At 45.9% G+C, this 121,896-nt stretch overlaps 1 protein-coding gene across 6 annotated transcripts; it reads right to left on the bottom strand.

Annotated features, from left to right (window-relative positions):
* Nucleotides 1-411: 411 nt before the first annotated feature.
* On the bottom strand, nucleotides 412-115,224 carry ATP9A (ATPase phospholipid transporting 9A (putative)). 6 transcript variants are annotated; one of them, XM_073236429.1, is made up of 28 exons: nucleotides 114,890-115,223; nucleotides 95,942-96,086; nucleotides 93,898-94,011; nucleotides 87,183-87,291; nucleotides 75,942-76,015; nucleotides 74,589-74,640; nucleotides 72,823-72,917; nucleotides 69,336-69,416; nucleotides 68,524-68,599; nucleotides 59,957-60,033; nucleotides 58,623-58,783; nucleotides 56,624-56,766; nucleotides 55,539-55,651; nucleotides 45,467-45,679; nucleotides 31,602-31,763; nucleotides 23,840-23,932; nucleotides 22,769-22,852; nucleotides 21,147-21,317; nucleotides 18,925-19,023; nucleotides 16,612-16,701; nucleotides 16,353-16,497; nucleotides 15,462-15,526; nucleotides 13,105-13,260; nucleotides 9,973-10,037; nucleotides 8,546-8,654; nucleotides 8,040-8,097; nucleotides 6,191-6,394; nucleotides 412-4,793 (listed from the first exon to the last, which is right to left on the bottom strand). In XM_073236429.1, exons 1-28 carry the CDS (start codon nucleotides 115,165-115,167, stop codon nucleotides 4,657-4,659), a joined length of 3,369 nt encoding a protein of 1,122 aa, XP_073092530.1. In that variant the 5' UTR covers nucleotides 115,168-115,223; the 3' UTR covers nucleotides 412-4,656. The 6 variants fall into 6 exon arrangements, with proteins under 6 accessions (XP_073092530.1, XP_073092531.1, XP_073092532.1 ...); XM_073236430.1 differs by having other exon boundaries at nucleotides 45,467-45,676; XM_073236431.1 differs by having other exon boundaries at nucleotides 75,942-76,000; nucleotides 114,890-115,222.
* Between the last annotated feature and the right edge of the window lie 6,672 nt (nucleotides 115,225-121,896).

Genomic DNA, 121,896 nt, shown 5'->3' with positions numbered 1-121,896 from the left:
GGAATTAATAAAATATGTCCTCTGCTACCTACACAATAGGTTCAAAACCTCTTCTGCCTAAAACTTAAGTAACTGAGTTCCTAAATCTTCCATCACTTGATTTTTAAATAGTAGCCAAAACAAATTGTGTGTATAAATAAAAATAAAACATTTTTCTCCTTTTTTTTCTATTTATATTGATCACTCTGTGAGATTCTGATATGTCTAGAATAAATAGTACAGAATATAATACAATGTATGGATTTGGGGTAGTATTTTTTTGCCAAAATCAAAACATTTTTTTTTAATGGAGAGAAAGCCATTTACATCTTATGTACCATGACACATAAAATAGGAGCATTATAATGAAACGCCTTCATTTTGACACCAGAATTCATGTTTCCACACAAATTAAAATGATCCCCTAAAGCATAAAGTACACAAGCTTTATTGGGCAACAGCAACAGGCCACGCTGGCAGACAATGAAAGTAAAACTACTCGGAAACACGCAGGATCACATGTGTGTCATCACAGGATTGAGAGTAAATCATCTGGGAGTTCCTGCTGAGCTGAAGCACACTGCGCCAGAGCTGTCCTCTAATGAAGAAACGCTGCTCTGGTGAATATTTGCAATGAGGGTTACAGAGACCTACTAATGAGGATGTCACAAAATCCTAGAGTTCACAGTTTGCCCCATTGCAACAAAATAGTAAGCCACAAAAATTTTTTTTTTTTGCAGATAACACCCCCCCACACATACTTGTCCCCCACAAACACAATGTTCACTCACATTGCCCAATGACATTATCAGACTATACCTCCAACCGTGCCGTGAGTCACAGGTAACGCTGCTTTGGCGTAAGAAGATGCTAGAAAACTCAAAGAATTAGGGATGCTGCTCACATAGACTTTTCAGTTCCATTCAAAAACATGTATTTTTTTCAAGATGACATGGACATAATTAATGGAAATATTTCCTAAGAAGTATATAAATGACAAAAAGCTTTACATTAAAATGAGGGTGAAATTAAAATATTTTGTTTACAAAGTGCCTTATTTTTTTTTAATGAAAACAAAGCTGGAAGCAAAGAAATTTTAATGAAAACCAAATAATCTCTTCAAAAAACTTGAGATGACATCACGCACTCACACACACGTTTCAATCACACACAGAAAAAAATAAAGAAAACAATAGCTGATAGGTGTTTGCTTTAGATAGGATGGAGCAGAACACGTAGGTCCCATTTGCAACTTTGGCAAAGGTTTAAAATGCTGCCCCATAAAGGAGTGAGGGTGTTCCGATGCCAACTGCAGTAAAAACAAAGTATAAAACCAAAAGTCTGGAGGAAGAAATATAGGCATTATTGTGGCAATTTCCAAAGAGCACAAAACTCAAAATACATTCAAAAGTTGTCCGCATGACCTCAATTTTCAGCAGAGAACCCACTGAGGAAAGGATAAGCAGACGCTGGTATGTAGGCTTACAGCTACAAAAAAAGGGTTTCACTTACTAAGGGGGTTGAGTCTGGGGTCTGGATATATGAATGCTAACAGTGGGAGAAATCCAGGTCTTGGCCTCCCCGCCCCGGGTGGCTGTAAACAGGTGGTGTGCTCCACTGTCAGGATGCTTCCTGGGACGTCCTTCCTTGCTTGCCCTGAGCAGCCACCAGTCTCACCCAGCACCTTACGTGACACACATGTGCGCATGCACGCCCTCAAAACTACAATCTAAACATCTAAACTGTCAGATATGAGCAAGTACTCAATTACTTGTCTGGTCCTTTTCTTGGAGAAAAGGAGGAAGGAAGGAAAAAAGAAACTAGGTAGATCCCACTCTCCCCACACACACAACTGTCACCAAAAGATGTAATAAAAGTAACTAAAATAGAAGGACTTGCTCTGACAGAAATACCTAGTGTCGTCGGGGGGTAGGGAGAATCATAATTTTTACCTTAAGGAAAAACATTTAAACAGCACTGATTGCGTGCCATGGGGCCTCTGACCTCAAAATAGATCAGCTGCCGGAGAGTTTGGTCCCACTGAGTCCCGAGGCAAAGGGAAGGGGTGAGTGGGGCTTCCTAAGTTCTTTCCAGATTGGTGAACCAAGACAAAGGTCAACAGAATCCTTATGCTTATGAACTCAGGAGTTTCCTGCACAATAGCTCAATGCTTTGTTCACCTGTCTTCTGTCACAAGGAGCAGAGCCCTGGAAGCACCCATGTGTACCGGTTCTTTGTTTGGACACAGTCTGACACATGCCAGCAAGGACTGCACGCTCTCAGCTGACTTGAGGCTCCTGCCTTGGGGTCTGAGTTGGAGAAGCACACACATCGCACAATCCGAGATGCCCGGGGAGTCCCAGCGGGTGACGAGAACAGGCTGTGCACCGACATGGTGGTCGGGAAAACATGGTGGGTCCGCCTGGGTTCTGTTCCCTTTTGCCTTTGACTGTGTCCATCAGCATGTGTCCAAGATGGCTGCACAGAGAGGCGTGTCATGGCACTGACGAGCATCCCTTGACTTCCAGGATGGCTTCTTCAGCCCCTCTGAGAAGCTCCCTCCCTTCGAGATGCCAAGTGGTACCTTAGGAGTTTGACTTTAAAAGTTATCTCATGCACCTTGATCAAAATTAGGAATTAAGGAAAAGTCCAAAGAGACCATTTTCGTTCCCTCTATCTTCAGGGGACGTCTAGACTTTCCTGACGAGGGTTCCACAAGAACCTACATGCCAGAGCCATCACCTGGCTGTGAACAAGGCTAGGTTCTGGGTTTTCACACTCAGAGTGGAACTGCTTATGATGTCCAGTTTTACAGTCTGACTTCCAAAAAGACAGACAGAGGTGTAAAAACATTAAGCACATTATTCTCCCCCCTTGAACTTGGAAGCAAGCTCAGATCACTCCGGAAGGAGTCAGACCTGCTCAAACTTTCTGCAAGATTTGGACCAAGATCCTATTCCTAAATAACAATCTATTCACTGCAATATCTATCCTCTATAGATCTCTTCTGTACGGCAGAAATCGCTGGAGCAGGAAAGGGAAAATTCTACAAAACTGCAGGATCTTAAAACAGAAATGACATCAATAACCAATTTACCAGTGCCTGCAACTTACTGTCATTGTACAAAGTTTTAAAAGGGGACCACAAATCCATGACATATCAGGAGGGCTCCAAGCGAGGAACTATGTGCTCCTCCTGTCCCCAGCTCTCCAAGAGACCTCGGGTGGTGGACCTCGGCAACCAGGCTGGAACTTACCTCTCTGAAGCACACATGCAAAAGAAACGTCATGCTGAAGGGTTGACGGGGATGTCCTCAAAAAGAATCAATCATAAATCTCAGATCTCAAACACAGTCAGCTCTTGAAGATCTACCAACTTAACCCTACGGCATGCAGATGTGGCTGCTCCAAGAGGTGACTTGAAAACCCAAGAATGCCTTGCCCCGCCACGTCCAGCGCTTGCAAACTCCTTTCTTCCTCTGAAATGAGAAGCCACAGCTTTATAAGAAACACACATGCATGTCCTCCATCCTGGTGCGGGAGGAATCTTTACCACTGGCTGCCTTTCAGCAAGTTCCGCTTGAAATCTGTAGGCAGCGGAACAGAGCCCAGACGCCAAAGCTGTTGCCTGGGCCTCCTCAGACCAGGGCCCCTTTCTTGAAGCTGCCACCGATAAATGGCAGCCCGGTAAGACACCTCTGCCTTTGCCGTTGTGTCTTCAATAAGTCCTCCTAACAGGAAACAGATTTCAGTGGAAGTAAAGAGCCCCAGTCCCTGACCTTTCCACTTCGCACTCAGGGTCTGAGCCACATGTGCGATGTTGTCTAAGGAATTAGTTGAGTCTCTTATCACACTGTCGACACATTTAGAGGCTGTTTGGTGGCACGTTTCCTGCTAAAACAGCTCAGCTGAAAATGTCAGAGGGTGTCCTCAGATGGCCACAGGCTTTATGATTCCTACCAGGTCCCAACAACGCAGGGTAACACCTTTGAAACTCTTTTACGAGGTGGCCGGCAACGTTAACTGGAGGGCTGTAGAGGTTGCCTCAGATGAAGGGTAACAGCCTTGATTCGTGGCACTCTCCTCTCCTCTCCTCTCCTTTGCTTTTCTGTAATCCTGGGACGTCAGTAAGCACGTCAGTAAGCAGGGCTGCCTTAGAGAGGATGTCCGGCATTTCCAAAGTGAGATTATTGTCTGGATAACTTTTTTGCCAAATATCACAGCCTTTTCCCCCAAACCTATACTGGGAGCTTCACATTTCTCCAAACCCAGATTTTAGGAGTGAGAAAGACATAAAGACTACACATATATTCAGGCTGAAAAACAAAAAACCTTCTGCCATCTTCAATTAGACAGAAGCTTTTATCACATGACAACAAAACTCAAGTCACAAGGAAACTTGCGCAGTGACCCATACTATCAATCTCTTGGCTGAGCCACCAGTTTTCACATATTCACATTCACCCAAAAATGCATCACCAGGGGTTCAAACAGGCCTGTGTGGGCCCCTCTTAGGACCTCCCTCCTGTCTACTCAGTGTGAGGACTCCGTGCAGAGCTTCTGCACATCAGAACTGCACGTGTTAGCAATTACTGCAGAATCCACAGGTGGCGGGTAATATAAATGGAACTTGAACTCTGTCCGTCAGGAACACGCAGAGACCAGAGTCCCCTCCACCTATGATGTGAGCTTCGAGTAGCTTGGAGGGGAGAACCGTCTTCGCAGATACTTGAGGACGTACAAGGGGAGACAGCTGACCAGAGTGATAACAGAGACTTTCCACAAGAACGACAGCGTGGCAATGAAGTACACATCTGCAAGCAAACGGGAAGAGTGCAGTGAGCGGGCGCAAGGCTCCAGGAGGCGCGCGCAGCCCAGAGCCGGCCCCGAAGGGGGCACTGTCTCCCGCCACAAGCACACGGCTGCAGGCCTGGCTTCTTTCCTCCCTCCGCCTTTAAGGGGACGTGCCTGGGCCAATAGTGCACAAAGGCCATCAGCTTGACTTTCCTCTCTCCTCCTCTCTCTGACCTGCTTCTGTAGCTTCCTGAGACTCAGTGAAATGCTAAGCAACAGCCAGGAAAAGAAAACTACAGGCCGAAAATATTCTTAGAGGTGTTTTTGATTTGGAATGTGACAGTCAAGAGTTTTCTTTCCAAACCCAGCCACCAGAGAGCAGAAAGTGACACTCAGACACACGTTCCTGCTGCCTGGCAACTTTTCCCTGTGTCTCAGTAATGGTGACAGAAAGCCATGAGACAGATCTGAGGGGGGTGCAAAGTGGGCTGAGAGTCCGTTGTGGAAATAAGGTTACTTGGGGCTCAGACCCATGGATGGCTGCACTCCCCTTCCCGAGCAGGACAGTAAAGCCTGCAGGAACAAGGGTTTGATGTGAGGAGCAACAGCTGGTGTTCTGCAGAACATGGAGCGGATGCCACAGTAAGCACCTTCCCCAGTTCTTGAGCACAGGATGGGGAAACACAGCGGGCACCGACTGAGGACCCACTAAGGGCCACGCCTGGGCCCGTGTGCTGCTTACCCAGTCCTGCACCTGGACCACGTCTAGGGTGACCAACTTCAGCTTCCGGAGGGCAGAGCTCATATTTTCTAAGCTTCTGTGATGCCCTAGCCTCAAGTTATTGAGCACACAGTAGGTGCTTGCAAAACCCACTCTGAGAGACTTTGGGACAAGAGTAAAACTGTTCTAAGACGTCATCTTTCACAGGGATGTTCTTTCTGGCTTTACAGAAACCTTCTTAAGGAGCTTGCTGATAAACCAGAGACATGACTAAAGATGCCTTCATGGTAAGGCAGAGTTTCTCAACCTAATGAGAGTGACAAGTCCAGCCGGGCTATCGTTTATTTGCCAGCAAGACCTGGACACTTGACATCTCCCCGGCTCCACAGCGCCCAGCATGGCAACCAGCTCCCTGGAGAAATGCACAATGTCCTTGTTGAATCAAATGGAATCCCCTTCTAAGCCAGGTAGCACAGCGTGGATTTACAAGAAAACACTCCCCACCATGGTCATGCCCAAGAGCCTTGGGTCCAGGAGGCAGATTCACACTGCCGCCTGTCCCAAGGGACACCGGTAACTCAGTGGGGGCAGCAGGATGTAAAGGCCGCTGGACACGCCCAGGCCACGGGTGTTGGGGGCCGCCCTCCTTCACCACGTAGGACCCGTTGGACTGGCTTGCAGTGCAGGGGGTCTCACCGATGAACTCATGCAGGAACACCAGGGAGGCGATGTAGCAGGCCAGACTGAGCAGCTCGGCCACCGTCATGAGCCAGTGCCACGTCTGGATCGTCAGGGCCACCATCAGCAGCTCCGTGAGAATCAGTGACGTGAAGGAAATCGCCACGATGTGCACGAATTCTGACTCAAACAGCAGGAGTGCCCCATACATGATGGTACTCCCTGGGGGGGGGCAGAGAGAAGCCCCGTCTGCCAGGAGCCAACACCTCCCACACATCCCCCGTCAAAGGCTCACTCTGCTCGCTTAGTCAGTTCCTTCTTCATTTTTACTTCCGTTTAGACATGAAAGGTAGCGCTCGTTAAATGAGATTAATGAGCGGGGCACGATGGAGGTGTTCAAAGAGGCGTCCTGGTCTCATCCTCTTATTTTCCCTTTTGCCTTTTAAATAACAGAGTCTGTAATTACACGGTAGGCGGAGGGACCCCCAGGGAGAGGAAGGGAGAAACCACTGGAGCAGATGGAACAAGAAATAGGAATTTAAACGTATTATCTAAAACGATTGAGGTAGGTAGTCACCAAAAGACAAACACCGCCTGACTCCACTCCTGCGAGGTACCCAGAGGAGCTGTGCTCCCAGAAACAGGAAACAGCGCGTGGTGATTCCCAGGGGCCGCGGGGGGCAGGGATGGGGACTTTGCACTTGGATGGGGACAGAGTTTCAGCTTTGCCTCATGATGCTCTGCAGATCTGTTTCCCAGCAATGTGCGTATTCCGGACACTACTGGGCTGTGCGTTTTAAAAGAGTTAAGATGGTAAATTTTATGTCATGTTGTTTACCACCCACACACCACACACAATGGCAGAGGTAACCGAGAGAGACCCTCAAAGAGTTGAGGACAGGAAGTGTCTATCGAGCGCAGCAGGAACCAGGGAGAACATCCACGTTGACCAGGAACGCCAGCCACGCAAGAACAGACCGAAGAGGCGGGGGCAGGAGACTCTAAGCTGGAGACCCCCCGCCTCCCCCCCCCCCCGGCTGACTGCCTGACTTCTCAGGGGTAACAACGAAGGGGTGGAATGGGGCACTGCTACTTATGATTACAAAGTTTTATGCAGGATTTGCTTTAATGAGATGTACATATTATAGTCTCATATACTTCTTAAAAATAACCCCCCCTCAATTTTTTTAATGACAGTTTAACCTCCTGTCAACACATTCTATGGTCTCTACACTATTTGGCTGCATGTCCCATCAGTAAAAAAGCATTAAGAATGAACCCTGATATATGAGGTATATTTGTAAAGGTGCATACTGGTGTAGACACAGATAGATATTAGGACCACTGTACAAATGTATTACATACATTATAAAACATACATAAAAATAGAAAGTCTAAGAAGAGTGAGGAAAAATAATACAAACAGAGGTTTTGACATTTTCATCTCATACACTAGTAAGTCGTCTTACAAAGCCTCTACTGCCTAAACTGGAGGCCACTGAAGTAAATGGTTTTCAAAAGCTATGACTTGACCTCAGAAAAAGTATCGGAACATTCCAGAAAGCAACCACTTTTCATTTCAAAGGCTCAAACACCTCAGCAAGTTTTGATTAGTCAGAGTTACGTTTTTCTCTTCTATCTCATAAGCTGACAGCACTATCTCACACGTGACCTCCAGTGCGCTGAAAGTTTTGAGTCCTTATAACATGCTGCGTGGGGCCTCCCTCAGGGCACGCTGCCACACTCCTTACTGCTATTTTAGGATTCCAAGCCTCTTCTCTTCGTGTGCCACAGACAATTAAACAGCAGAGCTGCCCTTGGGCCAATGCCAAAGCACAAGACACCGGGTGGTCTCACCCTTCCTTACCTTGATAGATGCTAATCAAAACCCATATCAAGAATGTCTTGTAGGACAACGGTCGCCCCTAAACAAGAGAGAAACAGGGCAGGTTACTGTGCGTGGACCACCCAGGGCGCCAGCTGCCTTCAGGCTAGGCTTCCACTAACCAGACAAGGCAACCTGCTTGTTTTCATCAAAAGAGTGGCTTACACACATTTAAATACATCAGAGAAATTGCATTTTTTAACAAAGAATTGATATTAAATGGAGGTAAGTCTGTCTGCCCTTCAGTAAAAACATTGGGAGCTTTCTAAAAAGTCACTAATTCATTTGTTTTCATATCACATATTACCATACATTTCATATTTTTTACATGTGCATATACTACTTTAAGGACAAAAAATTCCCACACCTTCCTCCCTAACACCACCAGCTCAAGTGTGTTCAAATTGGATAGGGAGGGTCTGTGCGAAACATCAAAGAGGTGGGGATGGGGGACAGGAAGCGAGAAGGGAGGAAGGAGCTCAGGGAACCTTGAGGAGGTCCTTGTAGAGCTCGGGGTATAGCATGGCGACCTCCGACTTGACATCTTTGTCCAGGACCAGAGAAAACACGGGGAACATGGTGTAGATGGTGGAGTACCTAGAAGAGAAAGTCGCCACAGGTAAGGCCCAGCCAAGGGCATTTGAGCACCTTGCCCTCCCAGCTGTGGGGCCCAATGTCCACTCATTTACTGAGTGCCTATTACATACATGCCAGGGCGGGTCTGAAGCACTGGAGACTCAAGATGAAAAACAAACATGCCTGTCCTCAGAGAGATTTTGTGCTAGTCCGTGAGTCAATAAACAAATTCAACAAGCTACACTGTGTGCTAGAGATAAGTGCTAAGAAGGAACATTTAACGGGGAAGAGAGAGTAAGACATGGGGGCAGTGTGATCTTACAGAGGGTGGCCTAGGGATGTGACATTTGCATAAACACCCAAAGAGGTGAGGAGCAGCCACGCCGACATGGGGGGAAGAGCACCCCAGGCAGAGAGGACAGCAGGTGCAAAGGCCCTGAGGCAAGAGCATCCTTCCTGCTGAAGACCAGCGACGGGGTTAGTGTGGCTGTAGCTGAGTGGGTGATGGGGAGAGGAGAAGAGGGGAACCAAGACGCAAGAGAGGATCTGGTCCTGGAAGGCCACGTGGGGGCACAGCTTGAGGAGCCCTGGCTACTCTCTGACATGTCCTTTCACTCTCCCAGGGCCTGGCAGGACAACCCGCTGTTCCAATGAGAAACAGGCAGGACTGCAGTGCCTACTCTCAGGCTGAACTGGACAAACATAAAAAGGTAGAAGGCACACTTTGTAAGACTCTCCCCCAGGGCCAACAGGCCTTTCTGTGCTTCTCACCTCTCATAAGCAGGAGTGCGCCCTGCGTGCGTCTCCACCTCGGGCATGTGGTAACCAAACCCCACCTACCTGGGCAACTCAGAGACTGAGAACCATCTCCGAATAGGTCAAAAGGAATGTCATGAGCTCCAGGTCAGGAATGGGAGTGGGTCTGATGGCAGGAAACATCCAGGTGACACCCTGGCAGGTTGCTGGCATGCAGAGGTCCTGCTCTAGTAGGCGCATCCCCCCAGAGAGCAAAGCTGTGGCCCACCTTAGACCCCAGTGAAATCACTGAACCTGTGAACCTTCAGGTGCTAATCACAGCCCATAACCTCAGACTCTCACGGGCACTTTTCCATCACCATGTGCAAGTGGCCAAGCGCTGGAGATCAGAAACATAGCAGACTGTACCTGCTCTACATGGTTATGGAGTCACCAGCTCAAAAACTTATCAGTTCAAGAAGGTTCTAAACCACGCTGGTCGACTGCCTGGACTGGAGAGTCTTTACACCATGTTTCCTCTTTCTTCTGGGGCAGTTTAAAGAGGTTACAGAAAAAAATCAATACCATGCCTGGATTTCCTTACCCGATGATGAGGAATCCTTGATAGAGAGGAACGGAGGCAAAATAAAACACGGAGGAAAAGACAGCCTGTGCCAAGGAGAAAGGAAGACGTTACCAAAAACCACGACAAAAGCCCTTATGTTTATACTATTCAACATTACTGGACACCCAACACGTACATAGCATGTACTTTACACCGGCACTGCTGTATTTTAAGTATATCGGCTCATTTAATTCTTATCACAACTCTATGAAGCAGGTGCTGTTTATCATCATCCCCATTTACAGATGAGGAAAGTAAAGCACAGAGAGAGGTTCAGTGGCTCACCAAAGTCCACAGAGCACAGTGACAGAGCCAGGACTCATATCCAGGTGGTTCAGCTCGAGTCCACTCTCAGGCCCTTTGTGAACATTTATTAAGTTACATGAGTTGGACCCAGGAAAACTTTGTAAATGAGCTCTGTGAATCTCCAGAACAACTCCTGAGACCAAGTCCTATTATCACTGACATTTTACAGAAGGGGAAACTGAGTGGGTAAATGGTACTGTGGACACAAGCCCAGCTCTGTCTCCAGAACCCACACTCTTGATGGCTCAGAATCACCACTTCTCTGGGTGTGCAACTGATAAACAAGTTGGAACACATATGGGAACAGACATGAAAAAACAACCTCCACCCTGAGGGCACACACCGGTAACCTTAGAGGATGGGACTGTGGAGAAGGCTTTTCTTCTTACATTACACATTTTACTATTTTTGGAAAATTTTACAAAAAGCCAGTAACTGGCTCCTTCTACAATTAGATGAAGCAGTAAAGGTACTTACACAGGCTTACTGAAATGTCTACTTCCTGATTCAGAAAATACTAGTTCTCGGCAGTGAAATTTGGGGTGGGGAGATAAAATCAGGCTTGATGCTGTCACTTCCTTCTCTGGGTATCTACAGGCTAACGGAAGGAAAGTGGCCTCAAAGCCAATTTCTGCTAGTATGAGAACCAAATGGAGGCCAGGAACAACTGTTGCCTGAAGGCTTTTTAGAGACTGAACATGGAGAGAAAGACTGAGTCGGCCCAGTGATTAGAAAGAGCGTCTAACCAGAGGCATCTCCCCCTTATCACCTGCTAATGGTGTTTCCATAGCACAGAGCTCACGGTGCAGGTGCCACCCAGGGCCATGGTCACGGGCAGCCTGGTTATGGTTTCAGAATTCAAGGGTGAAAGCCACGTTTGAAATGACTTCTCACCCAGGCTGGGCCACTGCACAGGAAGGATGGTTATAAAAACGTCAAAAATCTGTTGTTTAGTTTTGCAAATCAACTTCAAGAGCCTTTCTCTAAAAAGACGAGGTTGATCATAAAGCCTTCTTCTTGGAAAGAGCACTTTGGGGAAAATAAAAATGCTATGTCCATGTCTATCACAGAGAACAATGTCAAGGTATAGCTCTTAAGGGGACTTGCTCTCAGCCAGCCTCTTGCAGCACAGTGCACAGAAGTTAAGGGCATTTTTCTTTTACTAGCACAAAAAACAATTTCTCATCCTAGATTTTTTTTTCTGAATCCATGTTCATGGTAACATACAGGCATTACGGGAGTCAGCTCATCCAGGCCTCCTTCCGTGTGTACTCCCTGGGACGAGCTGATTAAGCTTGCAGCGATTCAAACCCTAGTATTACCCAGTTCAATTGAGGAGCTAACAAATTAGAAGCACAGATGTGGTCGGATGAACCATAACAGCTGTTTGGGTTTAGATCATGTTGATGAAAATTACTTAAAGGTTCCTGCGGTCATGAACGCACTAGACACTGAACACAGAAACGCATCCCCAAAAGGCACGGAGGAGGCCGGTGGGGAGTGAAGCCTCATGTTTCCACAGCAGCACCACTCAACTCACTCTGAAAAGCAGGATGCCTTTCATGTAAGATTAAACAATTTTCCTATAAATAAAGATGTCACATTATATAGTATCCAGTTTTGTTTTTATTAATAATGGTAAGGATGCCTTATAAAACTCTCTCCTTTTCTAAGTAGCCTTGTCTGATAGGCAAGGCAGGTCTGATAACCCCCGTTTCACAGGTGGGGAGACCAAGGCCCACAGTGGTAAAGTGACCTGCTCAAGGTCTCAGAGACTGAGTGGCATGGCCAGAAAGAGATGTGGGTTCCAGGGTGCAGCAGCCACGTTGCCACCAATGAGCTGAGGGCATTTCCACCTAAATACGCCCATGGAGGGAAATCAGTCAACAGTTTTTCAACACCCAGAATGTTTTCTTTCCCTCCCTTTGGGCTTCTTCTTAGTACACACTTACTCGCTGCTGTCCAATGACAGATTTTGAAGGAGTTGGTGAGAGAAAAGGTAGAAAAGCACCTTCTAAATTCTGGAATCCTTTCGTGAAAAAGCAGGATGGGAGCAAGAAGTTACTCCCAGGAGGGTTAACAGGCGCAGTGAGCCCCACTCCCCGCTGGGCTGTGATGCCCAGATGCCTCCAAGCCCTGCACCACGCTGCCCCGCCAAGGCCTCCCTGCCAGTGCAGACGGTGCCAGCCCTCTACCAAGGGACTGGAGGAGACCTTGATGAAGAGCTGGGCTTTGGAGGCCCCTGCCTGGGCGGACCAAGGGACACGGCACAGGTTTCTCACCCTCGCTCAGCCTGAGTCCCCCTGTGCAACATGCGCACAGGCCCTTGTGAGGCCTGCATGAGAGGCTGCACTGCGAACACTCAGCCCGACACCCAGGGTATAGGAAGCACTCAAGAAAAGCAAGTTTTCCCTCTTTTGTGGTTATTCTCTGTTGCTCCTTATTTCTGCACGTGAGAAACTCAGGGCCAGACGGCTCGTTCAGCACTCACCTCCACATTCTTCCCTCTGGCAAACCAGTTATGACACCTCACTCCCAACTGTAATGACTCCGATCATTTACCCGCACGTCATGCCAAGCCCTAGACGGGCACCACTGATAATGCTCACATCACTCCGCACAGCAACAAGGGCCTTCCCACCTGACGCAGGAAGCCTCCAGGCAATCGGAGGTCCATCATGAGGAATGAGGCCAGACGGGGATGGACACTGGCCGGGTGGGGGGATGGCTCCACAACAGAGTCTAACGGAGGCTCCTTCCAGGACAGCCATGTGCACCTGGCAGAGGTGCCTGCTGCCCACCCACCTGCATGGTGCTGATACAGAGGCTCCTGTGGATCACGAACTGGCTGAGGGCAGCTGACCGTTTATAGCTGTTCCGGCCATGCACCACAAGTAACCGGCCCAGGTGCTTGAACTGAGTGACGGAGAAGTCTGCAGCCAGGGAAGCCTGCTTTCCCTCCTAAAAGCCGAAGACAATGGCCACCGTCAGAAGCACAAGAGGGCGTGGCAAACATATTTTTTTTAATTGAAAAAGGAAGACATTGTAAGGAGACCTTTGAAAACTTCAATGAAGAGATTCTTTGGTTTCAAGTTATACACAGTTGGTGGTCCAAGTACAAATTTCATTTAAAAAGAGGAATAAAAAAAAAAACCCATTCCCAATCACATAGGTATAATTTGGAGGCCAAATGGATCTGGTATTAAGCCTTGGGGTTTAGGCCCAGCCCCTAATATGTATCAGAAGTAAAGAATCATTTGAAGACTGGCATTTTTTAACACTTGGTTTACTTAACAGTTAAACATAAGAGGGGGAAGAGCTTGATGCTACTAGCAATACATTAAATGGAACATTCCTGAACATATAGCTCTGCACATTTATAGAAGTGGAAATAATTTAGAGTGCAACCATATAATGGGATTCTCTAATTTCAAAAGGCACGTCCCCCCAAAAGATGGAGAAAAGTCCTCTACATTAAAGAAGACTGAAGAGACATGAAGTCATGCTAATAAATGCAACATGTGATCCTTCAGTGGTTCCTGGAAAATTTTTTTTTAATATGTGGAGGGCAATTGGGGAAGTCAGACTATGACTATAATATTATTATATCAATGTTACATTTGGGAGGAGCGATAGTATTATTTTGCTTATGCAGAAAAGGGTGACCTGGTTTTTAAAGAGATGTATGCTGAAATATTCAGATGTAGCATACCTGCAGCTTACTTTCAACTAATTCAGAGAGAGGGAGAGGGAGAGAGAGGGAGAACAGAGCAAACGTTAACAACTGGGAAACTGAAGCGAAGAGCAGAAAGGTGCTCATTGTTCTATTTCGGCTTTCCTGAAGAAGTGACATTTTCAAAAATAAAAGTTTGAGGGAAGGTTAAAAAATGATGGCTCTGCATGTTCTGATGCAGAAAGAAATCCAAGACACAACAGATTTAAGCAAGTTGCATTCAAATGATAACAGTTTTCACTTAAAATTATACATAAAAATACATACATGTGTAAGACATGTATATATGTGTGTGTATATGTACATATATGTTTGTGTACATACCCATAACCAGTAATACACACATAGATAAAAATTCTGAAATAGTCAATGTTACTAGTTTGATGTGGCTGTCTAAAAGAAAGGATGCACTTTACCAGTTTCTAAAGTGTTTTTTTCTTTACAATGAACACTTCTTTTATAGTCTGAAAAAACAAGGAATCAGAATATAATTTTTAACAGAAGGGAAAATATTTTAGTTCTATATAGAAATGTGTGAAGAATTCTATAAAACTCAAGTGTGCTTCTTAAAATCTGCTTTAAAGGAATCTACACAGATTTCAGACATACCATAATTTCATTCAAGCATCATTTAGCTCTGCAACTTCAAATAACCATCAACTGGATGAGAACCAGAAAATGAGAAAGGATAGAAAAGAAAAAAAAAGGGCTTATGCATTAGCCAAATTCATGAAGATATGGCATAAAATGTATGGGGCAGCAGCTCAGCCCTCACTCAGTGCCTTCGTACTATTATTTTACACACAGTTCTAACAAACTTGGTGACCGATATTATTGTCTGTAGTCATTTAAAGGCCACAAATTAGGAAGGGCAGAGTAAACTGTAAAAGGCCAGCACACAGTTGACAAGGAAGAGAAGTGAAAATCTGTGTTATAGCACACAAACTTTTTAAAAACTTGCAGCTGCGAAGGCTTTTTCAATTTTTTAGTAGGGGGCAAACTGTGCCACATTCCTCCATAATCCCTAAGAGATCAGCACATGGCAAAGTAAATAATGCTTTTCTTAACAAGGCTACTACCATGGAAAAGTTTGAAGCACATTCACTGTACCCTAAAAAGTTAGCGAAGCATTTTTTTTTTTTTATTTAGGTTTTGGCAAGCAGAAAATCAGCATTTGTCTGTCTGGAAGATACAGGAGTATGGATCTCTGACTTCCTGGTAATAATGCTAGATAATTCTGATACACGGTTCCTTATGTTTTTTTAAGTCAAATCTAGAATTTCTAGGAGCATTAAAGCCATGTCTTTAAGGGAAAAAGAAACTCCAGCTAGTAGAATAGAGCTGCTTCCAGCCCAGCGACACAACCATCTGACATGTGAGCAGCTGCCACTGGGCAGCAAGAGGCCTCCCCGCACGTGCACCTGCTCACCTTTCCCTCGACGCCCACACCACAGTCAGACTCCTGAATCATGCTGACATCATTGCCTCCATCACCTGCGGGGCACAGAGACCAGAGAGACAAGCCAGGAAACTGGGGAGAGGCAGGAAACACGACTCCCACATTCCATGCTTTCTTTGAAGAATCGTACGTGTTTTGCCTTCCACTGAGTGCTTCTAGGAACCTTTCTGCACAGCCCCGTCCGATCACTCCAACCGTGCAGGAATTAGGTTCCTATTTTACAGGCAGAGGGGCTGAGTACCAGCGGGACCAGCTGACTGGCTGAGGGTCCCGGCCACGAAACGGTGGCCGGGGTACCATGTCTGCACCAGTGTTTACAGCCACCACATGCCTGCCTCTGAGGCATGAGCTCTGGATCATTCTCAGCAATGATCACCCTGCACTTATTGGCATTTACTATCAGTGTGGCGAGTACTTTCTAAATGCTACCCCATTTCATCCTTATGAGCACCATTTGAGGAAACCCCTGTTATGATCCCATCTACCAATGAGTACACTGAGGCTCAGACAGGTGAAGGAAGGACCCAGCTGGTAAAAACCAGCAGAGAATGGAGCCCAGACCCACCTCTGCAGTGTGCAGCCCTCGCCCCCCTGGGGTGCTGTGTGTCATGTCACTAACAAACACGTGCAAGCTAAGGAGAGAAGCCCCCAGGCACATTTACCTACTCTTTTACAAGGGGACATATTAAAAGTGATAACAATGGTTAGTAACAAGATAGAGCTAAGGTCCACAAGGGTGAAATATCACGAGCCGAGTGAAGAGGCATGGGGACATGTGAAGAGGATGGCAGCAGGATCCCATCACCCTCACAGACCGTGACTCCAGGGCACCGGCGGCCCAGGCCCTGGTGAGCCGCCTACCTACTGCACAGGTGAGCTTTCCAGTGCGCTCCTGAAGCAGGCGCACGATCTGGGCCTTCTGGGTGGGGGCACAGCGGCAGCAGACCACGGCCGGGCACTGGCAGGCCAGCTCCATGAACTCATACTCGTAGTACTTGAGGCACACCTGCGAGGGGGAAGGGTGTGCGGAGGGGTGGGTCGGCCACGGTCACCTCCCTGCCGAAGCAGGAAGGGGCACGCGTTCCTGGAGGACCCAGCGGGCGGGGATCCCTGCACCCACCTCCAGGGAGTCTCCGGAGATGACCAGCGCACAGTCGTGCTTCCGGCGGAAGGCGTTCAGCTCGAGGTGGGCCTCACCGCGGTTGGTCACCTGGAAGGGGACAGAGGGCTGGAGGAGGTCTTGTTCTCTGGAGATAGTAGAACAACAAACAGTGGCTTCCTGGAGCCAGTGTGAGGACAGTGGCCGCCCAGCCAAGGACGCACAGCCAAATGAACCCTGTGTGTTATGATTCTGTGGGAATCGGGAAAGCCTGTATAACCAAGCACCACCTGGCGTTTCCCCAGGACGGCTGTGACCCACATAATAAAAAGTGGGGGAAGGCACGGGGAGGGCTGTGCAACACAGAGAGACGAGTAGTGATTCTGCAGCATCTTACTACGCTGATGGACAGTGACTGTAATGGGGTGTGGGAGGGGGACTTGGTGAAGGGGGGAGCCTAGTAAACATAATGTTCTTCATGTAACTGTAGATTAATGATAACAACACCAAAAAAAAAAAGGCTGCACTTTCACTATGGGACAGGCACTGCTAAATAAGCACTTTTCATGAGTTTTCCCTACTTATATCTCAAGACGACTCTACGAGCCACACTTAACAGATCTGCTGCATGTAAGGGAACCGACAGACAGCAAGACTGGCTCACTGGCCTCAAGTTACATAACGTGTATGCGGTGGGGCAGGCATCAGAAGCCAGACATCCGGCAGCGGTGGCCAGGCTTCTATAAAGGGCCAGATGTTAAATACTGCAGGCTTTGTGGACCACACAGTCTCTGTCCCACCTATGCAGCTCAGCTGTTGTAGTGCCAACACAGCCACAGAAAATAAAATGGACACCTCTGCCTTAAAATAGAACTTTGTTTACAAAAACAGGTGGCCGGCCCACAGGCCATAGTTTGCAACCCCTGAATTCTAGAACACACAGTAATTCTCTTTCTGTGCAATAGCTATGCTCTATAAAGTCTATGTGAACACCGAATTTGGGAATACAGGGTTAGGTTCCTGCAAGCCTCTGGTCACAATATTTTTATCAGCCAATCAGAGCACAGCCTCATTTTACAGGTGTTTCTGTTTAAAGCCATCTTCTAAAACATATACTGTTGATTGACTAGCACTGAGCTCATGACCAACAGCTCTCAATTCATGCCTGAAGGAAGCTTAACTGACACACGTATTTTCTCTGTAAGGCCCATTACGACCTTCCCGCGCCTAGGGACACCGGACAGCACTCATGCTGACACTGTGCTGAGGGCCATCCTAACAGTGAAATCCCCAACAAAATGCATGGAAATGCAGAAACGTGGCACAAAGTAGCCCATGAAAAGGACGCTTGCACACAGTGGAGAGCTGGAGCCAGAAGCAGAGCATGACCGTGCCCCACGTCAGCTAGGGACGTGCATGTCTGGGACTAAACCTGTCCACTGCCCTGCACGTGTCCACAATGACCCTGAAAGCGCCTTGAGTATTAACTGTTGGGTTACAAATAAATTTAGCGACTAGGCGAACTTGTAAATACAAATCCATGAATGATGAGGACCGACTGTATCTGCCTCTACCTCATGCTGTTTGTGCTACTCCCTGAACTGCTGGATTTCTTGAAGTTTCTATGTGCTGTGGACCAAAGGCAGCGGTGAGGGGGAAACCCCAAAAATATCTAGAGCAGAGCCCCTCCAGCTGTTTGGCATGGTGGCTGTACTCGTGCCCCAGAGGGGACCTGGTGCCCCCACCTCCGCCTCAGCAAGGCCAGCCGAGTCCTCGGCTGCTAGTCCCGGAGGGGCTGGGGACGCCTGAACGGTTTGGGTCAAGAGCTTGCAACAAGGGCAGGCAACCTCTCATTTGCCCACCGACACATTTCCTTCTAAAGGCTCCCAAAGGTTTTCCTTTAGGAGGGCAAGCAGGCCAATATCTATGATTTGGAATTTATTTCTTATCCAAGGACTTGGCCTTTAAGGGTTTCGTGAGATCCTAGGACACACATGTGCACTTTCACACGAATGGGCCGATCTGCACCCTCCACACTGATCATGCCTTTCATCAGCTTCTCCGAAGGGCATGACCAGCCCTCCCCTCCCCTCCCTCCCCCCAGGTAAGGAGCACGGCGTTAACGCAGGGCTGTAACTAGGGGCTCCCGAAGCCCCGCTGAGCCCTTCGGTAAATCCCACCCACACCCATGATGCCAGCTCCCCCCACCCTGGGTGGTTAATGGGCTGCCCCCTCCCCTCCTTAGGGGCCCACTTGAGGTTGTGAGGTCACAGGGCAAACTGCTGCATCCTCCCTCCACCACCCACCGAGGCCCCAATGCAGAGAACGCTTTACCAGCCGAAAAACGTGGATGTCCTGGTTTCTGGTCACCAGATGTGCATTCTTTGCTGTGCATGTGGCCGTCTCCAGCTTGTCTCCCGTCAGCATCCAAACCTGAAATTAGAGCATGATGGACATCCTCTTTGTGAGCACATGAGGCCAGCCCACAGACTACGTCAGCTGAGTTTCCAAACAGGGAGCTGTACTCGGTATTTTGCATTATCTCTTCAAGGCTCCTGGTGTCCCCAACACACCACAGGAAGCTTCAAGGGCATCATGACCCTGGGAGACCCCTGCTGGTGGCAGCAACCTGGTGTGACACCTTCAGAAAACTGGTCACATGCTTCTGTAGACATCATGAAGCTTGGCCTCTGACCTCATAATCCCCTTTCTGGGAATTTTCCTTAAAGCAATAAATAATCTCAAAGAAGAAGGCTACACTGGTGAGGGGTCACCCATGCCCTACAGGAAAAAATGATTTGCCACGTTACACACGGTCTTTCTATGTGGTCAGATGCCCATGCAAAATCTTATGGGGGTAACCCTGACTACAAAGCGCTGACAGGAACCATGCCAGGTTCTTCCATAGCCTGTAACAGACCATTCTGCATTCTGTGGCTGTGGGCTCAGAGAAGGCAGGTGACTTGCCCCAAAGCCACACAGCTGGCTCCTGTCCCAACCAGGCCCAGAATCTGGGTGATCAGAGTCAAACAGAATATGCTTCCTGCTCTACTAGCTTCCCCATCAACCCTTGCTGTCTTTGCTTCCACAGCGGGGGTGGGGGGCTTAGGGTCACAGGACAGACAGAAGCTCTGCAGTGGGGCAGGTACAGAAAGTAACAATGCCAGTCTTCCCTGTGTTGGCCGTGCCAGAAACCCATCAGTGTCATCCACATTCAGTGAGTTTTACCTCCACAGCCTCACATGGCAGCAAGGGGAGCGCACCACGGACCCAGGGTCCTGAGGGTAGGATGGTAGGAAGGGCGCTGCAGCTAAGTCCCCAGACCTGAGCTCCAGCCCTGCCCGTCTCACTGTGGGAACCGGGGCAGTGAAGCCACCTCACTAGGCCTCAGGTGCTGTGTCTGGGAAAGGGGCTGAAATAGAAAGTTTCCAAGTTTCTAACATCTTCTGCCTTATGCAAGATCATACCTTCCTTACCCCCTAATTATAAGCCACCCTGACCGGTACCCACCACACCCCCATCTCACAAGGAAACCATAAAGAAGGCCAGTCCACACTCTTGCTAATAGAACAGCTCATTTTTGGACAGAACAGTTTTGAAGAGAAAAACCTCAGGACAAAGCCAGCAGCGGAAACCGGAATCTCCAAGACTCCAAGAGCAAAGGTCCTAGAAATCACCAGTAACACACTTTAACCACCACCATGCAGCAGAAACTTGGCCCTTCTGACAACAGACTGTTTTTCCAAAAATGGGATCTTGCTGGCAATTTCCTCCCAATGAAGTAGGCCTGTGAGGCAAAGGAACATGACAGATTCGGTTCACAGCAAAATATGCCCACACACCTGCAGGCCCCCCGCCAGCTTGAATGTGGCCAGAGCTCATTTATTACTACAGAGCTAACCCGTATTGCTCATGTGGCCCCTCTCATAGATGCTTTTGCCCAATACAGGCCCAAAGATGCAGCCGGGAGCTGCTTTTGGGTGGAGGTGTGCGACAGATGTTTTCAGCAGCCTCAAGCCAACGAGTTTGCTAATACTTCGCGTGAGTCCACCGAGCGGCAGCCTGCTCCTCAGATGCCCTCTGCTGGCCTCTCTGGATATACATTTTTGGTCCCAAACAGAAGAACACAAATGTAAACATGGCAGTTGTTGGTGCAGGGGGTCCCTCTGCTGAGTCCTCAACCATTCACTCAAACCAACAGACGGCTGGCCCGCTGGTCACTCAACAGGAACATAATGGACACCCCAAGCAGGCTGGACACAGCTTGGCACCGAGGGATGAGGAGATGCCCACAGGCATGCCGTCCTGGAACCCGGCGAGGGCTAGGGGGACAGCCAGTGAAAGCAAACCCACAAGACGTCTTCCAAAACCGGGCTGTAGAGGCAGGAAGTGACGGCAGTGGCCCCGCCCAGACGGGGCCCGGTCCTGACCCCTCCAGCCCTATCCCCACCCTCTCGCCCTCTCTTTTTGCTCTGCTCAGGGGATAACATATAATTTCAAACGCATTTCTGCCTGGAGGGTTGCTTCAGTTGCCAGGTCCCAGGCAGCTTGCCCACCTTGATGCCGGCATTCCTCAGGGTCTCCAGGGTGGGCCGCACATCCGCCTGCAGCTGGTCTTCCACCCCTGTCAGGCACAGAAGCTCCATCTCCATCTCCAGGCTCTCGATCACGGTGGCCACTTTGAGAGAGCGGTCGTGCACACTCAGCTTGGCCTGGACGTAGCGGGCCTGGGACACAGCAGGGCACACGGTCACCATGGAAGGCAGGGAGTACGAGGCTGACTGATGGGCACCGAGAGGGATGGGCTGCATCTGATCCCACCGCACAGAGTGGGAGACCCCAGCACGTGGGTCAGACCTCTAAGGGGTGAAACTGAGGCTGCCGGCCTCCTTCCGAGTTCATCAGCCCAGACACGAGTTGGATAGATGCAAGTTCCATCCTGTTCTACACTCGCCTCTTGTGCCATTTCCAGCAAGTTGCTTAACTTCTCTGGGCCTCATGTTTTCACCCATGAAATGGCAGTAACAGGCTACTCTGTTGGGTTGTTACAAGGATTGGCACAACTCAAGATCTCAAAAAACATAGGTTCTCCCCCATACAACATACACTTTATAACCAAGAACCCTTGATCACCAGGTTTCTAAAGACAGAATGCCCCACCTCCAAAGCCACTGACCTGCCCCTCTGCCCATCCCCACTCCACAGTGTCAGCAAAGGTATGGAAGAAAATCGAAATCCCTTAGAGGCTGACTCAGTGCACCTATGCTTTTAAAATTGAAAGGAGGGTAGAATTTATCAGGGCTAGAACTCTTGTTAAATAAAATTTTACAAAGAACTCGAACCCACACAGGAGACCCAAGCACAGTTCCTCTGGGAGGAGCAGGCCCAGCCCCTCCTTGGCAGTCATGAGCACATGCACACACTCAGCTTTGGGTCTGGGCTGGGGATACAACAAGGACCCAACCTGCAAGGAACTCACAGTCTATAGGACAAGGTGACAGTATGCAAGACATCCTTATGCTGGAGCCCTTGGCTGCGAAAACCAGTGACCTAGTTCAGCTCCAACATTTGTTATAGGTTAAAAAAATTAGGACTTCAAGGGAGTGATTCATTTCCAATTTTCCATAAGGTCTATATGTGCCAGTGACTATCCTATAGACTGGGAATACAAGGATAAATCAGAATGATAAAGTCTCTGCTCTCAAAGAGTTTATTCCAGAAAGCAGATATTAAGAATGTTAAAAATTTGTGTACATATACACACACACATATATATGTATGTAATGTATATGTATATGTATAAATATATATATGCATATGTATACATACACACAAGGTCATTCTGGATGGTGGCAAATGCAGTGAAGAAAGTTAAACAGCATAATAGTCAGAGAGTTATGAGGTGGGGCTGCCTTAGACGGGGAGTCCAGGAAGACTTCTCAGAGGCAGCAGCACTTGAGCTGTGACTCAAAAGGACCGAGGGAGCTCTGTGAGGGAAGAGAGCTCCAAGGAGAGAGAAGAGCAAGTGCAAAGGCCCTGTGACAGAAGTGAGCCTGGTGTGCTCAGGAATGACGTCAATATGGCTGCAGCAGAGTGAGCAGTGGGGAGCTGGGTGGGGGTGTGGCTGGGGAGGCGGGCAGGGCTGGGAAACTGACAGAAAGGTCACAGAACCACTTACTTCAAAGTCCTGATACTGCTCCTCTGCCAGAGACTTCTTCGCCACGACGAGCACCCGCAGCCCTTCTCGGGCCATGTTTCCACACTGAAAAGCAGGCTGTGCTGAGGGCTCCGCCCACAGGCCCTGGCTCTCACTGGGGAGGGCTGGGCGCTTGAGTGGACAGGCCCTCCCAAGGGCACGGGGAACAAGCAGATGGGAGCACTGCCCTCCTGAAAGCAATCTGCTACAGGGGAGGTTGCGGTGTGGCAGCCCGCAGGCCAAACACAGCCGACACACGGGTCCGTGAACTGTCACAGTGTGTGTTTCAACATTGCTAAGATCTCAGACAAATCTGGATTTGTTAGAAAAACGGAACCTCTGACAAAACCAGGCACGCTTTCGCAAATGACCGCAAGCAATGATGGCTGAAGAGTAACTAATTCCATGTGTTCCCACAGAACATAGTTGAGTGAAGACTATTCCCATACGTTTAACATGCAAAGTACAACCCTGTCAGATAAACACAGCCTAGCCTGTCCCATCCATTTGAGTTACCTGCCTGGCCCCTGCTCACACCTGGGTTTGCTGGCCCCTGAAAAAATAATATGACTGATTGTAAAGTGTGAATTCCCCACTTGAGGTTGAGAGATGAAACAAAAATGGCCTGAAAACCTGAGAGCTGCTTCTCTCCCTGCTGTGGCTGATTGCTCATGTCACAGCTGAGCTGGGCAGCCTGTGATGGGGCCCTCGTGACCCCTGCGCTCCTGGCACCAGCCTTCATGCAGAAGTCAGTGAGCAGCCGAATCCCGCCTGGGACACTGGGTGAGCCCGGAAGTGGTCCTGCCCAGCTAAGACTTCAGATAAGACCCCAGCTCTGATCAACCCCTTGACCCCAGCCTGCGAGAGCCCCTGCGTGGATGAGCCAGCCAAGTTGTACCCAGATTCCTGGTCCCCAGAAACAGTAAAAAATACATGTGTGTTGTTCGGAGCTTCTAAATTTTGGGGTGATTCGTCATGTAACCACAATGCGTGAGTACACAGAACCCATTATGCCGTGCAAGGGGCATGGCCTGATGTTCACTCCACGCTTACCTCCTCCTCCAGCCAGTCATTGTACTGCACGATGCCAGCCATGACGACATCTGCTCCTTTCATGTAAAATGTGATTTCTCCAGTTGATTCATCCTAGAGAGGAGGCCGGATGGAATGAATAACCAAGAGGAACACCCACATTCTGCAGCAGTGCCCACTTCCCATGATAGATGGGGTACAAAGTACACACAGCAGATGCCAATGTTTTTCCACTTGGACCAAGATAAAAAGTGAGAGGGGGTCTTCACCTTGAGGCAAAGGCCACAGAAAACAGAAGAAAACTCAAAGCACTTGAAAAATCATTAAATGATGAAAGCAAGATAAAAAAGATCTAAGAACTTTGTTTTCACAGTCATTACTATTCCAACAGGAATGGACTCCCTTTCCCACGCTAGAAGATAATTTTAAATTTATACATAGGGCGGCCAGTATGACCAAATTTTGTGGTCTACCCAAAAGAATTGGGAAGTAAGGTAGTTATCTAAATCAGGGTTTCTCAAACTTGGCACTATTAACTTTTTACGCTGGAGAATTCTTTGCTGTCGGGGGCTGGCCGGCGTGGTACCGGATCTTTGACAGTATCCCTAGCCTCTGCCCACTGGATGCCAGCACCATCTCCATGGTGACAACCAAAATATCTACAGACATACAAACACCCCCTGGGGGAACACACTGACTCAGCTGAGAACTGCTGGTTCTGATAATTCTGGACCCCCACGTCTGTCTGAGGACTTAGCTAGAAATCAAGTTACCCAGACTGTCAGTTCACACCAACCAGATTCTCTGGGGAGTGGGTAATGCGACCGCACAGGCAACACATGCGCAGACCCGGCCCCAGCTCCCAGCTGTGTGCCCCTGCACAAGCTACTCCTTTTCCCTAAATGTCAGCTTCCTTGTCTGTAAAACAGGGATACTGATGACTCTTACCAAATAGGTTGTTGTAGTTTAAATGAGCTCACCTACATAGAGCACTTGGCAAAGGGCCAGACACGTGGAAAATGCCCACTCGGTGAAATCACTCTTGTGCAGATGGTGGCAGTGCCTCAAGTCCTCAGTGTGGGGGGTGCTAAACCACGTTTAGCCCAGTGGTTCTCAATGGAGGCAGTTTTGCATTTGTCAGGAGCCGGGGGCATTTTTAGCTGTCACAGCTAGAGAGTGGGTGCTACTGGTCTCTAGTGGGGAGAAACCAAAGGTGCTGCTCAACACCTACAGGGCCCAGGACGGCCCCGCAACCCGCATCATCCGGCCCCAAATGTCGACAGCACCAAGGCTGAGACGTCACGGCTTTGAGGAGTGACGGTGAAATCCAGGAAGGATTCTTATCCCGTGACTCTCGCCTCGGTGACTCCCTTCACCAGGAGGCCGGAGGCAGCAGAGGCGGGCATGGTCATCAACACCTCGTGCCGAACCCGCGCTGCCCCGGGAAGCCCAGCATGCGCGCGTGTAAACCCCTCATTGAACATGAAATAAATACCCAAAGCCCAATCAGTGCTATAGTTTCTTCTTTCCAAATAACTTTTGAATACCCTCTAATCACTGATAATCTTTCAGAGCAACGTGCTTACTCATAAAAGCACCCACAGGCCTCGAGGAGGCACCTGCATTGTAACAGCATGAGGACCGCCCACTCCCTTTTTGATGGCTCACGCCCAGGCTGGCTTGTGACTCAGGCTGGGGTATGAAGGCCTCAGAGGGTTTATTTCCTTTCCCCTTCACCCCAGCTGTGCTTAACAACAGAGCCGGAGGAAATAACGCCCCTCTCCCCAGCTTCCTCTGCCACAGAAGGCGCTCAGAAGAGCTGAGCCGCCTCATCCAGTGTAAATACTGGACCAACCGTCTCCTCCCATCAGTCATTTCCTCCCACCGAGTTCATCACAAGGTTACTTCGTTCTCATCTTAGGGCAAGAGCACACTATAAATTTACGGAGATCTGCTGCCCGGGCTGCATTGTTTTGGGGCCTCATCTTTTTCCACTGTGGTCTGATTCTGGCACCTGTTCAAAGGCCTCTTTTTTTCAAACCGTGACAAGGGTATGATCTCTACCAACAATCCAACTCCATCATTCCACGTGCGGAGATTCCCTAGGAGGGCAGTGGAATACTGGGTACACAACGAAAACAAAACAGGCGACACAGCCTTCCTTCAGAAAGATGAGCACACCAGCCCCAAAGAAACTGGCTTCTCTGACCCTACCTACTTTCTCAGCAGCCAGGGATGCACACAAAGGAAAGACCTTGCTTTGCAAGTGCAAGAAGGCACTGCCAAGTACGGCCCAGGAGCACACACATTTAAGAAGGCTGATGGGCCAGCGAGAGCAAAGCCCCGTCAACAGTCGCTAAACCAAGCAAGGGATGTCCTGTAACCGAGCTACAGCTTCCTGCCATCAGGCAATGGGACAGTTCTTTTCAAGTAACAGACAGGATACATGGACACATCAGAAGTGAGTTCTCAGCCCCGGCACCATGAACATTTAGGGTGGATTATTCTGTTAGGAAGCTGTCCTGGCCTCTACCCACTAGACAGAAGCAGCAGCTCTGGGGTGTGACAACCAAAAAATGGTTCCAGACTCTTTCAAACGTTCCCTGGGGGCAAGATGGCCTCAGGATGAGAAACCCCTCATGAGAGGGGTATAGTGAGATTTGTGCAAAGTGGAGAACCAGTCCAAGTGCCCTGGAAGATGATTTCCACCCATCAGAACCACAGATAAAGAGGGAGACAGGTCAGAAAACAAGAAAAATTAGCAGGATAATATGCATTTCATTAGAGACAACTTAGGAAAAATTGATGCTCGCAGATTTTAGTAGCAAGAAATGAAAACCTAAACAACCATGGAAAGATTATTTAATCCAACAATGGCATTTTTTTTTCCCCAACAAAGCACCACACATGCACTAATGTCATAAAAATCATATTTTAGTGACAAGAGAAAATTTTCACCATATACACTGTTCAGTGCTGGAGAGGGTTTAGAAAGCCTTATATAGGATTCAGCGTCGATTTTACAAAACTCTGTGACAAAGTTTTAAGTTGATACTGACACTGTTATGTGCTTGAGAAAAAACTGAAAGGAAATTCTCTGAAAAGATGGGTGGCTGTCAGGGTGGTGCAAACAAAGATGACTAATTTTGATCCCTTTCTTTACATATTTGTTCTAAATGCCTTAACTGAATGCTGGTTGGTTTTATTTGTTTTTTAAGAATCTGGAAAGGGGGCTATGTTATTTTTAAATGCTGAAAGACTTGTCCATTTAACAGTGTCTTGTATCCCAGGCGTAGAGTCCTGTTCTTACTGTGGGGAAGACACCGGGGTAACGTCTCATAAAACATGACACGTGCCTGGGAATGAGTCCTCTACAGCTACAGGAAGGGTGGGGGATACTGTTCATTTATTCTAGAATGGCTGATATCGGGGACCATTTGGTGATGACTCAACCCTCAAATGACTTCAGCAGAGCCCACAGTCCTAGAACTTGGGAAAAAAAAATGCTGGAACAAAATTAAAGTAATTCCATAGGAGATAATGACTCTGTTTCTCCAGGAAAAACCCACCCACAGGATTTATGCTGCTGCTGGGCCACGGATGTTCTCAACATCAGATGTGTGCTAACGATACAGTTTACAAGGCAGGGGTCGGGCCAGGTGTGGCTCCGTGGGAAAAGCAGCAGCTGCCGGCAAGCAAAGGTGCCCTTCCCACGCAAGAGTTGCCGAGGCTACATGTCCTTTAGAATCTGAAAGTATCTACTGGCATCGGGGAAATTTGTCATTTTCAAAGCACGTACATGCTGTGTGTCAGTGGGTCATCGGAACAGAAGCTCATGGAGCTGTTTCTATCTTTTACCCAGGAGGAGACAGCTTCTAAAAAGGCTCCCAAAGCTCCCACCTCCTGCCATTCATGTCCCTGTGTAGCCCCCTCCCACTGAGTTGGGGGGATTAGACCCAGTGACTTGCTTCTAATAAGTTAGGCAGAGTGATGGGAGGTCAGTTCCAAGATTATAAAAGACTGGGCCCTCTGTTGTGCTCACACTTGCTTACTTACTCTGATGAAAACCAGCTGACAAGGTTGCTGAGCAGGGAGAGGACAGCGGGGGGCAGAGGGGAGGCATCAGTGAATGAGGGTGGCCTCTGGTCAGCAGCCAGGAAAAGAACTAAGGCCCTCAGTCCAACAACCACAAGGAACCAGATCCTGCCAACAGCCCTGATGTTATCTGGAAGGGGACACTGCCCCTGTTGAACTCTGGATGACAGCAGCCTGCGAGAGACCCTGAGCCAGAGGACCTTGCTACGCCACACCCAGACCCCTGGCCCACGACGCTGTAGGATAATACATCCTGCTGTGTGAAGCCACCAAGCATGTGGTCATCTATTAGGCAGCACTCCATAACACCCCGTCCCGGCACACTCGGGGTACTCTCTGAGCATTCTGGTGTCCCTCTCATCACCCCAAAACTCCCATGTCTTAGTGGTTAAAGAGCATGGACTTGGGAGCCGGACAGCCTGGGGTTCAAGCCCAGCTCCACCATTTCCCAGCTATGTGAGCTTGGGGAGATGGCTTAGCCTCTCTCTGCCTCAACTTTCTCCTCTGGCAAATGCCAGTCATAATGGCACCTCACTGAGTTTTGGAACAATTAAATGAGTTAGTTGATGCATATCATTTAGAACAGTGACGGGAACACAATTAAGCATCACTGAAATGTCACCTATTGTTTTTGTTATGTTGTTCCTACCTGCCACTATTACTACTGCTGCTAGTACTATTGTTACTGCTAATTACCAATACTACTGTCACTAATTGATCCCTACGGCATGAAACACTTGGGTACAGCAGGGTGGAGGGGAGTCTCATTTGTTTAAAAAAAAACAAAACAGAGAAGATGGAAGAGTCCTGTTCCAAAGATTCTCCTGATCTGAAGCAGAGTTTTCCGCAGCCAAACCTAACAATGCGGAGCTCCCCTGGTCATTCCAACGATCAGCCGGGTTTAAGAACCACTGAACAAAGTGGTGATTACGAACACAGGTTTTTCTGGGCTTTCCAGAGTGGAAAGTGTGCGCTCTACGAGTAAATAAGCAAACAGGAAAACAAGGTTAATTCAGACTCTTCAGATTGGCAAAACTTAAAAAGTTTGACCCTTAAAAAGTCTATCACATGTTGGTGACGATGTGGAGGCACAGTGAGACTGGGATTAGTACAAGCACTTTGCATAAAGAGCTGTTGCTATCTGGTGAAGTTAAAGATGCCTCTGTGTTACAGTCCAGCAACCCTGTCTCTGGGCATGCTCCACAGAGAAACACTGGCCTTTGCACAGTGGGGCTGGACTAGACAAGGACACACGTGGCCGTGCTGTGGCCAATGGCACTATCTCAATACCTATCTGGAGGGAACTGCAACAGACCCAAGGAAGAGCAGGACAGTCAGTCACGTGATGCAACACAATAACACAGCTAAGATTAACGAAGTAGAATCGAGTGTATGAACATCAAGCTTTCTTCATGTTAAACAAAAAAACAGAAGTGGAATAATGATGCATAGACTACACAGTGTTATTTACAAAGAGAATAAAAATGTAAAAATCATAATACATATTATGTATACCTAAACATGTCTGATAATACTGTTTTAAAATTTCACAGAATGATGAACTTGGCATAGGAATGGAGAGGATGCACATCTAGGGGACAGATGGGGCTTCGATTGAATGCACAGTATTTGATTTCTTCAAAAATTATTTTTGAGCTAAACTACGTGCAACGATACGGATGCATCTTACCAATACAAATTTGAGGAAATGAATTCAAACCTCCTTTACATGAAGTTCAAAAAGAGACAAAATCAATGTTAGAAATTGGAACATTGGTTATACCCAAGTAGGAAGGGGGAATGTAGCAACCAGAAAGGGGCACAAGTTGCTGTTGGGGTACAAGATTCTGTTCCTTACGCATGATGCTGGTTACATGGGTGTGTCAACTTTGTAAACACCTGAGCTGTATGCCTACAACATTTGCACTTTTATGTTCTATTTCAATCAAAGTTCTAAAAAACATAAAAATAAAATCTGAAATAAATATGGCAAAATGATGACACTGAGCCGTCACTCTGTTTTTTCAATAACTTTTGTGATTGTACAAATGAAAAACCATTAAGAATATTGAATTACAAAACGGTGCCAAGACCACTTAGTGGAGAAACAATAGTCTCTTCAACGAATAGTGCTGAGACAACTGCATACACACACATGCAACAGAATGAAGCTGAACCCCTACCTCACACCATAGACAAAAGTGAACTTAAAATGGATCATTGACCTAAAGAGCTAAAATTACAAAACTCTTAAAAGAAAATATGGGGGTGAATTTCACGACCTTTAATTTAGCAAGTCTTAGATATGACACCAAAGTCAAGAAAAACAGAAAATAATAAATTGGGCCTCATCAAAATCAGTAACTTCTGTGAATCAGAGGAATTTTATCAAGAAAGTGAAAAGATAACTTACAGAATGGGAGAAAACATTTGCATAACATGTCTCTAATTAGGGTGTATTTTCCAGACTCTATAAAGAACTCTTACAACTCAACAACAAAAAGACGAACAAAACAATTAAAAATGGGCAAAAGACATGAACTGACATTTCTCCATGGAAGATATATAAATGGCCAATAAGTATATAAAAGGTGCTCAACATCATTAAGTCATTAGGGAAATGCAAATCAAAACCACAATGAAATATCACTTCACATCCACTAGGATGGCTATAATTTAAAAAAAAAAAAAAGAGGAAAAGAACAAGTGTTGGTGAGAATTTGGAGAAACTGGAACCTTCATACATTGCTGGTAGGCATGAAAAAGGAACACCACTGTAGAAAAGAGTTTGGAGGTTCCCTACAAATTAGAAAATAGAATTATCCAGCAATTGGGTAGCAGACCCAGCATGACACAGCAATTCCACTCCTGGGTGTATACCCAAAAGAATCGAAAACAGTTGTTCAAATCCTTGTACACACATGTGCACATGAACACTATTCACAACAACCAAAAGGAAGGGAACAACCCACATGTCCACCAATGGATGAATGGATAAGCCACATGGGAATATACTGTTTAGCCACGAAAAGGAATAAAGTCCTGACACATGCTACAATGTGCATGAACCTCAAAAACATTATGCTAACTGAAAAAAGCCTGATGCAGAAGGTCATGTATTGTATGATTCCATTTATATGAAATGTCCAGATGAGGCAAATCCCTAGAGACAGAGAGCAGACTGGTCACTGCCAGGGACTAGAAGGAAGGGAGGGATGGGAGTGACTCCTTCATGGGCAGGAGGCTTCCTTTTGGGTGAAAAATGTTCTGAAATTTGACAGAAGTAGTTGTCACACAACATTGTGAATGTGCTAATGCCACTGAATTTTATACATCTTAAAATGGTTTATGCTACATGGGTTTCACCTCAATAAAAAAATATATATACTTAACTAAACAAAGCAGTACACAATGAAAACTATATTATTACCAAGAAATGCCTAATATACATTCTTTAGATCTTCCACTCCAGAACGGGGTTAACTGGAACTGATAAATTACCAAGGCCTATCTAATTGATGAGCTAGTTTTCTTTCCACCTAGGGAATTACATTCTCTGGTTAGTTTGGCGACAGACATCACAATAAAGAGGGTCAGAAAGGAGTAAGAAAGAATGCCAGACCATAGGGACACACAGCAGACCTGGGGATTTTTAACCATTTGAAGTCATCAAGAGAAGACCACTCACCCTCACGATGATGCCCATGCGCTTGCTTTCGTAGGTGAAAGGGAAGATCTGCAGGATGGTGAAGTTCAGAATCTGGTCGCCAGGGGTCCTCAGCTGCATGGAAGACTGGTCACGGCCAACAAGGGTCAAGCCCACGCTTTCAGTCCACTGTACCAGGGCCACCTAAGTGTGACACAGGGTTGAAGGTCAGACACACAGCCAAGGGTCCTGGTTCACAGGTCAAGCAAATGAACACAACCGTGGAAAGAGAAGCAGAGACTGGCGAAGTGCAAGCAGTCACTGTGTCCCTGGGGGAGGCTGTGCCCACCTAGTGACGGCACCGTGAGCTTCCTCCTATATGGGACAACCCACCTCTTCTTCCAGGCACCAAAGCAGGCCACATGCCAGAACCGTGGGAGAACCGCAGAGGATCCAGAGCAATCAGCACAACCACACACGTCATGTCTGGAAGGTCCACACCAGCCAAACAAATGCTGAAAGGGGAGCTCAGCACTGGGGTGGCAGGTCACCTCCCAGCTCCCCTTCAAGCCTCACAAATACTCAACCAGGTAGGGATCTACAGTGGCGCTCAACCAGGCAACTCTGCCCTGCAAGGGGCATGCAGCAATGTCTGGGGACACACCTTGGCCCGGAGAAGGGGACGTGTGCTCCTTGCATCTGGGTGGAGCCCAGGGACATAGCTGAACGTCCTGTAATACGGCGCCCACAAAGACATTATCCCATCCCACACGGCAGTACTGCCCGGGGGAAACCGAGGCCAGAGAAGCTGCCCGAGGTGATGCCGCTGGGGAGGGGCAGGTCACACCAGGCAGGAGCCTGGATCCGCCTGGCACACGGTCCTGCCTGGCCCCACACTGCCCCGCTCGTAAGCAAGATTTGGGCTGCCAGCTGGAACCTTCTCACCACTCCCGTGAGGCGTCCCTCACGTCGGGTCAAAGGCACAGCTCGTACGTTCCAGGACGGGGGCCAGATAAGCCCGCAAGAGAGTGAGGAGGGCTGAGCGGGACTGCGGCGGGGGGCCCGTGCCCACCCCACAGGGGCCACACACGCCTCACTGGCAGAGGCGGCGGGCCTCAGGGAACTAGGCCTGCTGGCTGAGCTTGTAGTTTCTCGGGCCAACCCAGAAATCTGGATCTCTCTCTGAGATCTCCTAACTTTAAATGTAAGCAATGACTCCACATGTTTTAAAAACCCATGAAGAAAATAAAACATGTCTGCAGATGAATTTGGCCAGGGCTCTTCGGGAAAAGATGGCAATTAGGAATGGAAAAGGAAAGCACAGAGGGAAGAGAGAGTGCAACGGGGAGGGGTCGGAGGTCACCGTGTCCCCACCCTCACCTGCCCTTCCCCCACCACCACAGGGAGGAGGTACAAGGAAGGATGAAGGGCCTGCGGTACCGCACGGGCTGAACTGCTCTCCCGGCGGGATGGCCCACTGAGGTGGGAATTAGCAGCTCTACCTGTGGCATGAAGAAACTGGGACCCCAAGAGGCAAGCAACGTGAGTTGCTCTCGACTGGCAGCTATGAGGGCCCGAGATGGCTTTGGTCCCAGGTCCGGCAGGAGGACCCAGAGGCCCAGGGGCCAGTGCCAAACAAAGCCACCTGCACACCCATTCTCAGACACAGGGGACCTACCCTGGGGTGAATGCCCATCAATGCATCCTCAGTGGGTGCCTGACCGCATTAGGCACCCCTGACACACTGTCACCATTGGGAAGTTGATGGGAGGAACAGGATGGGGAACAGTGGCCCCCAGAGATGCCCGCACCTAATGCCCAGAACCTGTGAATATGTTACATGCAAAATGGGCTTTGCAGATGGGATTAAAATTAAGGACCTGCAATGGGGAGACTGTCCTGGATTATCCAGGAGGACCCAATGCAATCCCATGAGTCCTTAGAAGGTAGAACTTGCCTGGCTGGGCCAGAGGGAAATCTGAGGACAGAAAGAGGGTCAGAGGGATGAGACACGTTGGCTCTGAAGATGCAGGGACCGAGGTGTGTGGGCAGCCTGCAGGGGCTGGAGAATGCAAGGAAATGGATTCACCGCTGGGGCCTCTGGGGGTAAGGCAGCCCTGCCGACACCCTGAGACCCTGACACCTGCAGAACGGTAATGAATTTGTGTTGTTTGAAAACACCAGATTTTCAGCAATTTGCAATAGCGGCAGTAGGAAATGAACTGGAGGCTTCCCATTTTAATGCCAAACGATGCCATTTTAGTCCCACCAAGTCCAAGAGCAAGGGTGTCTAAAAAATAAAAAAAGAGAAGGAACACCCTCCCCCTTTCTTCTTATAAAACTTAATCTTTATGGAAAGAAATGGAAGTGGGTTTCAGGAGAGTGTTGACCTGGCAGTGAGGGGAGGGGAGAGAGAAGGGGATGTATACAGGAGGCGTCTATCTGCAGTGTTCTCCTTTAAGCCTGGTACTAGGTATGCAGGTGTTCATGGCACTACTCTCTGTAACTGTCCAGAGGTCTGACCTATTTCATAATGCTTACTCTGTCATCGGCAGGGTGGATGGTACAGAGCATCACTTTCTCAGGACTCCGCAGCGATGCACCTCCGCACTGCTATTTTATCAGGGTCCTGCTGGGTTCCATCCTCCTTCCAAGGGACTCTGAAAGCTATGAGGACACCTGCAGCTTGCTGCTCCACCGTTCTGTTTCTGGAACCGCTAGGGTCACCTCCGCTGACCTGCTAGTTCCCGAAGGGGTGGGGGTCAAGCTGGAGCTCCGAGCCGGGGTTCCAGCCCAGCTCAGTCACCCACCCCCACTTTATCCCTAGGCCTCTGCAAAACGGGGGTCTTGAAATAAATTATTTCTCATTTCTGTTCCAGCTCTAAACATTCCATATCTCCATCCTTAGCCATGTTCAGACACCCGATTAGGTTTCCACTGAGGATTATTAACTGAATTCACATTAGCAAGAAGCTAGTCCTCAAGAACGCGAAACTCTACCCTGTTTTAATTAAACTCTATCCTGTCATAACAAGCCAACCAGGATTAAGATGAACTAGCTTTCAAATCTGACCAGCACAAGAGGCTGTCACACTGACCCCCCACTCCAAAGAAATGGCTAATCAGGTAATGATTTTTTTTCTTTTTTGCTATCTGCCTACGTAAGTCTTTGAAAACCCATTCATGTATTTGTTTATTTCAATGACTCTGATGTTCAATATGGCCTGCTAACAATTTTCTTTTGAAGTTCAAAATTCACAAATCAGTGAAATCTATAGATACAAAATAATCCCATCTGTATATAAAATGTTTACAGGGTGACACACATGAAAAAAATCCTTCTAGCTTTTACTCTGATCGTTCTGCCCTGCTAAAATATTTTAGCATGTACGTGAATTTCTTTTACCTATAAATTTTAAGTAAATAAATATCCCAGCACAATACCAGATACCTACATATACATGAACCCAAAAGGTGTGACTTAATTTCCATCCTCCTTCGCATGCCAATTTAGCAACAAAAAAAATTTTTTTTAATTCTTCTTTGGACGCTTTCAAACATGATTGTTATTGAAAGGATTTTTTTTCATTCTTGTTTTTAGGCAGCTGTTTCTTTACCCCTTAAAAACCTATTTAATTGTTCTGAAAAAATGTGAAATGTCTGTGATATTTGGCTTCAAGGAGACACACACACTAATTCCCCCAAAGCCTGCTCTTAACTTCAATTGAGAGAGAATCTGGACTCCAGAACCAGAAGTGGCTGTCAGAGCTCTGGAGGCGGTTCTGTCCTTGGCCGGCCCAGCCCTCCAGACCCCCCCATGCCACAGACCCCACAGCACTGGGCTGGAGGGAAAGCGGATCTGTAAATCTGGAACGATAAGCCGTGACAAATGTTCCTGATGAAGGATGCATCGCAACTGTGGGCCACACCTTCCCAGTGCTCGCTTCTGCAGCGAACAGCGAGCCTCTCGCGGGAGTCAAGGACCCCACCTCAGGATGCTTGTCCCCCCCGCCCCCCACCCCGGTCCAACGTTCCTAATCAAAACCTCATCGACCTCCTTAGGGGCTGATTCTCACAGGATTTGAACGCTGCAGGGGGCTTGCATTCGCACCTTCCGCTCTCCTACTCAACTTTAACATAAACCAGCTTTTAATTTAAAGCTGCTTTCTAACCCAACACATAAAATCCCTGTGCGTCATGGATAAGAGACTGGTTTAGAATCGGGGTGCTCACTGACTTCTCAACTGCAGGAAGGACAAATATTTCTGGGGAAAGGAGAGGCCACTGCATCCCTTCCCAAATCAAGATGACATAAAGTTAAGTCTGCTCCTTATCCTGGTGGGTCTGAGCTTTAGTTCCAAAGAACCATTCCATGTCCCCAACTCGTAAAGGATTTCAGGGTTTTGAGTCTCACTGTCCTTAACAGCCATAACTGGGGTCCCAGGGGCCTCACAGGTCAGAATATTCAGAGGTCAGAGCAACACCAAAGAAGAAACCCATTAAGGTGAATGAATGAAAAAATAAATTAGATGCAAATTTGATCAAATGCTGGAAACCAAGAAGGGGTTGGGGTGAGAGGAGCCGGGTTCTTGAGTGGGCTGTGTGTTCTCCTTTGGGTCAAGAAATCAGAAGGACAGAGCCCACTACTTTCCCTCCCTAATATGCCCATCTGAAGAATTCATGCCAGAACTATCCATGAAAGGACTTATTCATCACTTGTGGATCAGCAATAAACCACCTGTGACAAGTTTTAATAATTTTCTCTTTGTACCTGGGAATGTGTGCTTGGGAAATATGCCAGGTCAGGCTGGAGAGCCTTGAATTCTTGTCAAAAGCAGGATACATACTAATCATAAGAGCATGCATGAATCTGATATCTGATTAAAGGGGTTCTTTGGTGGATTCAATAAGATAAACATCTAGGCTCACAAAGACTAGCCAGTCTGCCCTAATCCAGCCTTCCAAGATTATAAATCTGTCCACAGACCTGAGCTATTCTTTACTTAGGAATTAGATTCCACAATGCACGACGGGGTAGTTACAGGTAGCAGACCGAAGGGCAGGCCACACAGAGGCCAGGAGTAAACTGAGGCAGCAACCACCCAACTGGGCTAACCACTGCCAGGCAGAAATTGGGGTCCCACTCCAAAGCCCATCTTTCTCAGGAGAAGCTGATTTTCCTATAACGTTAAGTGATCTTTAAATATTGTGGGGGAATTTTTTCCTTTTAATATACACAGCATGGAGCAGACAGAACATGGCCTACTCTGCTTAAAACAAAAAAAGAACCAGCGGAGGAGATGGTGGAATAATAGGCCACGCCCTAATCCAATCTGCCTGATCCTGTACTTGAAATGCAGCTTCCTGTCATTTAACTGATAAAAAATCACTATCTGAGAAGGAAGAATGGCATCGTCTCCACAAACACTTAGCCACTTAGAAATGACTATTCACTTAAACCTATTCTGGGCCAACACTAGTCGTATTAGATGGGACAGAATTTTTCCATCCATGGCCCACAGATGAGCTAATACCAAATACATTTGACAGTTTTCTGTCGTGTCCCTAAAACACCCCATTCCTGCCTTACGGAGAACAGCCTCACACCCCTCTGCTGAGCACCCAAAACCCTATTCCAAGATTCTACCCCCGTGGTAATAAATAACATTGATGGAGGTTTTTTTTCCCTTAAGTCCCGACCTCTGTTCTCTGACCTTCACCCTCGGGTCCAAGGGCAGGGGAACAGGACAGTAAAACCCCACCAACCTCCTAAATCTTTCTGACTCAACACCCTGCACTCATTTGTGCACACGCCTGACTGCTGTCATTGTCCCAGGGCCTGGAGCCACAGCTCGATATGTGGAGGCATTTAGGGGACCACACACGTGAGATATGAATGTGGTCGTGGAAGAAACCACCTCATGGCTGCAGATGGACTGTGGGAATGCAGGTCCACCTCACAGCCACATGCCCACATTTCCGGGCGTTTTTATCCTCACTCGATGCAACGGGGTTAAGGTGCATGAGACAACTGGGACCTCTTACATACACGACCAGAGATGTGTGGAGAGATTCAGTGCATCAGGCTATCTACCGTGACATTATTTATGACAGCCGAAAGTGGGAGACCACCTGAAGGTTATCTTGGGAGAAAGACTAAATAATCTGTGGTGCAGAATATAATACAGCCACTAAAGATTTTATTGTAGATGATTACTGGAAAGGGACCATACAAAATCTTACTAAGTGAACAAATTAAGATGGAACATAGAATGACACTAAACATTTAAATTATATGTATAGAAGACAGACTGGAAGGAGAAGTATCCAGATGTCTTTAGGGGTTTTCTTTGGTCTAGTTCTTTACTTTTGCTATAATAAACATCTTACCCTTTTAAACGAGGGGAGAAAACTAAAAATAAAATCTGCTTCTAGATTAGCTATGTCTTCACTGGGCCCTGCCTGTATTACTCTTGCACCGGGACATCCCAAATGGATGTGGAATGTTCTCCATCTACAGATCCTGCTCAGGAGGAGAGGCCTACACAGCTCTCTGCCCATCTTTCATGGCTCTTTGCAAAGGGCTGTTTCAAGGTTACTGTGGTCGAAAGGAGAAATCAGCCCTTTTTGGTTTTCCTTTCTAAGGGCAGGATCTCGGAGAGATGGATGGTGGAGGCAAGACACCCAGAATGTTTATTATCACCAGTGGTGGAAGTTTCCTGAGATGGAGAAAGGAAGGAAGGGACCAAAATAAATGTTCCACTGAGCTTGGGAGACATACAGACTCTGAAAGCTAGCTCAGAACAGACGACAGAGGAGGAAAGAGCACCTGGGCACTCTGGAACCATACCCCGTGTTAGCCCTGAGTGCCCCCAACTCAGGTGCTTAGCTCTGCAGCACTTTGTAAATTTGCAAAGCATTTCAAGCCATCATCCCATGGATAGAGCATCAGTGCTACATGGTTACAAGGTCAGCCCTCAGAGCGGGCTGTCTAGTTTTAATCTTGCCGGCCATGTGATCCTTTAGGAACATTCCTTAGCCTAAGTACACCTCATCTGCAAAACGGGCACAGTTGTCATAACTCTGAGTCATAAGGGATGCCCATAGCAAGCGCCTGGCACAGAGCAGTGTTCAGCAGGTGTCATCTTAATGATGACAGCACCACTGTTATCCTCACTGCCTCTCTACCTTCACGAAGGGCCTGCGGGGTTGGCGGTACCACTCCCTTTGCCTTTGAAGAGGCGAGTTCACCGATGATTTGCCTAAAATCACGGAACTACTCAAGTCAGAACTTAGAGGTTACATGTAGCAGCAACTGCTCTGGGGGACTGAGGAGCAGTGTGATGCCCTCATCTCTCACGCAGGTCAGCAGAAGGGGGATCTTGGAATGCAGACTTCCATGTACGCCATCAAGAGACACAGAAACCTAGAGTAGCCCAATGTTTAATAAAACCCAGCCTTCTGCTGCTGTCACAACTCGGGGATGTTCCAAGCACCGACATGTGCTTCAGCAAAAAGTTACTAAAAGTAAGGTACTAAACTGTATCTGTAATTTATAATTGTCCTCTATATTTTTCAAGTATGTTAATAATTACGGGGTGAGGAAAATCCTGATATATGCAAAAGACACTCGGATATTGGTAACAGTGGTGGCTTGGGGAGAAGAGGCTCTGTATAAACTGCAGGAATGGAGGTCTTAGGGTGGGAGGAAGACATGCTTCCCATCTGTGTTGTAAGTACGGGGTAGTCACATAGAATATCCTATATATTACCTGGGACTTTAAATTAATTGTTATGAAATTATTGAGCTAGTCAAGGTAATAGCCAATACATCTAGAAACTTTCAATCATACACATGCACCCATGCCACACGTGTCCAACACACATATACACACTCACATAACACATATCATATGCACATACATGTCCCCACACATGCACACAAATGTGCAACACACATATACACGTTTGTGGACATATAAATCCTACTCGGCTAACCACAGCCAGGCAGAAATTGGGCCCCCACTCCAAAGCCCATCTTTCTCAGGAGAAGCTGATTTTCCTATCCAACACACATTTTCACACTCACACAACACAGATCATATGCACACACACGTCCCCACACATGTACAGAAATGTGCAACACGTTAAGTGATCTTTAGATATTGTGGGGGAATTTTTTCCTTTTAATATACACAGCACGGAACAGACAGAACATGGCCTACTCTGCTAAAAACAGAAAAAGAACCAGTGGAGGAGACGGTGAAATAATAGGCCACGCCCTAATCCAAATTTCCCTGATTTTTGAAATGCAGCTTCCTATCATTTAACTGATAAAAAATCACTATCTGGGAAGGAAGAATGGCATCATCTCCACAAAAACTTAGCCACTTAGGAATGCCTATTCACTTAAATCTATTCTGGGCCAACACTAATATTAAAATTTGATCAAATTTGTAGGAATATGAAAACTGTAAGACTTGCTAAGAGATGTTATGTTCGCTTCACCTCCCTCCCTTCCTTCCCCATTACTACAGAAACATGCAATTATCTGTGTAAACTTGGGGAAGATCTCTGCCAGAATATAAACAGTAATCACTAGATGGTGAGAATTACAGGTCTACCATTTCTACTTTTTCTGTATTGAGGACATTAGTACTTGTGATTATAAAAGCTTAAAAACATTTAATATGAACATCCACAGAAGAGACAAATAAATGAGTCACACGTTGATTCCATTTGCTCGTAGAAGAACACTCTCCTTGACCACTCACTCCAAGAAACAGAGACATTAAAAACTACATCCCCACCCCCACCCCCTCCCTCTCTCAGTGTATCGCCCCCACCACACAGCCAAATGTCTTGGAAATGACGGAATCCTGTCCAGGCTGAAACCTGCTTGCTGCAGCATCTTAGAAGCACCTCTTTCTGACCAGATTATAGCTGTTTCATTTCCCTGGGAGTTACTGTACGTTGACAGGGAGGGCCCAGCGCCCCTTGGGCTGTAACTGATAGCTGAATAAATACACTTCAAGGCTTCCAAAGCAGAATGTGCACAGGAAACAAATTTAGGAAATCCTGTTTCAGTTACAGGAAACGAATCCTGCACCAACTGGTAGAAATTATTCCAGCAGCTCCAAAGTAAAACGAATACTGGTTTCTATGTGTATTCCATAGACTGACCTTGCCTAGACCAGCAACGCTTTATTGATATAGGATTTCAAAGGTAGGACTCTAGACCCAACCAAGCCTACTTGGGATTCCACAGGGATTTAGAAACAGTGCGGCCTTCTGAAACACTCCGCTAGAAGCAGATTCAGCCTCCTGTCCCTGACATGGTGTATTTATATAAACAGATTTGTATTTTGCAGCACACATCTTTTGAAATAAGTTTGGAAGGCTGGCCATAAAATCTTATCAGTGCTTACACTTTTAGTTGGCAGGATTATTGTTTACTTTCTTTTTTTCTTTTCTTATCTATGTTTTCACATATTCTACCATAAACATGAATAACTTTACAATAAAAAAGATTATAGTAAAGAAAGATACCAGTAAGGTAACGCTGACCTTGTGGAGACACCAAAGACCAATGGTACAGGAAAAAAAGTGTGAATCCAACTGCAATTAATGGACAGGAGAAAGTACTAATAATCACTTTAGACAAAAAGGAGCTGAGAAGCAGTGCAAAGCATTCTATGGAAGACCTACCCCCATGGAAAAATCTCCGCCCAGCCCTAAAACAAATATATAAAAGTTCAGTGGGAACCGGGGGTGTAGGACAGGCCTGAAGGGCCTCCTTATATGCATGTCAATTGCCAATTCGAGTATCAGATGCTCAGAGGCAGAACTGCTTATCAAATCACCAGCAACTGGAACTTGTTCAAATTCAAACTGCATCACATACCCATAAGCTCCTGGTTCCCAGCCCACAACCACCAAGAATCTGACCCTTCCAAACATCTCCCATCTACCAGTCAGTGGCACCGTCGTCCCATTTCCAAATGGGGAAACAAGAGCAAACGGACCAACCCCGGTGGAGGGTACTGCGGCTCAGGTCCGAGTGGACCAGCAGGGTCATCTGTAGCTGTCCTCTCCCTCTTCTCTCCTTCTGCACACAGTTCCCAGCTCAGAATCTGGCCAAGGGTTACAAAGTTTGTCCCCCTACAAAGCCTGATTCGAATGTCAGTGGTCCCTGGGGACCTGGGTTCATAGTTCGAGCTGTTCCGCCAACACCGAGCAGACAGGAAAAAGTCACCTCCCCAGGGACAAATTCCATTGCCCAAAATAAGGAGAAAAAAGCTACAGAACATAGAAAGCCACCTCCAGGTGTCCTTTCAGTTCTGGACCCTGGAGGAGATTCTCAATGCGCCACCTCCCAATCACCGCTAAGCACTGGCTCACCAATAGTGTCTTATTCCACACCTTTAAAACATTTCATGGACCAGAGAAGTCCCCCTCTTTCTTCTTAAAATAAACAACAACAAAACATCATTGGAAGTCCTTATAATGTTGGTGAAAGGGTAAAATGGTTATAAATAACAAATAAATAAAATCTGGGTAGCACTCCGGTAATTTACACCACGAGCCTTAAAAATCTTCATTAAATGTGACCCCCAGGATTTACCACCTGCCCACTAAGGGCCTTACAACCACCCTCTGGGGGTCCCCCGTCACAGATGCATGCGGGCACAGCAAGGGCATGCAGCCTGCCCAGCTGTGGAGCTAAGATCGCCAAATTCATGTGCTCCACAGGTGCCGCTCCTGCCACCTCCCTGGGGCCACAGGGACATGGGCTGTTGTCCTGTGTAACACTGACTGACTCCATAGTACCTAGTTAATCACAGGCACTCAAAGCCATCCGCTGAATTGATGAATCCAATCACACCATTTCTAGAAATATCAGGTGTGTTGCAAATGTGTATATATATTGCTGCTAAAACTTAGAAATATCCTGAATTCCAGTAATCTGAGAACAGCTAAAGATGCCAAAGTACACACATATACAATAATTCTAAAAAACTTTTTTAGTAATATTAAAAAAAACTGGGAAACAAGCATGATAAAATTGTAAGTGAAAAAGGTAAAGAGATGAAAAATGGCGTGTTAACCTTCCCGTTCTTTAGGAAAAATATATGAAAAGATTTTGGAAGATTATATATCAAAACGTCCTTAGAGGCTTCTGAAAAATGATTTAGTAAAATGATTGAGTTTGGGCTCTGAAAGCAGATTCTCCAGGTTAAAACTCAGCAGGCTAGTGTCACAAGATTAATTAGCAAGGGGAAAACGGCAACTTTACCCTGAGGAAACTGGGGAGACACCACCTTAACCACAGGATCAAAGGTTTCAAGGTGGGACACACCAGTATCATGTGTCTCCTGATGCTGGGCACCAAGGAGCACAGTACCCAAGGTGCATAACCTAAGTGCATCACGAAAAAGTACTAGAAAGACCTAAACTGACGGATGCTCTATAAAATAACTGGCCTGTATTCTTCAGAGGTGTGAAGACCATGAAAGTCAAGGAAAGCTGAGGAACTGTTCCAGAGAAAAAGAGATTTAAGAGGCATGACAACTGAATGCAATGCGTGTTCCTGGATTGGATCCTGATCTGGGGAAATTTTTTTTTCTTTGGGTTAAAAGTAAGTTAGTGGGACAATGATGATATTTGAGTAAGATCTGTAAGGTAGATAACAGTACTGTATCAATGTTGATTTCCTACTTCTGATAATATCTTTTCTTTTTAGGAAAAAAGTAAAATATTACACGGTAAAAGAAGATCATGTCTGCGGCTGACTCTTCAAAGGTAAAAGAGAGAAGGATTAAGCATTGGTGCAAAAAATGTTAATATTTGAGTGAAGTTTTGATAAGGGGAATTCTTTGTACTCATTTTACAACTTTTCCATAAATCTGCAATAATTTCAAAACAGAAAAAAAAAATTCAGGTGACTTTAGGCTAAATATTTAACCTCTCTGTTCTTGACTTTTCTTTTCTGTAATAGTGTCTCTTAGTTGCTAGGAAGGTTAAATGAGATAATAGACAGAAAGGACTTCAAATGGGACCTGGTACGTACCAATGCTCGGGAAAACTTAACTTTCATGAGTGAGTCCGCCACTTTCTCTTTATAGTCCTCTGAAACTTCTTAATCCTCTTCACTGAAAAAAAACGTGCTTTCATAATCAGAATGAAAGTTTTCTTTAAGGAAAGAAGGAAGGGAGGTGGGGAGAGAAGCTGGAAGGAAAAAAGACCAAAATGTTCACAGACTGATGAAACCTCGATCTGTGTCTGAATTACACTCAGCTCAGGGACAAAGGATACCATACTCCTTTCATGCTGCACAAGTTCTCTGCCTACACATTCACAGAGGGTGTTCCTACCACAGGGCACCCTAAAAGGGTAAGCAATTAATGACTTGCTATAGAAAACATTAAAGACACAAGTGTGCTAGCAGGCCCTATGCTCTTGAACTTAGACTCATATGAATCCTTTTGATTCTAACAAGAAAATATGCTTAGATATAAATGGCAATATACTAGATATAAACAAAATGTGGCTTATTAGACTTCATCAAAATAACAACTATTGTGTTTTAAAGGACATCAAGAAAATAAAAAGATAGCCTTCATACTGGGAGGAAGTATTTGAAAATCATAATCTGGTAGAGACTTTTATCTAGAATACGATATTCTAGTATAATATATAAAGAACTCTTATAACTCAACAAAAAGGCACGTAACATAAAAGCAGCAAAGGATATGAACGGACATTTCTCCAAAGAAGACACACAAATAGCCAACAAGGACATGGAAAGATGCTCAGCCTTATTAGCCATCAGGGCATGCCAATCAAATGAATGAGATCCCACTTCATACTCAGGATGACTAGAATCGAAAGGACTAACAATGACAAGCCTTGGCAAAGACGTGGCGAAACTGGAGTCCTTATACATTCCTGGTGGGAATGTAAAATGATGCAGTCACTTTAAAAAACAGTCTGGCAATTCTAAAAAGGCTAAACATAGAGTTGACATATGACCCAGCATTCTACTTGTATATATACACCAGAAGAAACAGAAACATAGCCACCCAAAATCTTGTACACAAACGTTCATAGCAGCATTATCCATCATGGCAAAAAAAAAAAAAAAAAAAAGAAACAAATTTCCATCAACTGATGGATGGATAAACAAAATGCAGCATTATCCATAAATGAGATATTATCCATCCATAAGAAGATATAAACGATTAATTCTTGCTACTACAGGGATAAATCTTGAAAACGCTTGCTAACTGTAAGAAGCCAGACACAAAAGGTCACATATTGTGTATTCCCATTTGTATGAGATGCCCAGAATAGGCAAATCTATAGAGACAGAAAGTTGATTAGTGGTTGCCCAGGGCAGAGGCGGGGGGCACTGGGTGGTGGTGAGGGTTTGTAGAGGAGCCTAGGGGAATGTGGGCGCGGAGTGCCTCCTTTGGAATGATAAAAATGTTCTAAAATCGATTATGGCAATGGTTGCATAACTCAAAAATATACTGAAAAACACAGAACTGTATGTGTTAAATGGATGACTGTATGGTATGTGGACTGCATCTTATTAAAGCTCCTATTTTTTTTATAAAAGGATGCAGCTTAAATAGGACCTTGTGCCGCCTACGTGCCAGCCATCCCAACTACAAACAGGACGTCTTGCTCCTTCCTAATTCAGGATACCGCTCAAGTCCAGGACTATTTCTTCTCAGGGAGGAGCAGGTCCTGCACTCGACTCAAAACGTGTTTCCCCGGTGGCGTGGCGCCCTCCTGGCTCTGGTGACCCAAACAGGGGGCTCCGTCAGGGAAGCCCACCCACCTCTACTGTGTGGAGAGTGGGAAGGATGCGTCTGTGTGCCTCACCCCCGCCCGGGCTTTACCTCATCTGGGCTGGACGCCTGGTACACGCGGCAGGAGTCCTCATAGTGCTTCTCGGCCTCAGCCTGGTCGGTCACGCCGTTGGACTCGTACACGGGAGTCACGTTGTGGCAGAGTGCAATGGCCTTCACCGCTTCGTGCACACGGCTGCTCATGGTCCGCCGGACTTTGGTGGTGAGCGTGGGGCCCTTCTGAGCGGGGGGGTCCTGAGACTGCTGTGGGAAGGAAAGATTGAAGATGACCAGACACATGGAAGGTTCTCAAAAGTATGAAAAAAGTCCACATGGAGTTGCTGCTCAGGTGTGTATATAGTGATATGGCAATTAGTGGTTACAGGTTTCAGGGATCTGATCATTTACCTTTGCCAAAAATACATGCAAAATAAAGAGGAAAAATTTACAATTTAGTGAATGTGGAGGCTTTATCTGAGACCATGTGCATCTATCTTTCTTTGGGTGATTTCAGAGCCTTTGACAGAGAGAGGGTCCCACGACTGCAGGTGATGCAGGCGTTTGAGTCCAGGGCTTCTCAACCTTAGCACTACTGACTCTTGAAGCAGAGAATTCTCTTTGTGAGGCCCTCCAGCACTCAGTGTTCAGTAAAACACAGATGCCCTCCTGTGGTCCACAGAGCCCACCTCACGAGCCCCTGACCACCTCTGCAGCCTCCCTTCATGCCATGCTGGCCTTCCTATTCTTTGAAAACTGTCAAGATCCTTCCTGCCTCAGGGCCTTTGTATTCGCTGTGCCCTCTGCCTAAAACATGACCTCCCAGATCTCGCCAGGCTGGCTCACTCCATCTCATCACTCAGGCAGGTCTCAGTTCCAATGTTATCTCTTCAAAGGCCTTCCCTGAGTCCCCAGTTCCTGCTGCCCCAGCTGCCCTCTCCCCTGGAAGTCATGCTTCTGCTTTGGCATCACCCTGTTAATGTCTTCACTGTCTAAAACTGGGCTGTTTACCTGGTGATTCTCCCGTGAGGCCATGAGGACAGACAGTGGTCTGTGTGTCACTCATCACTGCATTCCTAGTACCCAGGAGTGCCTGGCAGGCAACAGATACTTGCAGGACAAATGAACAAATTAATACTTCTATTAATCAATGAATGGTGGGGAGTCCTCAGTGGACATGAATTTTTTTTTCCCATTTCCAAGGAGAAATAAATATCAAATTAGTCAACATCAATTCCTTGTTTTAAATCACAGTTTTGGACAAAAAGACCTCCTACAGTAGCCCTGGGAAGCTAGAGATGCTTCTGGACTTACCTGATGCTACGTTCCATTAAGAACATATTTTATCTAACAGAAGAGAAGCAATCTGACCCAGCAGAATGAATCGTGTTTTATACCCATGAACACATGGTCGCCCAAAATAGAGAACAGATGGGCTCCAAGAAACAATAAAAGGACTTTCATTTAATTTTTTAATACTATTTTTAGCAGCGGCATTAGACTCCTCAGGTAATTAGACAATTACTAAATTATTCTGGTCGCACAGGCACACACACTGCTCCAGCTTCCTGCTCCGTTAACCTCTGGTGTCAAGAGGACACAAGTTTCACTTCCAGGCCAAAGGGCACTGCATGGTAACAATAATTAGAGTAATGAATCAGAACTACACTTTAAATGAATCATTATTTGCCAAGTGCTTTTCATTATAGAGAATTTAAATCTAAAATTATAACAAGCACTGAAGATCTGCAGAAAGGTTCTCTCTGCTGGAAAGACTAAATCAAGAACGTTTTCTCTAAGTTCTGTAATTTACGTTCTAGCCACAGATGCGTCTTCGTTTTTGCCCTCATTCCTCAGCACCTGGACCAAATTATTATCTAACATTAGAGGCAATAACAAGACCTCTGACAAAGTAATTGCCTTGGCTGGCAAGTTTTAGTACCAGTGGGTTAGAATGAAAGGCCAAGTTAAGGGCAACCTTCACAAACCTTTGGATTTTAAAATCCATCTGATTCCATGTGTACAGAAATCAAGTACTACTAGCATTTCAAATGTTGGGATAACACAGAGCTTTGGGGTTTTGTATTCCAGGTGAAACCAGCCCAGAGCAAGGCAAAAATAGACACACAGCCCAGATTTCTGCAAAGACCTTGCTTTCCCATCAGGGAACCACCGGACCACAGAGGAGAATGAAGGTGATTAGTCTCAACCAGCACCACAGGCAACTGGTTTAGTGTCTCCATGTTCATTTATTTCTCTCTTAAATTAATACTTATCCCCCTTTCCTCCTAAGATGTTTAGTAGGGAGAAGGGATCATAACCATTGATTCTGAAATTCTCTTTCAATTTTCAAATAAAAGGCTCATACACACAGCAAAGGGTAGTCCACATATACCATTAAGGCACTGGTCACTACCAGGGGCCCAGCTAGTGTGAGGAGCAGGCCCCGTCCCCCAACATCCTCACATTCCCCATACGGAAGAGTTTCACATTGTACAGTGTTTATCTCTATCTAACCTCCTGCACGTAGGCCCTTTAACCCACACACATTTCTTCTTATTTAAAAAATACCAGGGGAAAATAAAAACAGATGTGGTATCCACAGAGGCGGGTTACAACTCTTTTTGCCCTGGGGGGGGAAAACATTAGTCCTCCTATGAAGGGAGGGCAAAATAGTTCCACGTGAGGTCAGAGCTAGGAGAGGAATCAAGACCTCCGGGAACAAAGGCCCCCACCTGGGCCCTTGGGTGAGTATCCTGCCTCATGTAATGGTACGTCAGCGTCATTCTGTACATCCCAGCCAACTAAGGAGACACAGACACTCAATGGAAAAACATGCCTCCATTTCTCATTAATGATCCATGGCAGGGGCATTTCCCAATAACTCCAGTCTGTAATACAAACATTAAATGTTGAGTCACCCATGAATATCAATTTTCTTTCTAAATGCAGTATTAATGGGTTTTATGGATGAGTTGCAACTGTTAAAATACACTATTAAAGAGGAGAAATTCCTGTTTTGATAGCCCCAATTTGCTCCCTAAATAAAGCTCAAAGCTGGTAACTCATTAACCTCAAAAGGCTACACCCCGCAAGAGACAGGCTCGTGGATGGTTCCAAATGACACAACTGAGTTACAGGCTGATTAGTAACTGAATAAATACAACATCTACGATTTAATAGCAGACCTCTTCCAGCATAACCGAGGCAGCAAATCTTAATTCACAGAGAATGGGTTCTCAGCGGGGGCAATCAGCCCCAACTTGTCAGTGTCTGGAGATATTTTGGGTTATCACAATGCAGGGGGGAGGGTGTGCTGCAGGCACCTAGATGGTAGAGAGCAAGGATGCTGCTGAACCCTGTACGACTCACAGGACAGCCCTCACGGCAAAGACTGACCCAACCCAATGTGTCACCGTGCCGATGAGGAGAACCGCCTGTGCACAGCCATGACACTGTAACACCAGGTCAGGTGGCTCAGGCTGAATGAACTGTGCTCGTGCAGAGCTGGAGCTGATCCATCTGAAATTCTAGTATTGTGCTCATCATGGGTTTTTGCATTAATTTTGAGTTTTCTAAAGGTTGCATTACAATATGGTTCATCTTGATCACTACATTTTTTAGCATCTCATTAAGTTTTGTTCGTAGGCATGCACCTGATTCTCCTTACCCTAGTCCTGGCCCTGTTATAAAACCACTAAAAATGATCGTGATTGCTAACATGAGTGAAAAAAAGGAAGCTGGATAGTGTTATTCTTTCTTTTTGGTATTATTAATGTACAATTACATGAGCAACATTATGATTACTAGACTCCCATTTATCAAGTCCCTACCACATACCCCCTTTCCAATCATGGATAGTGTTATTCTAACAGTGGTTCATAAACAGAAATAACCAATAAACACTTTAAGGACTATATATACTTGGGGGGGGTGCCCCACACACCAAAAGCAAGCAGGAGGGCCCAGGCATGTATGTATACTTTTAAACTTCATGCACAATTTTGATGCTCAACTCTAATTAAGAAGAATTATGAAAATACAATGCCTTCCTGTCAAAAAGAAAAAAAAAGAAAGAAACACACAGAGAAACAAAACACACATCTCTCCAGACACACAAAGGCAGAGAAATAGTTTGGCATTTCACACACCCAGGTGTTAACACTGTTTATCTCTGAGAGAAGTAAGTGATTTTGGTGTCCTTCTTTGTACCTATCTCTATCATTTATTTTTTCTGCAAGAAAGAAATGTATCCAAAGAAATAGAGGCTTTTTTAAATGAGCAAAAAGCAAAGTAAACTTGTGCCCCAGAGGAAAACAAACAGATAAAAAATTCCTCCTCAAGAAAGCACAAACTTAACTTTATGTTACCTATGGATGCAGAAAATGAGAACACTATCTGGGTTGCAGTAAATATTGACAATTGGAATGTGTCATGTGCATATCTGTCTTGTGCAGAAAAAGAGACCTCAAGCTCACACATTCAGCAACATACTCAATAGAAAGGAAAAGGAGCTGAGTAAATGCCAAGTCTAACAACAATCCCAAAAGAATATCAGAGACAAAATATTAAGTGAAAAATAACAGTTCACAGATCAAAAACGTGTTTTGAAAGTTCCAAATTTATAAGAATAAAACAGCCTAGAAGAGACTCAGTAACTCCACTTCTAAGAATGTATCCAAAGAAAACAAAATCTCTAATTTGAAAGGATATATACATCCCTGTTTACTGCCACATTTTTTATAAGAGCCAAGATATGGGAGCAGTCAAAGAGCCGGTCAATAGATAAATGGATAAAGACCATGTGGCACATATACACAATGGAATGTTATTCAGCCACAGAAAAGAAATCCTGCCATTTGTGACAACATGGATGGACCTAGAGGTATTATGGTAAATGAAATAAGCCAAGAGGAGAAAGACAAATACCATGTGATTTACTTTTATGTGGAACCTAAAAACTATACAAAACAAAATGAACAAAACAGCAGTAGACTCATAGACCCTGAGAAGTGACTGGTGGTTACCAGGGAGGAGACGGGTTGGGGTGGATGGGTAGGAAGGGTGAGGGGGATAAACAGGCACAAAGTGTCACTCATATTATAAACTAGTCACAGGGATGGTAGTACAGCATGGAGAATATAGTCATGATTCTGTAACATCTTCCTATGTTGACAGACAGTAACTGCACTAGTTGAGGTGGAAGATTAAATGTGTGTAACTGATCACTGTGTTGTATACTTGAAACCAATGTAATATTGTGTATCAACTATATTTCAATAAAAAATTAAACAAACAAACAGCCTAGAACATGCAGTCTTAGCCTTTTCTGGAGCAGGACATCATGAGGCTATTTTCCAGACTCACTCATTTTTTTTTTTAGATGCATATAGTAACAAGAGTTAAAGATATGGACTGAAGGAAAACAGACCACTACATATTCCAGGTAATGAAGACCAGCTGTCTCAAAATATTTTGATCACATAACACATTTGGGGAAAAAAATCTTTAACATACCCTTCATATATGTATATTTAACATTGTATAAACATTGCATTGTGCATTGTAACAAAATGAATTCTAAATAGATATTATGAGAATGAAAAACAGCATCTTTCACAAAACTATGGCTAGTATCTCAAAATAATAACATATACTCAGGGTAAGGGGTACTGAGAATTATAGATTTAAAATCGTGTTTCAAAATGTCCTGTTTTTCAGTCATAAAGGCGAAGGAAGTGCTGATGCGTGCTACATCCTGGAGGAACCCTGCAGACATTAGGCTAAGGGAAATAAGCCAGGGGCAAGCACTGTATGATTCCATTTACCCGCACCCCTTGCTTTACTGCACTTTGCTTTATTGCACTTTGCAGATACTGTGTTTTTTACAAATTGAAGGTTTGTGGAACCCTGCTTAGAGCAAGTCTATCAACACCATTTTTCCAATAGCATCTGCTCACTTTGTGTCTCTGTGTCATATTTTGGCAGTTGTTACAATATTTCAAAGGTTTTCATTATTATTATATTTGTTACAGTGATCTGTGATCAGTCATTACAACTCACTGAAAGCTCAGATGATGGTATTTTTTAGGAATAAAGTCTTTTTTAATTAAGATATGTGCATTGCATTTTAGGCACAATGCTACTGCACATTTAATAGACTACTGTATACTGTAAACATAACTTTCATATGCCCCAGGGAACAAAGTTTCATCTGACTCGCTTTATTGCAATATTCGCTGTATTGTGATATTCGTTTTATTACGATACTAGCTTTACTGCGTTGGTCTGGAAGTGACCCCACAATATCTCTGAGGCGCCTGGATATGAAATGCCCAGAATAGGCAAATGCATAGAGACAGAAAGCAGACTGGCGGCTGCCGGTGGCTGAGGGGATGAGGAATAGGGGTGGGAGTCTGGGAGATTCCAGATCTCTTTAGGAGCGATGAAAATGCCCAGAAACGAGACAATTAACTATGGCCGCACGATGTTAAGAATATAACTGAATTGTAACCTTTAAAGGGGTAAATTTTGAGGTTTGTGAATTATACTGCAGTATTGTGCTAAAGGCACCAAAAAATAAATGATCTAGAGGAAAATCATCACATCTCCATAGCCTGTTATGGTTTTATTTCATAATGTATTGGTGTGGATAAAATGAAAGCTCCTGTGGCCAGGATTCTCACCTGGCCCTGGTCGGCTAGCTCACTGCACACGTGTGGGCAATTCATTTCTATTGACTCTACATAAAGAGCTCCGCCCAGTGCTCTGGGAGACACGGTGGCACGGCTGCAGGAGAGCAGAGGCGGAGTGGTGGCAACACCGAGGACAGAGGCCCAGAGGCAGAGACTGGCTTGCTGCATGCAGACTTGCTCTGAGTGGACAGGATTCTAGTGACTGACCTGACACCGTGGAAATAAAGTTGGGTATAACCCTTTCACCCCAAGAACGTTCTACTGTCATTTCTTTGGTCACACCGAATCCATAGCAAACTTGCCCAAGGCTGAAACCCATTGGCAAGACAACTGGTAATCTGCCTGTGGTTTATTTGGACTTATTTTAACAATTGGGGGTTCCCAGCAGGAATTTTTTAAAGCCACCTCTTTATGAAGTTAATTTAGTTAAATAACATCCCTAAAACCAGTCATCTGGACACTCAAACTGCAATCTACATTTCAATGTTCTACAAATAAACAATTGTACAATTCTTGACTCCTTCCACAGGACATTGCAAGGACCATACTTGACAAATGCTCATTTGATGTAAGGAGTGAGGGTCCCTGGTCACTCTCAATAGTATTAATATGACTTAAATTTTGCTTTAATTTGGAACCTGAAAATGAAATGTGAATAGATGACCTAATCGTTTCTTCCCACACAGCCAAGAGCCATCCTGCCCACTCTGTTTTGGAGCTCACAGATGTAGACACTGATGCTCTGAAAAATGATGGGAGCTGTTCTCAAACACTGCTGCACTTTGGAATCATCTGGTTCACTTGTTAAACCCATAACTAGTGATTCTGACCATCCCAAGTGACTGCACCCATGAGTTCCAAACACCACACTTTATGGAACACTATTATAAAATCCTATTATTAACCTCAAAAGGTCAGGTGAATGGCTGTAATGGGCATGGAGGCATCTCTTTTTGGTGTTGGCATATTTTAAGTCTGGATTGTGGTAATGGTTCCACAACTCTATAAACTTACTAAAATTCATTGAACGAGAGCATAGAGGAATTTTGTGAAAAGCACTCAGGGTTTACTGCAGGATCTTTAGATATCACAAGGGAAGGATGCACGTGCCTCACTGCATTGGGGGTGCACTACAATTCTGAGCTTACACCAGCCTTGAGACGACCTAATCCCACACCCCTTAGCTATCTCAAACCCAAGGCCAGGATAGGCAGATCAACTGAGAGCTTGTACTAAGGAAGGGGTATGAGGCTGAGTTCATGATAAGAAATACCGTTTTCTGACTTTTAACACTAGATAAAGAGTAAAATGTTACACCAAAAATGGAACCATAAAAGCTGAACTAACTACACAAATATCCGGAGAAGGGATGGCTTCTGTAAATAGTACAAGCTCTTAAAAAATACCACCCAAATGGCAAGGGGTGTGTCTACGGCTGGGGGTACGCAGCTAGACTATGAAACTGTCTAATAGAATCAGCAGCAGCCCAGCACTGCTGAGAAGGGACAAGAGAGAGGGGAGCTCAGCCAGGTGCTGATAAGCATGACAATCCCCAGAGTGACCCCTTCAGGAGGAGCCCAGAAGGCACCCGGGGTCAATGGCACAGAGGAAAGAATCTATTCCAAGACACAGAAATGAGGCAGCTCACCCTGGCCTGAAGGCTGAACACAGCGCTGTGAGGGGAGTGAGGGGAAGAGAGGGCAAACAGCGAGAGCAGGATGGTGGGAGGGGGCGACCCTGGGGGACCAGGCCGGAGTTACTGAGACAAGCATCTCTGGAAGAGAAGTGAGTGTACAGGCTGAGGAACGTCCTTATGATGTATGGTGTATGGTGGAATACACCAGGCCAGGCGTGCAGGTGTATTCCAGTCCAAAGCCACAGATGTGATGGGAGCCGCTGGCACCCACAGGGCAATGGAAGATGGGGGGCATGGGGGCCACCGGGAGAGTGAGGTTCAGGGCCCAGCACAGAGTCCTGGAGATGCCAACACCAAATCACGACACATAGGATGACAGGTCACAGAGGGAAGGAATGGGGCTGACTGTGGTTTTTCCTTCCTGCCCAACAAAGGCCTTGTATCCCTTAATAGTCCTGACGTACATCTTCAAAAAAGGTCCACGGAACCATGTGGAGATGGGCCACATGCCTACACAGAGAGCCTAGAAGAATTATAAGCATTTCATGGCTGGTCGTTGATGGTGACGTTACGTGGATCGAATTAACTGCTCTCCATTTAAAACCCACCCACACGTTCACACTCTACCCACAGCTCTGCCGTTTTCAGGGGACATCCTGGTAATCCAGCCGTGCCTGCCAGAGAATGTTCCAGAAAATCAAGTGTCAAATACAGCTGTGCCATGACGTCTTCAGGGATTCCACCTTTAATCCTTATACAGAAATGCTTCCTTCACATTTTCGACTGGACTTTGGACTACAGAATTCTTACCTATTTTGACAAATTTAAGCAAAACGTGGCCTGTTTATTCTCTTGTCTTCAAACAAGTGTCAGAACACGTAGCTGGTCTAATGCCTTCGGTCTCAGCCCTGAGAATCACCGAGAGATTTGTCTGTTTGTTTTGCATCTCGTCTTACTTTTAACACATAGAATCCCAGGCTCTCCCTGTTCTTAATGAATCAGAATCTCTACAGCATCAGAACCAAGTCAATGTCTTTTCTTTCATATTTGTTCTACTTTGTCTTTAAAATGTCACCAGGAATTCCAAGTAGCTGAGGTAGGGACCCACTGGTCTAACTTCTTAGGAGTGTGGGGACACGTACCAGTTAATGTCTTTCTCTGAGAAATGACTGGTTTTCAAAAACTTTGCAGGAAAAAAATGTGGGAGCAGATAAGTTGTAGGTCCTTTCTGATCATTTAATTTCTCCCATGTGATTGCTGAGTTAAATATAGATAAGAAACTAAAGCTACTCAGTGATATCTTGATTATTTCACAAGTAGACCATTAATTATTGATGCTCTGGCTCATAACTAGGAAAAAACAGGTTCATAAACTTGAAGTACAACCAAGCCTATAGGTTCTCAAAGCTATTTCTCAACATTGCCCAGTTACTAGGCAAATAATTTTCGGTTTTTCCAATATCCGTTAGCATTAACTGTGGGAACAAGGACGAGGGGGAAAAATCTCAACTGCAATTTTCTTCAAAATGTAAAGGATTAGTGGCTGCCCCTGGTTTGGAGGGGGAAATGGTTGTGGGAAATGGGAAGTGACTGCTAATGGGTGTGGGGTTTCCTTTAGGGATGATGAAGTAAAAATGGATTGTGGTGATGGTTACACAATTCTGTGAATATACTGAAAAACCCTCCAAATTGTACACTTAAAAGGGTGAATCGTACAGTATTATGAATTACATCTCAAAATAGGTGTTAATAAATGCAAAGGAATTGTTTTGGGTATCAAAACAGAAGGCTTTACCTGGGTGTAAATACTAAATATGTGGCTTTGTACTTCATCCATTGAGTCAAGGCCATAGGCCACGGTGCCCAGATGGAGCCGTTTGAAAACCATCTCATTCTGGGTAAGAGTTCCTGAAACACAAGACAAATGAATATCTCTGCCCACTTCTGGAGTTTTTATTATTCTTAACAGTAATGATAGCTGTTATTTGAGGATTTACTGTATGTCACCCACTGTTCCTGCTGGAGTAGACACCTACTTGTGCTATTTTGTCTGCCTGGGATTCAATTTCCTTTCTTTTAAAAATGGCATCCTAGGTTTCCATGGGGAAATTACCACCTGGGAATAGTCTAGAAGAGTGTCAGTCAGGGTGCCTGACTCATTCCAAAGTGGGTGGCACATGACATACATGAGGCCAGATTCTGGCTTGAAGGAATCTGACTTGAGCCTACAGATACACGGCCAGATGATGAGCAGAGCCACCCAGTGACAGAGCCCTACGGAGACCAGCCCTGGGCTCCTGAGGCTGAATATCCAGAACTGCCCCAGCTCTTCTCCATCCTGAAACCTAGTTTTTCTCTGATACGGTCAGCTGCCCCAGATCTTCTACCCTGGGGTCACTAAGTGGTAGAGATGAAGCTGAAACCCAGGTCTCCTGATGCCCTGGTTATGCTCTTAACCACTCTGACACAAAATTATGGAGCAGTATTTTGGGATGTGGTTACAAGGCTAAGACTTGAAGTTGGGCTGCCTGGGCTCAAATCCCACTTCTGCCTCTGTGTGTTCTGACAAGTCAGTTAACCTCTCTGTGCCTCATTTCATCATCTGTAAAATGGAAAAAAAAAGAACCTAACTCAGAAGCTTAAGTTGAGAATTACCTAAGTAACTACATATAAATACCCAGAATAGTGTTTTGCACATAATTAGTACCATGTAAGGCTTTCTGCTATTGCCATCGTCATCACCACCACCAAATAATCAATATTCATCAAAGATGAGAAAATAAAACAGCAGCAGTTTACATCTCTAATTAATCTCCACAAAGGTAAGGCAAGCACCTTCTTTCACCTGGAATCCTGTGAAGGCCCCAGGAAACAGCTCACCTGTCTTGTCTGTGAGTAAGTAAGAAATCCTCCCCAGCTGCTCAGGAATCGTGCTGGAACGAACCACGGTCCCAGGGATTTTTGAATCCCTTCGGATCACCCAGCTGTACACGATCTTGCCCATGTCCAGGTTCACACGCAAACTAAGCAGAAAACCGGAGCCAAGAGGTTAACAGGATACGTGTAAATCTCCTTCATTTCTTTTTGTAAACAACGAGGACTCTAACTACACATCATCTGGGCCTTAACATCTGCAATCACTCCCTGGAGACGCAGACTGCTACGCTGAAGCCACAGACGCGACAAGAGTCGATTCCACTATCATCGCATGAAACAAATTGTTATTTTTGTGAAGCTACTCTGTTATGGACCCAGGTCACTGCTTTAGTCATACCTTTTTTTAATTACTGGTCCTCTAAGCCAGTATCTTTTTGATACCATTCATTTGTTTAAACTGTGGTAAAATAAACATCAAATTTTGTAAACGGTAAATTTTATGTTCAGTGTAGAGTGGCATTAAATACAGTCACATTGTTGCACAGCCATCACCATAACTCATCTCCAGAACTTCTTCGTCTTCCCAAAGTGAAAACTTACACCCATTAGACAATAATTGCCCCGCTCCCCCAGTCCCCCGCAAACACCACTCCACTTTCTGCACCTATGAACCTGACTACTCCAGGGACCACATACTGACATACTGTGGAATCACACATGACTTGTCCTTTTATGTCGGCGTATTTCACTTAGCACAGTGTTCCCAGGTTTCCTCCAGTGGTAGCCTGTGTCACGATTCCCTTCCTTTTTAAGGCTAATAACCCACAGTACATATTCTACTCATTTAAATATATTCTATTGCAAAAAACAAGAGATCTTCAGGTTCACTCGTAATTCTATAAATGAATCAAATTGTTTACTATTTTACTGGCTAGCCCTGGGCCACATGAGATTCCACTAACTTCTAATCATGTTGTAGAAAGAAATTTAAAATCTACAGTTTCACTTAACATGATAACACAAACACTTCTAGCAATATAGTAGATTTATTTCTTCTTTGAAACCATTGCCCAAAGCACATTGGCTAGGGGTTCCGTCCCCATTCTGATCATGCTAAAGTGATTGTACCAAAACCACAGCCTCTGTCCTCAGGAAAAGATGAAGTCTAGCTGGGATGATATAAATATGCAAAAAAACAAGAAAAAATATAAGATAATCTATCAAGTCTAAGATAGAAATTGTAAACACTCAGTGTGTTTCAGGAAAAAAGGTATGGCTTATTTTAATAAATATTTATACTGATAATTTATTGCAGGGAAGAAGTAGAAACAAGGACCCAACCATATGGGACTAAATAAACTATTAAGAGTAGAATATATACTAGAGCATTTCTAATAAATGATGGGGTGTGAACGTATCTGATGTGAAAAGGCATTTGCAACACTGCGGAGCAGAATCTCCTTCTAAAACAGAAAGCAGTCTGGGGAAAATGCATCCCAAAATATTAACAGCAATTATCACTTAGCTGTGACAGCAGAGGTGACTTTCATTTTGCTCATTTGCTACTAAGAGACTCTTCATTTTTTTTGTACCATGAGAGTCTATTACTTGCATAATTTTTTTAAACCATTCATTCAGCCTCCAAATGAGGTAAGCAAACAATCCGGCCCGTGCCACCCAGCTTCCACTGCTGATCGATCTCAGCCTTACTTCCTTTTGAGCCCAGACTCAGGCTCGGAATCTTTCTCAGCAGAGCATTCCCAACAACCACCACTAACCCCGGGGAGCTGGCAGAGGAGGTGCACTCTCAGCGGCATCCCTGGTGTAGACTGGGAAAGGCAAGGAAGGTGCTCTGAACAGAGAGCAGTTCGAGAAAGGGTGCGTGTGGGGGAATGTCATGGCTCTGCTCCTGACCCTGCCTGTTCTTGGTCTTTGCTCCACAACGGGGCTGCTAGTGAAGAAAATAGCGTGGTGTCCGAACACACACTGGGTCTCCGCCTACCTGATGGGGATGATGTTGGAGAACAAGAGGAGGAAGCGGATGATCTGTAGGTACCAACGGCCGGCGAAGTGCTGAAGGGCAACCATGACGAGCGACACCACCACCAAAGCGCCAAAGAGGATCTTCGTGAGGCAGTTCACTTCCAGGTCAAACAGGCCGATCTGGGGGGGCAACGCATGAAAGGGGGCTTGCAAAGAGCTGGTGCAACCCACACTCCCCCTGGAGAAGCAGCCCTTGCCCCATGAACACCCCCAGAGGGGAGACACACTGGGACCCATCCGTCCCCGTTTCTCTGGCTGGGAACGCTGCTCCATGGGTGAGAGCTCAGCAGACGTCCAAAAGACCGCAAGGATCTCTGATTTCAGTTTTTTTTAATGACTTGAGAAGATTTAGACTTGGAAATACCTGAGCAGTCTGTTGCCGCATTTGGGGGTGCTGTGCGCTGCATGACCTCCACCACCCACACAGTGGCTGTAAAATGATTTGGTCCCACTCTCTTAGCATGGCACCACACACTCACAGTACTGCCTGCAAGCTCAGGGCACACACCACTGGTGGCACCTGATGTTTAAGTGCCGCACTAACAAGCACGATTATTTTAATAGTGACAAATCTATTTTAATATATATACCAAACAGGAAACCAGCACATCAAACCCATAACTTCACAGCAACATGGCCTAGGGTGCGGCTAGAAGATCGAGTGGATGACACGATGGTTGCGATGGTGTTTGGGTTGTGGGGGGGACAAAAATGACTGACTCAGGCAGCCCCGCATTTCTTCACAGTATTGGCAAAGGAAATCATTCTACAATATTCTGACCTCTGAACACTGAAGGAGGGGTGGGGCCGGAAGGAGGGTTATGGTGTGAAGGGGGCCTGGAGGTGGACCACAGATCTGACCCTGTGCACCATGACACAGCCTGCCCTTCAGGGGGCTGGAGCCGGGCCTCCCCTTGCTCTCCCAGCAGCTTGGGCCAAGTAGGGTGCTTCTCACGGCTATTTCTTGTCTATAAGATGAAGCACTTGTGCTCAGAGGCTGGCGTGAAGGACGCACGTGAAGGATGTAGCAGACAGCAAGTGCTCAATAGTTGTTTTCACTTAAAAGCTTTTAAAATCATATGTATTCACATACATGTGAATACACACTTACGTATTGTGTGTCTATGTATGTGTGTGTAGGAAAAGACAGTAGCCTGTATACTATACGTGAGGTAACAGCACTTGGTGTTCCTGTGTTTAAATCTAGCTCCTCAACCCAGCAACACCGACCATCAAAACACACCAGGTCAGAAAGTTCTGACAAGCAGAAGCATCCTGTGCCGCTGTACACACCTTACTACGAGGATTTGAGGTATTCATGACACTCCGGAGTTCCCTGCCAGTGTAGAGAACAACACCAACCACGGTTCCTAACACAAGAAAAACACAAAGAAAGGTTAACACAGACAGGCGGAGTTACGGGTAGAAGAGCCGGACCCACCATCAGGACGGTCCCTGAATCTAACACCCACACCACGAAAACGTCAGGAAGCGCACGCCAGGACCAGCCGATGATCTGCGACCACGCTGACCAGTTTTGGAGTGTCTAGCCACATGCAGCTGTTTAAATTTGAATTCAGTTTACTAAACATGGTTCCCCATTTTCACACCCACATCTCAAGCGTTCAATAGCCACAGGTGACTAGCAGCTGCCGTATGGGGTGGGAAAGGTGCAGACTTTTCCGTTATTGCTACAAGTTCTTCGAGTCAGGGCCCGTCGAAGGGGTCCAGCAGCCTCTGACAGCAGGAAAGGTGGGTGGGGGTGGATGGGGGTTTGTCCTTTATGTCACTGGCTTTAGAGGCTTAGGTGGGTGGGGGTGGATGGGGGTTTGTCCTTTACGTCACTGGCTTTAGAGGCTTCCCGAGGTGCCTAGAACATTCCTATCTTCAAAGCCTATTATGGAGGCTTATGAACACACATCCTTCTCATTAGAGCACATTATTCCTTTCAGGTTCTTTGTCCAACTAGAGTATTTGGGGAATGTCTCTCCACCTGACAGCTCTTTCCTAGATTCCCTGCTCACCTCCCATCTTCCAGCAAGACAATGAATGACATCAGTCCTTCTAGAAATAAACCATTTATAGAAGGAACACAAATGGACAGTCAACATTAGAAAAGATGCTCAAAGTAGTGAACAAACAAATGCAAAATAAACCATTTTTATCCCTATCGCAGTAAAGAAAATTCCAAAGACTGATAATAACCAGTGTTAACAAAGAGGTGGAGAAATGGACCCTGTCACACACACTGTTAGCTGGAAAGTAAAATTGGGACCACCTATTTTGTGGAGGAAAAGGGCAGCATCTATCAAAATTTACCTTTGTCTCCCCTCTTCAGGGTATGGTAAGAGAGCACGCAACACACTGGGGAAGACAATCAGGAAGGAACAAGAAATGGTGACCAGGAGGCACGGGATGAAAATGAAGCAGAGGCACAGGCGGGGGAGGGCGGCTGGGAGAGCTGCCGGCCGGCACCAGGTGGTCAGGGGAGCAGTCTCTGAGCTGAGGACATCCGAGCTGAAACTCGGAATGTGAGAAGGAGCCAGCCCCGCGGAGTTCTCAGGCAAGATTCTGGGAATACAGTGTAGTCTGTGCTGGAAAAGAAAACACTGCACCGGACTCTCCTCTGACCACAGCAGTCAGCGGGACATCCGAACCCCAGAGGTTCCTGCAGAGCTGACCAAAGAGCCCGCCCCCCAAACCCTCCTACACTGCTGGTGGGAATGTAAACTAGTTTAACCATTGCGGAAAGCAGTATGGAGGTTCCTCAGAATGCTCAAAATAGAAATGCCATTTGACCTAAGTTGGAATTCCACTTCTAGGAATTCACCCTAAGAATGCAGCACTCCAGTTTGAAAAAGACAGATGCACCCCTATGTTTATCGCTGCACTGTTTACAATAGCCAAGATATGGAAGCAACCTAAATGTCCATCAGTAGATGAATGGATAAAGATGTGGTACATATACACAATGGAATATTACGCAGCCATAAGAAAAAAAAACGGATCCTACCATTCGCAACAACATGGATGGAGCTAAAGGGTATTATGCTCAGTGAAATAAGCCAAGCGGAGAAAGACGAGTACCAAATGATTTCACTCATCTGTGGAGTATAAGAACAAAGGAAAACTGAAGGAACAAAACAGTAGCAGAATCACAGAACCCAAGAATGGACTAATAGTTACCAAAGGGAAAGGGACTGGGGAGGATGGGTGGGAAGGGAGGGATAAGGGCAGGGAAAAAGAAAGGGGGCATTACAATTAGCATGTATAGTGCGTCGGGGACACAGGGAGGGCTGTGCAACACAGAGAAGACAAGTAGTGATTTTATAGCATCTTGCTACACAGATGGACAGTAACTGTGAAGGGGTATGTGGGGGGGACTTAGTGAAGGGGGGAACCTAGTAAACATAATGTTCTTTCTTTAATTGTAGATTAATGATACCAAAATAAAAAAAAATTGTGAAAAAAAAAAGAGCCTGCCCCCCAGATGAAGCGTGGGATGGTGTCTTGTGGACAAAGAGCCCCTGGACAGGGCACTGACGTCCCCCCAAGTTTAATGCACACATTGGAGGTCCCTTCCAGGGAGGCCTTCAGCAGGTGGCATGCCGGGACAGCTCACTGCCATGTCCTCAGCAGATGGCAGGCTCCAGTAAAAGCAAGCCCATGGCCATGGCAGATGGTGGGACAGTGGGAGCCGAACCTGGGCTGAGCTGGGGTGGTCACACAGCCCCTGCACTCACTCCTGCATAGACATGGCTCAGCCTCAGCACCCGACATCTGGGGATTGAGAAGGTCCTAAACACAGGGGCCCCAAAGGGCAGGTACCCCCACTGGTGCTGGCCCCCCTCAAAGCCTTCAGGGTCTGCTGGAAATGGCTTTTCTCCCCCCCAGCACCTCCCTGGGCTCAAGATCTGGACCCCGGCCCCAGCCTACCAGAGAGGAAGGGTAGCACAGCCCAGAGGTACACTGGTTTGCTCTGCATGCTGCTTTCATGGCTTGAATTAGTTGCCAACTTTTAAATCAGAGTGCAGTTAAATGCCTACTCGGTAAGCAGGGGACACTGAGGCCAGCTAAGGAAATGGGAAATGCACAGCTCCTCAGACTCACTCTAAACAACTGAGGTTTCTGGCTTCTGGAAAATCAGAAGGTCTGGTGACACTGAGCCCACTTTCCTCCCTGCATCACCCACCCATGCGGAGACAGCCACACTCTCAGCCTGGCACAGTTGTCCCCACCCAGGCCAACCTACCCTTTTAAGATCTCCAGACCTGAGCCTCTCCATGGCTAGCCCGCTGCCCACACTGTCACCTCTGCCATCCCTCCTTGCTCTCGCCCTCTGCAGCCTGCACAGCAGCGAACCCTCCCACCTGCCAGCGGGCTGCTCCAAGGACCACCACACGAAGTTCTTCCTAACTGTCCACAACATGTGGTCCCGGGGTCAGTGCTACTCTGTGACCCCCTGTTGCCGGTGCACAAGATAAATGCTGAACCCCCGAGAGTGAGCGTTCAGCAACATTTAGAGCAACAGACACAGCTGTGACGTCCGAGCAGGCAGCCATGGGACAAGTCCCACTGAACAGGGCACAGGCCAGCTGGGCACTCACACCCGTGTGGTGGGGTGCACATGGTGTGACCTGCAGGCTGTTCGTGCCCAGCGGGGCCACGGACTCATCTGCTACAGATTAGGGGCAGGGGGCAACAAACCGGTCCCTCACCACTGAGAGTCTGAGAAGAACTGGGCCCCGTAACATCCAGGCGAGGCTCTGCCAAGCCCCTGGGCCTTCCCTGTCATCACCCCAGTGACCCCCTCGGCCTAGCAGTTGGGTTACCATGGCAACTGCATCCTCTACAGATGAGACCAGCCAATGCAGCTGGACCCCTACCACTGCCTGGTAACCTTTTTGACTTTTTATGCTTCCAACAGATAATACCAGAGTGACCAAGACCCAGGAGTTAGAGTCTCAGGGGAACATAGAGGCAAAATCTCACAGATTAAGATTACTCTTAATGGCTGTTTCTTGAGTGGAGCACCAGAAGGAAATGGTTTGCATTTGACTCTCTGTCTGCACCAGAACCGGAGTGCAGTCAGTTAGATGCCTGCTCAGTGAGGAGGTGAAACTGAGGCCAGGTACGGAAAAGGGAAATGCCCAGCTCCTCAGACTCACTCTAAAACATACGCCCACTGAAGGGCTGGCAGGCAATGCCTCTGGATCAGTGGAATTGCAGCTCGCTCTCTTTCATCACCAGGCACATAAGAGAGGAATTCAGACAAGTGAAAAAAAATGCACGTTTTAACTCTACATTTCCGATAAACTGTTTGAAATCTTTTCTCCCATCTTCAAGATCCCACCTGCCTTCCACTGTCCTCCTCACAAGCGATGACCTCTCCAAAGCTGTGGGACCTCAAGCAAGTTGATTAACCTCTCTGAGACTCAATTCTTCATTTCATTAAATGTCCTCATTTAATGAGACCAAAACAAGAGAATGGCAGCAAAACACTTTGTAAATAAAAAAGTGTCTTAAAAATAAAAGGTTTATTCTCCTTAATCTGAGATTGGAGCTGATGAGCCTTTTTTACTTCACTCCCTCCAGCTCAGAATTCTCCAAATCTTCACTTACATCACTTTGCTTTTTATGGGCTTCAGAGGTAATTCATCTGAATTTCCTCTCATCTCCTCTGTAATTTATATAAGTCCAGAGCAAACTATAAATCCCACGAGGATGCAGACAAGGATTTTCTTGGCACACCACACAGCACGAGGACCTAGAACAGAGCCTACCACTATTACACACAGGTACTCACAAAGGTCTGCTGCATGGAACGGAGGAATGCAGGAAGAAGAAAAATCACCAGAATGAAAACCAAACAGATACATGAACATATACTTATTATAGAAATATTACCATGACAAGTGCCAATCAAAGAAATCAAGGCTATTAGAAGTCAAGGCAATGGTTACCCCTTGGTGGGCAGGGGTGCAGTGAGGGTAGGCAGCTGAGTGGAGTTTCTGGGGGCTGATAACTTGATCTAGGCTTTGCTGCTATGTTTAAGATTTATGTACTTTTCTATATTATGTGCTGTCTTTCAATAAATGGGAAGAAGATGGAAGAAGAAATACTTGTTTGCAAGAAATGAAGTGTGTACTGGTCACACTGCTGGCTGGTAAGGTGGTGGGCACATCACAGGCACCCCTGAACTTTCGGCCTGGCTTTGCCAGATGCGACACAGCCCAGGGATTTTAACCCCATCTTGTCTGGCCTCCTTAATCTCTCTCTCCATTCCACCCAGGGACAGGCATTTGACACAGGATCCCATCCCATACTGTATGCTTTTTCACTTTATGCCCCCATTCCCCATCAGGCTCTTTACAGGGAGCCACAAACACAAACTGGGTGCACACGTCTGGAGCTTTGGGGTTTGAGCTGTGAGGTAAGACCCATTTGCCAGTAAGTTGTCCTAACTTCACTCCTTAAACCAAGCTAAATTCAAATATCTTAAAATGAAGCTATAAAAACACCCCAAGAAAACATCGGTGTGTTTCTATAATTTTAAAGCAGAGAAGATTTTTCTCAGCATGTCACAAGAACTGGAAACCCTAAAGAAAAAGTCAGTATGTCTGTCTACATCAAAGTGTTTAACTTTTGTGCCAAAATATGAATGAGATCAACTGAGACATAGGAATTGCAATTAAGATAACAAACCGAAGGTTAATATTCTTATGATATGAAAGATTCTTAGACTCTCATTTCTTTAAATGAACCCATCAAAAGCAAAACGGGCACAGAGCATAAACTGGCAATTCACATCTATTTTTTTAAATGCAAATGAACAGTGAATACAAAGAAAGATATTCAACTTCCCAAATAACTTTGAAAAGGAAAATCAATATGCTAGCTATTTATTCAATGTCCATCAGATGGGCAAAAATTAGAAAGTCAAACAGAACATGGCGCTGGCTAGGGTGCGTATATGAAATAAGATGGTCAGGACTGTGAATTAGAAGAGGCACATTTGCCATGTGAATCCTAAGGTAGATGCCCTTTCATGGAATAGTCCTGTTTCTATGAAAATGTCGACTACATCAATGTACAGACCTTATTCCTGGAAAAAACAAAGATCATCACAGACAAAAAAGGTCTGCAGCACTTGAAAGATGATAATTCAATATTCTTTCTTCTAGAAAGCATTCTTACAAATTAGTAAGAAAAGAAGAAATCAAAAGTAGAGAAATTAAAAGTACATCCAGAAATGGCTTTTTTTTTTTTTTAGGAGAGCAAGGCAGTGGCTCTTATTTAGAGAGAAAGCGAGAGGACAGGACAGAGCTCCTGGCTCAAGCCAGGAGGGGACAAGAATCCCAGGGGTGGTGCGTTGTCTAGGGGTTTTTTTGTTTTTTGGGGGGTTTTTTTGGTATCATTAATCTACAATTACATGAAGGACAGTATGTTTACTAGGCTCCCCCCTTCACCAATTCCCCCCCACATACCCTGTCTTGGGGTTTTATAGGCACTTGAGAGACAAAGGGCTAGGGATGTATACCTGCTAAATGGTCCCAAAATGTTTACCTTTGAAGAAACACTAAGTTTCTTATTAGTCTTCCTGGTTATTTACAAGAATTTTATTGCTCTGATTTCTTCCCAGGATAGCAGCTTCCTGCTCTGGGAGCTTATCACTCAAGACTGCCTGCTTTGCTTCCAAGGTGGGCTGAGTTATTGTCTGTCTGTTAAAGAGTAACATACTTTTTAACAAATTGGGAATGCAGTCTAATTCCAAGATGGCATCCTTCCTGTTTTTACTATGTTGGTTTGGGCTTGCTTACTACATTGCCCAGGTTGCGAATCATTTATTTAGGGCTGGAGGAAGAAAAGCAGCACTTGGGTAAAGTTAGAAAAATAAGCTGGGGCCCCCCAGCAGGCCAAAGCACATCTCACAATGGATTATCTTGCTTTGTTTTTTCCGGAGGCCCTCACCCTACTCTAAGCCCATGGTCCCTGTCTCATTCCCCCCTCTACAGATGGAGACCCTAGCTACTGCTAGGGAAAGGGGGCAACAACCGCTCTGGCTGCTTCATGCTGAGAAGGGGTACAGTAAAGGGTACAGTTAGGTCCCCATCACTGGTCAGTTGACAGGGCCTCGGACAGAAATCGCTTCTATGTAAAGATGCTCACCCCTATTCACAATGAAAAAAAAAAACCAATAACAAGATACTGTCTACCACACAACAGACTGGAGAAGGATAAACTTAAGCTTTTTTTTTTTTAACTCCTACATATCAAATACACCACAGAATCTTTTTTAAAACCAGATGACACACATTGGATGGGGGAGAATGGGCCTGAGGCTTATATACCTGAAACAAGAAACTCTTACAGGAATAAGAGAAAGATGAGAACCACAGTGGGAAAATGACCTCAGGACACAAAAAGTAACTGACAAAGGAAGAAATGAAATATGCAAAGATGCCAAGCTTCCAGGTAATCCCGGAAATGCAAATCAAGCCAAGTTGCTTATTTTCCAGTCAAATTATTAAAGATTAAAAAGAATTACTTATTAGTAAATGACTTCAAAGTGAGAAAAACTGGGAAGAGGAACAAGTTGAGACGGATTTGGGCGGACAAGTGGCAGGGGAGAGGCAGAAGGGAGAAGGGAGGCTGCAAGTCCCGGGTGGCCGTGGCTGTGACATGGCTGTGCTGTGGCCATGCAGAATCTTAAGGACCGGTTTCCCTCTTCTTTAGCCACCAAGGGGATTGACGGACATTTCAGATTATGCTGCAAATACAGGCAGGCAGTGGAAAAGAAACATGGCACGGAACCTCCAGGGAGAGCTCATCTCTGTCCACGGGCACCGAGGGAGTCTCTGGCTGGTGACCCGTGGTAGCCTGTGGGTCATCTGCGCTGGCTTTCCCCTCTGCAGTCAGACGGCAACCTGGCTGCTGTACTGAGGAGCCTCAGAGCAGCACCAAGCAGAGGAAAATAGGTTGGTAGGATGGAGATATCATGTTTGAAGGAAGAATAAAAATTTCTACTCCCATAGTAAAGACAGGAAGTTGCCAGTAGTGGACTTACATGTTAATAATAGTCTATATTATTATATAATGCACATAATACAGTAATAACAGCTGCACACTGAGTTCTGCTTCCGGAGTAAAGTGTGGGTGTTCAAGACCCTGCTTTGCCTTTTATCTGCTGCATGCTGTTGGGCAAGTGAACTAACCTCCCTGAACCTTAGTTTACTTGTCTGCAGAATGGGGAAAACACTAGCGCCTACCTTCATGGTACTGCAGGGAAGGTTCAATGCAGTGTGTAATGCACAGTATCTGACAGATCAGCAACACCCCACTGATCAGCCGGGGCTACTGCAGAGCACACTCAGCCCTGGGTCCCCTTCGGCTGAGTTTCATCCCATGTTCAAAACTGAAGATACCAATTTCCATGTCATCTTGGTGTTTTAAGTACCAAGGTTCCAACTCAGGCCCACAGCCCTTTCCTGTGCACCAGGGTCCTGGGACCAGCAGGACCAGCTCAGCAGCCCCCATGGACACGACATCTAGCCAGAATGTCCAGGCTGAGCCGATTTCTGGTACAGATTAGAATGTCACTCTGAAGTGGCAATTAAGGGCTATTCACAGAGTGGAAGCTGCAGAAAAGTCCACAGGCCAGAGCAGCTTCTCTTCCAGATGCCCACAAGTGTCCGAGGGGCCATTAGATGTCAGGGTAACTCCCTGGAGGGGCAGGAACAAGTGGAAAACATCATTTGACTGACAATTTTCCCAACCGACAGATGATTATTCTAATTGCACAAAAGGATTTTCTTTCCTTTTCAAATTGCTAACATACTCCTTCTAAAACGCACCCTTACCTGACGCGATGACAGTGCCGGCCCACAGCGCGTTCTCTATGCTCAGGCTCTCACTGATTGGAGGGTCGCTGTCCTCCTGGAAGAGATCAGATGGACGCACACTCACCTGCTGAGCTTTTGGAAGGACCCACACTTTTTCCAGCCTGCTCCCCCACGACAGCGGGCAGGACAATCAGTCCCTCTTGGAAGATGACAGCACAGCCGGGAGAGGAAGGTTAAGCTCATGAACTATTTGGAGTTTCCCTCTCCTCCATGGAAATACTTGAAAATGCCAGTTCATGATTTAAGACGTGCAGGCTTTTAACATGGAAGAAATATCTTACAAGGTAAGAATTAAATATAGAAGCCAAATTAACAGAAAGAGCCCTTCTCCAGCCAGTTCTATGGCTCGTTGAAAGGGAACATGAACAATTCAGTTTGGGATCTATAAATGCATCTTGCCACAATCCTAAAACAACTTAAATTCTATTTTATTTTCTATTCTGAAAGATTGGGAAGTGGCTCAGTAATTGTAACAGTGGCAGACAGGACTTGTCTGAGTGAAAGAAGATATCACCTCAACTGAAAAGGGTAGCTGCTTTCCAACATCGGAGGTGACAGTGATGGTAGTAACGCTTGGCTCTGAGTTGTCAGGTTAATTGCAGCTGCTCAGAGGCTGGAGGAAAATCCCAGTTGTGTCAACCTCACTGACAAACAGTAGGTCAGCTTTCAAGATGGGGCCTTCAGAAGGGAATTTCACCCCCTCCTTTGCAGGCCTTCATCGCTAACACACTCCTTAAAACAGGATCCCATGTTAAGCTAAGATGACTTACTCTGGTAAAGGTTCCCACAAAGTTGTGGATGTCAATGTTCGGCTCCTCTGCATAGACATACGATCGAATCTGAAGAAGATCCTGTCCAACAGATGTGACATTGTGGAGTTAAAACAAAGTTTATGGTTAGAGAGGTTTCAGGAGGCATCCCCTATTTTTCAAAAGCAATTACATTTCCCAAACAACAAACAGGCTCTCAAAATTACAGGGCAGGTGGGAAGAGGAAACTCTTCTCTTAAGTGAATTTAGGAGTCACACATACAACATATCCTAAGACACCTTGAGAGACTCTACTGTGAAGATAGCTGCTCATCTGTGTTTACGCAGCATTTCCCAAGCTGGTTGATGGCACAGCTCCCCTCTGCTATGCTCCTGTTTACAAGATTTACAACAATGAAAATACATGCTCATTCAACAAATGGTTACTGGGTACCTACTCTGTGCAAAGCCCTGGAAAGGGCAGAGGGGTGGAAAACAGACAGAAGCACCTCATGTCCATTAGAATGGCTACTATCAAAAAGAAGTGTTCAGAATGTAGGGAAACTGGAACCCTCGCGCACTGTTGGTGGGAGGGTTCCAGCATAATATGGTGCAGCCACTGCAGTACACAGTAGAGGGGTATATTCCTCAAAAAAAATTAAATATTACCATATGAATAGGAATCTATTCGATAGGAATTAAAAGCAGGGTCTCAAAAAGATACTTAGATACCCACGTTCATAGGATTATCCACAATTGCCAAAAGATAGAGGCAACCTGTATCCACAGATGTATGAATGGATAAACGAAATATGGTGAATACAAACAATGGAATATTACTCAGCCTTAAAAAGGAAGGGCATTCTGACAACTGCTACAGCATGGCTGAAGCTTGAGGACATTATGCCAAGGGAAATAAACCAGACACAAAAAGACAAATAGTTATATGAGGTACCAGGGCAGTCAAACTCACAGAGACAGAAAGTAGGGTGGTGGCTGCCAGGAGCTGGGGGAAGATGTGTTACTCGATGGGTACGGTTTCAGTTTTGCATGACGAAGACTTCCAGAGATGAAGGGGGGTGATGGGTGCACAACACTGGGAATGTACTCAACACCACTGGACTGGCCACTTAAAAATTTTATGTGTCCTTTATTATAATAAAAACAAAATTGGGAAAAAAAAAAGACTCCAAGCAGACAGCCAGTCAAATTCAGGCCACAATACCCCTTGGCTACAGGGTCTGGAGTAGAGGGAGTAGACGTTACTTGCCAGCCCCTGGGCAGGGCCTGAACTCTCTGCTAACGACCAAGGAGGACCTGTGTGCACACATACTTGCTCTGCAGCCTCTGTGTCCTGATAAGGAAAGGCCCGGGGACACATGCAAAATGGAAGGGAAAGAATTGCAGAGTAATAAATACAGTATGATCCCATTTATGTAAAACCACACCCACCACCAAGTGTGCAGCTGTATAGTTGTAAGAAACATGCCGAAAAAGACCTGGAAAGACAACTACCAACTTTACATGATGCCCCGGGGGAAGCTGGGACAAAGGCTACGAGTAAGACTTCTCACTTTTTCCTCCAGAGCTTTCCATATGGTTGGATTTTTTTTTTAAAAAACAAGAATATATGCACAGGTAATCTTTTTGTGTAGCTCTTTTAATCTACAACTTTATTAAAATGCTGCCCCCACTCAGGCCCTGGGCCCATGGAGGCTGAGAGTTCCCTGGCAACAGAGATGGCGGTGGTGGTATCTTGTCTGCTCTGGACCCCAGCCCAGGCCTGAGGCAGGCGAGGGGCAAAAGAGAAGTTTATTAAACCGGGTGATGCATGCAAGGTGCACACCAAATAATGCAGCGCAGCACAGCAGGGCAGCAAGCACCCTCGCAGTCTTGGCTCTCAACCGTCTCTTAACAAGAGTCTGTCAAATCACTTTCAGGAAACAGCCTTTCTTTAAAGAAATCCTGCCAGCAAATAAAACCCATTGCCCAGATAACATGAGAACCCCTCATGAGGTGAGCCTGTCTCAGGGGCAGGACGGTGCTTTCTAAGGGTTCTCAGGGGCTCCTGACCACAGCTTGAAACCCATTACTTTAGAGAAACCCCAGTTTAAAGTTTCACAGTGATATATAAATCAAGTATAAAAATCAAATGAATAATCATATCTGACTTTTTTATAGTTCATGATGCGTGATCAAAACCAAAAGTTTCTGTGATATGACTGCCCTTGCACTGTTCACCATGTAAGAACTTATTCACTATGTAAGAACTTGTTCGTTATGCTTCAGAAGATTGGAGACTGTTGAGAAATAGGCTTGGGGTTGATTAATGACTGTGCATTGAGTCCCCTATACAGAATTTTATTGTTGTTAACAACCATTTGATCAATAAATATGAGAGATGCCCTCTCAAAAAAAAAAAAGTTTCACAGTGACAACAGTGCTCTGTCACTGCTTCTTGGCCGTGACAAGCCACGAGGGCTACAGGCATGTGTACTGTTGACCACACGGACACAAAACCATCTCCCCCCCACCCCTTCCTCACAGAACACGGTAAGGAGCAGGAAACGAGCCCGGGAAGTGCTCACATGTCCGGCTTAACCCTTCTAGACCACTGCTGGGCCATGAAACTACATTCTGTGATTTTGTGACCTAGTCCACAGGCCACATCCAACCCCTGCGGCTTGTGTTTAAACTCACTCTCTGGCTCCCTCCCTTCACTCTACAAGTCACAGCATGAGTGCTGGTGAGGAAGTAGGGGACCTTGGAGAGCTGTGACTGACAGTTGGTTCCAACTACTGAGACTGCCCCCTCAGAGAGGGCATGAGTGCTGTTCCACACACTGTTCCATGCACTGGGTATTTAGCAGCAAACACACCAGGCAGAACTCTGTTCTTGAAGACATGACCCTGAAATGAGTGGAGTGGTGATGCCAGGAAAGGGTGGACAGAAAAGTCCTCTTGGATAAGGAGACCTGTGCACAGAGCCCAGATAACATGATGGAGATGCCCTGCAGACATACACTGCGTACAACTGTTCTCAGTATGGGAAACGGCAAGGGCAAATATGCCTGATGGAGGGACCACTGTGGCTGGAGCAGGGGGCAGAGGGCCAGGAGCTGAGGTCAGCGCCCCAGCAGACGGTCAGGTCATGTGGGGCCTGAGGACCCCAGCGAGGACTACTCGATCAGGTCCCAGGGGGAGAAGCCCCTGGAGTTCTTCAGCAGAGGAATGACACACTCTGGCTTACGCTGCAGCTTTAGCAGAGGCACCCTGTCGAGGTTTGAGATTCAGAGCATCCCCGGGAAGAGCTCCGTCCCTGGTGCAGGTCTGCTTTGCGCATGGCCACATCTCTCAGAAACCACAAGCACTCAAGACCCCCGGGCCCCCGTACCACCTGGCCAGCCCCGCTCACATCTGCATCCCAGGCCTGGCCCCCGAGGGTGGAGGAGGTTGAGAGCCCTGCACTGTCAGCTGCTGGGCTGCGCGCCCACAGAGAGGGGACTCACGGCGGCAGTGGGGAGCCTCTGCGTGCAGGCCACGGGCAGCCGCAGCTTCCAGTCCGTCTCCCCGTCCAGCTGGTCTGTCCGCAGGAAGCAGGACCCTGTGGATGGAAGTTGGGCCCCATCCATTCACCTGCTATTCTGAACCCTTCCCTTGGCCGCTCTGAGCAGTTCTTGCTCTGGTCTTTGTAAAAGTAACCAATCAGCAGTCAACAACCAAAAGGGAAAATAAACACCCCATTTCCTATTTCCTCCATAAGCTCTGGGGTCATAAAATCTAGATTCAAATCCTCACTGCACCACACACTCATTGTGGATGCCTGGGCTAGTCACTCAACCTCCCTAAGCCTCAGTGTGTCCGGTCTGTAAAATGGGGAGAAACACAGACCCCACAAACTTGCTGAAATGAGTCAGTGGGGTGACAGAACCTCCTGCACAGTGGCTGCCACAGGGAACCAGCATTCAAGCCTGTTCTGGGCAGGGGTTACAAACAGGTATCAGGAATCAGACCTTCTGGAATCAAGTCCAGCTCTGGATCTTACCGGCTGTGTGCTCTGGGGCAGTTACTTACCCAGAATGTAAAAATGAAGATAAGGGCACCAACTTCATGCTGTGGACTGAAGACCTGATTCATGCAAACTGCTCAGAACCCTGAAAGTATTTCCAACTGTCTGCTGTTGTTACTGGCTTGCACCCATTATGGATGCAGAGTTCAGTCTGCTGTACAAGTCTGAGCAATGAGCCAGCTACATATATAGTTCATCAGACCCAGAATGTACTGAACTGACACTGCTGTTGAGGCTTCTGAGAACCATAAAGGAAGAAAAATACTTCTGATCTTTATTTATTGACTTTATTTTTTTTTTTTTTCGAAGAACAGGAAAGTATTTCAGGGACCCAAACCCACTCATAATGCTCCATTTTTCACTGACTAGGACACAAGAACCAATTTGAGGACAAAGCTGTAATTTTTACAGGAAGACTGTTTTCATCTAGTGTTTTCCATCTCTCTCTCTCCAAATCAATGTATTAGTATAAAATTTCATATGACTTTTGCTAGATTCATAATAAAATAGGTGGCAGCAGCCTCAAAGGATTACAAATGCAGTTTTTCCAGAGGTTCAGAGATCTCTGACTGTGCCTGTAGGCAAGGGATTAAACAGCCTTGTTTCCCCCAGAACAGCTTAACAAAAAATAAAAAGATTTGAGTGAACTGATGGGGAGGGCAGACGGTGAAATAACTGCAGTGCGGAGGGTCTTATAAGAGACTTGAGCAGTTCACTCAAGCCCAAATGGGCTACAATAATAAATAAACTGATGGGCGCGGGCGGGCACGGCCCTGCCACTCATGAGCAAAGGGCCGAAAAGGCCACCTACCTCTCTTCCCAGTTTCTCTACTGTCCCATCTCCCGGTATTTTCTCAGAAGAAAAAGGATTTGCTGGATTCTGTTAAACACACTTCCTCACCGGCCAAGTCCTGCAGTTGAGCTTAATACAGCCCGGAGAGGAAATCGTAGCCACCGTGTGTGTGACTTCACGCTGTGACTCCGCGTGGCTCCGACTAACTGTTATCTTTGTAATGATCAAAATCTATTGACCTGTGAGCACCAAAAACATTTCTTTTAAGGCTGCTCTATTCAAAGAGATGTTTTTGATTCGCCTCCACGGCTCCAATATGATCATCTACTTCTGTTCCATTTTCAAATGATTATTTTGCCAAATTACCACTGAAAGGTTAATGGTTATTTTCAAAATCGATCCCAGATGTTTACCATTTTTTTCTGATGTCCTCAGGAAGATCATGTCAGCAGGGACCCGCTGATTCTGTGTTATGAAAAGAAAGACTGTTACTGTGAATGCCCATGTGTGAGGTTTCCGTTCCCTGCCCCCAACCCCCTCAGTGGGGATATGGGGGGGCAACCAAAACCCACAGCTTCTTTTAAGTTTCTGCCTTTGTCAGAGACAGATTTGGGGATTTATTTGGTTTTGAATCTGAAAAAACTTGCATGCTGCTGTTACTTTACTAATCCCCTATTGAAACCTTATCTCGGAAAGAGAGCTTCTACTTTTTTAGCGAATCCAACCATTACCTCCTGAAATTCCAACCCGCGGACTGACCCAGGCCCTTAACGCTGGCTACCCAGGCTGGCGTTCTTCCAGGCTGTCTGCTGAAACTAAAGATATATGTACACTCTGCTTGCGATTTCTGCTTCTACCAATTTTCTGGCTTGATATTTGGCTTCAAGTGGGATTTTAATAAGAAAGTCAGGTAGTATGAAGCAACAAAGACCACTCTCAAAAAAAAAAAAGGGAAGCCAACAGCAGCCCTCACTTAATTATGAACAGAAAAGTCTGCAATAACATAAAGGGTTTGTGTGGTTCTTCTGAGCTGCCACCAGAAGAGCTTCACTTCACCTCAAATCAACTTTGAGGTCTTGGATTTAATCCTTTTAAAAGAGCATAGTTCACTTCCTACAGAAACGAGCTGAGATGCAACCCTTTTCTAATCAAATATTATTCCAAGACTCTCCAGAACCGCCCCCAAACTCCATTACCTTCCAAATATACACACTAAAAAGAGATCTGAATGTTTGCCAAAGTAACAAAGATACGAACAGAGCTGTTTTACAAAATGCATTTTCTAGCCTAAAATTTTTACTATTCTCATGTTACACTTAACCCCTGACTCTCCATAAAATGATAGAAAAGCACAATGTTTAAGTCAAAAATGCAAGCTAAAACTGCTCAAAAGGTAAATATAAAATTTTCACAGGCTTACATAGCAAGTCGACTTCTAGAAAAGACTTTGTAAGTTAAAACAGAAAAAGACCCCAAAACAACAAACACATCAAATAAGAAATCAAAACTAGTGCCGGTAAACAGGACTGCTGGCTAACCAGCACACATAAACCTTGTCAAAATATTTTGCATGCATGTCTCATGGGAAAGAGATTTTTCTCCCTGGGCAGAGCTGAAGGATAGAATTCCAAAAGCACACATTCAATCAGTCTACCAGATACACAAATTACATGTTAGGATTTGTGAAGTGGGGGCAGTGACGTACCATTCTCACACATGCGCACGCACACACACAGTAACCTCACAAGCTGTGAGGCCCCACTCACCTTTTCAACAATGATAAGATCTCCAACTTGAATGTTGGCGCTTTTTACCTTCACTGTCCCTGCAAAAAAACAGACTGCAAGGTGCATCATGCCTAAATTTATTTCAATTCCTCACATTTTTAGAGTGTCCCCAGCCCACAAAGTCAATACAGTCCACTCTGAAGTGTGTGTCCTCCCCCACCCACCCAACAGCACCCTCACCTCCTGCGTCCCTGAGAAAAGGCCCACCCCTGCAGAGATTGCTCCAGGAACACAACCTACTTCCAGAAGTGCTGGGATAATTCACTGCCCTCAAATAAGACCTCCTGCTTTAGAGGTACCTTAGAAGCTTTACTACATCAGCACCATTTAAGAGATTCACTCAGTCTCAAAAAAAAAAAAAAAAAAAAAAACCGACAGAAATGGGGAAGAAAATTAAGAGTCAGAAACATGGTCAGAAGATCAACTCATAATTTTCAACACCACCAAAAAGGAAGAAGCTAACCTAAAATGACTCATTTTTTAAAAACTTGCAATATAGTTTGGTTTATATGATTATGATCAGATTCCACTTTTGCTGGATGTTTATCTGGATAAACAATAACATCTAGCATTAAACACTAATTCTGTGCTAAGCACTATACATATCGCCCTCCTGGCGGCATCATTAGCTCCTCACTACAGCCATCAGAAGAAGGTGGTATCACTTCCAGCTTCAGATGAGGGCAGCAGGCTCAGAGATGCCCTATCTTCCCCAAGAGTTTCAGGTCAGCAGCAGGATTCGCACCCCCACTGACTCCAGAGGAGGGACTAAAAAACCGTTGGTCCAGTTCAATTCGAAAAACACTTCCTGAGTACCATGTCCCGGGAATGCAGAGACCGAAGACCATCCCCCTTATCCTGCCCAGCTCACAGTCTCCAACAGTCAATACCCCTGAGCTGTAAAGGGCCAAGACAATAATGGTCTAGGTTTTACAGGCCTAGAGGCAATGTTCTCACTCTCCCAACAATTGTTCCCCACCAAAGGCTAAGTCTTTTGTACATTTATAGTTTACATTTTAAAATGTAAAAACCATTCTTAGCTCCCAGGCTATATAAAAAAACAAGCTGGGGGCTGAATTTGCCCCACTGGCTGTAGTTTGCAAACCCAGGAGCTGGTAAGAAGACAGGCAGATAGATGCTAGTACAGAATAGAGTGTGAGGCCCAGTGTATGAGTCCAGTGTGCAAAGGTACAGAAAAGAGGGAAATCTCCTTAGACCTAGAACAGAGTCCAGCACAGCAAGGCACAAGCACCATTTAGTGAAGGCCTGCTGTATGCCAGGTGTTCTAAAGACAAGGACAGCTACTGGGAACTTACCATCTAGTGCAGGGAAGGAGGCAATAAATAAAACAATGAGTGAGTGGGGGGAGGATGCGGGGGCGGGGGGGGGGTGTGTGTGTGTGTGTCAACAAATGCAAGTGCAGACCTGGCCGGATGCACAACTAGTAAGAAAGTGGTGCACCTGAGTCATAGATGCATGTGGGTGGCCGCAGGCAGGAACTCCTGCAAGACCAGAATCATCAGATGGAAGGCAGGGAACAGCAAGAGATGAAGGTGGAAGGGCTGGTGGCAGTCAGGTGGTCCGGCACCCTGTGGCCAAACCCAGAGAGGATGGAGACCTAGAGTCTGGGGATGGTTGACTTCCCACCCAAGGGAGCAACTCCATCAAATTATCATGTTACTGGTATCTGGTAAGAAGCCCATTTAAGTGACAAACATTCAGCCAAGTGAGAGAAAAGAAACATGTCTCTCAATCCTCTCCCACGTGCCCCAAATCAAGGATGAAATTTGAATCATGCATCTGCCGTTCTCTCCATGTACTCATTCATTCAGCACTCACTGACCAGTATTTCTAGCTTTAGTTTATTACATTTTAAAAAGAAATTTGAGACACTGATGAAATGCAGCGCACAATTCTAGATTTTCACAAACATTCCACAATATTTTTTACATTTCATGTAATGTAATGTGTCTATTTAGCACCATTCACCACCACTGAGATTTTTCAAAGCATTCCAGTTATTTTTGTTGAAATAACTCCTCCTGATAGGATTCCCCAAGGTTTCATTTTAGCTAATTTTTGTATTTCGTTCAATCTTGCTGTTAGTACAGGGATACACTAAAAAGCCAATGACTCCTAGAAACCTTGCAGGAAATGATTAACGAGTTGGACCAACCCTTGGCTGCTTAGAGGACTTCTAGACTTTCCTAGGCTGAGTATCTCACCTCACGAACTGAGCACTGAATCTTGCCTCGTTCTCATAAAAACAGCACTCAATTCAATCCACTGGCTGGAACCCTGGCATGCTAGAGAGACACCCATAGCCTCAAGTATTTATTATGTCAAAATATTTACCGAGGGAATGGAGAACACCCACTAAGCCCATGTGCAGAACCTTTTCCTGCCTGAACAGTTCTCACCCCGCTAGGGGGCGACGGGGAGCACACACGCGGACGCACTCTTCTTTTAGGGGAGCTTATATATATCAAGACATTCCGCGAAAGCAGATTGTAAATTCACTGCGGCCCCGTGCCAATGAACTTCTCCTTGCCCCTGCCTTCCCAGACATAAATTTACACATTGTCTTTGGTTTTATTACTAAAATTCCTGCTGGTGGCCTGACCCAAACTGTCAATGAGCCCGTGTTCTGATCTTCAACACCTAGTTAGGAGTTTTCTCTTCCTCTCTAACTGAAAGAAGAGCATGTGTCCAATTCTTATTAAATAATCATCACACATGTATATGTAGGGGTGTTAGCAGGAGAGGGGGCGAAATCAGGAGGATTATACTAAAAGAACTGGCGGTGATCCTTCTGGGGAGATACGGGGTTTTATATCCCTTTCTCTGGCATATATATGCACTTTCTAAATTCTAAATTTTTTAGGATAACCATGAGGTGCTCTTCTAATAGGAAAAAATAATAATAATAAATTAAATTAGCTCAGACTTTTAAGTGACCAGGCCCAGATTTTTTCCTTCTAAAACAGAGTCCGATTTATGATCAGTTAATGTGAACTCTGCCTCTTTCTGCCCATCTGCTCTTCCTCAACAAAACCCCCTTTAATCCGCTGTTTGCAGAGTGGTTTCCGAGGGTGGCTCGCACAAGCCCTCCTTCTGCAGCTGCCGGTCAGCCAACAGGCCTCTGGCTGCAGCCCCGGAGGGGGGCAGCAGGAGCCCCGCAGCCAGCCACAGCGCCCTCATTAGCATGTCAGGACCTAGTGGGGCACAGACCTCAACTTCGCAGCTTCAACAGACTCTCCTGCTCTGTTGAGCTAATACATGATCTTGACCATACATTTGGGTTTCCAGACCTGTGTTGCCATCTTTTGGCCATCAAAAATACGCAGTTCATGTCTACATATGGGACACATGCTTAACGTGTGTATGTGTGTGTTCTGAATGAGGAAAGACAAAAACAGAATGAAAGGAGAAAAAGTGCAGGAAGAAAAGAGAAGGGAAAGCAGATACTGATGTTTATGTTCCAACAAAAACCGGTTTTTTCCCTCGCCAGGCACTACGACTGGTTGTCAACATCTGAATAAAATGTGCCTCTCTAAGGCCTTCACAAGTTAGGACTGAAGGCATCGCCACGGCAGCAGAAAGAGGAGGGAAAAAGGGGCCTAGGTTAGGATTAAGCCGAGTATTTAGGGGCTGGGTTTAACTTACATTAAGAAAAAACTTAAAGTTGTGAAAAGGGCCCAAAATACATTATCTCTTATCTTACACTAACAATGCTGTGTTTTCTATGAATGTTCTTGCAAAACAAGAAAGAACAAGATACAAAATCTGGCAGAGTGCCCCATCTTCTAGCAGTTACCCAACCTCTGCAGTTACTGAAAATGTACTTAAAAATCCCCAAAAAAGAAATGTAAGAAATAAAAAGTGACACATTTACAGTTATTATTTCCTGTCTCAAAGAAAAGAGGGGCATCCCTACAGTCCATTGTCTGACTAGGAGAAACTACTCTCCCAACATCTCCCTGACCCCAGAGAAATTAGCATTCTTCCCAAGCACCCTTATTTTCATCCTGTTCTCTCACCTTCCCCAGAGATCCCTAAAACAGAAGTAGAGCCATCCCCCATAAGTATTTGACCTGTATACTCACTACTGTTGTCATCAAAATTCTTAATAACTTTTGAACAAGGGGTCCCACATTATTATTTTGTACAGGATCCCACAAATTACATCGCTGGTCCTGAAAAGTAGTACAAATACTCGGTAGTATCTTCTCTATAAAGCACACAGGAAAAGCTGGCCCAGTTCTAAGAATTGAAGCCCCAAAACTCTTAACTTTTCCCCCAAGACCTCTTTTCTCCTTCAGATCCTGTAACACCCAATCTTCAACCTTCAGACTCTGGGATCTTTAAATACATTTTCAGTAACTGCAGAAGTTGGGTAAGAGATGTTTTACAAAGGTTAAGTGGAAAATTCTCTACCGGCCACATCCTAAATCATTAAATGCCTTCTAAAAAATAAATGTATCCCTTTTAGCTTTCGCCACTTCAACTAAGTCACCTCTGAGCCAGAGTTTATAACAGGGAACAAACTTCCAATTACTAGAGCTGTTTATTTCTATAGAGATGGACCCCAAGCCTTTCATAAGCAAACCTATTCAGCCCAAACCATGCTTTTCATGGATGACAGCTTCAGAATAAGAGCAGTTTGTCTACATTGCAGGGAGAAACCAGATGTTTCCCTTGAGTCGAAACAAGCAAACGACAATTCAGTCAAACTGCAGAACAGCCTGCAAGAAAAATTTTTTTAAAATAAATTCTGGGGCACTAGTATGTGTGGCCCTATGTTTTGACCCCAAACACCTCAAGCTATACTTCTATTTTTCATTGTGCACGTAGGACATTGATTGCTTTTGTAGGTCTCCAACAGCAATCTCCATGCACTAACCCTGGTTAATGTATTACTCTTTAACGCTCACTCTAATCTGACTGTGACAGTGATGAGTTGTAAATTCTGTAGCATGTGTACATTTCCTGGGGTTGATGTTAAAATGCCTCTGCAGTCCCAGCAGAGTTCACAGGTTTAAGGTTGAAATTTTCATATTCCAATAGAGTTGTCTGCATTCCCCAGAGCCTAAGAAAAGAGTGTTATTTTTTGAAAACAGGCAAACAGACGAGAAGTATTATTTTAAATTCCACCGCCACTTCCGGGGGCTTTTGTTTAAATTAGTGGGAACTTAAAAAAGAAAGGATGAAGTTTCAATGTAACAGGTTTATACCCAACAGAGGCTTTTAAAATAAATATATAAAAGGTCCTCCTAGCTTCCAGTGCCCAATAATAATGAAACAGAGACCAACCCCTTCCACTACCACCACTGCAAGGGGGAAATATCTTTTGGTTAAGATAACAGGGCAATTGGCATGTGAGATTTCTTTCAGGGTTGGTTTTTTTGTTCTTTAATTAAACAATCGATCAGTTCACCAATGATTTGTAATAAAGCGAAACTGAGTATCTAGAAAAAAGAAACTTACAGGTCTGAAATAACAATTTTGCATCTGTCAGAAAATGTCTGAGAAAGTGTTTGGCAAGATGTGCTTTAAGTAAGACTAGCGAAAAGCTAATGTTCTGAATCTTAATGAAGGAAGTTTGAGAAAGGAATTCTTTGCTTATTGAAGGACCCCAACAGTATTTTTGCTACAGTACTATCAGAAAGACCACCACTGTAATTCTCTTCTCTAAAAAAAAAAAAAAAAAAGGATAAGGCATATTATAGTCTCCCATGTCTATACTTTGCAAACATAAATGGTACATGTGTTCAGGAATACAGCTTTGAATCAGTGAAGTAGCTCTTAAACAGCTCCCCATGAATGAAGGCATCTTCCCTACACTGCCCTACCTTTTCCTGATGCACCCCAATAGAATGCAGCTCCCAGTAAGGAAAACGTGTATGTCCTTAGACCTCAAACTTTAGTCACATTAATAGCAATCCTAAAACATGGTCCAAGGTGGATGGATTTTGAATCAAATGAAAATAAAGATATCACTCTCAGATGGAGCTGTGATTCTTAAGGTCATTACGTAGCTGGGAAAGGCTGAATACAGCAGCATTACAGGAACTGGGGAAGAGGAAGGATGGGTTTGGCTTTTTATACCACATATGTACTAAAAAGCCCTAGATGGAGGGGGGGGATACTTGCCATTTTTGTCCAGACCTGTGGCTTATGACTTACAGTTCAGCATGGGCCCAGATGTCCTCAGCGGGAAAGGAAGCATTGGCAATTGTGTTAAATATGCTTCTGTTTGTGCTTCCTTTCAAGGCTAATTATCCGCTTGCTTCATTGAGCCCTTGATCACAAGTTAGTCTGGGAAAACATTCCTGGTATGAAGACCCAGGGAATTCATCTTGTGAAAATGCAAATCCAATTGCCCTCACCTCCTGTGATGATCGGGGCAGAACCCCTTCCAGAATTAAACTTTTGGTTTGGGGAAGACCCGTATAAGAAAAATAATTCATTTACTAATTATTCGTTTCTGACCCAACCCAGATCTTTCCAGCAAAAAAAAAAAAAAACCTAAGTTTTGCTGGGTCTGCAACTACTTCAAGAGCCTCTCTTGTTTGGCTTTGGTATTTCCAGTACCCTGAATGCGATTAATTTGAGAAGACAGCTCTGTAATCAAAAGTCATAAAACTCATGAAGGTCCAAGTGCCTGTCTTAAGTCTCTGATCATATTATAAATGGGGATTTCAAGTACGTGGAGAGGGAATGCTTATTTATCTGTAAGCGTTATCCTCCCGTGTAGCTTTCAACAGTTTATCCAGCATAGAAGGAGGAGGCTGGATTGACACATTTATTTGGACTCAGAGAAAATGATTGAAACCTAAGAGCCCTTCTGCAGCGTATGTATTAAGGCTGAACATCACGATTATCACTGAGACAGTTTACACAGAAGTACTGAGCTCAGCTCCTGGCACATAATAGGTGCCTAGACTTACAGGTTTTACATTCAGAAAAGCCAGGGTTCGAGTCACAGGACTGTTCAGACATGGTACTGTCTCCGCCAGAGCCCAAGTCCCCATCTGTAAGATCTACTTCCACAGGGCTGTTTAAAAAATTAAGATTAGACCTTGTCAGGCACCTGGCTGGCTTACAGTAGGTAATTTTCACTTCCCCCAGTTTTTCAGTTTGGACAGTATTTTTTCAACAGTTCCAATGACACCTTTTCCCTGTAGCCTGCCTTGTATACAGATTCCTAGATCACAGAATCAACTCTCCCAGAGTCTCAGGTCCTCCCTGGCCTACCTGGTCTTTTATTCTCCTTTCCTAGGAGGGAAACGCTCAGGAAACACAACCTAATTGGGAGGAACAAGATGGAGCCATTAGCTGGGGGTCTGTACCCCACACTCCCAGCCACCACAGCCTTTGGAGAACTCCACAGCAGGGTCTCGACATGGGCATGTGACCTTGGCACAGGGACCTGCGCCCAGAAGGGTCCCAAACTTGGCTTAATGCGCTACTCCTACCAGCTTGAAATTCTTAATAATTTTTGAACAAGGGCCCCCCATGTTCACTTTGCACTAGGCACCATAAATTATATAGCCAGTGCTGCCCTCTTCCATCCGGTAAGACTCCGGATGAAGGTTACTTCTTTGGGGAAGACATCATCAGCTCCTCTAAAGGGCTTCCATGACCTCCTTCCTCCGTTACCTATCCACCAGCACTCAGCAAACCCCTGCTACGGTCCGACCGGCACTGCCTGTCCTCGGCACACACCGAGCCCTAGGCACCATGCTAAGTCCACCATACAAGAGTTCTATTCGAAACTCTCTTTAGGATAGGCACTATTATTATCCCCAATTTACTGAAAGGTTAAGGGATCTGTTCACACAGCACGGAGGAAGGCAGGACGCTGGCATCTGGGCAGAGCACAAGCTTAAAACCACCACCTTTTCAACTGCCAGGAACTGTGCTAAGAACAGGGAATGCAGTGGTCAGGAAAGGAACGCCCCTTGTAAGGGCCACCACACTCACACTACTAGAATATAATTATTGGCTACATTTCTAAATTATTTATATGCCTAAATACCTCACTGGCCTATGAATTCCCTGAAACCCCAGCCCCTTCTGCTTATCTCTATAATACAAAACCTATCATGGACTTGGGACATGATGGAGTCTCAAAATTCTTAAAAGAATGAATAAAAGGTCATTTCCACATTAATCTACAGTCCTTACTCAAAATTTGCCATTTGGAGTAGGCTGATTTTATTATTAAAATACTTCAAATGCTTATTAAACTGTGACAACTAGATTAAAAATTACTCCAATTGGTGTATCATTTTAAACATACTTTGAATGAAATTAAGATGATCTAAAATGTTGGCAGCACCAATTAAAAAAAAACTATTATTTTTCCTCCACATGCTGAGTTCCCTATTTTCAGGCTTTATTTCAGTTGTTTAAAATGACATTCTTTTTTCTCAAAGTTTGAAATTTTTTCACTTTGATTAACATACTACCTCTAAAAGTTTGGCAGTTTCCCAACAAGAATCTGTGCCACTGGTAATCTTAAAACTATATTAATTTCCTGCTAACAATGTGTGTTGTGAATCTAACAAGCATCTAACACAAATTGAGGGACAAGCTATAAAGTAACTGACCTAAAACTGGCCTGTCCTTTTCAAAAATGTCCATGTCCTAACAAAGAAACCCCAGGAGCTTTGCCAGGTTAGAGGAGATTGAAGAGAAAACACAAACAAATCTCAATTGGCAAATCTGTACTGGTTCCAGGATCAGGAAAAAAATGCTATTGAAGAGTATTTAGGGAACAAATGGCAAATTCTGAGTAAGAACTGTAGATTAGATTAACAGTAATATATCAATGTTAGATTTTCCAATTTTGATAACTGTACTGTGTTATGTATAAGAGACAGATTACTAGGAATTAAACACCGAAATATTCAGAGCTAAAAGGGGATGATTAGCAACTTAGTTCTCTGATGGCTTAGAGAGAGAGTATCAAAACCCGAATGTGGTAAAATGTGCCCAACTGATGAATCTAGGTGAAGGGCACCAGGAGTTCTCCATGTGACTTCTGCAACCCTTGCTAGTTAGAAATTATTTTACTGTGTTAGTACAAGGACTGCTATTAGTAATCAGGAAATGATACAGAATGTAGGTAAATATCATGGCCTATATTCTCGTGATCAAGGACTTGACATTTTGGTCTCTGAACATTTTTAACTCTTTAGTGCTGAAAATTACATTTGAAGATGGCACGTGATAAAAAAAGAGAACAGCCCTGCCTGGATGCACATATACATATTTGTTTTCATTTTGCTTTTGAACTTACTTCGTGAAGATCTTGGTGAAAAGACTCACTTAAGAAAATATTATTAAGTCATTAACAGTAAGGTCAAAAAGGGTTTCCTTTCTCCTCTTCTCTCGGAAATCTTCCAGTTTGGGCTCCTTGCTCTGGCCCTTCCCCCAGCGTGTATCAAATAACTAAAGTCCTTTCCATCACTTCCCAAGCTGACAGTTTCCTCGGTGCTTTTTCAGAGCGAGGGTCTGGGTTAATATTCAGAACTCTGCTGAGTTTTCCCTACTGTCGAATCGGCATGACGATGACAGCAAGGGCGACAAAAGGAGAACAACAAAGGGAGACAAGTTTTTAAGGCCAGAGCCATCTGCCGATTCTCTTCAGGATCTTTTCAAGAACTGAGGGAAGTTAGAGCAGGAGCTGAGAAGAGGGTCTGCAGGGGAGGGCAGAAAAATCATTCACGGGAAAAGCAATTGCAATATGAAAAGAACCAAAGAGGGTCTGCAACTGGATAGATGAATGAATGGAATCCCAAGGCCCCTCCTCGTGAGCTAAATAGATCCACCGCACCCTCTCCAAAGGGGCTATTGTCGGTTGCCAAGCATTTTAAATGTTATAGTCGGAATATGCTATTAAGGGAGGATTTAATATACACGAACTACAAAAAACAACGCCCCCCAGAAGAGTCTTCTGATTATCCACGTGGAAAGCCCAAGCCACCTGCCTTTGCAAAGATTATGCTGCGTTTTCTTTCTTAGGCAGCTAAATGCCCTAAATACAGTAGTTTAACAGTAATAAAGCATTTCTATGCCAACTCTAAATCTCCTCTTCTCCCAGAGACTTGCAAACTTGTAAGACCACCGATTATGAAAATCTATTTCAATGCACTAAAACAAAATATTTTCATGCCCTCAGGGAATTTTATTACAATTTCACATTTTTGTGTTGGTGGGGCAAAGCATATTCAAAACCCTGAAACCACAGATGGCTGCTTCGTTAGTCTTCCGAAGACTAAAAACACTTAACATTAAGCAGTTCACACTCTGGCTTGGGTACAAACTCCAAGTTTTCTTAGGCATCTATCTTATTTGTCTCTTTCAGAATTCTCAGTTTCCTGAAGGCATGGTTTTTATTCCCCTCTGCCTCCCCGAAAATATTATTAATCCCTAAACAGGGTCAGGAATCTTGAGCAATTTTGGGTAACATTCTCTCGTTTCTGAAGCCAACCTTTTAAAGAAACCTATTGTAGAATTTGTAGCTTAACTAGAAGTAAACATTGGCTGGATTGTATTTGGGTGGGTTTTTTCTAAACTCCACCATTTCAATTGCACAAGTCTTGCAAGGGGTTCAATGACTAAAGGTTATCTAGTCATTTATCTTTATGGGTCAGCCTATATACCCTCTCCACTCTTTAATTTTGAGGGTTTTTAAGATGCCTTCAAAGAAATCTTCACAGATACAGTATTTATGTAAATCGGGTACCTTTTTAAAAACTAATGCTATTAAACTACTGTTACAGCTTTGCAATGCTGAAATAGTCTCCTTTGGAAACCTGTGGAGTACAGGGTTTGCAGCCTCCACATGCACAGGGAGTGTGCCTTCCCTCCTCAGCCAGCCCAAGAGAGGGATTAGTGCTAAATGCAGAGGATGCTAAATGCACAGAGTTTAATTCCTGGTTGATGATGCACAAGTTAGCCAGCAGAACCAGCTCTAAGAGGGCTGTGACAGCCCAGGGAAGTAGCACCAGTTCCCCCAGGTCCCTTGCACATGCTGGCCTCCACGGTGCCAGGAGCTGAGTGACTGTTCGGCCACGAGGTGCCCTCACACCCACCCGCCTGGGGCCTTGAACTTTGCTCCCTGACTGTCAGCAGCCCATGATTGAGTTGCAACCCTGTGGCCCCAGGCGGGGCGGCAGGAGGTGGCGCTGGTGGAGCCAGGAGGCTGACCTCTTGCTGTGAGCCGGCTGTAGACCTGGGAGTTGACTTCCTTGTCCCGCACATAGCATCGGATCTCCTCTACCGCCTCTCGGATGATAGTGACGGCCAGCACAAAGCCCTGTGGAGAGAGGGGAGAGAGGGTGAGCCCTGCTGAAACCGGCCTTTGCAGGGATAGCAAAGGCCAGAGGCCACTCGGGAGGGCAGCAGGGCAGGGCCTGCTAATTATTCCATGTGCACGTGCCCCAGGAAGCTCACTTCTCTAACCTCTGCTGCACGCATACCCTGGAGAAACACGTGGCCGGCACACAAAAGAAAGATATCCCTACTCACCACCACCAAAGTTTCTAAGAATGAAAAATATAGCCAGAACCCTTTGTGTGCAGGCAGTGGCTGAGTGATGGTGCCCAGTAAGATACGTATCTCAACACCATGTGCAGTGTGCTCTTTCACGGGCTTGAGGCCGACACTCTATGCTTCGCTCCCTTATGATTGCTGAGGTCACCCTGTTACAGAGGAACACGTGGAGGCACAGAGCTGAGTCGTTTTGCCCGAGAACATAAAGCTCTTAAATGATAACCCAGGAAATCTGGCTCCAGAGTCCAGGCTCTTAACTGCCGCACTGCCCTTAGGTGGCCGGAGCCAATACGGTGGGCGACCAGCAGCCAGGTACAGGGGAGAGATGCTGGTTTGCACTAACCTGCCTCGCAGGAGAATCAGCCTTTCAGAACATACAGTGCAGCACCATTCATATAAACAACAACGGTCCGTGCACTGCTAACGATTTTCCAATTTCCTTGTCTACCGGTTAGATTCCTCAATAAGGAAGGGACTGGAGCGGGGTAAGGGAGGCACTGATGGGGGCCTTTTATCTTACCTGTAATGTTTTAAATTTTGTAAAGAAAACAAACTGAAGTATTCATTGCACAAATACCAACTAATAAAAAGAAAATTTTAAACTCTCCAACTATTCAGAGTCAGATACCCCAAGTCATAGAATCTGGTGGGGACTGGTCTATGAGCCACCTGTGGCAAGAATCTATTTCCACCTTAATTTTTTTCCTTGTATCAATAGAAGCAAGAACATTCATTCATTTTTCTTACAAAATACCCCGTCATCCCTCCCTTTAAAGTCACTTTTCAAACACAGATAGCACAATCACCCCCGTGTAGTGACTGAGGAGTGCATTTTCATACTATTTACCCCATGAAAAATATTAACTTCGATTCAAAGGACTTTAAATCTCTTATGTAAATCTAGCCAGAGATGTGCTGCTTTGTGGAACTCCTCCAAAGGCTTATACTTCTTTACAATCAAAGGATTACTCCTGTTTCCAATCAGATGTAAAGTACACACTGCAGCCAAAGCTAAATGGCTACATTTCAGAATAAAAGCAGACCTTATGTAGCAGGGAGAGAAAAATCTGCCTCTGTAGACCCCAGATCCAGCCCACAGAACCCCAGCACCCTTCCATGCTGCTGGTGTGTTATTCTGGGCCAGAACCCAAGTTTCAGTTGTTTGGTTTTTCAAACATTCCAGTTTCTGTATCTCTCTGCGTGGGCCTAGCTAAATCCCATCGATGCTAATGGGAAGTGTGTGTGCCCATACAAAGCCAGCACCGCTCACCTCCCTGCTGCAAATAGCGCCTCCTGAGTATCTAGCCCCACCCAGCAAACACACCGTTCTCATTAATCCTAGAGGACCCGACACCCTTGAGGCTAGAAATTGCTTTACAAAGAGATGCAAATCCAGTCCAGAAATAAATTCCAATGCCCAACATCAGAGGTCCCGAATATCCAGATATTTAGAAAGAGGCTTTATTAGGGGGGACTGGGGTAATCTGAGCTTGTAAAGAAGTTGTAGGTGGTGATAGTGCACAGACAAGCAATTCTGAAGGTGCTAAAGGCTCTTCTGTAAAGTTGCACATCAAAAACAGGTTTGCTAGAGCAAAACTAATCTATGAGAGAGAAATCAGAAAAGCAGTTACCTCTGGTTGGCGAGAAGGTGCCTGGAATGGGCCACAAGGGAACTTTCCAGGGAGAGAGAATGTTTTGTATCTTGATTGGGGCAGTGTTTACATGGGTGCTGACTAATGTCGACACTCAATGAATTGAAAGTTGTGCATTTTATGGTATATAGATTATATCTCAACAACAAAAAAGAAATCTAGATTATTCGGTCTCCATACAGATACAGGTAACTTTATGGATTACGTCAGCTCTCTCCTGAGGAATTTCTCCCTCTAATATGTTAAGAACAAGAAAAAAGTTATTATAAGCTAAATCTTAATCCAGACCATGAACAACGATGTCACTAGCACCAGAACCTTACAATTAAAATGAGAGCACTTCCTGAGAGCATTCTGTACACAGAAGCCATATGAAGCACTTTACTCCCTCCCAACAAGCCAAGAAGTAGGCATGATGGCCCCTATTTTACAGATGAGGAAACTGAGGCTCAGAAAGCATGTTCAAATTATACAATTTCTCAAGGTGCAGCGAGGAACGGTACCTCAGCCACTCGGCTCTCAGCTCTCACTCTGGACCACCGCACTCACAGCTGGATCTGAGACAAGGGGACTTTCAGGGTGATGGGAGATGTGTTCCACACGACAACTAGACAGTGATTCTCTATGTGGAAATCTAGGGGTAATCAGCTAGAAACAGAAGCTAATGTGTCTGTGTCCCCCAACCCCTTCTCTGTAGCTCCTGGGAAAAGAGGCAGGTTTGTAAGACAAACATCTTAAAAAGGGGCCCAGATGCAGTTAGAATCCTGAGGACTGCAGGCAGCCGCGGTTACCCCGCCTGGCTTCTATCCACAGGGAGACCAGGAGAGTGGCTGGGAGACCGCAGAGATGGCAGGGCCATGGAGACTGCACACAGGGCAAGTCAGGCCTGCTGGCAACTCCTGGGAACACCAAGCTTCATTTCACCAAGGAGACGTGGACAGGAGCTGGGGTGAGGCCCTCCTCAGAAGGGCAGGGGAGCTTCTGGGTGACCCCAGTCCTCTCCAATGGCTCCAGCCTACCTGCCGCACCCACTGTGCCTGGAGGGACATCTGCCATCCCCGCTGTCGATGCAGAGAATGCTAGTAAAGAACAAGGGAACAGCACCCACAGGGGGGTCGTGTTCAACACTCTGATGCTCAGTCAGCAGCCCCTGTACCATTCTGACCTCCCCTTGCAGCAGCGAGCAACTCTGCTCTATGGGTTTCAAGCACCCCAACCGCACATCTGAGCTACAGTTTCCTGTAACTCCTCGACTTCCAAAAAGGTGCTGAGGTGACTGAAGACACAAGTAGGGGAATGGTACGATCAAGAACACATGAGAGAATAAAAGGCAACTCCCGAGTCCAAGGACCACCACTGGCTTGGTGAAGAGCCTTGCAGAACTCTGCATGTTTACATACACAGGATGGAGAAATACTCGCTGGCTGGGGGGTAGGGGTCCATGAAAACGGGAGCATCCTGTCTAGGTTATTCTGCACCACGCTCTTTTCATGTACAGAAAAGCATGATTCATACCTTCCCACACCAGCATTGGCAGGGTGACTTCACCATTTCTAACTCCTGGGCAACATTCCTTAGTATAATTATGCCAGCATTTAGGGAACTAGAGACAGGCATTTGTTTGCTTCCAATGTTTGAGCAATTAAAACCATGCTGCGGCAAAGGTCCCTGCACACACCGCACCCCTGGTGTGACCGCAAGCAGGTTCCTCATTCTCCTTTGCTCTGTTCTCTCTCTCATCAAGTAGGGAATTCTTTTCCCTTCAAGTCCGTGGGAACTTCCCATAACTGCCTTTGAGAGAATTCAATAGAGCTGAGCTCATATTCTTCCCAGCTATTTCTCAGGCATGTAAATTCCTGCATAATTCCATTCCCCCCACCAGTCATACCTACATGAAATCCTGATTAAGAGAATGAAATCTCATGCCAAATGTGGCTGACGTCCCCTCCCCACCACAGATGCCAAATGTAATGTAAACAAGGCTGTAGGGGTGCTTACAGGCCTGCACCCCAAAACGTAGGGGATGAAGGGTTGATCCTACAGGCTGGGTACACGGATACCATGAGGGGAGACAGCACAGACCAGACTGCAGATACCATGCTCGAGATGCAAAAAGCAGGAGTGAGTGACACAGAGTTGCCTTCTTGACACACTGGGTCCGATTTAGAAAACATGTGCATTTGCATAATATATATAGTTTAACATAATGCATGTTAGGGAGTATATGAAATAAGGCATATGTAAGGAGACTGAAATACCCCAGAAACAGATAACTGGGGAATCTTGGGGGGCAGGGGAGGTTGCACAAGTGGTGTTGTTTGTTATTTTCACAGTGGTTCTTCAAATTTTTCTCCAATAGTCACTTGCTCATTCTTAGTTGAAAAAGGAAAAGAAAAATGAACAGCAGCCACTTTGGAGGCAGTACAAAGTGGCAGGATCTGCTTTTGGGGAGAATCCAGTAGACAAGACTTGAGAGGTAGCCTCTGGAATCTCACATTCCCAGAGTGTTGGGGGCTCCTGAGCCTGGAAGGCACCAGTGGGAGGTACTAAGGACCCCCTATATCCATAAGCAGAGCAGAGACTGCAAATTGACAGCCGGCAGACAGCCGACCAGGAGAAGGGGTGCGGTCAGTTCATACAGCGCTTTACCATTTATTAAAGGAGTTATCACTGTTTAAAAGGCAAGAGAAGGAGATGCTGGAAGCTAGGAAGAAAATACTTTTCAGAACTACGTATTGCCTGTTACCTTTTTCCTAAAAAGGGGTTTAGGGGAGCAGGCGAAGGACAAGAATTTTCATTCCCTGTGCTTGTTTATAAACTCTGGAAGGATGGACAGGAAATGATCGACAGTGCTTCGGGCGTAAATCAGACAGGGGGGCGAACTTTTACTAGGGCCTTTTTTATGGTTTTTGAATCATGTGAATGTATGAACTTTCAAATAACTACACTTTAAAAAGGTAATCAATAAAAGGCAGTGTGGTAAGTGATACTTTATATAATTAGAGACTGGCTTTTTTTAAATAAGTAACTTATGATTGGACTTTACATAGGTATGTAGCAAACAGATGCAGAGCTGAAAAACCAAAAAATTAGGGTTTCCCATGAAATCCTCTGCAGCTTCTGACCCTTGGGTGTGGCAGCCCTAGGTTCATGTTTGCATGTGCTGGGGCCGAGCAGCACCTTCAGGTTTTGGACGGGACAGGAGCTTGTCCAGTTGTCTCGAGGCTTGATTCTGTCAGTCTGGCCCCTGAGCTTGCAGTGTTCAGTGTGTAACAGTACATGCATGCAAACATGAATGCGTGAGGGAAAAGACGCGTATCCAAGACCACGCCAGCTCCCAGCATCCTGCCTCACCCACAAATGACTCGGAAGAGGAAAGAACTGATCTCATATCCCAAAAGCACCTTTGTTGCTTGTGTGGAAAAAATAAATCCCTCTCCTCAGGGCTAGAGCCGTGGGCATGACTTGTCTCATAACACAGTATGTGTGGCATGTGGGCACTCACTCGTGGGTCTCTTGGCAACTGGCTCCCTCTACTCCAAAGGGCCATGCACCAAATCCTTATCTCCCACCTGCCACCAAAAAACAAGTGTTTTGGTTTCCTTAAGGAGGGCTTAAGTCTTGTTTATATAAAGAATCTCCTCCAGATTAAAAATTTAACAATATTTGTGAACAGAGAATCAAAGTGTTCCCTGAGTCCCAGCCAGTGAGAAATATGCAGCGATTGTATTTCATAATGTCTCTGTTTAGAAAAAAAGAAACATCAGTCCCCCCGCTCCACACCCCAGTCATGCTGGGCTCTTGTCTGTTCTTCACATGCTTTAAGCACATGCCTACCACAGGACCTTTGCATCACTGCAGTCGGTACCTTGGTGCCCTTCTCCCCACCACCTCCTCTTAGAGGCCTTTCATGGCCACTCTGGCTACAGTTGCCCTTATACATCTCCCACCCACCACTTTCACCCACTCAACAAATACTAAATGTGCCTGGAATGCCCCATCTACCCTGAGACCTTATTCTATTACCTTCACAGCACTTCTCATAATTTGAAATGATTTCATTAATCTGCTTGTCGTCTAGCCCCCCTGACAATCAACCCTATGGGCATGAATTTTTCATCTGTTTTATGCACTACAGCATCCCCAGCACCCAGCACAGTGCCTGGCACACAGCATATGCCCCGTAACCATTTGCCAAAGGGAAGAGGAAAGAAAGGGAGACAAGAGAGGGGACGGAGAGGCATGCTGGGCAGTTGTTACACTTCAGATATACAAAAGCACAGAATCTGTTACTTTAATCCACCCCTCATGCTGAAGTACTCCACATTCAGTAAACAGAAAATGTGATTTCAGAAAACAGGTCAAATAGCACAATCCACAAAGACACAGGCTTTGTCTTTCTCATTTGCCAGTGTGTCCCCAGAGTCTGAAACCAGGTGACACACAAGAAGGATACAGTACATACTTGCTTAAGAAATGACTGAACAGCTTATGACAGAATGAATGAACAGCAGAAGCTCTACAACGGTTTTATCCTGTTGTGTATGAAATGGAGCTTCGACATTAAAATCTCAGAGACTCCCACGATGTGCTGGCTTGAGGGCATCCTGTCCCTTAAAAGGTCACTAGGCCTTTCCAGATGCTTGGGTAAGAGAAACAAAGAACTTTCTGTTCCCAAACCCGGTGGTCCCGAAACAAGCAATGCTGATTACACTCACCAGGGGAACCCAGTAGGTATAGAGCGCTCCAAGCCTCATTTCAGGAACAAACTGGGAGCAGGCGAGTAGCAGGAAATAGAGGTTGAAAAAGTATTTGAACTGGTTGAACAGCACCTACAACAAAGAGAGAGATGACATTCAAAGCTTGTCCAGTGAGGCAGGGTAGCATTACTGGAGATAAACAATATTTAAAAACCATTCCTGCAGAAGAACACACCTGACATGTTACCTCTGTCATGAGATTAAAACATGAGACTGTTTAGGAAAATACATAGGGGTAATGGAAACATAATTTGTAAAAGTAAATAATGATACATATGGAAACACCAAATTCAAGATCGTGGGTTCTTCTGGAGTGAGAAGGGCAAGTGGGGGCTTCAACTGCATCCCATTTTATTTCTTAATCTTTTTTGTGTACAGGCAGGCCACTCAAAACGTTAACAGAAAATGCTTATACTATAAAATTGTTCAAAAAAGCAAGATAAATTGTCATCTCTACAATATCATCTCAACACCATGAAATAAACATAGTAGAATCCCATCCTGGTGGCAGGTAGGTTCTAGCAGCATTTGGACTGCTCGCACGTACCCTGGGAGTGAGACTCACCTCTGTCCTGGCCACCAGGCAGTGAGCAGAAATGACATACTTCTCCCAGGCTAGGGCAGTGAAGAGCCACTGCTCAGCCACCTCCCTCCTTCCCAGTCCTGGAGACACTGGTGGCCTTGTATGCCAGATGGCATAGCTATGACATGGAGGAGAGTGGCCTCGTCTACATTACAAACTCTATGAATGAGAAATAAGCTTTTCCTTCATTGAAGATACTGAAATTTGGGGAGTGGGGGTGAGGGGTTGAGGTAGCTAGCAACGAATGTAGTCAAAATCACTCTTAAAAAAAAACATTTAAGTTGCAACATGGATGGATCTAGAGGGTATGATGCTCAGTGAAGTAAGTCAGGCAGAGAAAGACAAATACAAATGATTTCGCTTATTTGTGGAGTATAAAAACAAAGTAAAACAGAACAAAATAGCAGTAGACTCAGACACCAAGAAGGGACTAGTGGTTACCAAGGGGGTGGGGGATGGGGAGGGAATAAAGGGGGCACAATAATTCACAATGACAACATAGGTTCGTTGGTAGTAATGGGGGTAGTAATACAGCACAGAGAATACAGTTAATGATTTTGTAACATGTTGCTATGTTGATAAATAGTAACATTAGAAGGGGTGAGGATTTAATAATATGAGTAACTGTTTAATCACTGTGTTGTATATCTGAAACCAACATAAGATTGTGTATCAATGATACTTTTATTTAAAAAAAAAACATTCAAGTTGACCTTAGGCTAGTTCAATGTACTCGTATTTCTGTATTCTCCCACTAAATCCAACACAGGCATTTCTTTTCCTCCTGGCATCGGAACTGATTGCTGTTGTTAGCGTCTCAAGTCAATCAGTGTGCATTGGAGGCCACGCGGGATGCAAACAGGTATTTGTGCAAGTGTTGAGGGAAAGCTTTGTGGACTCCATGCCCACGGGTTTGTATACGTTAATGGGCCACAAAGACTAAGCAGAACAGAAACACTCATTAGCAAAAACGTTAATAGGCATCCTTTCTCTGGATGGCAGGGTTGAAATTTTTCTTTTTAAAAATGTCTCTACACTTTTATCCCCCAACTTTCCTATACTGAACATGTGTTTCCTGATGATAGGGGCAAAAATGTAAGCACTACTGATTTTTTTTATTTTTTTGGTGTTTTGATTATAATGCTAGGTCCTCAAAATATCTTTTTCACTCTTAGGCCCAATACACCAAATAAATGTGAAATTATTCTAATGGATCAGGTGGAGTCCCCTCAGCCCTGTAGACAGAAGGCAGCCCCCCTCAGGTGGTCAGGACCAGGGAAGATGGACGGCCAGGGGCCCAGGAGGCGTGGGAAAGCCACGCATGCTCGGCTGTGGGGTCCCAAGTCTTCTAAGGCTGGTACCACTGCACCCGTTTGCTGTGGGAAGAAAAACAGGGGTGTGGTCCCTGCCCATACATACCCCAGGAAGAAAGGTAAACAAGTTATACTTCTGATTGTTGATGACATTTCGAGGGTACCTCTGGTCCCTCTTCTCGGGGTGCCCCAGCCAGACCGTGCGGGGCCTGGGCTCCCCTCTGCCACAGCATCTCAGCCACTCGCAGCACCTGTGGGGAAAGACACGCCCATACCATCAAGGCCACGCCCACACCTGTCCACTCTTCTCAGGTCGTTTTTCTCTAAAGCATCTTCACTGGGTCAGGACCACAGCCACAAATGGGGCATTTCCCTCAAAGAGATGTGGAAACAAAGCTGAGGCTTCTGAGCTGCGGGCCAAGTGAAAGATGCTTTGTTCACAAAGCCCAAACTATTTATTTCAAAACAAGAGGATTTGCTTTTAAAATAGTAAGATTTAGGTTGGAAAGGTAAATATATATAAGTACTGTTATTACTTTTACATCTGACAAACAAGAGAGGAAAGTTCAGAAGAGTTAAATAAAGCACCCACGTTTGCCAAGATGTGAGCAACAGCCGAGTCTGGCCTTGAACCACGTCCATTTATCCTAAACCCTAATCTTTCTGCCAGCCTATGCTGTCAAGGTTGCTGGTTACCCCAAGATTACTATATCAAGGAGAAGGTAAAGATTCTTTTCTCCACACCCACATCTCATTTTTAGCAACACACTGGAGGAGCAGGCCAGGAAGCCAGGGACTCAGAGCCCAGCATAACCTGGAGATGGGCCAGTATGCATACAGCTGCAGGCCTACTGCCCCCAAGTGCTGTGCTGGCTGCCCCAAGAGGGCAGCTCGTTAGGCATGCCTGCTCCCAGATCCCCTGTGCACAAGACAAGGGAACACCTGAGAATCTGGATGGCCCTAGTAAAAAAAAAAAAAAAAAAAGCCACTGAGAACACCCCAAACAGGAAGCTTGTCCTTCAGGAAAGCCCATAAACAAGGCATTTTGAGAATTACAAGCCCTTGTAAGCACTGCGATGGAAACACCCCACGCTGAATTGCTCACCTCCCTGCCCCGGCACACAGGCCAGGAGGGAGAAATCCCAGCCCTGCTAGCCCCTTGGGACGTTGCCAGCTGACATGAAACCGACCAGCCGGTTAGGACTTACATGATTACTTGTCCACGGCAGACCTCCCTTGTCCTCCTCCTCCTCCAGACGAGGCACGCTCTGGTGGAGCCCTGGGGCACAGAGCTAAGCTAACACAGTCCCTGGGCATCAGGACTCGAAAGATCAGCAAGGCAGCAAGCTGCCTACTCAGACGCTCAAGCTCAAAATTTCCATGATGAAACACAATGCTCTTTCTTAAAAATAGCATCCTCATTCCAGTAAACTGGTGCTGAGGGCGGAGCGTGGCTCTGATAAGGACAGGTTTCACTTCTAGTAACTCACCCTTGCTGGCCCCATTCTAAGTTGTCCCAGGGCCAGTGACACACACAAAAGACTCCAGAATGCCACCCCCATTCCTGTTCCTGAGTGCAAATCACCCATGCTGGCCATCGGTGGACACCAAGTGTTGAATGAATACAGGAAGCTGGGACGGTGCAGGGAGGGTTCCCTTGACAGGAAGCACACCCTCTATTTGCAGAAGCCGTCCTGATGGTCATGACTGACTCCCCTGGGAGCAAGAGATTCTCTCCCCATCCTACAATAAACCCGCAATGATGGATCCCACAGTTGTATGTTTCTAGTGAAAGCTGAAGAATGAAATTAAGCGAAACCACATACTGTCATATTGAGAGCTTCTATGAGTTTTGTCTGTTTTAAAAGGTTCCACTCAGCAAGCTATCAGATTAAGTTATTCGTTACCTAACCTGTGACGTGTACGTGTGCGCAAAGTGGTGGGACAGCCAGCGCAGCAGGTGCTGAGGCAGCAGGGGGCTGGAAACAAACCTAACCGCCATCCAAGGGGGGCTGGTCAATAAACAAGGGGCACCCACAAAATAGGATTCACAGCCTTTAAGGAATGCAGTAGAGCTGTGTACCCTGAAGAGTGTTTGCAAGATGTGCTAAGCAGAAGAGCAAGGGGCTGAAGGTGGTGTCCAGGATGCTGTTCTTTGCATGAAAGCAGGAGAACACGCGTGCGGACAGCCTTGCCAATGCAGAACACCTCCCCGACAAGCTGAGGCCGCTGCTTCCCTTTAGGACAGAGGAAGCACTATTCCAGGTCCTGAGGAGACCAGACATTGGAACGGGATCCTGGCCTTCTCCTTCCGTATGATCTCACCGCAAAATCGGGGTGTTTGGCACAGGATAAAATAAGGACTTGGTGTCACCTGAGCCCAGTGCAATTAGCCCCAAGTTGATCTCATTACACCAATTTTATTGTCACCTCATGTATTCACTTTCTACCTGCAGTGGATATAACTTCCACACTTTCAATACACCACTAACTTGACTTGCGGGCCAACTGTATTTACTGAACACTTACAAATAATAATAAGACAAGTAATTGCTGGTTTTTTGGGGATGCATTCACTCACCTAGCACGTCCTGCCACTCACAGGTGCTGGGCCTCACATTCAGCAATGAACAAGGCAGAGTCCTCTGCCCCTATTGTTTACACTCTAGGGGAGGGATACAGATGGTAAACAACCACCCAAAATAAAATAAGGCAAAGGCAAAAGGGGGGCAGCAGGGGTGTGGCTCCCGGAGGCTGGGTGGCCAGAGGGGCTGGGGTGACATGGAGCAGAGGGACAAAAAGGAACAGCCATGCAACCATGCAAAGAAATGCAATCCAGGCAGACGAACTGCAACGGCAGGGATCTGGAGGTGGGCAGCAGCCTGGCCCGTGTTTGCACAGAAAGATCGGTGCAGCCGGAATGCACGATCACGGCAGGAGGCGTGGGGCAGACGACGCAGGCCCGTGGCACCCGGCAAGGAGCATGGATTGGACTCCAAGCACAGAGGGGCTCACTGGAGGGCTACTGGAGGGCTATAAGCAGAGGGTGGCAGGCTCTGACATACACTGCTAAAAGGAGTCTCTGGCTGCCGGGCAGGGAAGACACAGCAGCGGGCAAGAGCAGAGGCGGCTAACAGGTGTAAGCTTTCATTCTGGGGTAAAGAAATGTTCCAACACTGATTGTGTGATGATGCACAACTCTGTGATATGCTAAAAACTGCTGAATTGTACACTTTAGGTGAATTGTCGGGTATGTGAACTATAGCTTAATGAAGTTGAATATTAACAAAAAAAAGTAGAAACACGGGATCTTTCAGGAAGCTTGTTGCCATCCAGATAAGCAAAGGCAGCAAAAATCCAGACCAGGGTGTGCCAGGAAAGGGTGATGGGAAAGGTACAGATTCCCATAATGTTACGGATATAGAGATGCACTCTACAGAGAAATGCATCATTTCGTTTAATGTTCACAACAATCCTACATGGGATATACTAGCATCATCCTCATTTCCACAGTGGACAAACTGAGCACAGAGATCTCAGTGACTTGCCCAAATTGGTTTTGTTTTGGTTTTCCTCAAGCCAGTTTTGGCTTGGTATCTGTTAGCTGCTGCCCCAAATCTCCCATCTGATATTCCTGTCTACCACATGGCTGGACTGTCCGTAAAGACATTCCTGTCAGTTTGATGTGTCTTCAATTCTAAGCCTTTAAAGGATGCAATCCACACCTTAAAGCCTGCGTCCTGTCACCCTGACCTCTCTGCTCTGACTTCTTCAGAGCTGTGCTGTCCAACAGCGTAGCTCCTACCACATGTAGCTATTTATGTTTATACTGATTTAGTTCCCCATTTCCACTAGCCACCTTCTGAGTGCTCCACAGCCACACATGCCCAGCAGCTATGGACAGAACTGTGCAGATTCAGAACATTCCAGCAGGGCAGGAAGTCCTAGCAGACGGCATGGTTGGAGAACATCCCTTTCAAGCTATGCCCTTCACTTCGCTCTTCATCCAACATCAGTGCCGAAAGACACACACATGAACACCAGTGAGTGGACCTCACAATTGAAGGAAACGTGCCTCAGCCATCCCCAGACTTGAGCCATTTTCATATACACACAGAGCTTCTATGATCCCCGACTACCTCTACTTCCTAACTTCATGATCTGAGCTCGACGTGCTTACCTTAAATCAGTGGGGCTCAACTAGGATCAACCTCCCACCCCCGCCCACCCACCCCCGCCCCAACCCTGGGGAGCCTCGGCAGCAGCGTCTGGAGACCCTTTTGGTTGTCGCACAGCAGAAGCGGTGACGGTTACTGGCATCCAGACTGAGGCTGGGGGCCAGGTCAGCCCCAAATGCCAGTAGAGCCCAGGTTGAGAACTCCTGCCCTAGACTGTATTTACATAAATTTATTTTAAAAGATTACTTCATACCACTATCAGAAAGGGGTAATCGGTATTACTTGCCACAAATAGAAGGTAAACATCAAAATCAAGAGAAGAAAAAGTCAATAATATCACTAAATTCTCCCTGGGTGCAGTGGCTCTGAGCCTAAAGCTTCCTGCCTGCTCGCTGCTCCTTTCTTTATCACAGAGACACGAGCAAGGGTCTGCTATTAAAAAATTGACTCTAAGTTGAAAATACTGAAGTACAATTGAAAAAGTAAGTAAGTATCCTGCTACATGTCTCAGTGCCATTGATTTACTTTCTGTCCATGAACTACTCAGATGCCATCACTGCGACACCCAGAGCCACTGCCTGCCCATATTTTGGGAACCACTTGTTCATAGTAGAAACCTTGATGGCAAATTTACAAGTGACCAAGTTCCAACCCCCCCATCTGTCCAAACAGAAGAGGTGGCAGCCAGGCTCCTCTCTGGATTTAATACCAGCAACTCTCTTTCCCCTAATGGCTGCCGCCACAGCCTGTCTGTGTAGGGGGTGGACTTCATCCCCCCAGAGGTCCCAGCAGGGGAAGCCTGGTGCCGTGTTGTGGCAGCTGCCACGGACTGCTGCTGTTTCTTCACACCAAGCTGAGCTGTCTGTCACTTGCCATGACAAAGTAACTCTTATCCCACTCCTAGAGGGGCTGGGGAGATGTGCTAGGGACAGAATCCCTTAAGAGTCAGAAATTAATGGAGAGGCCGAAGAAGAAATAACAGGCGAGAGACACAGTTTCAAAACAGCAGGATCACATGGGCTAGCATGAGAAACACTGGCTTTTCAGCCAGAGGACCTGGTTGCAAATCCCAGCCCTGCTCCAAGCTGGCTGGGTGCCTTTGGGCTACCCATCTTCTGTGACCCCCACTTTTCCTACCTGTAAAATGACAACAAAAAGTCCTGCCTTGCTGAATCACTATGAGGATTAAGAATTCCCTACATAAAGGGCATAGGAAAATACCTAGCACATAACAGGGGTTCAATTAATAGTACATATCACTCTTATTTTTCCAGGTAAAAAAGAAAATATGAAAATTTTCTCACCCATTGACAGCAAAAGCTGTTCAACTAGGTTAAAAGATGTGAGGCTAGAAGTAATTTAGTTTTACCTGATTCCAGCTTAGACCGTTTAAACAAATCAAATTTTCTTATGATTTGACTCTAAAACAAAACGTTTTGATGGCCACTAGTGTGCTGGCCAGATGTGCAGCAGTGAAACACAATCTGGCTGAAATGCAAGGGAAAAGCAATGTTACAGGGGGAGGTGCCAAGGGAACAACATTTCCAGAAAAGGTAACTACTGTAACCAGGAGCTGGCCTCCAAAGAAACGATCCCTCTGTGCTGAGTACCACGGCGATCAGCAGGCACTTGGTAAATATTTGCTGAACTGCCTGCATGACACACCAACCTTTCCTGGAGCTAGAGTCCAGGAAAACTGTAGTCTCAATGTTGATACTGGGAAGATACAGAAAGAACTGGGGGAATGGGGGTGGGGGAGGCGGGGATTTGCACATACCCCCACCTCATGCTCTAGGAACACTTGGCCATATCTAGAAAGACGTTCGGTTGCTACATCTACAGGTGCCAGGGATGCTGCTGAACATCCTACAGCCCAGGGGCACAGCCCCACACAGAGGATTATTGAGCCCCAGATCTAAGCAGTCCTGGGTTCGAGAACCCTGATCTAGAGCAGCTCTGCCCAGCACATTTCTCTGAAGATAGACATGTTCTATGACTGCACTACCAAACCCAGCAGCCACTAGCCACATGTGGCTGTTGAGTGCATGAAATGTGGAGGAATTTGAATTGTATTCCATTAATTTAAATAGCCACAAGTAGTGCCTACCACATTGGACAGCAGGTCTAGAAGGATGGAGCCCAAATGTTAAGTACAGATGCCTAGCGGGGAGAAGAAAGGGGGGCTGGAAGGAGTGGATGGGAAGTTATCAAGAGAAACTAATCAGTAGATGAATGGATAAAAAAGATGTGGTCCATATACACAATGGAATATTATTCAGCCATAAGAAGAAAACAAATCCTACCATTTGCAACAACATGGATGGAGCTAGAGGGTATTATGCTCAGTGAAATAAGCCAGGTGGAGAAAGACAAGTGCCAAATGATTTCACTCATCTGTGAAGTATAAGAACAAAGAAAAACTGAAGGAACAAAACAGCAGCAGAATCACAGAACCCAAGAATGGACTAACAGTTACCAAAGGGAAAGGGACTGGGGAGGATGGGTGGGAAGGGAGGGATAAGGGGGAAAAAGAAGCATTACGATTAGCACATATAATGTAGTGGGGGGTAGGGGGGACACAGGAAAGGCAGTATATAGAGAGAAGACAAGTAATGATTCTATAGCATCTTACTACGCTGATAGACAGTGACTGTAATGGGGTATGTAGGGGGGACTTGATAATACGGGGAGTCTAGGAACCATAATGTTGTTCAACTAATTGTACATTAACGATATCAAAAAAAAAAAGAGAAAATTTAGCTCTTTGCTCTAGAAACATACAAGTGGCTAGAGCTGTTTTTTTTTTTTTAACTAGGAGAATGTAAAATCTGAAGTCAGAAAGAATGCAAAGATGGCAGCTAGTTCACTAAATTCTGAAGGTGTCTTTGGCCACAGGAATGCTACTGGCTGGAGGAGAAATGGGACAGTATCAATGAAAGAAGCCAAGTCAATGTGTCAAACTTTCTTTAAATGGAAAGCTCAGAGCTCTGACCTAGCAAATCTACCTGGAGGAACACATACTACGCAAGTTCTGATACTGGTAAGCAACAGGAAGTACACAAGAATGATCACGGTAGCAACAGAGAACTAAACCCTGGAGATGACCAAAAGCCCATCACAGGGATGCTCTCTCCCTATACAGTGAACCTGTCAGCAATAAAAAGAATGAGGCAGAGACACATACTAGGCAGGGCAAGATCCAAGTGATGAAGTGGGAGGGAAAACTGAAGTAGAAGATAAGCTTTACCTGGGGCCCTGCATGGGACTTCAAAACACTAGTGTTTCATTTTGGTGGTGGGGGGGGTGGGGGGGAAAAGGCCTGGGTTTCTTTTATTTTTTCTGTGCAGAAAAGGGGTTTCACTGTTTTTCCTCCTGCTCCAATCCTCAGCACACACCTTCACCTTCACTGAGAGCCTACTGTGTGTTCCACACACCACTACCACCATGGATGCATTAGGACTGCAAAATCCAGTGAGATTATTAACCTTTCAAAAGGAAACTAATGCGCAGGGAATGGCAGACCTGCAGCTCCGAGCCTTCACTCATTCAGTCAGAAACTATTTTTTGAGCTCCTACTATGTCTTACGCACTGGGATGAGCAAACAAGACAAATGAAAGCACTGCTTTCACGGAGTCTTTTATTTTGCAGGTGGACAGGGTGGTAACAGAAAACAAGCAGAGAAAAATAAACAAGAATAGCGTACTGGGCGGCAGTCAGTTCCTTCAGAGTGAGCGGTCTGAAAAAAAACTCTCTGGAGAAGAGACAGCTGAGCTGAGACTTGTGAGACAAGACGCAGTGGCGCTATGTGACCCTGGGCTAGTTCTTAACCACTCTAAGCCTCAGCTTCCTGGGAAATGGAGTGAAAACAGAACCTGATGTGGGCCTATGCGTTGATGTCATGAGATGATCCTCTTAACCGACCTAGGATGGTGGTCCTGGCATCTAAGAAACCACCAGCTAAAATTCCTATGAGACCACCTATAATGCATCACTAGATGTAAAGCTCCATGCTGGCTACACCCCCAACAGTACAACTGTGCTGGGGCAGAGGAGGTGCTCAGCAAATACCTATGGAGTGAATGAATGGCAATCCTCTGAAATGTCCAAAACCACAGCTACGATTCTGGTTTTCTGCAGGCACTAAGCCTCACTGTTTCGTGAGTGTGACTTTGCAGATTGAGCTCCCATCCCAGAAGAGTGACTTCTTGGGTCAGGGAGTCTGTGCCTACCTTAGCTTTCCCACTGTGTGTTTTCCAGAGTAACTCTGCTTTGGAGGGCCAGAGTTCAGAATGAAAACATTATTTAAGGAGTGGACATAAAAGAGAGGAGTCAGTGTGTGAAAACTAGAGCGCTGGTTATGTGAATTCCTGGTGTCTACTCAAAGAAGTATTATGTTGCCATTCAAAATGTCATTTACAAAGTACCTCATGATGCAGAAGAGGGCTTATATTAAAATACTAAGTGAAAAATGTAGGAAATAAAAACACATGTGCTACATGGTTATAATTTATAAAACAATGTACTTACAGAAACAAGTCAAGAAGGAAACAGCACATACTAGCTAAAATGTTGGCCCGTCAATTGCATTGGTCTTTGAAAGGGAAGTTAACACCAGTTTCATTCATCGGTCTTCTCTGTTTCACAATTTTTCTTTAATACATATGCATTCATTTTACAATTAAAAGAAAATAAATTTTAGGCTTTTTTTGCTGTTTCTCTTATAATGTACTACTTTAGGATGCTTGGTGAGAGATGAAAGGTCCCTTGTGATGTGACCATTTTGCCAAGTTTAGGTTCAGGGTTACCACGACTTGGCTAACCTGTATGTCTAAAACTTAAGCTCAGATCAAGAAAAGGAAGCCTCTCTCAAGTAAATCATAAAAAGCAAATTTCTTGTGACACTCCTACACTCCCGATGAAAGGAGACCCATAATACCAAGTACTGGGGAGGACGTGGACAACAGGAACACTCCCTGATGTAGAAACCATCATTTTTCTACTAAAGCTACACACAGATATGCCCTAGGGCCCAGCAGTCACCTAACACATGCACTAAAAGACGTGTTCAAGAATGCTCTCACACTATCCGTGAAAGCCCAGCTGGGAAACAGACCAAATGTCCACCGAGGGGAGAAGGGAAAGATCAGGATATATTTATCCAATGGCTGCACATGGCGATAGGGATGAAAGAATTATAATTCACATGTGACATGACCGCATTTACACAAAGTTGAAAAACAGGCAGTCAGTCTCTGTTGTAAGAAGCCAGGAGATAGGTTAAGATGGGCTCACACAGGAGGGAACACGAGAAGGCGTCCATGGTAAGGAGCCTGTTTCTTTATCTGCTGCTGGTTACGATGTGTTCACTTTATGAAAATTCATGGAGCTGTACATTTACGATGTGTGTACTTTTCTGTACACATCTTAACCATCTTTTGAAAGGCCTCATCTCCAAATACAGTCACATTCTGAGGAGCTGGGGCATTAGGACTTCAACCTACAAATTTGGGGAGGCATACATTTCAGCCAGTAACACTACTCAAATGTTCTATTCCAACAGTTCAGGGCTTCCTTAGTTACTAACTCAGCAAGCTGAGCTCATGTTAAGAACAATAGTACAAACCTGAATTTCTTGCCCAACAGGTTTTGTGTGGGGGTGTGTGTGTGTGTGTGTGTTTTAAGACAGGACAAGGCACCTTCCAAGGGCAATAAGGAAGGGATCTGGCCACTCGGTGAATACTCATTCCACTGCCCAGTGGTTGCTAACAGGCGTGCCTTGCCCACCTCCCCACCTCCAAGGAGAAACTTAGCAATGTCTGGAGAGATCTTCGCTGTCCTAACTGGGGAGGGAGCTACTGGCATCCAGTGGGCAGAGGCCAGGGGTTCTACTTCACATCCTACAGTGGACAGAACAGCCCCACAGAGAATGATCAGTAGTGCCGAGGTTAACAATTCCTGAGGCCTAACCTGGCCAAGTCTGACTTCACTTTATGTCCTAGCAGATGGCCCGGTGGAAGGTGGGAGATCCTGCCAGGCCCCCTTCTATGCTCAGGGAGAGCGCACAGCAGGCTCTTCCCTAACACTTAGCACGTGCCTCAGAGACCCAAACGAGAGGAGGTAACACAGCATCAGGCACCTTTCCATTTCCCAAAGGAAACCTTTCCACAAACCCTCCTTCCGACTTGTCCTGTCTGTGATGCCGCCAAGCCACCCAGACAATCAGACAGACAACACTAAGACCCCCAATCAACCTGGCAAACTAACCATTGTTTTAAAAAATCATGTTTTTTCCATTGAGAACTTGGCAAAATAAAAACTTTAAAAATCCATGAGCACCACCAGATTATCCCACTTCTTCCCCTTGCAGCAATAATATTTTTAGACTGACATCATCGTTTTAGCATGGCATCACCACTCCCTAATTATCAGGCATGCCTTGGGGGCACAGCTGCAAACCTCATCAACTATTGTCGACTTCACACTTTCCTTTAACTCAATTCTTGGTTTTTTACTCAAACAGATTCTGAAAGGCAACTTTCTATCACTACTACCAGGAGAAGATAAGTATTACTTGGCACAAACAGAAGGAACCATAAAAATAATTTTTAACCTTTCAATGTCTGGCCATAAGGCACCTAAAAGGCTCTTAGGCAACATTTTTCCACAGACCAACCTGAATACCTGTATTGATCTTTCAAAGCCACACAAATGAAAGAAAACAGACATTAGCTTAAGGAATCAGCACCAGTGTAACTTTGTAGGTCAAAATCACCAATGAAAATGTTACAACTAGTCTTTTTCTAAGTTAAACCAAAGCCCACTCATTGCCACGAGTGAAGCTGAAGGGACGTTATGACCATCCCCAAAGGCAGCCAGCCCTTATTGATGACTTCCATTATTTGTGTCTGGGTAAAGATATTAAATAATGTTCTGTTCTGAGAAGTAACAGTCAAAAGTCCAAAGACACTCCTCCCAACTCACTGTATGTGTGACTGAAGTCAGGGTCTGGCAGCCACCGTCTTTCCCCAGGACTGGCCTGCACAGCCTCTATTCACTGGCCTTCCTCAGGGAAGGCCCAGCAAGCAGGCTCCCAGATCCATGCCTCTACCCCTCAGCATCCCTACCTGGGTCTGTAACTCCACATCCCCGTGGTGCCTGGCAGTGGCAGGGAGCACCTGGTCTGGTTCTAGTCCAGGCAGGGCAGGGCCCACTCCGTAACAGGAAATGGATGGCACAAGTGCAGGTGGACTGGCTGGCAGAGAGCGCAGAGAGCACTTCCCGATGGCCCTGTGCCAAGGCTTGTTCTGACTGTTCTCATCCAAGGAGCAGAGAGAGTTTATGCAACTCTCTGCTCCATCCCGGAGAGGGGAAAGGCTTGGGTTTCTGGATTGCATGGCCTATATAACCTTCCCCCTTCTTCCTCCCCGTCAACACTACCTCCATTATGTCAAAAAGAGGACACTGAAAATACATGCACCCTCTAATACTATCGGGCCTCATTAGTCATGGTTTCTGTATTTGCAAATTCACCTACAACTTCATAATGTACAACTTCAAAACCAGTACTTACAGCATCCTCTGGTCATACATGGCCATGTGCAGAGTGGCAAAAAGTCTGAATCAGCACATGCAGCATCGCCAGCTGAAGTGGAACACGGCGATGTCCTGCATTCCTGCTTCAGCCCACGTACTGTACACACCGTCATTTCCATAATCTATCTAGTACCATGTTGTCTGCATCTTTGTGCCTTCTGTTAGCGATTTCACTAGTGAAAATGGCCCCTGCCTTCCTAAGAGCAAGAAGGCTGCGAGGTGCCTTACGGGGAAAATGTGTTAGATACGCCTCCTTCAGGCAGGAGTTGTGGTGCTGCTGGTCCTGAGTTTAACATTAACGAATCAACAATAGATACTAAACGCAGTGTCTTTAAACAGAAATACACCTAAAACAAGATTCTGTATTGATCAGTTGATAAAAACATCTGGCCAGAGGCTCACAGGAACCTAACCCTGTATTTCCCCTAGGAGCAAATGGTTCGGTATTTGCTGATTCAGTATCAGTGGGGACTTTGTAGAACTCAATGTGAATAATGAGAGTCATCTATACTATATACCTAACACTACATGGTAACAAAAGAGAAAGGGTAGTTCACCTCCACACATTAGAAGTGACAGCTTCAATAAAGTTCAGATCTTTCAAGTGAATAAATGTATGTGTATGAAGAACTCCCTTCCAAGTGCATTATTTTTCGCAGTTCACATAAAAGATGAAATCCACATCATTGATGGACCCTGGTAACTCATATGCTCCTCTGCACCCCTTATACCTAAGCACACAGATGCTCTTCCTATCCCCATGTGACAGAAGAGGAAACTGAGGCACAGAGGGGAAAAGAGAGTGGCCTGGAGTTATCCAAACACTACAGTGGCAAAACTGGTACATTAACCTAAGTCTGTGTGGCCCTGGAACCCAAACTCTTAACCACAAAATCAACAAACCCATCCTGTCCTGGGTTATTTAAAGTTGTAGTCTACAATATTCTTTACTATCCCAGTAGTTTTCAACATGCAGTATACCTTAAACAACTGCCACTCCAAAATTCTCTATCCTGCAGCCACTTGGCAGAAAACATCATTGTTACTGGAGGGAAAAACAAACAATTGATAAAAAAAAAAAAATGCACTGAGGGCACAGAGCCGATCAAATGCCTTCCAGCTGCCAGCCCGCCTCTCGGAGCAGCACCCTCCTGTCCTCTGAATCGGGAGTCAGACTCGCTAGGTTTTGCCACTCATTGTCAGCCTGGAGTAATTGCTTGACCCTTTTGGGTCTCAGTTTCCTTATCAGTAAACAAAGATGAAAGAAACACTGACATCAAAGGGCCATTGGGTGATGTAAGAAAACCCTGGTTCAGGGCCAAAGACTGCAGATGCTAAGTAAGTGTTACTTCTCCCCACTAGTCAGGGAAAGAATCGATTTAAATTCTGCACCCTCATGCAAAATGCAAGTGTGTGCCTTGAGGTGCCTCTGCTGCATGCACCAGGCAGGTGCTGGCTGTCTGGGCCCCAGCAGCCTTGCTGGGATGTGAAGCCTAGTGTGAGAAACTGCTCCAAGGCCTACAGGCTACACCCATCAGCATTAGCTTGCCATTGCTGCTGTGACAAATCACCGCTCTCACAGTTCTGGGGGTCAGGAGTCCACAGCGGGCCTCATGGGGCTGAAGTCAAGGAGTCAGCAGGGCTATGTTCTTTCTGGAGGATCCAGGAGAGAATGTGCTTCCTTGACTTCCCCAGTCTCTAGAGGCCACACACACTCCTTTACCCAGGCCCCTTCTCCATCTTCAAGCCAGCAGCATACCACCTTCCTGTCTCTCCAACTCTGAGAGGCACTCTCCTGCATCTTTCAAGTATGCTTGTGATTACACTGCACCCACCTGGATAACCCAGGGTCACCTTCCCATCGCAAAACCATCCACCTAATCCCATCTGCAAAGTCCCTTTTCCCATGGAACATAACATATTCAACGGGTCTGGGGATTAGTGTGGGGAACCGCTATTCTGCCCACCCTACCCTACATGCTGTATCCTCTGAAACAATCCAGATTTCATATTATTTGATGCTTCTGCATTAAATGCTTGACTTCTTGCATTCATAACGTGTAAGATTTTTCACATAAATAACCCACCCAAAAAGAGTCTTCACTAGAATTTGAGTCTTATACTTAAAGATGAAAAGTCATCTCACATGCCCAAACACTGCCTCAGCTGATGCCCCTTGGTGGAGGGAAAGACACAAAGGAAGAGAGAGTGGCCTTAGGATGTCTTGTCTTCTCTTTGCCTGTGGTTCCCTTCTCCTGGTACTCACCCCAAATCCCTCAGCCACCCCTGTTCCCATTCTCAAGTCATGGTTAAGACATGCAGACCTGATTCCATCGACCAGGGAAAAACTCTGAGCCAGGGAGATGAGCAGATTAGAAAGCAGCAGTTTGAGAACATCCAGCGGACTTCTGCCTGGACCATCTAGAAATGGTTCTTCTGCCCGCATTCCCAGGAGCAGGGGCTTTGCTTCCCTTCTAAATTGGAGATCAGCTTCAGGCATTCTTTCTCTCAACAAGGATGTAGTGGGCACCTACTCTGGCGAGGTTCCATGTGATAATGATTAAGTTGTCACTAACTAGGGCCCCACAGAGTTCCCAGCCAAATGTTCACACAAACACGTGTCAAATTGCTACTATATGAGAAAGAGCTGTGCCCTGATAGGCTCCAAGAGGGGGTATCTGATGTCTAGTCTGAAAATCAGGGAAAGCTCCCCTGATGATATGAGACCCCCGTAAGGCTTAATGGAAGAATGAGCTTTGGCTTAATGAAGAAGGCAGAGGACATTCCTGATAAAGATCAGCCTGTGCAAAGGTCCTGTGTCAAGAGAAAGCTCAACAAAAACACTGAGCGCAGGCCACATGACTAGAGAAGGAAGGGGCTGGAGGATGTCAAGATGAAAATGGACAGAGGCAGGGGCCACAGAACTTTCTATGATGGTGGAAATGTTTGTATCTCTACCATCCAGGACAGCAGGCACTGGCCACATGTGGCTATCAGGAACTAAAACATGGCTAGTGCCATTGAGGAAGGGATCCTTTTTTATTTTATTTTCAATCTGACTTTAAGTAGCCACATGAGGCTGTGACTACCATGTTGGACAGGCAGGACCAGAACATTTTAGGGCCTCAGAGAAATGGGAAGCCACTAGAAAGCTCTGAGCAGGACATTTTCATAATCAGAACACTTGGTCACACCTGTTCTGGCTGCAAGGTGGAGGCCTCCCTAGACAATTAGCAACACGGATGCGGGGAAGTAAGTGATGTTGAAGATCATGATGACAACTGGTAGTACTGAGGGACATGTGCACAGATTCCAGAGCAACTCTGGGGGAGAAAATGGGAGATCTTCGTAAAGGATTAGCAACAGAAGGGTTAAGGCTGCAGGCAGGGTGATGCCTGGGTTTCAAAATTCTGCCACTGAAGAACTGGCACATCCATTCTCTGAGCTTGAGAACACCGCAGGAAGGAAGACCAGGCTCGTGGTGGGTCTGGATTTGGCCAGGCTGAAAGGAGTCAAGAGGAAGACAGAGGACTTGATTCCCTAGGAAGGTGGTCACTGAAGCCATGGGCATGGATGACCTCAACCCACAGTTCTAAAGGTAAGGACGTCCAAGACCAAATCTTAGGCACTCACAGCATTTAGCAGTCAGATAAAGATGAGACATGGGAACCCACAGTTCTGTCATGGAAGATACTGCTGACAAACTGTTTCAAAAAACCCATAGGAGACAAGAGAAATGAAAGCATACATCCACATTGTGCTTAGCAGGGTTATTCATAAAGGCCAAAAAATTCTGGAAATAATCGAAATGTCCTTCTTGGTGAATAAACAAAATGTGGTATATAATGAAATTCTATTAAACAATAAAAAGGAATTTCAAAACCATTATGCTGAAAGAAGCCAGACACACAGACAACACAAAGTATGATTCCATCCACATGAAATTTCCAGAAAGCGTAAACTTATAGAAACAGAAAGTGGATCAGTGGTGTGTGGGATTAGCCACAAACAGGCATGAGAGCATTTTTTGGACTGACATAAATTTTCAAAACCTGAATTGTGAGGATGGTTGCACAAACTCTGTTGATTTATTTGTTTAAAATTCAATGAGTTGCGCATTTATAATGGATGTATTTTATGTTATGATACCTCAACAAAGTTGTTTTTAAGAAAAAAAATCGAAGTAAAAGATGTACCTAAATAGTTCTTTCTCAACCTTGTTCATGTGCAAAACTTCCTGGTCCAAATACATTTTTAAAAAAAATCGAAGCACCCTTGTCCAAATTGGCCTCAAAACCCAGAATTGTTATTAAGAAAAGCAAAGTCTCAGTTCGGCCAGAGGCCAAGGTCCTTGCTATCTCTATAGTAGCACACCAGGATGCAACACTTTATGCAGTTCATTTTTCCAGGTTATGATCAGGAAAAAGTAAAGAAATCCATCGTATGTTTAAATTTCCCACCTTCAAAGGAACATTCTGGAGAGCCCCCAAAAGCAGACCTCACACAAAGACCTAATTGTCACCATTAGTGTCAGTATATACATATACTAACATACTGAGTGCTTAGAGCTCTAAATTTTACATGGATTAAGTCTCAAAATAACCCTATGAAGTATATAAAATTACTGTTATTCCCACTTTACAGATGAAAAACTAAGACCTAGAGAAGCAACATAGTTTTCCCAGAGTCCCACAGGCAGCTAGTAAGTGGGGGAGCCTCAGTTTGCAGCCAGCTCACCTCTGGAAGCCTGGCTCCTAGCAACCCTTCTCTGGCGTTCCACAGAGGAGAACTGCCTTCAGATGGAAAGGAAGCACAGAGCGACAGAAAATGGTCTCAGTAATGTGGATCAAATGCCTTGCTTCCTAAAGAAACCTTTGCAATCGTTTTCCCAACATCACAATATGGTAACTTTCTCAAAAGAGAAACGAGCTTTGGGGCCCCGGGATTCCTTCAGCAAATAAACTACATGTCTGCACAACATATGCAGAATGACCCCAGCACCAAACTGCACTCTTGTCTTCCGGGGACTCACAGCGCCTGTTTTTGGTTTTTAACCACAAAATCCCCCAGCCCTCTTACACGCAAGAGTCATTAAGTGAATCGGGTTCAAACCTACCCGCTCAACATTATCTCTATAACCTCAAACAAGTTATTTAACATCACTGCATCTTAGTTTGCTTGTCTATAAAATGGGGAAATTAACTCCCCAAACTCACTCAGTCATTATGAGCATTAAAACAGGGCCATTTATCTCTGTGCCCAGCAGAGAGCCTGCCCTCACCACATATTGGTTTGTTCTTGCCTAACTCAGGTCTTCCCCTCTCTATCACTCTGCTTCCACGTGTTTCTAAACACCAAGATTACCACGCTGCTGTGGCTACTCTTAAAACTGCAGACTAAATACGAGAACATACATGCAAATACCTGGCCTCTCTGAATACATGATTTGAATCTGAATGATTATCACTGTTTAGGAAATAAATTAATTCCCAAGTGGCTAATTGTAAGGGAGTATTATCCTCCATTCCAATACCAGAAATCTTTTTAATTGTCTGCACTAAAAGTGATAACAGTAATTATCACTTTTAAATAATTATTTGCATTTTTCTCTCATTCACTGAATCAGAGTTTCTCAACTACGATAGCATATCAAATCATCCAGGGAGCTTCGAAAAAACAGTTACCCAGATCCCACCCCAGTATATTTCAAGGGTCTAAAATGGGGCAGGGATGGTAGTGGTTAAACTTTTCAGGTGATTCTAATGCAAAGACGCCTGCACCTGTCGGGCAGGGCTTGCTTAATCTTTGTGCGCCAGTCATCTGGCACAGCCCCAGCACACAGCAGGCATTTGATGTTTGTGGCAAAAATTAATAACTAGACTTTAGAGCCCACTGATCATATCAATTCAATATAATATTTACTGAAGATGTGTATTAACATGCAAGTACTATTCCAGGCGTATAGCTGGAGTTAACTGTCCATCATTCTTTAATCCCTAAGAAGTCCGATTAAAACACAACAGTGAAGGAAGGGGGTGTTGGACTGTCCATCTTCGGGTCAGACGATCCTGAGTTCCATCCCCATTTGCAGCATCTTCCCAGCCTCCTTCAGCTCGCTGGGCTCGTTTCCTCTGTACCACACCGAAGGGGCCTCCGTGAGATTCAAGACAGATCCCACAAAATGGCAGTTGGCATCATTCCTTTTTTTTTTTTTTAACCCCAAGGACACCGGACGAAGCCACCCTGGGGGCTCACCCTCCCCACCCCCTGCATCAAGCAACTGATTCTGCAGTAAGGGTGACCATAGGGAAGTGGCTCAGAGGGGACAGGGGGCTAATGGGACCGGCGGTTCAGAGGCCGCAGCCCCGCCCATCTGCCTTCTCAGCCTTCAGGGGACGACATTCTCACCTAAGCGGTCTGGGCAAATGCACATTCCCAGGTTCCCCAACTGGTGGGAATGGGAGGGGGCCAGAGAATCTGCATTTTAACAAGCTCCCCTCACCCTAAGTCTGTCGCAGGCGATGTCACAGCCCCTCAAAATCCTCAACAGGTCATTGCGATCCGCCGAACAAGAAGACAGCAGGGTGCAAAGTATGGACCTGTCCCGTCTCCCAGTAAGGGAACCCACGTCCAGGCCGCCCCGGGGTCGACCAAGGCAAGGCACAGCAGGTGGCAAGCCCTACCCCTACCGCGATCTCCTTCTCTCAGCGCGGGGTGTGGGGCTCGGGGCTCCAGCCGTCCCGGAGGAGCCCCTCCCTTCCTCCCGCAGCTGCTGGTTTGTGTCCTCCCAGGGCCGGGAGGGGAAGGCGCCGCCTCGGGGCTGACACCCGGAGGCGCTGAAGGGGGACCCCGCGGCGGTCTGCGCTGGAGATCGCGCCTGCTCCCCCCGACCCGGATAAGCCGAGCAGACCCCAGCTCGCGAGGGCTGTTCCACGCGCGCACGGCTCGGTTTTAACCCAATGGTAATTCCAGCAGGAATAATCAGGAAACAATGACACGGTGGAAAGGCAGGGCAGCTCCTAATTCCGCGCCCGCGTAAACAGCGCCGGGCGGGCCCGGCTTCTCGGGGTTTCCAAAGGGAGGTGGGCCGGGAAGCGAGGACACCGGGCGCTCGCTTCCCCGAGGGACGGGGCCTGCCTGGGGCCGGGGCGCCGAGCCTCCGCCCGCCTCCCCGGCCGGCCGCGGCCCCTGGCGCCGCCACCCCGTCAGGCCCGGCCCGGCCGCCCGAGCGCCGGCTCCGGCCGCGCGGACAAAGGGGACGGCGGCCCCGGGCCTCGCTCACCCGGTGCGGGGCCTGCTGTCCATCCGCTTCTTCTGGCGCACGGGCTGCAGCGGGATGTTGTCCGTCATGTCGCCCGCCTTGGCCGCCGCGCCCCCCGCGCCGCTTGGGCCGCCGCCCGGTCCGGCCTCCGCGCCGCCGACCGCAGGCGCCGCGCCGCCCCGGGGGAGGAGGCGGCGGCAGCGGGCGGGCCGGGCCCGCAGCGAGGGGGCGAGCTCGCGAGCGCCGGGCCACGCGCGGAGCCGCCCGCGCGGCCCGACCGACGGACACGGGCGCACCATGGGCCCGGGCTCCGCGCGGCTCCCGCTCGCCCCGCGCCTGCCACGGGAGGCGGCCCGCTGGGTCCGCGCCGCCGCCGCCGCAGTGTCCCCCCCCCCGGCCCGCGCCGCCCGCCCCCCACGCGCGCCCCCCGGCCACGCGCCCCCAGCCCACGCCCCGCGTGCGCGCGCCCGTCCCCCCCGAACCTGCCGCTGACAGTCACCAGCGCACACGCGCACCCGGCTCGCTCCCCGCATCACATACACCCTTTCTCACATGCTTACTCAGGCACCAGGGTGCACATCCTCGCACAAGCCCGACACACAACACACACACACACACACACTCCCACGCATGCTCAACCCGCTCACTCCCCACGAGCATCCGACATTCTTAATCACAGGGGCATCCTTGCACACAGACGTATCCTGCCACCTCCCTCCCTTCAACTGGTACTCAAAATCAAACATGAACACCTGCAACACACACCCTGCCGTGCTCACCGCCCCCTCAGCCCCCACCCCCACCCTTTATCACTCTCATGTACCCACCCTGGATCTCAGGCCTCACACACGCGTGCCCCCAGGAATCACAGTCGTTCAGGGACACACACACACATACACCTCACTGCACTTTGCAGACTCCCTCCCATCCTCCCCCATCCATGCCCCCATCCTCATCGTCATCCACCCTCACTCCCACCTGGATCCCCAGGCTGCCAGCACACCCTCCATCTCCCTGGACCACCTCTGCGGCTTACACATGGGCCCAATCCATCACAGACACAACCAAACCGATTCACAGTCACACACCTACACTTACTTGCTCACACACTTTCCCACAGTGTTGGGGATCCACCAGCTTCCCAAGGTCCTAATAAAATTTTGAGAACAGAAAGAAATTGTTCAATGGTGAAGGAAGGGAAGTTAAAATACATATGCAATTTAAGAGCCTGAAAATGCAGTATAGAAACTAATCTGCTGAACTAAAGCAAGCTTTTCCATCGTTACACTAACATATTATCTGTGGGGTGCAGGTGCTTTTTACTGTTTGCTACGAATAAGGGTGGAGCCACCAAACATCTGTGTCTGGGGCCCTGGGTGAAGGAAGGTGGATCCCAAACCAAGAAGTGTGACTTACCTCATGTCCCAGTTCAGTGCCTGAAGAAGCACGGCACTAGACTTTGCTGCATTGCACCTTTGAAGGGAAGATAGCATTTTGGCGGAGGACCTGATGTGCTTCATTTTTGGCATTCCCTCCTGTATCTACAACAGTACTCAGCACATAGGATGGTATACAGTCAACACTCAATAAACGCTTGTTGAGTGGAGAAAATGTACACACTCAACCCACCAATTAGGGTACCACAGGAGGCCCCACCCTCTCCCACCTGTTCCCCTGATGTGTGTTCTCAAACCCCACCTACCTCAGATCAGCTGCAAACCCCAGACCCTCTTCTCCACTCCAGGACCACACAAGGTAACAGAAAAGACCAGAGACTGTTACTCTTTGATCCAGGGAACCACATAGAGCTGGGGTTCAGTAAACCTGAGCTTTTGTTTTTATTGAGCACCTAAAATATACATGGAATTCCACATTTAATCTTCCCAACAGCCCTGCCCGCTAAATCTAAATGACCAAACCCATTTTACAGGTGAGGAAATAGAAACTCAGAGTGGCCTGCACACAGCAATGTGGTTGGGAAGAAACTAGGCTGGGCTTCACACTCCAGAAGACAGGAAAACTGGCCTCCTGTGATCAAGTGAAGCAGTTACCAGGACACTTCCAGGATTCCATTTGGAAACCTAATTCCAAACATCTTGAAGCTCCCTCTGGCCCATGTGCAGCCTACCTGTGGGCCACCCTGATAAGACTGTGCCCTCATTTTCTAAAATATGGAATAATAATAGCAGCTCTCTCATCTGAGACCCTAAACACCACTCCCAACTGTAGAACCAGAGACAAATGATAAACTGCTGGCCCTCAGTTTTCTCTTCCGTAAAATGGAGATAGTCCAAGCCTTAAGGATTAAAGAAGTTAATGGTACACATTAACAATTAGAAGAGTGTGTCTACAGAGAGGAAGCACACCATGAGGGTCATTATTAAAGGGTTGGAAGAATTCTGGGCCATGATGGGAACACATAAGGCACTTAGTACAATGCATGCCACATGGTAAATACTCATCAAAGACTAGCTAGTACAATTCTTCCTCCTCCTCCCCCTCCTATGAATATTGCTACAGAAAACTTGAGCAGACGGTACTGAAACTCTGTATATCCACCCCATATTGACACCGGTTTCCCTTATTAAGCTTCTGCATTAGTGTGGTACATCCAAGTGATTCTTAAAATCTTTCCTTTTTGTTTTAGCTATACTTCCTGCTTTTTCTCTAGTGAACATGTATCACTTTTACAACAATGTGTTTCTTTAAATAAATACATTTTTAGAGACCAAAGAGCTCTCTTAATCTCCAAAGGTAATAACATTTTTATATGAAAAGAGAAGGGTGACTTTTTTTGCCTTTGCATTTTCCAAATTTTCTTTGTTGGAGAAGACACTTTTTAAGACTCCCTTCCAGCAAGGCAATCCCTCAGGAAGAGAGGCGCTTAAAGGCTTTTTTAAAAATCTCATCTGGAGATCCAGATGCTTGCTGGAGATAGGAAGGAGAGAGGCTCCTGGGGCCTGCAGGAGCAGCGCCAGGGCCCAGGGGAGGAGCAGTGCCCGGGCAGCAATGGGATGAGGGGTAAGACCAGTGTCCCCTGGCAAGGCACAGCACCCCTCTTCCTGACCTAGCCCTGCCTTCTCCCATGGTCCTCAGAACAGTTACCTCGGGGTTCTGCTCCTGCTTTCCAAAGAGCAGTCACTTTCAGTGGCCCTTGACAATCCTCTGCTTCCAAAAGACACTGAGCATGTGACCCTCAGATACCTAGAGCAGAAAGGTCTTTTTGACAGGTAAGCCCACCTAGTCCAGCCTCTGCTTTCCAGAAATCAGAGAAACTGAAACCCACAGAGGTCACCCAACCTCGCCAACAGATGGCAGGCCCAGGCCACAACCTATCTCAAGACTCAATGCAGTCCACCATGAAGCCTGACTTTCATACACCTCCATGCTGGCAGCTGCTGCTTATAGAGATGGTGGTAAGCGCCAAGAAGTCAAGGGCGCCAGCAGGGACGGACACGGAGCAGGGAAAATGGGAACTCAGATTAATAAAAATGTTTTGGGGTAAACTCAGGCTAGGCAGAGAAGAAATGAAGTTCTTTTGGTACCTGGAACCTTCTCTCTGCATGAATGCTCTAGGTATTCCCCAGAGCACTTTCTCAACCACGGCACCACTGACATTTGGGCTGAGTATTTCTTTACTGTGGCACCGTGCTGGGCATGTAGGGTGCTTAGCGGCATCCCCAGTCTCTAGCCACCACATGCCAGTAGCACCCCCACCTCCTATAGTGTGACAACCACAGATGTCTTCAGACATTGTGAAATGTCCTTAGAGACCCACTGGGCTAGAATGTGATGTTAAATAATCGTTAAACCTCTGGTAAAACTGTCTCTGACACTAATCTCATACTCGCCATCATCCTTTTTTTTGGAAGGAGAGAACCCCTTATGAGTTTTCCACAGGCAACAATATCTAGCTGAGTTAGTAGTATTATTTCATTTGTATGGTAATTCAATTTTTACCTACTAAAAGATAATAGGAAGTTTAGGGAAGACTCCATTGAATATTCAAAAGCGTTCATTCAAGCAGTCTTCACTGAGGACCTACAATGCTTCAGGGACTTGGAATACAGTTAACAGGACAGACACAAGCCCTGTTTTCCAGTGTCTAGGAGGTTCCTGGAGGTTATAAAGGGCCCGAAATGGGCAAGACTGATGTCCAGTCCAGCATACTCTTCCCGATTACCTGTGCCTTTGTCTTTGAGCTATTTTACAATTCTATAAAGGTGTAGAAAACTGATAGTAATACAAATGACTCTTGTCCATAGAAATGCAAATAGACGCTGTGCACTGGAATGCAGCAGATTATTGCCCCGTGGACATTGGCCCTGTTTTGCATCTCTATTTGTAAATTCACTTCAACATTCCTGATTGCCTGCCGTTTGTGAGTTCTTTTCAGTTCTCCTTGTCCTGGATCAGTTGTAAATCTGTTATAGTAAAATCTTTATATTTGTAGGAGTCATGATTTTCCCTTTTTTAAAGAGTACTTTTCAACAGCGTAGACAGAAAATAGGCATGGAAACATTTTAGAGAGCGCAAAATGGCAGGTGGACAATAAAACACGGCCATGTGAAAGAGATGTGTGTTACACTGTAGTCATCTGCATTTGATACAAATAAAAAAGTTGGCAACCCTAAGCCCTTACTTCCTCTTCTCCCCCACCCATTTTTTTTTTTTTTTTTTTTTTTTTTTTTTTTTTTTTGAGAGGGCATCTCTCATATTTATTGATCAAATGGTTGTTAACAACAATAAAATTCAGTATAGGGGGGTCAATGCTCAATGTACAATCATTAATCCATCTCAAGCCTAATTCTCGTCAGTCTCCAATCTTCTGAAGCATAACAAACAAGTTCTTACATGGTGAACGAATTCTTACAGAGTGAATAAATTCTTACATGGTGAACAGTACAAGGGCATTCATCACAGAAACTTTCGGTTTTGATCATGCAATATGACCTATAAACCATCAGGTCAAATATGAATATTCATTTGATTTTTGTACTTGATTTATATGTTGATCCCACATTTCTCCTATTATTATTATTATTTTTATTTTTAATAAAATGCTGAAGTGGTAGGTAGATGCAAGATAAAGGTAGAAAACATAGTTTAGTGCTGTAAGAAGGCAAATGTAGATGATCAGATGATCAGGTGTGTGCCTATGGACTAAGTATTAATCCAGGCTAGACAAGGGCAGCAAGACATCGACGGATGCAGAAGATTTCTCTCAAAGCAGGGGGGGTGAGGTTCTGAGCCTCACCTCTGTTGATCCCCAAATTCTCACCTGATGGCCCCCCTGCGACTGTGCCTGTCTTAGGTTGTTCCTCCCTTGAGGAATCTTACCCGTCTCTGGCTAACCAGTCATCTTCCGGGGCCATACAGGGAAATGTAAAGTTGGTAAGTGAGAGAGAAGCCATATTGTTTGCAAAGGTTAGCTTTTTACTTCTTTGCAGATTTATGCCCTGTGGCTTCTATGCCCAGCACTTGTCTCGAGGTATCTTTACCACCTGGAGGAATTATGATACTCGGTAAATTCGATATGAGGCACGAATTCTATTTAAAGTTTGTAATTAGGAAGGAAGAAGAAAAGCTATAGATGTAGCATATGAAGGAAACTTGGGAGGATTGATTATTTCTTTGACATATCTTCTTGTATAGTACCTTAAGTATGTATAGGTTTTAAACTACTAACTAATTTGCACACACATATTGACATAATAGGAATACGGTGACATAAACAAAGCAAATCTATAATTACCAGCCATCTCCAGTGAAGCCAAGAAAACCATTTAGGCACCCTAGGCATTTGTGAAAATTTATCTATGATATGATGGATATTTTCCAACTGTACTTGAACCATCAGACAAATTAAAGCAGCCCATTTCTGGGATCTGTTCACATCCCATATGTTCTTTTAACCATAGATAGTCTATAGTCATGAGATTTTGGGGTGCTACAACTTGCACCCCTCCCAACTCCTGGTTGAGTTCCAACAGTACAGATCCAGTCAAATTCGTTGTCTCACTGTATGCACATGCCAGCCTAGACATCTCCCTCCTCCTTCTTATGGCAAGTCCAGGAGATGGTGGGCTGGATGCAGCCACAACCGCAGCATCGTCCGGATCCCTGTGGAGGCTTTTTGATGATCATCCCCCGGCACGAGTCCTCCAGAGAGTGCTGATGCCGGAAGCTCCTCCTCATATCGTATCTTAGTTCATTTTCTGGGTATCCAAGCTAGGCCTTGATCTTCTGCGTAGAAACAAACAGACCCTTTGCCCACACTTTGACATGCCCTCTATACCACTGTGCAGAACTCATTGGAGGTCAGCACACAGTAACTGCTTTTTTTTTTTTTTTTTTTAATTAAGAGAAAGGAATATTATCAGAAAAGAGTACCTCCATAGCTGATCATCTGACACCCTTTAAGTGATCAACATTAAGGATATTTAAAGCATGCGTTGATCTTTGATTTACCAATAGTTTTATCCTGTTAAGGAGTAATCCCCCTTTTCTTTCTTTCTTTCTTTTTTTTTTTCTAAATTTTTAATCTACACTTACCTGAAGAATACTATGTTTACTATGCTCTCCCCTATATCAGGTCCCCCCTAACAACCACATTACGGTTACTGTCCATCAGCTTAGCAAAATGTGGTAGAGTCACTACTTGTCCTCTCTGTGTTGTGCAGCCCACCCTCCCCTTTCTCCCTCCCCCCCATGCATGCTAATCTTAATACCCCCCTTCTTCTTCCCCCCCCTTATCCCTCCCTGCCCACCCATCCTCCCCAGTTCCTTTCCCTTTGGTACCTGTTAGTCCATTTTTGGGTTCTGTAATTCTGCTGCTGTTTTGTTCCTTCAGTTTTTCCTTTGTTCCTATACTCCTCAGATGAGTGAAATCATTTGGTATTTCTCTTTCTCCGCTTGGCTTATTTCACTGAGCATAATACTCTCCAGCTCCATCCATGTTGCTGCAAATGGTTGGATTTTTCCACTTCTTATGGCTGAGTAGTATTCCATTGTGTATATGTACCACA

Source organism: Manis javanica, chromosome 5 (genome assembly GCF_040802235.1).
Source record: "Manis javanica isolate MJ-LG chromosome 5, MJ_LKY, whole genome shotgun sequence".
NCBI classification, from domain to species: domain Eukaryota; kingdom Metazoa; phylum Chordata; class Mammalia; order Pholidota; family Manidae; genus Manis; species Manis javanica.
Note: the sequence above shows the minus strand (reverse complement) of the source record. Positions and strands in the feature narration are given on the sequence as shown.

Excerpts from the sequence above, each read along its gene's own strand:
- ATP9A (XM_073236429.1), bottom strand. The coding sequence starts at position 115,167 with ATGGTGCGCCCGTGTCCGTCGGTCGGGCCGCGCGGGCGGCTCCGCGCG. Across the intron at positions 23,933-31,601 it reads GCATGGGCATCATCGTGAGG|GATGAATCAACTGGAGAAAT; the intron begins GTGAGTGGTCTT and ends CCTCCTCTCTAG. Across the intron at positions 16,498-16,611 it reads TCTCCGGAGACTCCCTGGAG|GTGTGCCTCAAGTACTACGA; the intron begins GTGGGTGCAGGG and ends TCCCCCTCGCAG.